The following is a 142,338-nucleotide window of genomic DNA, read 5'->3' on the forward strand; positions in this document are numbered from 1 at the left end:
CGTGTGGATAGTCGGCTCACACCTCCTCACAAGTCCCTCTGTGCAGGGGCGGATCGGTGAAAGTCTCCTGCCCCAGGCGGTGCAGAGCACTCCCCTGGGGTGAAAGCACCGGAAGGGTGGTTCAATATCTACGCCTGCCCCGCGTTTCTGGGAGGTGGAAAAAAAGGTGTCGAATCTAGAATAAATGGGGGTGGGCTATGGGATGAGGCACGCTTATGGTCCGGTTTGGTCCACAGGAAACGAGTCTGAGGGTGAAATGATCCATCAGTTCAGGAGGAAGCAGGGAAGAATAGGTCAGGGTGGTAGTCAACTCACTCCTGGACTTAGATTTCCACGTGGTCCCAAAGCGAGTCTTGTCAAAAGCTTGCCTAGTGGTACACGCAACCTGGAGAATCGAGCTTTAGAAGAGGGGAACCTGCCCAATAATCTACATAGAGATTTTAAAGGCCAGCTGGGGTGGATGGAAGGGCTTCCAAGGACAGCTCTGACATTCTTGGCTGCAGTTATAGATCCAGATACGACGAGAAATTTTGCATTTCTCCATTGGTCATGCCACAGGAGTGGGTGGACTGGACCGTTTTGCAGAGTACACAGGGCTCTGCACCCTTACAAGTTTGAAGGCTTTCCTTGAATAAGTCCCCCACCCTTCTGCTTGTCTGTGAGCTTTCCTGGGGAACAGTCGGTGAAGGGGGGGAGGGGGATCTTGGGCTCACTGGAGCCCCTCCTCCCCGCCCCTCCACGTGCAATGTCAGCCATCCACACACAATGAGAAGCCAGTGGGAAGCCAGGGAGCTAAAAGGCCCCACCAACATTAACATGCCATACTCCAGACTGCCTAAATTGGTGGCTTTGGGAAGGTTGAGAAACTTGCCTTTCATTCTTTACAGGGTCCTTTCAGAGGGCTAAAAGCATACCACCAACCCACTGAGACATTGCTAAGATTCCAAGGTACGGTGCCGAACTTAATAGGACACGTGGCAACTCTTAGAAACACTTTGTAAATGAGGAAACTGAGCTCGAAGTTGTGTGACTTGCCTGCCCAGTATGTGTGCCCTCGTGGCCTCCTACCTCAAGGCAAGCAACCTGCTCACCTCTCACCTGTGGGTGGCTGACCCTTGCTTCTTTTGGAATCTCTTCCTGTTCACAGTGGCTAGGCTCTGCATAACAGCCATGGGGGAAAGCTTTGATCTGAGCCAGAGATAGCAATAGTCCAAGAGGTATAAAATCGAAACCATAATTAAGCCAAGGTCACTACTAGAGCCCAAGAAGGGTGGTGGGTGGTCATGGGGGAACACAGCAGGCTCAAATGGCTTTTCCGGGTCTGGAGTTCAAAGAAAGAATGAACAAGGAAAGCAGAGGGATCCTGTGTTCTGGGATAGTTGGGAGGTTTGGTACCTGGGGATTGGGGTCCTGGGAAGCTGCTGTGGTCCTTTTTAGGAAGAGTGACCATGCCCAGTGAATGTCCCCAAGACCCACAGCTTGTGACTCCTCCGCTGTTGCTTTTCACAGGGTTAGGTAAGGCTTCTTCCTGCAAAGCTGCATTGGTGTGTATTGTCTCTGTTGGGTGCCCCCATAACTCCTTTTCTACCAGCTAAGATGCTGAAATGTTTTCCAGCGGCGCCATCTACTGGCGGACTGAGGAGCACTTTCGTCTTAAATTCCCTCACTTGGGGCCCCCGGTGTGTATTCCTGGTGGCTAGCTGGTCAGTAATTTGTTTTAAATGGTGTTGGGCTGACAGGGTGTTGGGGAGCCCTGTCTTCCTATCTCCATCTTGAAATCAGAATAAGTACCACTTACAGAAGGAAGCGGTGGGGAGGATCGTCGGACTCTGCCCCCCTAGGTACAGGCAGTGTCTGGGTGTGGTGAATTCGGGAGGTAGAAGGTTAGCTGAGGAGTGAGGGGACTTAGTGTTGATCATGCTGCTGTCTTGTCACCTATGCTGCCTAAGTGACTGGGCCCAGTGACACTCACTCACCCACCAACCTGAACTTGCATGGAACAGGGTCTGTCAGTGCCCCATCGGGATAAGGACATGGGAAGCCATGCGATGGAGGCACAGTAACTGGAACGTTTCTGCAGATGGAAATACGTGCGGATCAGTGGACAAGCACAGCAGTCACACCTCTCTCTACCACATCAGTTCCAAGGGTTGAACTAGGTCGTTTGGATTGGCTGCAAGAACCTTTATCTTCGGAGCCATTTTTTATGACCTCCCCCCACCCCTGGGAACTGATCCTGGGTCCTCTGCAAGAGCAGAAGGTGCTCTTGGCCACTGTACCTCCCCCACCCCTCAACCTGTTATATTTAGAAAAAGGGTTTACATAGGTCTGGAACTTGCTGAATAGGCTAGGCTGCTCAGCCTCCCCCTGGATTGCCTGGCTCTGCCTCCCCAGCGCTGGGATTATAAGCAGATGTCACCACATCTGGCTTCTTGTTCTTTTTTTAAATATCAGACCCTCATGCTTACAGAGCACACACTTGGGGCTGGAGAGATGACTCAGTGGTTAAGAGCATTGGCTGCTCTTCCAGAGGTCCTGAGTTCAATTCCCAGCAACCACATCATGGCTCATAACCATCTGTAATGGGATCTGATGTCCTCTTCTGGTGTGTCTGAAGACAGCAATGGTGTATTTATATATATGAATTATATATATATACACATATATGTGTATATATATATATATATATGTATATATATATATATATATATAATCTTATTTAAAAAACAAGGCACACACTTTACCAAAGGCCTAGTGACTTTTTTTATTTCAATGTTTCTAGATTCTTAATGGTAAATGCTGTTGAGAAGGGGGCTTTCCAGCAATGCTGGCCATACAGTAAAGTGAATATGTGCCCTAAGCAGCCATGGCCGCTGTGAAGAGTGGCCTTGGCCTGTCCTTCCCGCAGGCCTTCTGTTTGCCTCTATGAAGTGGGAGCAGAACCTAGTACACATGAGCTGAGACAGCACAACACCTCCAGCAGACCCTGTCCCCAGCAGTGGAGACGGTCTTGAGGAGGGCCTCGAACCCAGTATGGCTTGCACTAGAAGATAACTGAACCCTCTCGGGGCTCTGGGCTCCATGAGCCTGTTTCTATTTTGCCTCACTGGTCACTTTTGAAACCCCTTCTCACAATGAGCACCTCTAGTGTGGATCACATGTTCTTGACCCATTTCTAGGCTCAGGGCTCCCCCAGAAGCACACACCTTCCACCCCAGGCCATGGGCCTGTTATTTTTCAAGCAGGTTGCTCTCACTATATAGCCCTGGGTTAGCCTGGTACTTACTGTGTAGAGCAGGCTGGCTTCTAGATCACAAAGGTCTGCTGGCCTCTGCCTCTCAAGCACTGGGTGGGACTGCAGGTCTGCACCACCCCAACATACTTCTTGACGCACCCTAATAGGACTATACCATGTGTGAGTATACCATGCATGCACACACACACATACACCTCTGCCATTGTGGTGCATATGGCCAGATTTAGGGTTACATGTTCGAGAGCCTGTGTAAAAGACGGCCCTCATAATTAGAGGAATTCAGTAGAAAGGATGAGCAGAATCTACCTTGCTTAAAGATAACTTTGACATTCAGAAGCATTGAGTGCTTGAAAAAGATCCCCAGGCTGACAGGAGATTCTGATGAGACTGATCTATCTCCACCCTAGAAACACAGCTGCCCTCTCTCCTTCCTGCTGTGGACACAGACTCTGCCCCTGAACCCAAGAAAGCTATGATCAAGCTGCCTGGTGGTCGGCACCTATAAGCCCAACACTCTACAAGCTGAGGCAGGAGGATCACATGTTCTAGGCCAGTGTGGGCTGTGTGAGGCCCTGTCTCTAACACGAGTGCAGCATGCAGCCCCGTTCCTTTACAGGCTCCTTAGGTGTTGGAGCCTGAGGTGGAAGCAAGCTGCTTTCCACTGTCTGATGACCCAGGGGGCCTGTGGGCAGGGAGGATGGCTGAAGCAGAGGTTAAGGGCAGGAAGGAGCCGCTCTTGCAAACAGTCATGGTGTCACATGCACAGCTGGTCTACAAGAGAGCAAAGGGCCTGGCTCCCTCCGAGAGGAACAGGTAGGCTGAAGGATCACGTCTGTCTCACAACCACACGCACAGATACTTCCCCATTCAGAGAAGTAAATTTGGTGAGAAGGAAGAGGAAGGGCAATGGCTAAGCCACACAGCTTGGCTGCGGAGGGAGGCTGGTCAGAGCCTGATACAAGATGGGAGAAATAGGAATCTGTAGGGTTTGATGGCTGACCCACTGACTTTGTACATATGGGGAGTAAGGACTGAAGAGACCAGGTATCCCTAAGTGTCTGTGGCACTGGGTAGATAGATGTAGGGGGCCATTGGCTTGAAGGAGTCTCTGAGTGTTGAGTTGGGCTATGGTGGCAGGCACAACAGCCCACTGTCAACAGAGGGACAAAGTCTTGAGCTGTGCAGGAACCATTGACCAGAGAACACAACTGACTATAGACAACAGCCAGGCCTTGGAGACTTCTCCAAGGACACTACTTCAGGGGAAGAAAGAATGGGTCTCCAGCAAGAGGGGAGTGACTCTCAGGTCTCTCAGAATGGCTGCACATGCTCTGGAGGTGATAGAGGCTGAAGACCCGGGTTACACAGAATGGGCGGGCAGGTGGGGGGGAGGCTTGGGTAGGGTACAGGTTCAGCCAACACGGCTATGGTCCCAATGAGGATGAATTGGGAGGTTGACCCGGCAAGAGTTCACACATTTGCATTCTTAAAAACAAGAGCCAAGGACAGAGCCTTGAACTTTCAAAGTTGGGCCAGATATTCTGAAGACAATGGTGTGCGTTCACCGAGCAGACCAGGGCCGGTCTGGAGGCCGGATCCTTTGGTTTTTTTGCCCTGGGGCTTTGAGGGCTGATATCAAAGGCCTTTCTCCTTTTGTTTATAGTTTTGTGTGTCCAGGCTCAGTCCTCTTCCTGGGAGTGTTTCAGTGCCTGCAGGCTAAAGTGGCTTTTTAAAAATAGCTAACAAAAGGGACTTTTTTCCCCCCAGGAGACAAAGGCATCCTTGCCCTCAGAGGAAAGAGTCCTGCAGAATCCTGTCTGAGTTCTTGTTGGATGTGACGCAGAGGTGCAGTGGAGCTAAGCCCCTTCCTCCCACTAGGTGCCTCCATCTTGTGTTCTCTGCCTCTGAGACCCTATGAAAATGGATGCTCATGAATGGTTAATGTGGCTCCTCTGTGACTCGTCCCAGGCTCATAGCCTGAGAGCTGGGCCCTAATCCTATTTCCTGGCACACCTGGAAGAGCCCTGTTGCTCAAAGAACCTCAGGCCCAAACTCCATTCTGATCAAGCTTCCCAAATAGCCTGGTCTAGTGGAAGCCTATGCCTGTATCTGAGACTTCAGGCGTTCTCTCTCATTGCTGCGTGAGTCTCAGAGGGCTGGGACACACAAGAGTGAAGACCTGGGTATCCATTCTTTACAGAAAGCCAAGCATGGCGGTGCTCACCTGTCACCCCAGCACCGAGAAGACAAAGAGCAGACAGGTGATGGTGAATGTGAGAGCCCGAGTCTCTGAACCAGCATCCCAAGCACAACAGTTAAAGGTGTGTGCTATCGCACAGGACCAGAAGACACACCGGTCTGTCCGGAACCTCTGCGTGGGGTCCTTCCTGTCTTGTTGCAGCCACTTGTTCCTGTGGACCAAAGTCGCCCCCCCCCCACCCCACTGTGCCAGAGACTCAAGGATGATTGTGTTTCTTCAAGTCTCAAGAGTGAACTTTGGGTTCCACCCAAAGGCAAGATGATGACTTGCCCTCTGGTGTCATGTCTACCGTGACAGACCCACCTGACCCTCTCATACCCTGCTGCCAACCAAGGCAGCCAAGACACCCAACGTGCCTGGAGATCAAGAGTGGCCTTCAGGAGTTTGCTGCACCTGGGCCAGCCACTGCCAAGGTCACAGATGCACACAAGCCTCTACACTCTTCCAGGAGGAGGTATGTCGGGAAGCCTGGGCCAGCTTTCTGTAGCTGCTCCCGGACACCGCCTCGCCCGACTGCAGGTTGTTGACGACATAGGAAGCTCTGGGATGGGAGAGGACCTAACTGCTGCCAAAGTAAACTCAGGGACTACGTAGGCTCTCTTTGATTCAACATGCTATTTGGGGACCAGAGTACATATTTATTCTTTACCCCCCCACACACACACAGCGAAACACGGTGTGCCTTGGGAGACAGACGGCTGCTTGCTTATTTTTCCGTGTTGTTTTTCACTGCATACCTGGCAGGAAACGATGTTTGAAGATAACACAAGGAGGTTGTGGAACTGTGTTTCCACCTGAGGGAAAGTTGTAATGCTATAAAAAGCAAAAACTACCACATGAATGGGGGATTTTCCTTCTTCCAAGGAAGCAAGCCGTTTAAAAAAAAAAATCCTGGGGGCTGGAGAGATGGCTCAGCGGTGAAGAACATTGACTGCTCTTCCAGAGGTCAATTCCCAGCACCCACACGGTGGCTCACAACCATCTGTAATGGGGTCCGATGCCCTCTTCTGATGTGTCTGAAGACAGCTACAGTGTACTCATATGCATAAAATAAATAAATCAAAAGTAAATCCCCAAATGGCTAAGCTGACAGGACACCTATTGTTGTCTGGAACAGAGGTGATGAAGCCCCAGGTAGTCCTGATCCAGTGTACAAATGATGCCAGGCATTCCTTTTGGCTTGCTGATGCTGAATGCTGTGTGCTGGTCAAAGCAGGTGCACTCGCGGGAGGCAGCTCCCATTCCTCCATGGAATAAACTCTAAGGGCCTTGCTATGTGCTGAGCTGTCTCCTAGACTCTAGAGACACAGCCTCCCCCAAGCCCCTTGAGACTGACTGTCTTCGCTCTACTGGAGTCTGAATCCCAGAGAGCTGATCGTGAAGGATCACGGAACACACCAGACTCTCGGGGCCAAGAGATCAGAAGACACGATAGGGATAAAGACCAGAGGGTGAGAGAGGGTGAGCGTTCTGTAACGGGCCACTGTCAGAGACCAAGGAAGGGGCGAGCTGCAGGGGCAGCTGAGGTTGGAGACTCTCAGGAAAGGCTAAGAAGCTGGAGACCCAGACTGATGGAGCAGGGTGAGGCAGTTGGAGGTGAAGATGCCATGGGGGTGATGGTTTTAGAGGGGTCACCACCGAGGCCCCAGCCACACCAGTGGCTAGTGTGGCGGAGTGAGGCTGCATACCCTGCTAAGGACATCTCTCCATAGCGCCACAGCCAGGTGGAGTGCCCGAGATTTGAGCGTGCCAGTCATTCTTCCCAGAGAGATAGTGAAAGGCATCCAACAGAGGGGTGTCTGGCGGTGAAGGCATGTCTCACCTTTCAAGGCCTCTCACTTGATACCACATCCCTTCCTGGAAGTCAAGGGATACAGAGCGTGGTGAGCACCGTGGTGCTCCTCAGAGACGTCTGCGTCTAAACCTTTGACCTCGTAGATGTGTGGCCTGGCCTCGGGGACTCTGCAGTGGGATTAAGGACATGGTTGTGCAGCTGTGTATGACCCTGGGCTGTGCATGGACACCAGGTAACTGTGAGAGGGTCTTTCTGAGAGAGTCAGGCCAGACCCCTGGAGGACAGGCGACCGTGGAAGTACAGAGTGAGGGGAAAGAAAAGGCGGTTTGTGGCCATAAAGCCAGCAGTGGGGAGGGCGAACCTTGATGATGCTGAGTTACAGGCCAGTCTGAGGATTCTCCCCAGGGCCTCCAGAAGGAAGCAGCCTTGCCCACACCTGGACTAATGCCTGGGTTCTCCTAAGAATGGACTTCAGGCTTTCTAAGCCATCAAACCCTCCATGATGTGTTCTAGGGGTCCCAGGTTTGGCACGGAAGAAAAGAATATTGGTCCCACCCTCTGTGTTGCTGAGGATTCTGGGTGGACCTAGCCACAGACACTTCTGTGTGCAGAGCAGAAAGACCAGGAGCTGAGAGGCAGACGAAACAAGCTCTGTGGGGAGGTGTTTTGCTGTTGTTGTTGTTTTGGTTTTTTTGTTTGTTTTGTTTTTCTTCATTCAGTTTTTGTTTTTATTTTGTTGATGCAGGGTCTCACTATGTAGCCCTGGCTGTCCTGGAACTTACTATGTAAACCGGGCTGGCCTTGAACTCACAGAGATCTACCCATTCTGCCTCCCCAGTGCTGGGATTAAAGGCACGAGCCACCCCATCACCACCATGTACTACCTGCATTGGGTCTTCTGCCCAAAGTTGTTCTATGTTCTACTCTATAAACTTAAGTCTCTCTCTCTCAGTGTATGTGTGTGTGTGTGTGTGTGTGTGTGTGTATGTGTGTGTGTGTATGTGTGTGTGTATGTGTGTGTATGTGTGTGTATGTGTGTGTATGTATGTGTGTGTGTATGTGTGTGTGTATGTGTGCGTGTATGTGTATGTGTGTGTACGATTTGGGCATTTTGCTGCACACATATGTATAGATGCAAATGTGCATTCTTTGCGTGTGGATGTCACAGGGCAATATCACATGTCGGTCCTCAGGCACCTCCTACATTTTGCCTGAGACATGACCTCTCACCAGTCTGGAATTTTACGACACAGTCCTGGCCGGCTGGCCCACAAGCTTCCACGGATCCGCCCGTCTCGCCTCCACTTCCCACGTTGCCATCACGTAGGCTTAGACGCTCACGCTGCTGTCACCTTTTGTACAGATACCGGGGATCTGAACTCAGGTCCTTACTGCACAAGACATGCACTTTGTGAGCTGAGCCGTCTCTCCAGCTCTGCTTGGGTTTCTTTAAAGTATATCTCTTACTTGCAACAACAACAACAAAGCGGGTTGGCTGGACCAATGATCTCATCTTTTTTTAATCCAGGCCCCATGCCACGTGGCACCCTGGAAATGCGCTCCCCCTTTTCAGCCAGCTCTGCCTGTCCTTGGAGACTCCATCCTGAGATTAAGGCCTCGTTCCCACCCCGGCGACCTGGAATGACGAGCGAACTTTGCGGTCCCTGAGGGGCTGGAGCGGGCGGTAGTTGTTCACCATCGCCTCTTCGTCCTCCCCTCGCCCAGAGAACAAGAGTGTGCGGAATGTGGACAGCTGCAACGGAGGGCAGCCACGGTGAGCTGATGCAGGCACAGCGTCCCCTCCCACGCTGAATCGGGAGTGGCCAACAGAACACGGCATAATGAACCCGTGACTCCATGACGCCCAAGGGTTCACTAGAGGCACAGTGGCTGCCACTCTGTTGGGTTGGAGAGCCCATAGACTAGAGGGAACCCAATGATCCCAAAGAAAGGTCACAGGAGGGTGCTGAGGCCCAGCCAACAGCCAGCCCCAGCTTGCCAGCCTCTGAGTGAGCCACTTAGGTAGGGAAGGAGGCCTCTGTATGTGCCATGATATACATTTTTTAGTTAATGTATACATTTACAGCACCCCCACCCCCACTGAACTCCTTCGATGACCTGGACAGGAATTCAGGGCCAATTAATCACTTTGTCTTCCCCCTGAGAAAGAAAAACAACCTTTCCCCAAGGCAAACAGAGGTCCCAATGAGGCTTGAGAATGGCTTTTGGGCTCACATGAATGGATGGATGGGCTTTCCCAGGCACAGCCTGGCTGAGCTATTTAACTCAGGACAGTGACCACACCTTGACCTCAGGGAAAACGCCGTACGCTAGCTTCATGTATGACATATGCCACCCCAAAATGTGATCACGGGGCTTGCACTCAGTGACCCTCATGCAAATGGAAAACCCTCCTAGCAGTTTGGGATCATCTCGGATCCATCAGCAGGGCTGGGGAGGTGTGGCTCAGTAGTATGGTACTTGACTTTGAAGCCTAGAATACACGATGGTATTGCTCTTATAATCCCAGCTCTGGGGAGCCTGGTGCTCAGTAGTCGGCCAGCCTCGCCTCGTGGGTGAGTTTCAGGCCACTGAGACACCCCTGTCTCAAAGCACAAGGCGAATGGTACCCAGAGAGTGGTAAGCAGAGGTTGACCTCAGACCTCCAGATGGACCAGAACATGGAGTCCGGCAGTGCCCTACCATGATACCTCAGTTGAAGAGGTAGGTAAAATGACCTCTTTGGGGGCTGTGACTCAGCTGGAGTGCTCACCTGGCTCAGGGACATCTCAATGGGCATCTTCTGCACGATCCAGGTGACTGACTCAGCCAGTGGTGGGGTGGTGAGGGAGCCAGGGTAGGTCCAGTAATCCCGGCAGGCAGGCAACAGACAAGAAGGGTCAAAGGGTCCCATGGCCACCCGTGTGTCCTGGGAACAAGAACCACGGCCTCATCAATCAGGGGGCCAGGAAGGAGCCAAGTACCTCTCCATCTTACCACAGCTTTGATGACTGAACGGGCCTTCTGAACAACGGTTATGTGGCCAAAATTGTCACATGTGGAAGCGTAAAGAAAATGTAACTCTTCTTTACAAAAAAGGGACTCCTGCCAAATGGTTCTATTTCCACCGAAAGTTATGCCTTCCCATGTTCCTTGGCTGAGAAATGTGTGTGTGTGTGTGTGTGTGTGTCTACTGCTTTTGACATTTTCAAGTTTCGGGGTTTTAAGGACATTCACTTCATGTAGCCATCACCCACATTGATCTCCAGAACTTTCTCTGCCTCATTAAACACTGACTCCCATTCTTCCTTGACCACTGGAAGCCACCGTCCACTTCCTGACTCTCAACCTGAAGACCCTTGGAAGTCAAAGTGTCTCCTTTGTGCAGCCCTGGCTAGCCTTGAACTCACAGAGATCTGGGGTTAAGGACCTGAGCTCGCATGGCTGTCTTTGCACCTGGCTTATTTTACTGAGCATTGTGTCATTGGAGTTTGCTGTGTACAGTAGGTGTTAGAACAGCTAGCCTGCCTGCCTGCCTGCCTGCCTGCCTTCCTCCCCCACACAGTTTTATTTGTTCGTTTGATTTTAAGTTTTGCAAGGCAGAGTTTCTCTGAGTAGCCCCAGCTCTCCTGGAACTCCCTCTGTAGACCAGGCTAGCCTCAAACTTAGAGATCTTAGAGAGTGTTGGGATTACAGGCCTATGACACAACACTCAACTGGGACGGGGTCTTGTGTAGCCCAGGGTGTCCTCAAAATCTGTTAGACAGGGATAAATTCAAATTCCTGATCCCCCCTGCCTCTCCCTCCTGAGTGCTGAAATTATTGTGAGCCAGGATGTTCTGCGTGTCCCGTCATGACCAGCTGAGAACATCTGCCATGTGACTAGGCTGCGTTTCATCTGCATTCACCCATGGTGGGTACTCAGCCTGCTTCTCCCTTCTGGCTATCTTAAAAGTATTTCCAGAATGGGATGGGGAGGGTGCTGTTAGCTTCGGACAACTTTCAGTTTTCAGGGCGAATGCTCGGGATTGTTGGGCCAGATGGACTCTCTTTTTTGCTGTTTTTTGTTTTGTTTTTGTTTTTCTTCTTTTACACTTAAGGACCCACAGTGTGTTTTCAACAGTTGTTGCACCAATAAATCTTACAGTTTTAAAACAGCTGCCTGTCAATGGGCAGCGGGGGGTGCACACCTTTAATTCCTGCACTCGGGAGGCAGAGTGAGCGGATCTCTGAGTTCGAGGCCAGCCTGATCCACAGAGAAACCCTGTCTCAAACAAAAACAAGCCAACCCAGCTGCCTTGTCTCTCTCAAGCAGCCTAACATATGAAGTGTACATACTGTATGCCCCTCCCCCAACCCCCATGTTCCTCCCTGTCACAGGGAGCAGGTGAAAGCGAGCCTCCCAACCCCCCACTCCCATCCCCGCATCTGCTCCTGGTCTATTGCTCAAGCTCTCTGCCCTCAAGACAGCTGGAGTCAGCTCTGCCTCAGGCCCTGTGTTCACAGTTCGAGTTTGCAATGCTTCCTGGGTTTCATAAAGGGCTGTCACTATCCTTTAGCTCATTCAAGCAAGCATTTCATTTATTCACAAATGCCTGCCTGTCTGAGCTGACCATGAACCTAACTTTGCCTCAGGCACTGAGGACACAGAAAAGTGGACAGAACCACTTCCTCCTGTAGACTCCCACAGGACCAAGAAGCAAAACACAAGCACTGGGGCCTCTTAGATGGAGAAAAGTAACAAGGTGGAGAGCAGGACAAGGTAGGGAACAGTGAAAGGCGCGGTCCCAGAGGCCTAACGGGGTGACATATGAGGACAAACACAGAAGTCATAAAGGAAGAGTCTACAGCATTGCACATTTGTTGCAAAGGTCCTGAGGCAGAAGCAGCCTGAGGGACAACAGAAATATCAAAAACCTGGTGTGGCCAGAATCTGTGAAAGGGGGCACAAAAGTCAAGTGGCTGGAGAGATGGCTCCGTCAGTACAGTACCTGCGTTGTAAGCCTCAGGCCTGAGTTCAGTCCTCAGAAGGTAAGAAAGCTGGGCGGGGTGATGTATGCTCCCAGCAACCCCAGCACCGGAGATGAACAATCCCAGTACCAGGGAAGCTGAGACAGATCCTAGACCGGCGAGCCTCACCTCCTCTGTGAGCTCTACCGAGAGACTCTGACTTAAAGACCAAGGTAGGCAGCACCTAAGGACCAACACCCAAGGCCTGCACACACACCTGCATATACACATGCACACACACACACCTGCATATACACAAAGTCAGCATCAACAAAGAAGAGACGGAGAAGAGACGCCTGCAGAGAGTGACACCTTGGCTCAGCCTGGGGACTGGGGATCCCTACAAAACTCCACCTCGGCAGCAGGTGTGTCACCTGCTCACTGCCTGGGTGTTGCCCGTCATAGGAGCATGTCACTCACTGCTCCAGAGTGCAGAAACTGAGCTCCCTCTTCCCTGTGAACCTCTTAAGGTCCTGAACCGAGCAGGCCTGGGACAGCCACATTGGTGGTGATGGAGAGACAGGGAGACAGAGAATGAACCCAATCAAGACCTTTAGTAACACTGACCACTATGCATGGTGCCAGGGGTCCTGCTGACTAAGTCCCTAGCTCCAGGGTCCAGGGAGACCCCAAACTCCAGCTAGACCATCCAGCCTGAGCCATGACATTGTATTCTGGGCTGTGGAGACACATGGGAGGAATCCAGAGCTTTGGCAAACCATCCTCAGGGACGGGCTTACTGAGTAGTTGAGCAGGGATTTGTCCCCAAGGCCACCTGCCCCTCACCTCCACCCTCCATCTCAGATAAAATAAAGTGGGCACACTCCTAATACCCAAATTTCACAAACAGGGAAGTTGAACCACTTGATCAAACCACATAGTTTCCTAGCAGATCAAGGACTTTGCACCCAAGACTTCTTGACTGAGGATCATCACCTACCAAACACCCCTAGAAGTCCCAGGTTTGCAGACCGAGAGCCGCTGGACCAGGGGTCCATGAGCGTCTCCCAGTCTTTAGCTTGTGAAGCCCCCCATGGCTGCTGGGCCTTTCGTGTCCTAAAGACCTTTTATCTCCTAGAGTCTGTGGGTTATTTTCAGGAGGCTAGTGTGACTGGGGCCAGAACTGAGTCCCAGACCCCCGGTGTCCTCTGTGGTCAGCCAGCGAGGGAAAGTAGCTCCAGAACCTTCCAAGGAAGTCAAACAGACCCTGAGTAAACAACACTCTGCAGCCGACTCTTTTCTCTCCCACCCCTGTGGGAGGCAGAGGCCAGCTGGGAAAACATCCCATTCTCCAGTTTTGTTCTGGCTGTGGACCAGCAAGGAAGAGGGTGAGGAGCTGGGCGCCCAGTACCTTGGCCTTGAGATGTTCCAGGGCACGAAACAGTGGGAGTAAGGGATCTGTCTCCATCCCAAGGGGCATCTGGACCTCAACATCAAGAAGAGGCAGGGAACAGATCAAACACTCCTGTGAGCTTTGAGGAAGGGGTGGCCGTGCTTTCCTGCGGGTCAGCTCTCACCATTGTTAAGACAGATGGAAGCCTCCTCTGTCCCCATGTCCCCATGTCTAATGGCCACCTTGCTTCCTTTTACCTCAGAATTCTTTGTTGTGGTACTGAATAAATAAACCCATCTCTTTGGAATTTCCATGTTTCCATCAAAGTCCCCTCTGGGTTGCTCTTAAAGAAAAGCAACACTGTTACTCTCTCGTCCCCTCGACTGACATACACAAAGAATGTCCAGCCACCTTCAAGGAGAACCTAGCCCTGACACTGGCTAGTACACCACCCAGGCTGCCTACCTACCTCCCCCAGGTCTGCTCCGTCCTTGGCCTCAGGCTTTTCTCGGGTGTGCTGGTGGCCCGTGTTCTCACATGTAGCAAGTAGACACTTCGGCCTGCTTTAACAGACTTTCTCACTCCTGGACATTGTGTTTGAGCAAAGCAAGAACCAAGATGAGTTCAAACTCTTCCACGGGCTGCTGGGATCTCCTGGGCAGCTGGACTTGGCGATCCCAAGGAGTCCAGCACCCTTGTCTCACTGGGGGTGAGAGAGGGTGGGCGGTAATATACAGAGAGTTTTACTGTATTACTCCTCTTCCCGAGCCGGGATTTCCAGCATCCCAAGGGTGACCCTCTAGCTTCCACCTCCTGAGATGGCAGCTGCATGCCACCACATGCAGTTTATGCCAGTGCTGAGGGTTGAACCCAAGGCCTGCTGTATGCTCAGTGAGATCTCCACCAACTGAGCTACACCCGGGTCTTCTTTCTTGTTTGTAAAGAGTCTCATTCTGTGACCCAGGCTACCCTAGAACTCATTATGTAGCCCGGACTTGGCCTTGAAATTTTGGCAATCCTCCTGCCTCAGCCTTCTTAAAGGCTAGAATTACAGACATATGCCACTACTCCCTATGCTCAGAGGGGAAGGCTTCCAAATCCAGCTCGTGACAAGGGTCTTAGGACTGGCCCCCTAACTTCTCTCTCCAGACCTCACAGCCTCTGCCAAACTCTTTGAATTTTCCTGAGTGAGTCATTGCTCTGGCAATGTGGATGCCAAGCTTTGCTGGTTTCATGCTCCTTACCTTGTGTCTTACTTCCGGCAAGACGTCCACCAGCCTCTGCAGGGCTTCGTGATGGGCCCCGAGCTGCATAGCACAGACATAGGAGCATTAGCCTGGGCAGCAGACAGTGAAAACACAACATGCTTCCAAGAGGAGCAGTGTGCAAAAGGTCACTCTGGATGACCAGATCAGCCATTCTCAGTGGGAGAGGTGTGCCTGCCCAGCAGACGCTACCTTCAGAAACACGCCAATCACAGCCAGCCCGTTCTCCCCCACGGAGGCTCTTTTGTAATTTTCATATTTCATGGGATTCCAGTGAACCAAGTGGAGCTGAAACAGGGTAGAGGGAGAATGTTAATACACCTCAGTGGAGCAGAAACAGCAGTCACACTGCGGCACACCCATGGGTCACGCCATCGTCACACAAACTGATGGTGGCCAGAATCCTTGGAGCGCTTCAAACACAGGCTGCAAGAGTTTCGCATCACTGAAGGAAGAAAGGAAGAAGGCTCTTGCTTTATTTTCTCTTCCTCTGGCCATGCCACCACACCCTGACAAAAGCAACAGGAAGGAGAAAGAGTTTATTTGAGCTCATGATTCCAAGTTACCATTTACCATGGAGGGCAGCTCAAGGCAGCTGGTTACATCCTGTCCACAGTCAGAAGAGGAGAGCAATGAATGCAAACTTCCTTTTCTCCGCTTACACAGTCCAGAACCTCCACCAGGGCATGTTCCTGTCTACAGTCCTTAAGGGTTGTGGTGGTTTGAAAGAGAATGTCCACTCCACCATGAGCTCATGAATTTGAACATTTGGTTTCCAGTGTGTGGCGCTGCTTAGGGAAGTTTAAGAGGGTGGGCTTGTTGGAGGAAGTGTGTCCTAAGAAGGGAAGCTTTGAGAATCTAAAGGCAGAGGCTGGAGAAATGGCTCAACAGTTAAGGGCTCTGACCTGGGTTCAATTCCCAGCAATCACAGGGTGGCTCACAACCATCTATAATGGGATCTGATGCCCTCTTCTGGCACACAGATGTATATGCAGCCAGAGTACCCAGATATACATTGTGTGTGTGTGTGTGTGTGTGTGTGTGTGTGTGAAGAGAGTTTAAAGAGCATTTCCAATTTGCCTTCAGTGCTTCACGCTTGTGTTTAAAACTGTTACTTTGGAGCTGGAGAGATGGCTCAGAGGTTAAGAACACTGACTGCTCTTCTAGAGATCCCCAGTTCAATTCCCAGCAACCACATGGTGGTTCACAACCATCTGTAATGAGATATGGTGCCTTCTTCTGGTGTGTCTGAAGACAGCAACCATGTACTCATACATGAGATAAAGAAAATCTTAAAACAAAACCAAACTGTTACTTCTCAGCTTTTGTTCCTGTGGCCATGTCTGCCACTTGCTACAATGACAGACAGATTCTGTGTAACCATTGCCCAAATAAACCCTTCCTTCTAGAAACTGCCTTGGTCATGGGGATTTTTTTGTTATTGTTTTGCTTTGTTTTGTTTTTGTTTTTGAGATAGGGTTTCTCTGTGTAGCCCTATAACTTGCTCTGTAGATCAAGCTGGTCTCGAACTCAGAGATCAGCCTGCCTCTGTCTCCTGAATACTGTGGTTAAAGGCATGTGCCACCACTACCCCTTGGTCATGGTGTTACATCAAGGCAACAGAAAAGTAATGAAGACAGAAATCTTCCCACTCCAATGAGCAGAATCAAAGCCACCCCGTCTGTCAACTTAACAGTGACCAGCAGCCGCCAAATGTTTTGAGTTGCCAAGACAGAAGTGAGTAGTTTGGTCATTTGTACCAACAGCTTACTTGGAACAAGGGTCACTAGATAAGACACAGGACTTTCAGCACTGAACAGTTTCTCAGAGAGGTAAGTCCTCAGCATCACCTGGCATCTGCCCCTGGACTCTCTGCCTTGTCTTTATTTTTTAATCCTTCCATTTCCTGGATGTGGGGATGTGACCTCACAAGGCACTGTGCGAATTCACAAGGGGCAGAGTCTTGAAGGAGGCAACAGGGAGGCAGCTGTACCAGCTGAGTGGCTGCCCTGGCTGGGAATTGTAGTTCTCTGAGTGTGGGGAGGCTGAGTTTATGTCGAGTCATACCTTCCCACCCACAGACTTCGTATCTATTTGGAATAAAAGTGTTACATCTGTGTTTTTCTTTAAATGAAACAAATAGCAACAGGTATTCAGGTTACTGTATCTAGAGCTGAGGATGGCTATCCTGGAACGACCAGCAAGGGCTTTGTCAGAGGGAGTTCCAGAGTCCCTCGTTTAAGGCAGGGGGCACATTTCCCCTAAGCACAAGAGCTGGGGTAGAGGCATTCTCAACTCACACAGAACCATGAGTCCTCAGGGACCAGAGCCAGCAAACTCTTGGCATCATAGTCAGCAAACTGCTTGTTACCATTCTGCTCTGGGTCCTCACTCCCAGAATGTGTTAGGTCATGGCCTCTGGGACCAGCTGGGTAGACTCATCCTGTCTACATGAGACTCCCTAGAAAGCAGTTGAGGGTCTTGGGGGTGGGGTGGGGGCTGACATTCTTATCTGTAGACCCCGGCCTTCGTTTGTACCCGCCTGCCTTCCCTCCTCCCTCTTCATCTCCACACGGTCACACGGAAATGTCTGGGCATGAACCAGGGAGGATGGACAGAGCCCAAGAATTCTCAAATTGAACAGCTACCATAGAGGCCTTCCTCAGTAGACAAGTGTGCTCACGAGAACAGTAAGGAAGCTCTGATTGCCGCTAAATGAGGACAGACGCCTCGCGCCCTCTAGTGGCCATATTTGCCAGTTCAGAATGAACAACCACCACAGCTGGGCTCCATCTGTGGCTTTGGCTAGACTCGGGGTTCACGTCTCCCACCAGAAGATGTTGAGATGCCCAGGTTGGGAGCGGAAGGCAGAGGGGTGGGAGGAAGAGGGGGCAGAGGTGGGAGGGGCAGCAGAGGCAGCTTCTACAGAGGAGGGGGTGGATGGAGCAGTGAAAAGGTAAATATGGCAATTTGGCAATTTGAGAGCTGAGGGAGAAACACCATGTTTGTCACCACATGGGCTTTTCGTTTTTCTTTGTTTGAAAATGTCGATGATGTAGTGTTGGGAGGTCTCCAGGCATCGTCTGTTGCCTGTCCCAACTGCAGAGCGGTGGTGACCTGTGTTAGCATTCCTTTTAGGCTCCACTCCACAGTTACCTTAGCCAGATGGGCCTAACTCACTATAAAGGGGGCTCTTTGCCCCCTCCTATCTCTTATTCTCTTACCCTCTGTGATGGTTTGTATATACTCAGCGCAGGGAGTGGCACTATTAGAAGGTGTGGCCCTGTTGGAGTAGGTGTGACTTTGCTGGAATAGGTGTGTTAGGCTTTAAGACCCTCATTCTAGCTGCCTGGAAGCCGGTATTCTGCTAGCAGCCTTCAGGTGAAGATGTAGAACTCTCAGCTCCTGCACCAGGCCTGCCTGGACGCTGCCGTGCTCCCACTTTGATAATAATGGACCGAACCTCTGAACCTGTAGGCGAGCCCCAATTAAATATTGTCCTTATAAGACTTGCCTTGGTCATGGTGTCTGTGCACAGCAGTAAACCCTAAGACGCCCTCTTACTCTCTTACCCACTCTGTCCTTTCTCTCCCTGTTCCCCTCACCCTGTCTCTCCACATGTTAGTGACCAGCCTCTCCTCTGCTCTCCTCTCTCTCTGCCTTTCTATGTCTCTACTCTCTCCTCAACTCCCCTTCTCAGGCCCTAATAAACTCTATTCTATATTATATCCATCGTATGGCCAGTACCTCAGGGAAGGGACGCCTCACCATGGGTCCGCAGAAGCACCCCCTCCCACTTCACCGTACTGAGCCTCTAAAAACATATCCTGGCTCTTTTTAATAAAACACAACAGCCTGTACTTTGGGCTGTTGAGTATTTGGCCATTGAGAAGATGATCTCTGGGTGGGGTGGGACTCAAGGATGGATTTCATTCCCAGCACAACAGAGGAGGTGGAGCAGGAGAAGGAGGGGTGGAGGGATAAGGGGAGAAGATAGGGGAGGACAGAGAGAAAGGAGAGGGGAGAAGAAGGGGAGAAATGGAAGTGAGAGGGGAAGGGGGAAGTAGAGGAAAGAGAGAAGGAACTCCTACCATGGATGTTTTCATCCTAGATAAATGAGAGGTCACTAGTCCTTAAATACACGGAGCCCACAGCTAAGAGCCTCTATCTCTTCTGCCAATAGAGCTCTACAGAGCCCGCTGCATCCCCATCCCCACCCAGGATAAGGGAGCAATAATGAAGTGGGTCCAACCACTCTTATTGTTCTAATGGGCACAGGTGGAGCCCCAGGTCCCCGGAAATCCTCCAGATCTGGACACCTGGTATATGTGTAGGGTTGGGGAGACAGAGGAGAGTGAGGTTATCACAAAATAGTTTGTGGTAGGCCTGGGATTGAAAGCACCCGATAGTGTGTTGTCGCACGGCACTTACGAACCTCAGCCGGGTAGGCATGGCCGTCCACCGTGTGCTCGGAGCCCCATTCATTTGTTGCTCCCCAGTGGAAGTGAAACTGCCTCAGCCTGTACTGGTTTCCCAGAGGTCCACCACTGATCCCTGCAAACAAGAAAAGGGACACATGTACCTGGACTGTGTGGGCCCAGCACTGCCTCTGTGTGTGTGTGTGTGTTGGGGGCAACCTTCTATCCCCAAGAGATTGCTGTGCTGCAAAACACAGGGAGGTCTGTGAAAGGTGGGCGGGGCCAGTGTTTGGTCACCTCATAGAGTGGTGTCTGCCACAACAGCTTCACAGGAAACTTTACTTTATAGATGAAGGTCAAGCCCTAGCACAGCCACTAGATGGCGGTAAGAACCTTGAGTCCCTACATGTGACTCTACATAATCGCAGGATAATTTGAGATGTGTGCTAATCCTACAAGGATTTCCAAAGAAGTTTCTTTCCTGCTGAGACAGGGTCTCATGTGGCTCAGGCTGGCACTGAATTCCATTTGTAGCCAAGGATGACTTTGAACTTCTGATCCCCTTGCCTCCACCTCCCGATTCCAGGAGGACAGGCGGATTCATCATCACACCTGGCCATCTGGGCATCCTGAATAGAGAGACAAACTCAACAGTCCAGGGTAGTGCTGGGAGCCCGGATGACAAGCCCCCATGTGGGTAACCACATTTCTACCTGTCGTTGACACATTTCCGTCAAAGTCTACTGGACGCTTCAGCCTACATAGAAAGCAGCACCAGGTGCTCCCAGGATGGCCAGGCAAGCCTGAGCTCAGGGCAGAGCTGGGAAGCCCACGGTTAGAGATGTCTCCATGCATGTAACAGACATGCTGGGGCACTTAGCCTCCTGTATCAAAGTGTTGCAGCTTTCTTTCTGTTTCTGTGATAAACACTTGGACCAAAAGCAACTTAGGAAAGGAGAGGGTTTATGTGCCTTAACTTCTAGGTCACTGGCCATCACCCAAGGGACTCAGGGCAGGAATTCAAAGAGGAACTGGAAGCAGAAGTTATGGAGGAATGCTGCTCCCAGCACCTTTCTCTCAGGCTCAAGCTTAGCTATCTTAGCCCAGGGCCATCAGCCTAGGGAATGACTCCACACACAGTGGGCTGGGCCCTTCCACATCAGTTAACCATCAAAGACAGTACCCCCAGATAGGCCCACAGGCCAGCTGAATTTGAGCAACCCTTCTATTGAGACTTCCTTTTTAGGTGACTCTAGGCCAGGTCAAATTGAGAATAAAAGCTGACTGGGACACCAAGTGGCACTTAGGGCATGTGGAGTGAAAAATGCTACTGAGTGCTGACAGCCACCAGCTAATGGGGTGTGCTTCCCTTTCCCTGTGAAAACAACATGTACCAGGCAGCAATACACTGCACACCGGGGACAGAGTTAGCTCCTGCTTGAGCTGTGGTCGGGACAGGTGCTGGGCTGGGACAATCTTACCATCTCCTTATCCCAAAACAAGATGGCTGCTCTAGAGTGTCATCCAGTCTTAAAACCTCAAGATGTCACCTAACTTCACATAAGAGGCTTGAGGGATGGCTCAGCAGTTAAGAGTATTGGCTGCTCTCCCAGGAGACCAGGAGTTCAATGCCAAGGACTCACATGGCAGTTCACAACCATCTAATAACTCCACTTTCCAGGGATCTGACACCTTCTTCTGCCTCTGTAGCCACCAGGTACACAAGATGTGCGCAGATCTATATGCAGGGAAAACACACGCATACACATATACACATATATAATAAAATTTAAGAAAGTGCACAGATGAGGGTCAAGAAATAAAGAGATGATTTGAGTAAAGTGCTTGCCTTATAAACATTAATATCTGAGATTGAGCCAGTGCAGTGGTGTGTGTCTTTAATTTCAGCATTTGAGAGGCAGAGGCAAAAGGATCTCTGTGAGTCTGGTCTACATAACTTCCAGGCCAGCCAGGACTACATAATGAGACAATGTTTTGAAAATGACAAACAGGGGCTGGAGAGATGGCTCAGTGGTTAAGAGCACTGACTGCTCTTCCAGAGGTCCTGAGTTCAAGTCCCAGCAACCACACGGTGGCTCACAACCATCTGTAATGAGATCTGGTGCCCTCTTCTGGTGTGTCTGAAAATAGCTACAGTGTATTCATATAAATAAATAAATCTTTAAAAAGAAAGAAAGAAAATGACAAACAGACAAGGCCTGAGCTTCACCCCCAGCACCGAGGTTTAGGGGTGTGCTGGGGGGATGGGCACAGGGGACCCACTGGACTCACTGTCCAGACGGCCTAGACTCATTAGTGAGCTTCAGGGCCACGAGGAAACCTGTCTCAAAAACCAAGGGAGATGGCTCCCGAGGAACAACACCTGATATGAAGTGTCCTTGGGTCTCCACATGTGCACAGATGTACATAATGTTACACATACTTGATGCTCAATTATAGATGGGATTCTTAATCCACGTGTATCCGTGATTTTTGCTACACTGCTTTGGCTCCTGGCGGATCACACGTGAATACCTGCCCAGGAGCTGTCTTTGGATCCTCGAATGAAAGATACACATACATTAGCTTATTTTTAAAATGCCTGGCTACCTCAAAAGCTGGATACTCCTAAACCTTTCTCTGCTACCCAAGGGCCAATTGGGTAAGCGGCCAGTGGCCACTTACCCCAAGTTTCAGACAGTTGTTTGGCTTTATTTCCTGCCATTCTTGCATCCTGTTCTTCTACCCCAAGTCCTGGCAAATCCCCCTTTCCTCTCTATGTCCTATCAGCATAATTCCAGGTGTCCTGCCCCGTGCTCAGTCATTGCCTGTTGGCATCTTTATTGATCGACCAAAAACCAATTAGGGACAAGGACTCTGAGTGTGTCCAGACACACAGATTCCCAATTGAATCAAAGCATTAGAGCCAATCGCTAACATCCACAAACACAGTGAAGACCATATGATAAGTGAGGGCCACTCATACACAGGGAATTGAGGTTCTGGCCTGCAGATGAGAAAGTCCAGGCTGATCTGTATCTGTGATGGAGTTAGCATCCCAGGATTCTGTATGGTTCTCTTGGGCTACAAATGTAAAGGAGGCAGTTCCAATCATGGTCCTTTGACATTTGAAGTCTAAAGACCACAGTAGTGAAACTGGGGCCAGGTGCTGGCTCTACACTCTCCCTGATAACATCAGAAGACCTTTGCAGAATAGCCCCTATGAGCTGGAGTTCCAGTCTGTCTCATTGAAACATGTCAGCCCCTCAAAGGTGGACAGCCTCACAAAGGACAGCCAGCCCTGCAGGGTGCTGGGAACCCATCTGGGACAGGAAGAAACAACTGTTCTCTCCCACCAACCAGGAAGCATTGTTTATATCTGAACAAGGAGCTTGCTAGTTCTAGGCAGAGGGCCCTGTTGTGGAGATCACACAAGCTAACCAGACCAGACCAAATCAAACCAAACCAAACAACAACAAAAACAATTCCAGGGCTGGAGAGATGGTTCGGTGGTTAAGAGCACTGACTGCTCTTCTAGAAGTCCTGAGTTCAGTTCCCAACAACCACATGGTGGCTCACAACCATCTGTAATGGGATCTGATGCCATCTTCTGGTGTGTCTGAAGACAGCTACAGTGTATTCACATACATTAAATAAATAAATCTTTAGAAAAAAACAAAACAAAACTCCAAAGGTATCAGAAAACCTAATAAAAATAAGGGAAGGCCAGGCGTGGTCAAAATCCCAGCACTCTGGAGGCAGAGACATGAAGATCTCTGTGAGTTCAAAGACAGCCTAGTCTACATATCAAATTGCAGGCTAGCCAGGGGTACCTAGGGAGACCCTGTCTGGAAAATCAATCAAACAAACAAACAAGATTATTTGAGGGGATGGTTGTTGCTGACTTGCCCAGGAAGCTCAGTGGAAAGGCAGGAGGAGTCTTAATATCTCCCAGCAAAGTAAGGTAATCATACAACTTGCACTGGATAGGAGAGGCTCTGGGGAAGTGACGTTGGGAAGAGAGGCCAGGAATTGGGAACAGGGGCTTGAGGCCCAAGAGCACGGTACACATAATGAGACCTCACCATCCAAGAACTCGCACGTTCGGAGGAGCGGTCCTGAGCCTTTTCAAGTTGGAGCCGGAAATTCTCTCCGTGACAGTGTTTCCAAGATTAGCCTTGACGGTAGAGGCGAACAGCAAGTGTGTGCTTATTTAAGGACTGGAAAGTCCTTCATGGCTCCTTCTGCTGTCAGGTCTGGGTTTGCTCGCGCAGGGGTAGATCTGCAGTTCGGGGATCTGAAGGCATGGGGGTGGATCTGCAGGCATGGGGTGGATCTGCAGGCATGGGGTGGATCTGCAGGCATGGGGTGGAAGTCAGGGCACTTCATTTCTTCATTTCCTTCATCTTACCTCACTCAATAGAGTCCCAGTAAGGATTGTGTCCCAAGGGAGATATACTGTCCACTGTGTAGGAAGTCTTCCAACGACATAGAACAATAGCTGTTTGAATGTGTGTTCAAGGTAAGACAGCTGAGAGCAAATGACACAAGCCAAATCTCCATGTCCCCGTGTCTTGTTGTCTGGTCTCCAGCTCATGTAGCTGATATCGTGAAGTGTAGACTCGGTGTACACCACAGGGTGGCTGGCCAACAAGCTATATGCTGGACACTGTGTAGGGAACTGGGTGTTCTCCAAGGGATGACCTTATGGGAAAGATGCTCAAAGTCCAACTTTGAGAGGAGGGCACAGAGTGTCTTCCTTAGGGTTGCTGTTGCTCTGATGAACACCATGATCATAAACAACTCAGAAAGGGAAGAAAGGGCTCATTTCACATCCTAGTCCATCACTGAGGGAAGTCAGGGCAGGAACCAGGAGCAGGAGTTTATGCAGAAGTCATGGAGGGGTGCTGCTTACTGGCTTGCTCCACACGGTTTGCTCAGCCTGCTTTCTTATAGAATCAGGACTGGGGGGGTGGTGGTGGCCACACCCACAATGGGCAGGGCCTCTTACATCATCAGCCAAGATCAATCTGATCACAGACCAAAATAATGGTGTCAGCTGAGATTCTCTCTTCTAAAAGAACTCTGGATTATGTCAGACTGACACAAAATTAACCAGCACACAGAAAGTGGGGAGTTACCTACCCTTGCTCCTGTTGAACACTTAAGCCATTGACTTTGGTCCCAGAGTTCAAAACCATGCGCTGTTACTTTCCTTGGGGAAAATGACCTGAGATAAAGTCTACAGAATCAGATAAAGTAATAGATAACTGACTTTTTGTCAGGGCAATACAATGGCTAATTTTTAAAAGTTAGCCTAGTCTAGGGAAAGAGAGCCTCGGCTTGCCAGCCCCACCCCTTGCTAACAGCAAGGTTTGTTCTCTGAGGCCTAACCTTCAACCTATTTGCGTTCTCTGAGAGTAGGTACGTCTGAGATAATGGAGATAAAACAGGGCGGTTACGTCAGCCAGAGTCAGAATCTCCCAGTACAATAACTATTAACATTCAAGGCCAAGAGTTCTCTGAGTTGACCGGTCTCCTCTGTTACAGCCAGTCCCTCTGAATAGCCACCTCTTTGTAATTCAGGGCTCTCCCTAGGACAGAGCAGACCTCTGGCAGGAACAGCAGCTGCTTTAGGGCTTAAAATCAGCCCAAGAGAAGCTTGGGAAGCCCTTCTTCATTGGAACTACAGATATCAGGATCTTGCAGAGGCTTGTTCAGGTGCCACCCCAGAATTTCACCAGTTGTCAACCTGTGGAGCCCAAGGCCAAAGGGCTTCCCTGTGCCCAGTTCTCTCTAGGCAAGGACAAGTCACAGCTGGCCAACAGATTTAGGCAGTGTTCAAAGGACTCCACAAGCCCCATAGAAGGTAGACGTGAGCATCAGACCATGCTGAGATCAGCCCCGGCCTCTGCAGAGGGTGGCTTTGCACTTTTCTCTGTATCTCATAGTTGATGTTTGTAGAAGGAAAATGACGCCTTTTTCACAGGAACAAAGAGCAAACATGAGATCCATGGTGCCTCAAAGGGCTCAGAAAACCACAGTCACTGTACTGTGTCTCTGTCACTGGGGCTACTGAGAATGTTAGGGTCCAGATGGCAGCTGAAGAACCAGTCTGTCTCCATTTTAGGCAGAAGATGTGGGTTTAAATACAGAGCAAAGAGTATCTATAATTAAGCAGACCTAGTCAGTGTGTGATCCTACCCAACAGGGACCTTTTACTGTCTCAGCTCATTTCTCTACAAGGTGATTATCCCCTGGCTGACACCAGGATTCAGTCTTTCCCTTCCTGTGTGGAATTCCCGGGAGAAAATATAATTCTTTGTTGTCTGTAGTTTCCTGGAGCATCCCATTTAGATGGTCTTCTTTCCTTCCAGGACTGTTACAGAGTAACTTTAGCTTCAGAGGCACCACTGTTACACAGTCACTTGTACTGATTGAATAGGTCCTAGTGACCCATCCTCTGTGGCCAGAGAAAGCCCACCCCAAGCTCTGGGCTAGAGTCTGCTTCCTGCTTCTTGGAGTTCCCTCTGGTGGACAGCATGGCAAAGGGCATGCAGCCAGCACTTGGCTGAGATCACATATAGCAGGGTGAAAAAGAAGTCCTATGCGGAATGCTTAATCCTCTGGCAGGGTTCCAAGTACCCTCATTTTCAATGTCCCCTTTCAGTTCTGTAGAACCAGGTTGCAACTTCAGTAACAAAGCAGGCTGACAGAGGGCTGGCTGATCTCACACTGTGACTACCGATGAGTAGAGCATACACTCTCTCTGCTGTCCAAGCATCACCTCCAGCCCCCTCCCCCAAACACACACACACACACACACACACACACACACACACACACACACCATCCCTATCCCCAGGGAAGAAGACGAACCACCTGCAAGTGTGAAACTTACACAGTGAGCTGGTTCAAGTGGGGCTCAGCTGTGTCCGGAGTGGTTTCCTTTCACCCCTCTGCCCTCTGTCCCCATCCTTTTCTCTCCACTGTCTCTTCGCTGCCCCCTTTCCCTGAAAGACCTTTCAGTGGCCTTCAGCCATTTGAAAGCAGTATCTGCCTCTGTAATTCATTCCCCTAATGATCTACAAGAGACTGCATCCCGTACCTCCTGGAACAGTTCCTTTGCCTTCTGACTTCCTAAGCAACTTTCTGGTGACTCCTGCTGGTTCATAACTACAGTCACTGGCACTCACTTGGCAAAACTGAGACCCAAATAGTCACACTTTCCATCAAATTGCCTCCAAATCCCGTGCCTCTCTCTCACTTAAGTACCTCGGGAGACACCTCTGTTCTTTCTTTTTCATCGGTTTTTACTTTTTCTGTTTTGTTTTGTTTTAAATGGAAGATTCCTTTCCTCGTTCTGGCTGGAAACTTTTTTGTGGTGTCTTGTCCTCCACCCCCTCCCCGGCGTTTTCCACCCTCTGTTCTTGATTTCTAATGGAGGTGAATGGAGGGGACAGAAAAATGTGGAAAGTGAGCCAGGCGAGGAGAGAAGTCTCAGGGTGGATACAGTAAAAGCTGATTGGCCGGGGTGGATGTAAGCCAGGGATGTGCTGTTAGTTTATGTGATGGAAGACACTCAGAGGGTTCTTTCCGTCTGCACAGGGTGGGGAGCATCCTTTTGATCCAGAAGGGGGTAGGTGGTGACGCCAGGGGTGGGGTCAGGCTGAGGTCAAACTGGAAGGCTGCTGTCTGCCCACAGTACAAAACCATGAGCCTTGGAGCAATCAAGCTAGAGGAGAGCCAAGGTCAGCGGGGTTAAGAGAGTGAGGATCCTTAGCAGCTGGCTTTCAGTCCCCAGTCACACTTCTGGGAGCCATGCCCTGAGGTCCTGTGGGAGGATACTTTCCCCTCTCTTGTGCACATTTTACTTCGAGTCAGGGTCACCCTTAGGTTGGCTACACACTGATGGGAACCACTGTGCTTGTCTCTTGCCTGCTTGGCCATGGTTAGTGGTGGGGGTAGGGTGAAGTCAGAGGTGTGGGACTGAGCAGGAGGGAGCACTAGAGGGCAGTAGATAAAAGCAGTCAGTCCCGTCCCTCAGAGTGGCTGAGAATCATTTCCCAGCTCCACCACCAGAGACTCTGCCCCAGAACACCATGCCGTGACTACACCAAGGAGAGCAGTAAGCCTGTAGGATGTGGTTCTTATGCCCTTGCCCAGCCCCAGAACCCCCCATGCCAACCCTCAGCAGCCTTCACTGTTTTTTCTTCTGTCCCGGGACAGGAAAGGTCCTACTCTATTCCTGGTTTCATCCTCACAACTCAGGTGACTGCTGATCACATGCCCCTCTCCCCCCTCTAGTGAGCACCGCTCAGGGTCCCCTTCTTTGTTGAGTCTGTGTCGTCATGGTAAAGAAGAACAGCATCTGGGTTAGTTGCTTGTAGATTCCTGAGACCCAGGACCTCACAGAAGCAACATAAGATTTGCTCTGGGTGAGCCCCCCCCATGACGAGGATGCTCCCTGGGCCTGCAGGTGCCGAGAAGTCTTTGCCAGTATGGCCATCCAGGCTTGGCTTTGCACACAGAGATATTGCCAGGGTTAAAAAGGAGTCACTTTCCCACACTCTGCTGGTCCTCTGACAGAACACCAGTTGCCTCTACGGTCTTTGAGCAGGAGCAGGAACATCTTCTGGCCGAGGATGACCAGTGGCCTGATAGTATAGGACAGGCTTCATCTGTTTGTGTCCAAGGTGAAGGATGTGTTAGAGATCCTGTCAAAACTCAGCAAACCGGGATGTTACCTTGGAACCTCATCACAAGGCTTCACTTGCTAGTTGCTGGGCAGGGGTGGGGTGGGTGGGGTGTGGAATGGATTTGAGATGAGTGGTTTTGCCTGCTGACCACAAGGCTCCAGGGTAATTAGTGAACAACAGAAAAAAAAAAAAAAAAAAAAAAAAAAGGACACAGAGTACAATGAGTGGAACCCATCTGGATCCCTGCCTTTCGGCCTGGGTTTCCCAGCAGTCTGAATAAAGTCACCTCTTTATCTGGAAAAAAAAAAAAAAAAAAAAAAAAGCTTTGCTCTGGGTTTATTTTGGCTGTTGGTTTCAGAAAGTACAGAGCATGGTGTCAGGGAACAGAGCAGCTCCAGGATGGAAAAGGAGCTCTGGGATGGCAGAGCAGTTCTGAGATGGCAGGAGCGCAGAGGAGATGAAGCCAGGGCTGGGGAGATGGCTCAGCCACACAAGCCCAAGGACCTAATCCCCGGGATTCACATAAAAAGCAAGGTATGCTGTTGGTGCATGCAATCCCAGTGCTAGAGAGGCAGAGGTAGGCTGTAGCTGAGGATTGCTGCACTGCCAGCCTAACCTACTGAGTAAGTCTCAGGCCAATGAGAGATCCTGTGCCTCAAAAATCAAGGTGGGAAGAAGGGAAAACTTTTGGTTTCTTCCAAAAGTCAGTTACATCAAATGATGTTTTGGCGGGGCACACAGGTGGAAGGATGTTTTGCTAAATCAGACACATGTAGGAAGGTTTTCCTGAAGCAGACACCAGTGAAAGGATGTTTTGCTGATGCAAACATGTGAAAGGATGTATGAGGTTCTGAAGAAATATAAATATGACCCCACAGACAGTGGACGATGCTGGATGGTGTTGGTTCGCCTTACCATTCTTTACTGGTCATCATTTGTCGTGACTTCATAGAGAGCACCAAAAAACTTCTGGTGGTTTTCTGGTGGCTCCTTGCTGCTTCTGTGGACGGGCCAATTGGCAGAGTGAAGTGAAAGTTTCTGGATATGTCAGCGAACGCAGACTCATGTGGAGTTTTGCTAACACAGACTCACGTGGTATTTTGCTGAGACAGAACCCGTGGGAGGACACATGATGTTTGGAAGGAGTATAAATAGAACTCAATGAACAGTGACAGTGTGCTCTGCAATGTTTTGTTGGTCTCATAACGTCATCTTCACTGGACTTCATTTTGTTGAGAAAGGTATGACAGAAAACTTCTCCTGATTTGGTGATTTGTTGATGTACTGGCTGGTTTTGTGTCAACAGGACACAAGCTGGAGTTATCACAGAGAAAGGAGCCTCAGCTGAGGAAATGCCTTCATGAGATCCAGCTGTAAGGCATTTTCTCAACTATAGTGATCAAGGCGGGAGGGCCCAGCCCATTGTGGGTGGAGCCATCCCTGGGCTGGTAGACCTGGGTTCTATAAGAAAGCAGACCCAGCAAGCCAGGGGAAGCAAGCCAGTAAGTAACATCCCTCCATGGCCTCTGCATCAGCTCCTGCTTCCTGACCTGCTTGAGTTCCAGTCCTGACTTCCTTTGGTGATGAACAGCAGTGTGGAAGTGTAAGCTGAATAAACCCTTTCCTCCCCAGCTTGCTTCTTGGTCATGTTGTTTGTGCAGGAATAGAAACCCTAACTAAGACAGTTAATTTGGTGGAAGCCTTGTTGTTTCTGCTGGATATTGCCACCACTGCTGATTTGTGTTTGCTATTCTGACACTACTGAACTGGACTTCTGGTATCCTGCCAAATGGAGGCTGGAATCTCCTGAAGGAACGACTTCTAAACAGCCTACAGCAAATCCTCTTGATTTCTCCCTGATCAACCTGCCATTGCTGACTGGTGAGTGGTGTTTGCAAGAGGATTGAGCTGTCGATGCTGAATCCTGTGAACTGAACTACTGATATCTTGACAACGCAGATTAGATTTGCTCCAAAGTGCTATTTGTAAACAGGTCTGCACCCTCCTTTGCTTTATTAAACTTTCCTTTCCATTACCTCTGGTGGGTAGGCTAGAAGGAAGGTTAAAACATTTAAGAACCCTTATTAAAAGAAAGTTTTGAAAAATCTAAGCCAACAGTGGAAAGCTCCTAAGGATGATACATGAAGTTGACCTCTGGCCTCTATATACATATGCGCGCACACACACACAGAGACACAGACTGGGGAGAGTAGGGGGGAGTAGGGGGAAGGATTTAGGGGATAATATGTGACCCAAGACTTGCCCAGGTCACCCACTTTCCTCCAGAAAGGCCCTATCTCCTAATGATTCTATACCTCAATAACAAAACCAATCATGGGGACTAGGTATTCAAGTGCTCCAGCCTACAGGGACATTTCAGATTCAAAGATTGACTGCAGTGATCCCAACCTCCTAAACCCCAGCCTAGGCTCACCTGACTCCTCACAGGAGTCGTCAAACTCCACCTGGAAGAAGTAACCAGTGTTCCAGAGGTATTTGCAGGAAGTAGCATCATAGGAGACCCTGAGCGGTGCCAGCTGCGGGTCGTAGACACTGTCTCTCCACTGGATGTTAATGGGAGACTGCCGGGTGCCTCCCAGTGAGGACGCTGGGCCAGTCCAGAGGGGGTGCCCTGAAGACAGAGAGGAGTCAAGACTGAAGGGTTAGTAGGGCAGGGGTGAAGCCTTAGGGACCCTGTGGACCCATCTCCGAGAAACAAATCCAGTAGGGAACCTGGAACCCTCTGCTATTCAATTCTGAACTGTGTGCAAGCTCTTGGCTCATTCACCTAGTCTGGGCCTATATACCTCGGCTTCTGTGTGGTCATTGTCTAGCACAATGGTTCTCAGCCTTCCTAACACTGTGACCCTTTACTACAGTCCCTCATGCTGTGGTGACCCCAACCATAAAATTAGTTTCATTGCCACATCATAACTGTTGCAGTAAATATTAAAGATGGCTTAACCTTTTATCCCAAGCTTTGCCAGCTCCCATGGGGCTGTCTGGCACTGCTGAGATCTCTAACTTGGCATTCCTTGCTGCCTCTATGAACTCTGTCATGGGTCACCCTTCCACCCTGTCTGCCTCTGTCCTGGGTGGATATGATGGCCCTGGTGTGTTTCTTTCCTCTACTGCCTAGCACAAACATGACTCCAAAACCCAGTATCTTATCAAACAGGTTTATATATTAAATTCTTGATCCACAAACCCTCTACACAATAAGCTTACAACCAATGGACAAAGATATAAACTGCCATTCTTTATGAGATTTAAAAAAAAAAAACATAGAAACCCTTAGAAATAATAACAACCTCATCATGCTAGAGATGTGCCAAGAGAAACATACACATCTGCCTCTATCTCTGTTCCTCCTGGAATCCCTTCCCCTTTCCTCCTCTTCCGTTTTCCTAGCCTTTTCTCCACCTACCTCTCCACTATATAATCATGAGTCACCTTAACATCAACCCACACATAACTGTAATTTTGCTACTATTGTGGATTGTGAGGTGTAAATATCTGACATTCGATCTCTATCAAAGGGTTATTTGGCCCCCCTCCCCAAAGAGGGTTGTGACCATAGGTTGAAAACCACTGATCTAGAGTGTGACTGGTAGGGAGAAGGAAGATTTTTTTTTCACTCCATTCAGTGATAGGAACATTGTCCCAACAGCAGCTGTTGGGACACAAGGAGACCTGAAAAGTTCCAGATAGCAGCTAGGGGCAGTAGCAGTGGGAAGCTGGATTGGATCTGATGTGTCTGAAGACAGTTACAGTGTATTCATATAAATAAAAATTAGTAAAAAAATTAAAAAAAGAAACAAAGGTCTCAGGTCCTCAAGACCCACCCAGGAGCTGTAGAGCGATGAGATATCGTCTGTTGCTGAGCTTTCCTGTAGACCAGACCCCAGGATGCTGGTGATGATGTTCCAGAGCGGTAAGCCCCCTACTTGAGTACTCACAGCCATTGTCCCTTGGCTGTCATGGCTTGCATCTATAAGCCTCTTCTGGGACAGTCAACCTAGTGACTAGTCCTTGGCACTTAAGGGCTTGAAGGGCCTAGAGCTGCCAACCTCCTTGTGCCTGCTCAAAATATTTGGAGTGGAAATGTCCCAACAAGTTGATTGGTGACAGCCCCACAGGTGACAGATGTAGAATGTTCTCTAGCTCTTGTTTCTGTCTCACAGCCCAGAAAACATGTGACCCCCCTCCACCTTGGGATGATGCTTACATCTGCCCCCAAGCTGGTCCCCAAAGCTCTTTAGACTGTTCCTGCTTCTGCCCACGTGTATCCCCTTCTTGTGATGTATAACAAGACTCAGGAACCACCACAACCAGCCTGGAATGTCGAGGTCCCCAGGGCCTCATCTGTGTGTCCCTTTCCTGGTTGCCACTCTTATCCAAAGTGACACTCAGAATCTTCACTGACCTGTGCTCTATTTTATTTTGTTGTTTAAAAGATTTATTTATTTATTTTATGTGGTCAGACACATCAGAAGAGGGCATCAGATCCCATTACAGATGGTTGTGAGCCACCATGTGGTTGCTGGGACTTGAACTCAGGACCTCTGGAAGAGCAGTCAGTGCTCTTAACTGCTGAGCCAATCTCTCCAGACCTTATTTTATTTTCTGAGACAGGATCTTTCTATGTAGCTCTGGCTGTCCTGGCCCTCTCTATGTAGACCAGGTTGGCCTCGAGCTCACAGACGTCCCCCCTGCTTCTGCCTCCTGAGTGCTGGGATAAAGGTTGTAAGCCACTAAGCCTAGATTCTCTGTGCTCTATTAAGAGGGCCTTGGAGCCAGCACAGACCTTGACTACATCTGGGGTAAGAGAAACTCAAGAGTCTTATATGCTACAAATTGTGCATTTGGCCTCCCCACTAGGTGATGGGCGTTTAACACAACTACAGTAGGCTGTGTTTAAACCAAATGTTTGAGCATCAAAAGGCTCTACTAGAGGCTGTCTTCCAGCCTGGCAATTCAGGCTTTCTGGCCTCAGACACCCAAGGTGTGAGAAGAGAAGATATTTTAGGACCCGAGTGCTGAGCTGTGTTAATGAGACCACCAAGAGGGAAACATCTGTACTGAGCACAACATCTGCGGCCCAGTGGGGGAGGGGGAGAGGCTGTTCAGTTATGCATGTGGTGTTGATACCACGTGAATACACAATAAGTCTCAAGAGATGGCTCACTTTGGCCTTGTATGACTGCCTTGCATAGCAAGGTAAGGCTCAAGGTGGGGAAAGTTGACCTTGTGGCTCTGTGTGCAGGAGCTTGCTTTTAATTCCAACACTGGGAGGCAGAGGCAGGTAGATCTCTATGAGCTTAAGGCCAGCCTGGTCAACAGAGTGAGACCCTGTCTCAAAAAACATGTCACCATCACCATTATCAGCAGCATCATCACCACCACCACCATCCTCCTCCTCCTCATAGTTGTCATAGTAAGTTGACATTATTTTCCAGTGGGAAGAACATGAATAAGACAAACTCTCTCTTTCTAATCATTTGACAAATTGGTGCAAAGCCCCAGTGAATCAACTGTGGCCCGGGCACAGATGGCATGAACCGACAGTAGCACCCTGCCCCAGAACTAATATGGTGACAAGAGTGAAGACCTAAGAACTCCTTGCTTCATGAGCTTCTGTTCTCTGGGCCTGGTGACCAATCAGCAGACACCTGCTTTTTCCCCTCAACCCTCTGAGAAAGGTTAGTCCTTGACCCCTTGGTCATGGGATGTGGCCCCTGGCAACCTGCTTCCATTTGAGATATTAGTGGGTATAATGCAAACAAAGCTTTATTTTTAATATTTTATTTCTATTTTGTTTTGTTTTGAGACAGGCCCTTCTACATACCAGAGGCTGTCCTGGAACTTACTATGTAGACCAGGCTGGTCTTGAACTTAGAGATCTGCCTGCTCCTGCTTCTTCCGGTTGAGCAGGGGTTTCAAATATGTTTCCATGGTTGGGCTTTTTATGAGAAAGCTACATCCCAGTGGGGGTGAGAGTGGGGTGGGATAAGGCTGTTGGAGTGTATGAAAAATGCAGTGTATGGAAGTTGGCCACCCACTCCCAGTTTGGATTTGACTCTGCCTCAGTGAGCCAAATCCAGGAAGACCCACTGACCTGTGAACCTGAAAAACCTATTAAAAGGTTTGTGCCTAAGTGTCTTTACCTTAGCACTCTGGAGGCAGACGGGTACATCTTGGGGTTTAAGGCCAGCTGGTTCTACACAGAGAGGCTCAGGCCAACCTGAGAGTTCTGTGATACCTGGTGAGACTATGTCTCAACCAAACAACCCAAAAACCTTACAGGAACATGCAGCCAGGAGCTGGCAGTGGTTGATAGTTGGCTCTCCTCGAGAGTTAAGCCTTTGTGTAGAAGTGTTCACCTGCCTGGACAGAGGACAATCTTGGGAGTCATTTCTCAGGTGGCAGCCATTTTTCTTTGCCCTTTCTTCCTTCCTTTTTATTTTCTTCTTTCTTTCTTTCTTTCTTTCTTTCTTTCTTTCTTTCTTTCTTTCTTTCTTTCTTTCTTCCCTTCTTCCTTCCTTTTCATTTTCTTCTTTCTTTTTCTTTCTTTTCTTCCTTTTCATTTTTTCTTTCTTTCCTTCCTTCCTTTTCTTTTTCTTCTTCTTCTTCTTCTCTCTCTCTCTCTCTCTCTCTCTTTCTTTGTGAGACAGGCTCTCTCACTGATTACTCTAGGTTTTCTGGCTACTGAGCCCTGAGGATCTGCTTGTCTGTGGATTACGAGAACTGCGTAGGCCCAGGCCAGAGGGGACTATCCTGGTGGCCCAACAGAATGGGCTATGATGGTATGCACCTGTCCTCCATTTGCACGAAGGACTGGGCTGTAATTGGTCCAGAACCTTGTCCGGCCCACCTCTGGCTGTGTACTAGTTTCCTTTTGTTGTCAGCTGACAGACACTGACACCCCTCTGATCTGTCCTCTCATTTTGCAACATCAGGTCTTAAAAAAAAAAAAAAAAAAAAAAAAAAAGCCTCCACATGCAGAGCCTGGTGGCACACTCACTCCTTTAATCCCAGCACTTTCAAGGCAGAAGCAAGTGGGTCTCTGAGTTCAAGGTCAGCTTGGTCTACAAAGCAAGTCCCAGGAGCCAGGGCTACACAGAGAAACCATCTCGGGGTAAGGTGGGGTGTGGAAGACTCTCAGGTGACCTTGTTTTTGGGCTGAGCAGGTAAGAGAGGGGTGTGTGTGTGTGTGTGTAGCTGGGGGGAGGGAGACAATCAGTATTGATAGGAGTGCCCACAGCAGTCCTGGGACTGGGGTTGGGAGCAAAGCAGTAGTGAGGTTGGACCCTGTGAAGAGGGAAGTGACAGGCTGCCAACCTCAGTCACCAGATGAGTTCCAGAGAGCTGCCAAACCTTCAGGGCCAAACTTCAGACACTGTAGGCCTGACAGCTGTAGCTGCTACGCTCCTGTGGTGGGCCGAAGATTTCTAACCCTAGGCAGATTCCGGAACAGTAACATTAGCAAAAGCTGTCTGCTGCTGCTCCACCGCTCAGTTGCCAAGTGCTGGGGTTAATGCTCATCTCTGAGCCTCGAATCTGAGAGCCAGAAAAGCCAGGGTGGCGGGCCCTCTGCTCCTGGGCCTCACACTCTGCCAGTCTAGTCCCTGGGCTTTGGGCACTCAGGGACCAGGCTGCCAAGGCTGCAAGAGCTGCTTGCCCACTCAAGTTATTTGTAATCCTTCAGGCCTGGCTCCTGATGGGAGCAGGTTTGGAGGCCTGGAAGCTTTGCAGGCAGTCAGTCCTGGGGTTTGCAGACAGAGCCATATGAGGCCTGGCACCCTGGGATGGACAGTGGAGCCCATGTGTACCAGGCTTTCCACACTGCCTTCTCACCCGATGTTGCTGACAGCATCCGTCTTGCCTGTGGATGAGGAGACTGAGGCTTAAGGAGACAGGGCATTTACTCATGCTCTTATCTCTTCAAAAGGCACCTGTTGTCTACCGGAAGGGCTCAGGGCCCAGCCCTTCCAAATGCTGGAGCCTAAAATCTGCAGTTCAGGCAGTTCGAATGTCAGAAAGCATCTCAGGCCCAGTTGAAGGCTTGGAGCATGTTCTAACCACTTGCAGTACCAGACCAGACCCAGACCAGAGTTAAGCGACTCACTCAGGATCACCAGATGCCAGAGACACTGGAAGCCAGTCAGCTCTGGTACGAGTCACTTTCTAAAGCTACCCTTAGACTGAACTTACATTAAATCCCATCCTGGACAGTCTGAGAATCTACTTACGGGCACAGTTGCTGTGTTTCTCTGCGCAGGAATGTTGGAGGCGGCAGTGCTGTGGCCTTGTGGCACAGAGGGGTCTCATGTACCTGAGGATGGCTAAGAACTTGTGGGGACCTCTCCCAAGCATCGTGGTTCTGAGCATGGCAGGATGGTGGCCTGCTGTCTGCCCTTGTTTTGGTCAGGGTTACCTTAGAGTTGGGTGCATCTCTATCTTTTTGAGGAACTCCTTAAAACCTCTGCACCTAGTGGTTAAATTTCAACCCCTGCCTGTCCCAGCTCAGGAGTGGTGACTGGGACCAGTGGCCTTGGCTGGGAACGAGCCACTCTGGTCACTGCTTTAGTCTGTAAACAGCTGAGCAAGCCTGCCAAAGTGTTAAACCTGACGTGGATTCCCCAAGAGCAGCAGGGAATGATGTGAAGGATGGGTAAGGGCAAAGTCCCCATCCCCTGTGGCATTGACCCTGTGTTGGGGACACATAGGGCAGACACAGAGAGGGCAGCTTGAAGAACATAAGGAGGAAGGGAGCCACATTGCACTGGCTGAGTGGAGCTGTGACCAGCTGTCCCAAGGGCTGAAGGGCCCTTGAACCCATCTCTCCAGCCTAGACCCAACTTGATTCCAATATATTCCCAGGAGGTAAGATGCCCCGGGTCCTGCCCAGAGGTTTGTAATCAATGCCACCAGTGTCCTTTTCGTGCACGAGGGGTCTACGTAGGAACAAAATCTATTTGGTGGCCTTGGCCATGACACTTAGATTTTTGTGTCAGCCCCAGAGAGCCCCATTCTGGTTAGAGCAGCTATCTGTCCTCCAATACCCTTTTCCAAAGGAGCCCACGGGGATGGGAAGGCGTGGGAGTAAGATCTTCCATCTCTGCTGGTGGCTTAGGCTTAGAGTCTGTGGGAAGATGAGAGTCTGACGTCACATGGTCTGACGTCACAGATGCCAGGTCTTCAGTCTACAAAGTGTAGATGACTGAAGTGTGAATGAACTGTGGGCCCCAGGGAAGGAAGGGAGAGAGGGAAGTGGGGGGGGGGGGGGAGAGAGAGAGAGAGAGAGAGAGAGAGAGAGAGGGAGAGAGAGAAGGAGAGGCAAGAATAAGAAAGTAAGAAATTGTGCTTCATATTTTGTATTGTTTTTAATTTTTGCCATTTATTTGTTTGTTTGTTTATTGAGAAAGGGTTTCACCGTGTAGTCCTGGCTTTCCTGGAACTTGCTCGATAGTCCACAGTGACCTCAAACTCACAGAGATCTCCGGCCTCTGCCTTCCACGTGCAGGAATTAAGGGCATGCACCACCCTGCCCTGTGGTCTTTATTATTTTTATTTGCATTCAGTTATATAGTCAATAAATTCCGTTTTCCAAAAGGAATAAAAAATCTAAATGGCATCTTACTTGTTTGGTGCACACGTATGCAGACATGTGTTGAGGGCAGAGGACAAGCTGTGGGAATCTGTTCTCTCTCCCATCATGTGTGTCCCAGGGGCATCAGGCAATCATCTTGCAGGCACAGACATTTTTTATTTCCTTAGGCTGGCTTCTTGTTTCCTGTTTCTCTGACAGCCCCAACACCGTGGCATTTGACCGTCTGTTTTACCCGTGGAGGATCCTGCATCTCAGAGTGGTGGCCTGTGTTGGGAGTGTCCCCTAGCTGGCAAGTGGCCCGGTCCCAAGCGTTCTGGGCCCATCTCACCAAAACAATATTGAGATGGAACTGGGAAGAAAGTGCAGCTATGGGGGCTGGAGAGATGGCTCAGTGGTTAGAGCATTGACTGCTCTTCTAGGGGTCCTGAGTTTAAGTCCCAGCAACCACATGGTGGCTCACAACCATCTGTAATGGGATCTGATGCCCTCTTCTGGTGTGTCTGAGGACAGCACAGTGCACTCATACATAAAATAAATAATTCTTAAAAAACCAAAAGAAAGTGCAGCAAAATATATGGTGCAGCAGGAAGTGTTTGCGTGCATGCAGCCCCCATGCTATTGGTCACGTTCTAGGACACACATACGGAGCGCAGTGGATGCCCGGGTAACACAGAAAGACCAGCCATCCAATGTCTTGGCTCAAAATGGTGTGGGGGAAGGGGAGTTTGTGCCATGGCTGCCATCAGTGCCTGAGGAAGAATGCTGAAAGGTCAAGGCGAAAGCACCCATGGCTGACAAGGTCAGGAGTGTGCACTCTGGATGGCCTTGTGGTCCATGCTCATCACTGTTCCACAGTGCCAGTTGTGCTGGTCTGTGGTGAGGTGCCCTCACTTCCAAGATGTACTTCTTGGAAGGTACTAGCTGGAGGTTCTTTCTCTGCAGGGCAGCTTGGTGCTAGGTGGATTAAGGGCAAGCAAGGATCCCAAGGGCTCAGGAAGTGGACAGTACCAATTTCTAAAGACCCAGGCCTGATGAATAGTCTCGGACATTGTAGAATTCTTCTGATCTAGTAGCTCAGAGGTCAGTGGGAAGGACAAGGCCCCTGGTGTCTCCAGGGTTGTTTAAGAAGTCAGGCAGGCTCCTCAGTGAGGCAACTCTAGAGCCAGGAGTGAGCATGCCAACGGCCCAGCCTGCTGCCGCCCCTGTCCTCGTGTGAAGAAGGCCACAGCCACCCATCTTAACTCAGAATGCTACTCTGTCCTGTGACTCTGAACTGGCATTTTGTTTCCTAGGAGAAGAGTCTCCAGTGACAGTAAAGTAGATGAGAGGGAGGTGGCTACCAAAGAAAGACCTTGGTGTACCAGCTGAAAAGAGGTTGTTGAGGGACTGTCTCCACAACCTGAGTGGAGGCCAGCGGCCATTCATGACAGGGAACAGTGTCTCTCTGTCCAGGTCCTCGTGGCCTTTACCAAGCTTCTCCCTCCTCAGCTTCAGTGTCAGGACCTCACCCATCTGTCCACTGGACAGTCAGCCTCACCTATTTTGCAAGCTCCAGGTCCCATTGAGAGACCCTGGCTTAAAATACCAGGTGGGTGACTGTTGAAGGACATGCATGTCACATACATGTGTACACATCAGTATCATGGTTCTGGGCTCTGCTTCTGATTATCACAATCTCTGGTTGAGTTCTAATGAACCCTTATTCAGTCCTTCATTGCTGGCTCATGTTACCACCCCACCCACTCATCTGCTTGATGGTTGAACTAAGTACATTTGAAGTCTTGGGATGGTGGAGACGGCGAAGCCAGGGGTGAAAGGGAGGTAAGGAGATTTGTCTTAGTTAGGGTTTTACTGCTGTGAACAGACAGCATGACCAAGGCAAGTCTTTTTTTTTTTTTAAAGATTTATTTATTTATTTTATATATGAGTACATACACTGTCACTGTCTTCAGACACACCAGAAGAGGGCACCAGATCTCATCACAGATGGTTGTGAGCCACCATGTGGTTGCTGGGAATTGAACTCAGGACCTCTGGAAGAGCGGTCAGTGCTCTTAACTGCTGAGCCATCTCTCCAGCCCAAGGCAAGTCTTATAAAGAAAACATTTAACTGGGGCTGGCTTACAGGTTGAGGTTCAGTCCATTATCATCAAGGTGGGAGCATGGCAGCATCCAGGCAGGCATGGTGCAGGAGGAGCTGAGAGTTCTGCATCTTCAACTAAAGCCTGCTAGTGGAAGACTGACTTCCGGGCAGCTAGGGTGAGGGTCTTAAAGCCCACACCCACGGTGACACACCCACTCCAACACAGCCACACCCCATCTAACAAGGCCACACCTTCTCCAACAATCCATATCTCCTAATAGTACCACTCCCTGGGCTAAGCATATACAAACCATTACAAGGATGTTAGGGTGACATGCTGGGGACATGTTTCCATTACTCTATCAATTTTCCATGCCGTCAGGCATATTCATGTTTAGAACCCTCACAGCTACAGAGTTTTAAAATCTGGGCCCAATTGATCTGTAGTGGGAGGAGAGAGTGCATCTCTTTAAGAGTTTCTGCCCAAGTTCCTCTGGACTTTATTTCTGTAGCATCCCTAATACTACCTACGTTTATTTAGAGCAACGTGTCTGGGTCAGTTGGGATTTCAGATCTTGATGTTGGGGACTGCTTTGTAAGAGAATTAGGACACAAGGTGAAAACAGAGTTTTGCATAGGTCCTAGGGGTGCACTGTGTGTCTGGAGGTGGGAAAAACAGGAAAAAAAGTCCTGCAGGTTAAAGACTTTATTGAAATCCAGGGTATGATCCAGGCAGACTTTCTGTGGCTCTTTGACCATTTGGCTAAGATTGAGTGCAAATAAATTTCCTGAGGTAGTTCTGGTAAACAGGTTGCACGAGGAGGTCACACAGGACTGTGAGAGGGTCCATGTGATGTATCTGCCCTGTGTGGTATGGGCCCTTTGAGGAGTCTGCATCCTAGAGTCCCAGGGTCAGAGGTCACAAGGAAGAGATACAAGAGAGATATTTACTACACAGAGGCTCTGTCCCTGTTTCCAGGAGAAAAACGGACGTTTCGACATATTTTTTTTCTCCTTCCATGCACCCCCCAACCCTCACCAAGATATGTAGGCCTGGCTGTCCTGGAACTTGCTATGTAGAGTTGGCTGCCAACTTGCATTCAACATTAAAGCTGTAAGACTTCACATAGACGCCCAGAGTCTGCTCTCCTGGCTCCAGCTGCCACTTTTCCCAGCAATTTCTGTCTCTTCAGACTTTATTCTCATCTCTGTAAATGACAGGTCTCACTTTAACAGTGCAGTTCTAGGTTGAAATCTTCAAGACACTCCTGAGGAAAAGTAGCCCCCTCGACAGAGCACAGTGTCCCAAGGTCGCCCAGCTGGTAGCTGCACTGAGTCATGGCTTTATTATCGGCACAGGGGAGGGGGCAGGGAACTTAAAGTATTTTCTTTCTAAGTTAAAATAGCTTCTCGATCCTGGTTTGTAGGAATGCTCACTACGAACATGCAGAAGGAGCCAACCTGGAAAGGAACATGGACAACAGACCAGGTGCAGAGACATACATTAGTGGCATTTCTGGGAACAAATGCACATCGATGCTGCACAGCTCTTAATGCATGATACGTAAGCATGTCACATATAATCTCTATTACAGTGACAGTGTCCCCGCGACCTGCTTGTTCATAAGGAAGTCGGGCAACATGCGAAACGATGCCTCTGAACGAGCCCGGAACGTCCGAGACCGATCCAGGCCGAGTAGGTAGGACCAGTTTGGGAGCGTACAGTCCTTTTGAGCTGCTGTCACTACAAGTCCCAGCAACCCTCAGGGCAGGGAAGGCATGTGGCTACCAGAATCCGGATGGACTACAAATCCCAGCAGGCAAATCACGGTCACGGAGACTACCAGTCCCAGAATGCACCGTGTCTCACACAGCGTACGCTGGGATTTGTAGTTGTCAGGGTAGCATTAGCGTCTGTTCGCACCCGTCAAATAGCACGTACATTCCTCAGATAGGCCACTGGAGGATTTACTGCTTTAGCAAGTAACAAGGACGTAGGATGGGGAAGTAAGGGCCCAGTGAGTCAACTTCGGAGCACGGGAGGACAACTGCGCATGTTCGCCGGGGTCCGTCGGCAAAAGCGCGCGCAAAAAGCGCCCAGCACAGGCTCCACCCCCTGTCCGACTGGCCCCACCCCCGAGCCCCGAGCCCAGGGAGCCTGCGCTGAGGGCGGGGCACAGGCCGTGGGGAGGTGCTCGCAGCGCCTGCGCAGAGCTGCTACTTCTCTCGCGAGGACGGACGCCATTATCGCATCTCCCCGACAAACACCACGAGAATTCCGCAGCCCACACGGTAATTGCAGCTCCCGCAGCCGGTCGCGCCTCCACTCCCCCTTCCCGCGGGGCGAGAGCGAGAGCGAGAGCGAGAGCGAGATCTCCGTCCGCCCCCGCCCCGCCCCGCCGCCAACCGTTGCCAACGGCCGCGGGCCGCACGCCGGGCTGGGCGGGGGCCAGCGGGCCGCGGAATGTCCGCGCGCCTCCTCTGCGCCTCCACCCGCCGGGGCTCCGGGCTGGGCGTGCGGGGTCCGGCGAGCGAGCGGGCGAGGCCCGGCGGCCGTGCTCGCGTTCGGCTTCGAAGCCTCGGCGCCTCCCGGGCCCGCGCCCGGCGCCCCTGTCAAGGCCTCGGCGCGCGGACGCCGTGCCCCTTGCTCGGCCGCTCAGTCTGTCAGTGAAAGGCCTCGCGCGGTGCTCCCGGGCCCTGCGCGCCGCCCTGCCGCCTAGGTGGCCCCATCTCCCGGCAGTTCTTGGCGCTCTGCCCCGGTAGGGTGGCTTCGCCCTGGCTGGCGCATCCGCCTCTGCTCTGCTCTGTTTACATCGGGGCTGATACTGGTGCTCGCTTCCCCACCTAGCGTCACGTACCCGTCCCGCACAGCCTTGCTTTTTTTCTTGTTTGTAGTGGCCTTTGTTTCTCTGCTCCTGGTGACATTGTAACTTCTCGGAAGATAGTGTTACCTTAGAAAACTCCACCTCCTCTCTGCCTTTTTCTAATCTTGGTTAGTGACTTCTAGGCTTTCCAGGTAGGTCCCGATGTCTTTCCTGCACGCCTGGTTAGTTCGGGACACAGTGTTTCTTCTTCAGTCCATAGGGAGCCTCTGCCAAGTACTTCCTTTCTGGTAACTGTTTCCTCCCTGGATGGTCTTAAGGCCTTGTTGGCATTGGAACAATTTTACAGTTTACAGGTATTCTCAGTAGGTGTGTCCTTGAGCTCTGGGAGACTTTTCCCAAGAGAATTTCTTAAGTCATTAGAGAATTTGTCCCCCGATTTTATTCTCTCAGGGATTCCTGCCATGTGTGATATACATGCGGGTACACTACTTGAATTTCCTCCTCTTTCTATTCCTTTTAATTCTCATTCCGGGAAAGAACTTCAGTTTATCTTTCAGCCCTAGTATGTTTTTAAATTTTGCTCTGTGCAGTGGCGCAGGACTTTATTTCCATCACTTAGGAGACCGAGGCAGGTGGATCTTTGCGGGTTTGAGGCCAGCTTCGTTTACATCGTGAGACCCTATCTCGGGGCAAAAATCCACAATCAAAATCGTAGTTTCTGAGCAGGGCCTGGTGGCACACATCTTTAGTCCCAGCACTTGGGTGGCAGAGGCAGGCTGATCTCTTAAGTCTGAGACCAGCCAGGTCTACAGAGTGCGTTCTAGGATAGCCAGAGCTACACACAGAAACTGTCTTGAAAACCAAAACAAAACAAAAAAATATTTCTGAATGTATTTGTTCTTTTCCTTTTGTTCAGTAGTTTTGTTTCATGAATGTGTTTTCTTCAGGTTGAGGGAACTATTGGGTTCTTTTCAGTTTTCTTATCTGATTTCTTGTTTAGTATCACTTTCCGGGGCTGGGGGGGGGTGGTGGTAAATGTTAGCTTCTTGCTTTGGATGGTAGGTCCTCTTTCAGTGATGCTAATTATTATTGCTTAAGCCTTAGACCTTAAGGTAAGAGGAAACTGGAAGGGGGCCCAGGGTCTGTGGAGATGATTTTTTAAAATGGCTTTTCTCACTAGTGCCAGGGACAGCTTGTTACCTTAAGACTTGGAGGAGCACATAGCAGACACCTTTAATCTGGGCTGTTTATCCATCTTCAGGGGTCTTTCTTTGCTTGAAAGCTGTTGTACTTGTCTCTGAGGTGGCTGTGGAGACAGGTGAGGCCTAGAGTCCCACTTCTGTGTTCTCCAAGCTAATCTAGATTAGATCTTCTGTCCGAAATTGAAGTCTTGCTGTGTTCTATTTTCTTCTTTTTTTAAGATTTAATAACTTACTATATATGAGTACACTGTTGCTGTGTTCAGACACACCAGAAGAGGGCATCAGATCTCATTACAGATGGTTGTGAGCCATCTTGTGGTTGCTGGGATTTGAACTCAGGACCTCTGGAAGAGCAGTCAGTGCTCTTAACCATTGAGCCATCTCTCCAGCCCCGTGTTCTATTTTCTTGTGAGTTTATTGCACTTTATTAAGCATTTTAACAGGGTAAGTGAAGATTGTTTTTAAGGCCACTCAACTTGAACAGGAATTTCAAAGTCTGTTGTCTTAAGACAATTTCTCTCCTTACATTTTTTTTTTTTTGGTCTCTGTGATGGATGTGTGCCAGAACATGGTCTCTGTGGTTGCCTTCAATTGAATGGATGGTTCCGCTCTGCTATCTTGGTAGGGCACCCGGATGTAGGAGACCCTGAGATTAGGCATCTCACTTGACTTGTTCTATAGTGAGCACTGAGTTTAGCCGCTTCACTGTCTTGCTGGGTTAGGGCAAGCAGCTAGTATATAATGGCTTACTGATCCAGAGGTGCTCAGTGTGATGTTTGCTGTACCCATAGCACAGGGAGAGCAGGTGATGCATTGGGCTGGCACACTTGCAAGTTGTGCTTAGTGAAATAGGCTGCATTTGCCAGGGCCTTGCAGCAGAGTCCACAGCAACCCCACACTGATGAGCATTCTTAGGCCCAACTGCAGAATTAGTCTGTGGCTCAGAATTTCAGAGAAGCTGTGAGTGAGCTTCCTCTTCCCCTACATTTTCTCTCTTGGCATTGATATCTAACAGGTTACCTAGATTACAGTCCTTATCCCACTGACATCTTTTGTTTGTTTTGTTTCAGGATCTAATTCAGGACTCCACACTAGTTGTCGTATCTCCTCCAGTCTGTTATTCCATTATCCCAAAATAGCCAGTGTTTTTAAGTCTTGGCAGGAAAAAAGTGCTATCTCTGGAAAAAGCCCAGCAGATACTGTAGCATCTGATTGATTGAGGCAAATGTGGTCAATACACACTGATAGCAAATACCCCAAGAAATAAACTAAGAACATCAGTTTTCTGCTAGAAACGCAGAGTATTTGTGGGAATATGTTAGATGCATGTGTGGAGGGCTGTTAACTAGAGCCCTGACCAGTGCTTTTCCAGATGAGGGGCTCAATCTCCATGTGGTCAGGGCACATGTGTATACATACCCACAGGGCATCTGGGAGAAATGGAGGTTCCAGGCAACAGTGAATTTGCAACAGTGGTTTTACTAATGTTACCCCATGTAGCTTAGCCTGCTTTCTCAGAATGAGCTATGCTATGGAAACTTAAGGTGTATGACTGAATGAATTCCATGATGCATGGCTGACTGTTAAGTCCCATATAACTTAAAGGGCCACCTCAGTTATTTAAATCCAGAAGAACATTTTCCCTGGGAGGGGAAGACTTAGTTGGATGCATTGAGGGCTCCACCCAACAAGAATATGACCCTGAGGTTAGGGCTGTGGTGACTGTTGTTACTGTTTCTCTTCATAAAATCTCTCCTGGGGAACTGGTCAGCAAAGGTGCTTCTAACCTCCTCCTGTGCTGTTGGAAGGAGGAGAGACTGAAGAACCTGGAGAGCAGGTGTGGGTGGAGCCATGGCAGTTGCCTCCTTAGGCTGCATCAGGGTTGTAGGCAAAAGCTTGCAGTGGGACCTATCTCCCTTGAAATGGTGGGAGGTTGTGCTCTCTTGCCCTTAGTTCTGAAGGGCAGGTTTAGAAACACTGGCACTGACCTCCTTGAATGGAGTTAGAGTTGTCTGGAAACTGACATGAACCTGGTGGAGGAGCTGGTACCTCCAGAGCATGGAGCCACCGTCAAGGAGCATGAAACATTCCCAAAGTACTCTGGATTTGATTCCTGTCTTGTATTAACTTCTTTGTAGCTTTCATGTCTTCACACTCCAGAACTGTCCAGTAAGATTACATACATGGTGGAGCAGACAGATTTACTTCTCTTTTGGGCAATTTGGGAGTGCTCTAGAGGGAGCACCTATTTGGCTGATTGCATATAGAGGTGAGCTTTGGAAGAATGAAGTTTAGCAAGAGAGGCTGGGGAGGGGGAAAAGATGGAAACAGGTTCAGCATGTCTGAAAAAGTTGAAAGGTGGAATGGACCATGCAAGTGATGGCGCCTGCCACGGTCTTCCTCTCAGGTGCTCTAAAGAACATTAACAGTTGGTAAGGGTTAGTGGGGTATGGTGATCCTGGTACTCCTGAGGCAGAGGCAGGTGTGTCTCTGTAAGTTGGAGGCCAGCCTGGTCTACAAAGTTCCAGGACAGCCAGAGCTATGTAGTAAGACCCTATCTCAAAAACAAGCATCCAACCAAACCATACACATGAAAAAAACATGTTGAGGCTAAACAGTGCTTAGAAAGTGATGTGGAGGAGGAGCTGGGAAGAGTGAGCAGGAAGACCAAGGGCAGATGAAGTCTGGACAGGTCCTGTGCTGATAGACCTGTCAGTCTCAAACAACTTATATGTGAGGGTAGCTGTGGCCTGTTTTTTTTGCCACAGATGGAAAGTTAGTTTAGTCTTGTGGAAGTGGAAATGGGTTTCAATAGAACTGGAAGTGAAACCCTGCTGCTATAAACTGGGTTTATTTTGAGCCCAAACCTGAAGCATCTTCAGCTTGCTGACAGACATGGAAGAAATTGGGATGCCTTGCAGTTTCCGGATGGGGCAACCTGGATGGAAACAGCCTCTTCAAGATCAGCTTATGCACTGCTTGGAGCCCAGGATGGCTTGGGATGGAGATGAGCCGCAGATCACCTTTTGTGTTTTGGATGCAGCTGTGAAGATACCATACAACCAAGCCTTTGTGGGCTCAAGATTGATTTCAAGGCTGTGTGACCTGTTTACCAGCTGAGCACCGTTTCGGCTGTTGGTCAGCCTGCAGCTATGGTCATGGTTCATGTTTCAGCCAATGACAAGGCAGTGTGACCCTTGACCTCAGAATAGCTTAATTCTATAAACATATTCCGTCATGTCAAGGGTGGTAGTTCCCAGAGTCTTCCTTGTGATGTGACACATGACTGTGATTGCCCTTCCTGGTTTAAAATTTCATGGATTTTAAAGATTTGTAGGATTCAGGTTATTCACATTTTTGCAAAGTAAGGGTTTAATATTTACACGTATTTACAATGTATTTCAGAATTCCATAATTCAGATTTGTCTAAAATTCAGATCTGCCATGTAAAGGAGGAAGAGGAAGGCATTCAAGGATGGAAGCCACTGCTGCTGGGCCCACAGGTTGATGTCAGAAACGCATTCAGCTCCACCTGCGGCTGAGTTTTCCCGAGATCACAGGAGAGCCATTACTTAGCTCCTTCACCTGTGGAGATACATCATTCCTTCTCATCTCCATCAGGGAGAAGCTGGAGGAGCCCTGTCTCTTCAGAGGTTCACCCCTTCAGAAGTGTGCCAGTACCCTCCTCCTCCTTAGGCTTCTAGTGGTTTCAAGTGTCATTAAATGCTGGTGGAGGCCCTGACTCAGCTTGGGATCTTTGTGTTATGGGCAGATAAGAAACTGTCTGGCTTTGTGGTCTGTCTTCACCTTGCAGATCAGAAGTTGGATGTATCGGGAAGCTGCATCTATACTCCAGAGGCAGACAGTGGCTGCCTTTGGTCTTGGGCTGTGGTTTGTGGGGTCTGTTTCCTTCCACTAAATAATGATACAAGGTGGACACAGGCTAGGATGGGAGTGGACTGGCAGGTGGGGTCATTTGACACAGGTGCCCTCTAATATGCTGCTGAGCATCACACCCAGGCCCTTGGCTCTGCTTCCAGTCGCTTCTGGTTCAGGCTTTTACTGCTGGCTTGGGCAGCAAGTGTCAAGAGGAGCTGTTGTCTCGGGTCCCTCATGCACTTCATGGGTTAGAATTGATTTCGGAAAGATGAATATGTCAGTGACAACCTTTCAGAATGTTGCTTATAGTCCTCTTTAGACGCTGTCGACTGCCCTTTTCTATCACTTCAGACCTGAGGCCACCATTTTTCATCACAGCCTTTGGAGTTTAAAAAGCCCAAGGTCTTTTGAACAGGAATGGGTTTATTTGTTTTAAATAATTCCAGGAAAGGGTTGTGTAGTTTGTACCTGTGTTTTCTGTTCAGTTCTCTCAGAACAGTTTTACTTATGCTATATGTCTCTTAAGTCTTTTATGTTTAAATTCTGAAAATATGGGCATTTTCTTCTACAAACAAGCTCAGTGCAGTTATCACACCAGGAGTTTTTAATATTTGCTGCTAAAACATTAGGTCTTATTCACATTGACTGATTATCCCAATAATGTTCTTAGTTGTGTAGTGTGGATGTTTGTCTGTGTAGTTTTCCTGAGTTTTGCTGCACCTTGTATACATAAATCTTTTATTGGGGTCTGCATTCTACAGAATATAAGCTTGGCAGCATTTATTGTTGGCTAAACCACTTGGGATAGTTGTTTCCATTTGAGGCCTGGGAAGACTGAGGGGAGGCTGGTGGCAGAGGCCACAGCTGGCTCTGCCCAAGCTGGCTTTTAAGTGCAATGTATGCTCACTGGCTCAGGTGGAGAATGTAGCCGTTCCATGACCTCCGTAACATCATTTGGAGAGTGGCAAAGCCTGGACTGGAGTTGGGCTGGATAGAGTGGTGTCTGGGGAGTCCCTATAGCTCAGGGCTGGGCTGCTCATCAGACAGTCTGACGCTTTGGTTTATGCAGCTTGTTCATCCTGAGGATCATGGAGGGAAACAACAAACTTGTTCCCCAAGGTAGAAAGATAGACAGATTTGGTGTAAGTTTTGTTTTATTAGAGGAAAGTCTCGCTCTTTAGATCAAGTTGACCTCAAACTTGCAGCAACCCTGATGCTTTAGGCTCCCAATGTTGGGATTAAAGGTGTGGACCGAATACGTGGTTCTAAGTAGTTTTCTAGTTTTAACTCTGTATTGTGTGTGCACATGCATGTGTGGAGGTCAGAGAACAACTTCCAGGGATATGTACTTTATGGTCTTTGATTACGGAACTTGAGAAGGTCAGGTTTTGTGGCAGGTGCCTTTACCTGCTGAACCATTTTGCTAGCCCTAAGTAATTGTTTTTAATGCAACCAACAGGTTTTTTTCAAAAAGTTATTCTTGGCAATTACTTTAAAGTGAAGCAGATAGTTTCTTGTTCTTGTTGCTAGTACAACTGGCATTGTTGGCAAATTCTCATCACCTCCCTCCTATCAGTCACTGGAGAACACATCTAGATAGATGCCTGGTAGCTTTTCAGATGGAGTTGGAACCTGTGAGAGCCTTGTAGGTGAGGTGCCCTGGGGTGTACTTGCTCCAGGATGCCCTGCTCTATTGTAAAGCAGGGAAGGTGTGTGTCCTGGCCTACACTCTGTGGCATTGCCATGTGTTTTCAGTGTTGGGCATTTTATGCACAGGTCTTGGCATGGGGTGTGCTCTGGTTCAATGAAGATGCTACTATTGATCTGGGTCCTCAAGTGTCTTGTTCGAACATGTGCTGTGTGTACATATTGCTCTTTGGAGCTTTTCAGATCTGGTCCTGACTTTTGGGCTTAAAGGGTTAGTTGTGAAATTTTGTGATATTTTAATGGGAAAGTATTGAAAACTAAAATGACTTCAACCTTTTTAAAAAAAAGACTATTCTCACTATGAAACCAGGCTAGTTTCAAAATTCCAGAGACCTGCCTGCCTCTGCCCCTAGAGTGCTGGGATTAAAGGCTTGGTTCAACATGTTTGGCCAGGTATATGAGTCTTTGCTTTGGTCTAGCCTCAACCAAATGCTGGTGGGGCAGCATTACAGAGCACACAGAAGAGCATGGGTGGTGTGCTTTAGGTCGGGATGATGTCTGGAATGCTGACTTACATAGTGGAGAAGAAGCTGCAGATTGGGCCTTGTAGGTCAGTCGGAAGTGTACGGAGTGGCTCTGCTCTTGAGTAGGTGCAAGTATTAGCCAGTATTTGCCATCAAGCAGCATCTCCTTAGCCCAAGTTACTGTTTAAAGTTCTAAAAGCCATGGGTCAGGGTATAGTGTGTGCTGTGCTCTGTGCATCTCTAATCCAGGTTGTTCATATATAATCTTTGCAAATGTGACTAATAACCTTGTAATAGGCCCTCCTGTTGGTGAGCCCAGCGTGCAAATACCTGCTGCATGCTAGATGCTGAAGAGTCTAGTGCAGCCCAACAGCTTTTGGGGTGCTGTGTGGTAGAAACAGTGAGACAGTGGGTACTCTGTGCTCCAGTGAAACCTTTATGGGAGCTGAAATATCTCATTTTTATATTGTAGAGTATAGTAGTTCTTTACATTTTCCTCCTATTACTTTAAAATGTAAGTTCAGCTTTTGGCTCATGGACTGCACAGAAAGAGGTGGGAGGTGGGCCTGGTCTGTTGGCCCTGGTTTGTCACCACGTTGCCTCTATGGAGTTTGTGAGTAAGGAAAAGGCTGAGGTCATAGATAGACCAGCTGATAGGGCTGGGGCCACTGAGAGTGGTGGAAAGCTAGTGCTCTGAGTGGATGGAACCTTTGAAGGAGATGGAATGGGGTGGTGGGACAAACAGTGTTCAGAAGCAGCCAACAGGTACAATTCCTGCTCAGTTCTGTGTGGTTTGGGAGGCACACTAAGACCGCCATCAAGGTGTGCCATGGAGACAGGATGTGTTGGAATTAGGGTCCTTGGCAGTTGATGTACATAGGTGACAGGTATGAACTGAGATGGGATGCTGAGAGGAACCAGCTGGAGGAGGTTACCCTTGCTCTGTTGAAGGGAGCATGCCCAGAAGGACCAGGTCTGGCAGGCTTCTTTCCCAAGGAAAAATGGAATGGTGACCCATTTTGAGCAGTTGGGAAGAGATAGTGGTGATTCAGGAGAGCCTGGCTCACAGTTTTGGAATGAGTACTTGAGTACTGCAGCCTGGACAAGGTGCAATGCTGAATAAAGAAATCACAGAAGAGAGAGAGAGAGAGAGAGGCAGGAGATGGAGGTTGACTTTATGCCTGTACCTGTCAGCCCCCAGTGCTGTGGTTATCAGAGGATGGCCCACATCCTTTGGGACATCTGGAACACCTTTCCAAAGGGCACAGGAGGCCAAAAGAACGAAGAGAAATTGCTTATCTCTTTCACTGTCAACATTTGGACTCGAAGTACATACTTAAGATTGCTGGTGCTTGGACACAGTCAGGTCTAGGACACCATACTGCGTTCTGCTTTCTGCAAGGCAGTAGAACATGCAATGCCATATTTCCACCCAAGAATGTCCTTGATGGGCTGGAGAGACAGTTTAGTGATTAAGAGTACTTGCTGCTCTTGGAGAATTCCAGGTCAGCCTTCATCGTCTTTGTCTGGAGGCTGAGAGCTGTCTGTAGCTCCAGTTCCAGAAGATCTGATGACTCTGGTCTTTGAAGGCACCTGTACATATTTACACACATGCACACACACAACACACAATTAAAGGGAAAAAATAAATATACCTTTTAAAAAGATTGTCCTTATGTCATCGTAAAGCCATTGCTTTTCTAAGTCCCCACCTTAGAGCTCACCTCATTTAACACTCTCCAGACATGGACAGATAACATTTTACTGGGGTTGTAGCAGGCCAGCCCTCTGCAGTAATGGAGGCTGCCAGCTGAACTAGCTCATGGGCCACTATGAAAGAAAGCCTGGACAACGTGGTTTTTCTTACAAAATGTACAAAGCCTGTCATTCCAAAGGAGTCTGTTGTCAGTGATACGAATTGAGTTGTCAAATGGGATTAGAATTTTAGGAAGCACAACAGCTCCTTCAAAGAGGAGTCAGTGCTAATGTTTGTTTATTTGGAGATAGGGTTTCACTACATGGCCCAAGTCTACCTTGATATCTTCCAGCTTAGTCTCCTTAGTGCTGGGATTATGAGTCTGCTTGACCATGCCTGGCACAGTGCTTTTAGTATTGTCGCATATCATGTGTGGCATCTGTAGTTGCATATTTCTTAGTGAGCAGGGTTTCTGAACAATGGATGAAAGTCTACATTTGGCCTAGAAGTGCCCTCTGGACAAGCAGGACAGACCATTGGGCTTTGAGGAATTCAGGAGCAAAGTTCCCAGTGTGCTTTCAGGCTCTGCTGTAGCCAAACTTCATTCAGTAACTAAAGCAAATGAGTTTATGCACAGCTGTGTGCAGAGGCAGTTGAACTGCTCCTGTTTCTAGCTGTGTCTCCGACAAGGCTAGCTGAAGTCAGGTTGTATCCAGAGCCAGCCGTCCCGCCAGCCTTCGAACATAGCTGTAGCTGGCAGTTAGGGAGCCTGTGAAAGGCAAAGCAAGGTCACTTTACATTAAACCTTTGTTATTTTGGAAATTATTGTTTTTTTTTTCATTAAAAAGTATTTTGTTTGTTAATATGTTTAAAAAGTAAAATTTTAGCTGAGTGGTTGTGGTTCACACCTTTAATCCCAGTACTTAGGTTGCAGAGAAGCAGATCTCAGAGTTCAAGGCCAGGCAGATCTACAGAGTGAGTTCCAGGACAGCCAGGGCTACACAGAGAAGCTGTCTTGAAAAAAAAGAGGGGGGGGGAGTGGAGGGGTGGGAAGGGAAGGAAAAATAGGATTTCTATAACTTATTTGAAAAGGACACACAATACTCAAACATGTTCTGATATAATAGCAAATGTGGTTTAATTATGTATAGCTCTTTGGGCCACACTGGTTTTAAGGTGTTGCAGGAGATCCTAATCCCCCAAATCTGAAGTGCCACTTTTCAGCAAACCAGCCTTTTCACCTTTCACTGGGGTTATGCTTGGGAATGTTGTGGGACAAACTTAAGCTGAACCTCCTATTTCCTAGATATTTGGATCTCCCTCCCTCCCTCCCTCCCTCCTCCACCCCCCCTCCCCCATTTACATTGAAACAAAGTGTCATTATGTGGCTTTGGTTGGTCTGGAATTTGGCTATGTAGGCCACCCTGACATCAGACTCACAGTGGTCCTTCTCTGCCGCCTGATTGCTGTCATTAAAGGTTGAACTACCATATCTGCCCTGGTGTTTGACTTTCTTAAGGTAATCTTTAGCTGTGCTTATGTGTCCAGAGGCTGTCTGGCACTATCACACATTTGGCCTGTTGTCCACTGACTGGAAGAAAAGCATTAATACAGAAACCAGTGGTGGAAGCTCCTTGGCATACTCTTGATGTGGCTGAGAGCAGGCCTGTGGGGGTCTGCACCTATGTATTTGCTGGAGGAGGCGTTTGTATGTGGAAGTGTGGGAGAGTGACACGTTTAATCAAACATGATCAACCTTGGAGGGGAGTAGCCTGACTCAGGTTTGCTCTTTCTTAGTCTTAACGTTAAACATTTTTAGAGATTCTATCTCAAAAACAGTGTTGCCTGTGTTTTCCAAACGGTAGAGAGGGCAGGAACCCTGGAAGAAGGATCTCTTGACTTCTGTTTTCCTCACAGCTGACCATCACTTAAGAGTCTGATTGCCATTTTCTAACTCCCTTCATTCAGTGTGTGTGTGCCCAAAGGCATGCACATAAAGGACAGGGATAAATACTGGGTGCTGTTTTGTCACTCTACATTGTGTTCTCACTGAACCTGATGCTTATCCATGTGGTTAGACTGGAGACCAGCTTCTGCCTTACCAGCCCTAGGGCCTTTCTGAGGATGCTGAGGATCTAAACTCAGATCCTCATGTGTGTACAGCAAGCTTTACCCTCTGAGCATCTCCTCAGCCCATCTTGTTCTTTTTGTACTCTAATCCAGATGTGTTTTGGGGGAAAAGCAAGCCAAACCTTCCCATGTAACATAGTTAATAAACAATGGATCTTGTCGCTGACCTCCTGGCTTTTGGATTTTATTTCTTAGCGCCCCTGTGTCCTGAAAAGACTTGGGTAATCTTTGATGTTCTAGCAGTTTCCATGTTCCTGGAGACTTGGCTGCCTGAGTACCACTTTGCTACTTCTTTAAAAAAAAAAAAAAGGTTTATTTATTATATACACTGTAGCTGTCTTCAGGCACACCAGAAGAGGGCATCAGATCTCATTACAAATGGTTGTGAGCCACCATGTGGTTGCTGGGAGTTGAACTCAGGACCTCTGGAAGAGCAGTCAGTGTTCTTAACTGCTGAGCCATCTCTCCAGCCCCACTTTGCTACTGCATAAAGAGGACAGGAAGTGATACTTGCTGTCCTGATATTTATTTATATTGAATGCAACTTTTGAGACAGATACTATGTAGCCTAGGCAACCTGGAATTTGCTATGTATGTTGACTAGTCTAACCTTGAACTCACAGAGATCCACCTGTCTCTGAATCCCAAGTTTTGGAATTACAAGTGTCTGCCACTGTGTCTTTCTGTATCATTTTTTCTGGCACTGTGGACTTGGCATTCCAGCTCTGCTGGATCCCCAGGTCTCTAGAGCAAAGAAGTGCACTGGGGACACTGGGACTTTGGGAACGAGAATACATTCTTTCCACTCCTGCGGTGGCTCTGAGAGCACCTTTTGCACACACTGTCCTGTCTAAATCTGTCCCTCGCTTGTCTCACTAAGGGCAGCTCCTGGTCTGTTTGCTTTTGCCAACAGTGAAGCATTTTTTTATCCTCTATAAAGTGAGGCTGGACAAGCCATGGATGCTTTCCACAACCCCTTCCAGACATGTCAGGAACACGCGAGGCTTTCACTGGGGGCATGTGCAGTGGGCTTGTTAGACTCACTGCCGGACAGGCATCTGGCGACTGGCATGTCATTCCAGCCCAGGGCTGTGTGTCTGGCCGCCTTGTCTTGCTTCCTGTGGAAATAACCCCACCAAGCCAGATGTGGCATGAAGGCTCCTGGAGAGGCTTGATGTAAGAAACAGCTCTGAGATGCCTGTCCTCGAGGCTGACGGGAAAGAAGCCATTTGTCTCAACATCCTGTATGATGTGGTTCATGCCGTGACCGAGAAAATCCCGGTGGGGAATGTGCTGGAACACAGTGAGCCTTTGTTTAGTCATTTTCTCTTCTGCCTTCATCATTTTTTTCATGTTATGAGAGCTAGGGCTCTGTAATGCTTCTTTTTTTAACCTTCACCCCTAAAATGAAGCTTTATGCTCTAAAAAGTGTTGTGTCCCACCCATCCCATCCTGTGCTAGTGACCAAACCCATGTTCTACCACTAAGCTTTAGCCCTAGGCCTGTGCTTACTTTTTTTTTTTTTTTTTTTTAACCTTACAATAGTTATTTTTTATTTTAGAATGGGCAGTGATGGGTAGCCCTCGCAAGCCTAGAACTCACTCTGAATACCAGGCTTAGATTTATACTACTCATCCTTGCCTGTACTCCGGCAACTGGAATTCACCATGTGCCTGACTTTGAATACATTTTAATGAGATTAGCAGTTGTTTTGAACAGCTAATGCTTCAACATGAAGCCTTCCATATGAGAAGGCAGATAGTCTCTAGCCAAGAGATGACTAGCTTTCCATCCTTGCTTCTCCATTCACCTCTCTCTGTCTTTATTTTTGGTTGTTCTGCTTACTTTTTTAATTTGAGACTTTTTTTTTAAAGTACATCTTTTTTTTTTTTTTTTTTTTTTTTTGGTTAAGGATTTATTTATTATATTTATTTGAGTACACTGTAGCTGTTTTCAGACACACCAGAAGAGGCATCAGATCTCATTACAGATGGCTGTGAGCTACCATGTGGTTGCTGGGATTCGAACTCAGGACCTCTGGAAGTGTTCTTAACTGCTGAGCCATCTCTCTAGCCCAATTTGAGATTTAAAAAAAAAAAAAAAGATTTATTTATTTATTTTATGTATAGGGGTGCCCGATCTGCATGTATACTTTCTTGCCAGAAGAGGGCACTGGATCTCATTACAGACGGTTGTGAACCACCATATGATAGCTGGGAATTAACTTAGGACCTCTGGAAGAACAACCAGTTCTCTTAACTGCTGAGCCATCTCTTCAGCTCCATGTTTTGTTTTTTAAATTTATAAAATTTTTTTTTCTTTTTTGAGACAGGTTTCTGTGTAGTCCTGGCTGTTCTGGAACTGAAACTTACTCTAGACCAGGCTAGCTTCAAACTTACCGATCTGCTTACCTGTCTCTAGAGTGCTGGGATCAATGGTGTATATCATTACGGCCTGGTAGACAGGATTTTATTAAGTTGCCCTTACTAGGCTTAGCTGAATTTACTCTGTAGCCCAGTAGACCTTGAACTTACTTTTCCATCTTAGCCTCCTCAGTATAGCTTTAAAAGCTGCTGTTTTAGTACTTTTAGTTTTTTTCCTCGTGGATACTGCAGTTATTTGAAAATACATTTGTAGTTAAATATTTAGTTCCATGCTGCATTGCTGACTGTGACAGATGCTGGGCGGTCAGTATGATAGCCAGTTTGTCACTCACACGAAGCTAAGCAGTCGAGTGTATGCAGTTACTCAGAGCATATAGTGTAGTTCTGTGGACAGCAGAGCACAGGCACAAGTGCTCTGAACACTTAGTTCATGGTTTTTAATTTAATTTAATGTGTGTGTTGGAGATAGAATCTCATAATGTAGCCCCAGCTTGCCTGGAGCTTGCTGTGTAGACCAGAGTGGCTTTGAACTCACAGAGACCTTTCTGTGTCTCTGCTTCCTGAGTGCTGGGATTACAGGTGTGTGCCACCGTGCCTGGCTTTGATTTTTACTGAAATGTAATGTTAATTTTTGTGGTGCTGGCATAACTGTATGTACTAAAGAGGCACAGTGTGACATTTCCACACAGTGTACTGTCAACACTGGTCTGTTCAGGGTAAGTGGGGTTCACCTTACCAGTGGATTCTCAGTGGCAATGCTGATATCATACTGGTGTCTGTATCTCGCATGAACATAGTGCCTTTCATTGGGCCCATATCAGATGCAGGATGCCTGCATGAGCCAGGCTCTGTGCAGGCTGTTCACAGGGTCTCAGCTTTCAGCAGTGCATGGGAGGCAGATGCTTAGCACAGCAGATACTTAAGAAATATTGTGAACCAGAAGAAAGCCAGAGGAAAGTGCTTGTCCGTAAGGCAGGGCCTAGGACTAGGGAGGTGGGTGCTGGTGTCCCTCAGGCATGATTTAGTGTCACTGAAGAACCTGTGTGGGAGCAAAGAACATGGGGGAAGGGTCATCTGACTGGAAGAGACTAGACTGGGCTGTTCCTTTTGAGCTGGAGTGGAGGTGGAATGATTGGACAGGTCCAGTGAGTGAACAAGAAAGAGATGGATGCTGTTGGTCCACTTGCTGAGGACACAGAAACTGTCTTAATGCCACTGCAGCATGAGCTGAAAAAATCTTGTCTGTCTCTGATGTGGCCCTTGAGCTGCTGTTGAGAGCTCTGGAGCAGGAAGAAGGTGGAGAACCCTGGGGAACTGCACATAAATCCAGATGTTAGGTGATGCCTGGGTGCAGTCAAAGCTTGAGCCAGAATCTGTAGGAGAGAATAAACCCAGGCACAAAGCTTTGGCTCCAGCAGCTGGGTAACATGAGCCACTGCTAACAGTGGGATGACCGGAAGGGCTGTGAATGGTGCCTGGAGTTAAAATCCAAGGAGAGATGTTTAGGGCCTGCGCTGCCATGTGTGGCAGGGGTGTGAATGACATGAAGCACCAGGCCTTTAGTGCCCATTGAACAGAGGGCCTTGCCCTGGCACCCTGCAGGGAGTTGTAGGGGGCAGACAGAGATGTAAGGACAGTGGCCTGTGGGAACAGCTCTACAAGAAGCCTAGGGACTGTGGTGTGTGTTAGATGGTGAGTCTTGCAGGAGAGAAGGCAGAGCCCTGCAGCTGGATCAGTGTGGTAGGAAAGACTGACACTCTGAGGAGAGCAGCTCAGGAATAGCAAGGAGGGAGCAAGTGGAGCGACTTCACTGAGTGACCTAGAGCACTTGGAACCTAGGGGGGAGTCCTGGGAGTGGGACAGGAAAGTAGAGCTCTCGGAAGAGCGAGTGGAGGAAATATGATGTACTAGACCAGGAGTTCTGAGGAGTTCAATCAAGGCGCTGGGAGGTGGGCAGAGGAGTTGGGGTGGGGTGGGGGCTTTGTGGAGAGGCCTCACTAGATTACTAGATAGCAGCTTGAGCCTCCAGGTTCCAGACCCAGTGCTGGGGGAGAATGTCTCAGGTGCTGTTGGGATTTGATGCCTGTGCTAACTCTGCACTGAATTATTCTGACCTAGAGACGCTGTCATAAACAACCAGTAAATAAGTGGTCACGTGGAAAGTAAGTAACTCAGTGCGGAGTCCAAGGGGAAGGAGATCTTGGGATCTCTGCCTCCCTGTAGAGAGTCAGCTAAGGTTTGAAGTGTCTTCTACCCCAGTCCCTGTGTATTGCTGTGCACCATCTTACAGGTATAAAACATACACATTATTCTGTGAGGGGAACTGCTGTTCTACACACTGACCTGGGACTTTCCACTGCTGTTCCTTTCTGTGGTGTATTTGGGTGGCTTGATTAAATCATTCTTCCATGTTAACATGTGGTGGGGCCACCCCTCATCTTGCTGTACCCCTGTTGAGTTATGACTTTGGTGGACTGCCTCTTTTCCACGTGCACTCTGGGAGCTTCAGGATTCTGAGTGGTAATTGCAGTTGGAGTCTTTATTGGACATTAGTCTTAGTCCGGTTGTTTTATTACACTAGGACTGGATTCTCCCCAGGCCTTCTGAGAAATGGCAAGGTTAATTTGCCAAAATGGCAAATGCTTGCAGGTCTCTCTGTTCCAGTTTTCTTGGGCTGCTTGCCCTAGTTTTTTTCTATTGAAACCTTCACTGTTAGCAGAATTTTAAATGTTTTTATCCTGGCAACAGAAGCATTTGGATAAACAATGAGGAGGGCAGTGGTGTCCTTGTTTGGAGGAGGTCAGGGTTCAGGGTTTTATAGTCAGTCCAGAGTGTTTTCTTAAGGCATTTGCAGAGCTTTTAGAAAGCAGGAAGGTGCCAGGGTTGGGCATTTAAAAGCCTCTTTCACTGGCCCTTAGGAGAGGCAGGCACTGCCCATGGAATCCGTGGGTTCCGGCCATTTCTGACTAGGCTACAGAGCCTGAGTAAGCAGTTTAGACCAGGCAGTTAATGTTCTGTTTGGCAAGGCTGTCCATAGCAGGTGACCTGGATACAGGGGGCAGCTCCATGTATGTGAGACGCTGGCCTCTTGCTCTAGATAGTTGTTTTTTCATGGGTTTCCATGTTTGGGCCTGAAGAAGACCCAGGCTACAGGCCAGTTCTCTCTGGAGGCTTCTGCACTCGTGTCTCTTTGAGTAGACTTGTACGAGTGTCCAATCTTTTGACATTGTGGCAGACATAGACTATCGCCTACGAAATTCATGTATAAAAGCCATGTAATCAAATAAACCTTTCCAGAAGCAAACCTTGCTGTTTAAAATAAGCATTTATTATTCACCTGGGGTGAATGTGGCTTGTGGGCTGTGGATAGAACAGGCTTTGTAGCTGCATTTGCTGCAGGTGAAGCTGGGAAGGTGAGTCTCTATCTGGTGGCATCTGCCTTGAGGTACTGAGGCAGACATGCTGGTGATTTCATTATCTTTGCAGCCTTGGAAAGGGTCTGTAGTGTATTTTCAGTTCTTTGAATCTGCCAGACCCTGGACTGCTTTCAGTCTAGTGCTGAATTTGGCTGGGTGGCTTTAGGAAGGTGAAGGCTGCTACCCTCTGCTCAGAGCTCCAGTTGGTTCTCTAATAGTCAGTTGCTTCTTTATTTGGAAGGAGGAAGCCTGTTATCTTTCAGCTGTGGCTGCTCTGTCTTTCAAGTTCCTCAGAGGCCTTGGAAAGGTGCAGGCACAGAGGCCTAGGGGACCTAAGGTCTGGGACAGTCCTTGGGCTGAGGTTGAAGACAGCAGTGGTGATCAGAGTTGAGATGGCCATGTCTTGGTGTCACCCTGGCACTGTCAGTGTCTGTGAGTGTGTGATCACTTTTTGGGAGTGAAATATGGAAGGAAGAGGAAAACCAGAGTGCTCTCCTTCCTCCCATGTGTTCCAGCCATTGACTGTCTAGACCCCACATGTCCTGTGCAGAGCTAGTTCTTCTTCCTTCTCCCCTGCCGGCTGACTCTGCTCCCAGAGAGCAGCACTCTGAGCCTCTCCTTTCCCTCTCCATGACTTCCCACTGCTCGGCATTCTGCTGCTGCTAAAAACCCTGCCCTGGGTCCCATTGCACTTCTTTGTGTGTTTGCTGGAAGGTTCCTGTGTCCAGGGAGCTCTCCCAGTGTCATTCCAAGGCCCCTGCAAGCTTTCTGGAGCTTGGTGCTGACTGTCCAGCAGGTGGAGCACATGGTTTGGTCTTTCCTTGTGACTGATTTTTTTTTTTTTTTTTTTTTTTTTAGGCTCAGTGTCATAGGTGTACTGGTCTTTCCTACTGTTGTGAAAAGAAAAAAGAATTGGCTTATGCAGGACAAGTATTTTTTCCCAGTTTGAGTTTTTTTCTTAAAGAACCCCTTTGATTAAATCAAATGCAAGCAAGCTGCGTGCAGGCTGTGGTGACTTACAGTCACAGACAGGCTGCTCTTCTGCAACTTATTTACACACATCTTTTCGTTGCATGACCCAGACTTGAATTTTTAATTGCCCTGTAGTTTTGCTCTTTCCTTGGTTTTGTCAGTTTTTAAAGTCTACTTTAATTTCTACAGAGCTCCCATTATCCCTCCTGTCACTGTGTTAATAAGATGTGTCATCTGTGGTGCAGTACAACTTTTTTTTTTTTTCCTGTTTGAATTCTTGCAAGGTGAGACCCTGGCACCCTGTTTCTAGTGAGGAGAAGAGCCTGTGAGTTTCCAGTGTTTCTTCACCTCACTGCAGCGGTTACTTTTGGTGATTATCAGTGTTTTTATGTTTGCCCAGAGTAGGGCCTTCACATCAGTCTGTGTGTCCTGTGGATGTGAGCCTAGCAGTGTTTGTGAGGTCCTTACTTGAAGTGTGATGGCTGCCTCCTTCAGAGGGGAGCCCAGTGATTTTCATAGTGTCCTTATATGTGGTCCAACATGTCTGGGCTCAGCTTCTGTGTTTCTTGTTTAGAATATGTAATTACCCCTCTTAACAAGGAATCTGGCTTCCTTCTGGTGAGGTCTGGCCCTTGAGCACCACAGCCAGGCTCCAAGGACATATCCTACTACATGGCCCACTGCTGCCTTTGCCCTTTCAGTGAATGGGGCAGAATATGTCAGCAGATACCCACACCTGAGTTTACCCTTCTGTTCAGATTGTGGTACCCAGGTATATATTTGATCACTCTCAGACCAGGATGTCAGCTTCAGCACTTCTCAGAAGTATTCAGTGGGACTGGGGTGCTATGTATAGTCAGAGCAGAACAAGACCCACTCAGCCACTCAGCAGGTACTCCCAGTGCCCCTTGCAACAGTTACTGAAGATGGTTAGAATTTGTTTTGAAAAAGTTACACTGTATCTGTTGTCAGAGCAGGGAAGGAGGGCTCCTCCCTCTGCCAGTCTTCCTCAGTGCCCAGTACCCTCAGCTGAGTTGGTCTCTTCTACTGATTCTGATTTTCTGAAGTTGTTTTTATTTTTTGAAGATTCTTTAGTACTCATTTGTGTATGAGGGTGCTATTCCTAGACACTATATATGGATCAAAGTACTGTCTTTAGACTTGATAGTGATTTATTGGCTCATCTTTCTTTCTCATAGTACCGTTTTATTTTATTGTGTGTATGAGTGCTTTGTCTGCATGTATTCCTGTCCATTATGTATAATGTGGTGCTATGGAAGGCCAGGAGTGGGTGTCATATCCCTTGGAGTTGAAGTTAAAGATGGTTGTAAGTTGCCATGTGGGTGCTGGGATGGAACTGGGAAGAGCAGTGCTTTTAGCTGCTCAGTTGTCTCTCCAGTCCTTTATCTCTCCAGCCTCTCCCATAGGATCTTAGATATTTTGATCCACTTTATCTTTGTCTGGTGTGATTGAATTCTCTTGTGTTGTAAGTCTGCTCCTTTGCTTGGATGTATAGGGATTCTTCCCCTGCATGTCTGGTGTACCTTTTAATAAATGTTTCAGCACTGTAGCTCCATTTCCACTCTCAGGAGCCCTGCCCTTCCTTCTTCCTTGGCCTCAGAACCTGGGGCCTTGTGTTTGCTATTGTTGAGCTGTGCTTCAGCCCCAGGAGATGCTTGGGTGGCAGCCCGGGACCCCATTTCCTTGCCACAGCTTGCTCCTGTGTCTCCCAGTGCTTGCTTGTTGGCTTTTCCTTATCTGTCTTCTCTGTTGCATTTTGGAACATTCTCTTTGTCTTTTTTTTTACTTCCTTCCAGACCTACTTGCTTTCCTGTTGTTTTTGTTAAGACTCTACCTGTTGTATTTGTTTACTCTTGAGTTTTTCCAACTTGGTCTTTTTATAACAGTTCATTTTTAAACCCTTATTTAGATCTGTGTTGATGGACCTGGCCTCACTTTCCTATTGGAGCATAAGGTCTTTGGTGGCTTAATCAGAATGTCATAGGAGATAGAAGAAAGTCACAGACAGATCTGCTAGAGGTAGTTCTTGGGGGTGGGGTGTCTGGAGGGCCATGCAGCTATGGCTAGTTCTCTGGGGTGTGTTTGTTAGTCACTAGGCACTATGAGGAGAAGGTAGGGCTTAACCGAGTTTCTATAGGCAGCTGGGGCCCACTGGAGATGCTAGACTTGCCTGAGGGCTCCACACCTGCTTCTAGAAAGATGTGTCGGAGGTGGCGTGAGGAATAGGGAGTGAGGCTTTTATTCTACTATTTAGGAACAAAAAGTAGCTAGTTATGTTCCTGAACATTTCTGAGTGCTCAAAACCAAGTAGAGCCCTACAGTGAAGCATCTGCAGACCTTCAAGACCCCTTGGGTGCCCAGATCTATGTTCTGTTTCACACTGGGACCATTAATCTTCTCTTCTGGTTCTTGACATTTGTTTTGCAGGTGACAGAAACCTCATACCCTGTGACTTCTGGACTCTTGCTTGTCCGTGTGCCCCTTTCCCGCACTCTGGATGATGTCAGAGCAGGACCTGGCGGATGTGGTTCAGATTGCAGTGGAAGACCTGAGTCCTGACCACCCAGGTACAGCTGTGAGACAGTAGGTGAACTACTGTTCTCCCTGTCCTCCCAGTGCCAGAGGCGCTCTGCTGGACTTTCCCCAGTAAAGCAGACATAGCAGTGATGCCAGCCCTGTGTGAAAATTCAAATTCTAGGATGTAAGCAGGGCTGCCTGCATGCTTGTGTGTACACTACACTACACACTACACACACACACACACACACACACACACACACACACACACACACACTTCTGCAAAAAAAGAGTTAAGGCCGTTGCCATAGAGGGCTGCTGTGTGTTGCTAAGGGAGGAGGCAAGGCTCACACACAGGCAATAAGTGTGAGAAAACCTGAATGAGTTACATGAAAACATTCATGTCTGGGAACGTGTGAGTAGTGGCTCAGTGGTTAGGAGTACCTCATTTCTTTCAGAGGACCTGGGCTTTGTTTGGACAGCTTACAACCACCTATAATTTCCTCTTCTCTTCTGGGTTTTGAGAGTGCTCCACACATATCGCATACATTCACATAGATACACATCAATCAAAGCAAGCCTCACAGACACGATTGCTTCTGTGTAGAGAAAAGGACTAGCCCACGAAGGTCAATAGAGGTGCAGTTTGCAGAGATAAGGCCATAGTGGGTGTTGCTCTTTGGGTCAGTGATCATCACTTTAATACTGTTTTTTTTTTTTTCTTGATTGTAGATGAGATGGGGATTTGGGATGGTAGTGCAGAGGCTGGAATTGGGGTTACCTTGCTTATCTGAAAGTAGCCGTAAAGGTCAGCAGAAACTGTGGGCAGCTCTTGAGCAGCTGCAGCTTCTGTGTAACTCAGCGAGTTGGCTGTGCTAGTTTGGGGCATATGACACGCAGAGAGGTTGTGGCTCTTAGCCCCATGTGAGGAGTGCTTTTGATTTTGCAGTGCAGTAGCCACACTAAAGAAAGCGGGGAAGAAGTCACAAATGAAGGTTCAGTGTGGGTTTGCCTGCTAGGCTCTGGAGAATATTGACTGGGTGGTCTGATTTTGGTGGGAGTAGATGAGGGAGGGCCCTATTTCTGCCTGTCTGAGGATTTTAACAACATGGGCTGGGCCATTTTTCATCAGCCTTAAAGGTGCCAGCACTGCTTGTGGCTGCAGTGGCAAAGAGCCCTGAGGAACTCGGCATGCTCACTCCAGTTTCTGTCTCTGGTTGCTTTTCAGTTGTTTTGGAGAATCATGTCGTGACAGATGATGATGAACCTGCTTTGAAACGCCAGCGACTGGAGATCAATTGTCAGGATCCCTCTATAAAGGTACCGTGTGGCTCCGTGTGCACTGTGTAATTTTCTACCAAGAACTTGGGCTCAGAATAGCAGAGTGGATTCTCTTGCAGCTCCACAGTGGCAGGGTTATCCCCTCTGGAATTATAGGGGAGGCTGTCTCTGCCTCTTCTGTGCTGTGACCTATAGGTGGTCCCAGCCTTGTCACTACAATCCATGCCTCAGACCTACCCTCACCAAGGCCCAGAAGGGTTATTTATTTAAATATATGTGCAAAGACCCTCTTTCAAGATGGGGCCACAGGAAGAGCCTGGACTTGTCATACGAAGATACCACTACAGTGCTGCATAAAGCACAGGCCAGGGTCTCCCACAGAAGACAGGCGGACGCTAGACTTGGGAGAGGAGAGAGTCTTCCCACACATACACAAGCCTGCGTCAGGTAGGAGGAAAGCCGACGAGCACGTCTTGCCCCCAGGTCCTGAGGCTTGCTGGCTGGGGTTGGAGGCTCCTCATTCAGTTGGTGAATTGCTTTCAGATTTGCTTGTTTGGGATCCAGTGTCTGCAGAGCAAGACGTAGATAGTATCACAGGGGAGAAGTTTCCAAGAGTGACTCAGATGACACAGTCCTCTTCACATGCTTCTCTGTGTGGAGGACGTCTTCTTGAGATGCTTATTTTGCTCGGAACAAGAAAGTGGTGCCAGCCGTAGCTGGGAACCGAAAATCTACTCAGGCCAGAAGTGGTGGCACACGCCTTTAATCCTGGCACTTGAGAGGCAGAGGCAGGCAGATCTCTGAGTTTGTGGCCAGCCTGGTGTACACAGTGAGTTCTGAGACAGCCAGAGCTACATAGAAAGATGCTATCTCAAAAAAACAAAAACAAACAAAAAACCAAAAAAAAAAAAAAAAAAATGCAGTGAAACCCACTTTGAGAGCAGTGGACAAAAGGACAGCATCTGATTTCAAAGTAAACTGTGACCTTAATTGTATCATAGAATACATTTTAAACAATAGTGAAACAGATCATGGAGGAAAGTGGCTCCCTGGGTTCTGCTGGACACACTGTGCATATGTGCTGTCACGGGGTTGGAAGACTCTCACATGCCACAGTAACCCTCAACAGACAGGTCAGAGATGTCTGTGGGCACTTCACCTGGAGCAGCGTTAGGAAGAACTGTCTCTTCTTCCTTTGTGGGTTTGCTCGAGAGTTAGCCAGTCTGTAACAGTGGCTTCTGTCTTGGTTGGCCCCACTTAGCTCTCCACGGCTTTTCTGCCTGCACTCTTGATGTTGCCTCCGTTGATAACCAAATGGATACTTGGAGAGGAGACTGGTGTTGCTGCTTGTTTCCTGGCACACACAGCCTTGCCCATAGAGAGGATGGGTAGCGGGGAAGGGTTAAGTTCTTTTCCTTAACCTTTTTTAAACTAGTGTCTTTTTGTGAAAAGAGACCTTTAAGCCAGCATTCAGGGTGCTGGTTAATGACAGGAAATGTAGGTATAAAGCCAGCAGCATCTGAAGGAAAAGAATGTTTTCTTGGTTGTGCTGGGTCTGGCAGAGGATGTGCTAAGTGGAGTTGGATGTGAGGGCTTTGGGTATGTAACACTTTCCTATGGTTGCTCCTACTATAGAGCAAGCTCAGAGTTCTTCAGAGCTCAGTCTGGCTGCTCAGAATGCTCTGACCCATGCATTCCTGCTTTGCCATACCCAGGTGGTGGTGTGCTATATGCTTCTGTGGCTGTTGTGATTGTGATACTGCTTAGTGATTGCCTTTCAAATTAGAGCAGAGACTGGCCCCCACTAAGTTGGACCAGGTGCAGAGGGGCATGCTATTCTGACTGTCTGTGCCTGAGCTGCTGCCTCTGCTCTTATAGACTAGCACCTTCTTTCTGATATGTCTCCAAGGCTGCGTTTCTCTTTCAATCGAATCCTCATTCTGATTTCTTCAGGTGCTGCTGGCCTTATTCCTACTTTTTCTGCTAACACCATCACTCTGAACACTGCCTTGGAGGTCTCTTTTCACAGTAGAATTCCTGTCTGCATCATGTGTCTGGTAGCATCTGACAGGACTGGCACTTGGGGAAGCAAAACCCTCTGCTCTTTGTGTTCTTGAGTTTATTGTGCTGCTGACTTCGAGCTTGGTAGCTGGAAACTGTTCCTTTTGTGGGCCACTAGATGGCACACTTGATATTTAGAAGGTTCTTGGAAGGGGTCATTGACAGACTTCAGTGAGATATACCTGTGTCCAGCCATCTTTTTTGGTTTTCAGGGTTTGGATATTAGGTATTACCTGTCAGCATTAGAAAGATTTTTGTAGCTTTAATGAATGAATCTATGGATGAACAGAGTGACACACTTATTATTTCATGCCCTTAGTGGAGGTGAGATTGCAAGGAGCTTGCTTGACACAGAGGGCTGAATACCCAGGCACCACTGAGGGCTCCTCACTGAGTACCTGGGCACCTCTGAGGGCTCCTCACTGAGTACCTGGGCACCTCTGAGGGCTCATCACTGAGTACCTGGGCACCACTGAGGGCTCCTCACTGAGTACCTGGGCACCTCTGAGGGCTCATCACTGAGTACTTGGGCATGGCCCAGACAGGGCTCATTCAGCTAAAACACATTGGGTGGACTTAGGAGCCAGCTGTCCGGTGTCCGTGGACTTGCTCCTCACAGTGGAAGACACCCTCTCTGAAGCTTTTCTCCTTTTATTTCCAGTCTTTCCTGTACTCTATTAACCAGACGATATGCTTGCGGTTGGATAGCATTGAGGCCAAGCTGCAAGCTCTTGAGGCTACTTGCAAGTCTCTGGAAGAGAAGCTGGACCTGGTCACCAATAAACAGCACAGTCCCATCCAGGTCCCCATGGTGGCTGGTTCCCCACTTGGTGCCACCCAGACCTGCAACAAAGTGCGATGGTGAGTTCAGAAGAGCAGAGGCTCTGCAGGCCACCCTGGGAAAAGTGCTCCTGTGCCAGCCCAGGCGCCGCTGCTACTGATCTGCCCTAGCTCCGGGTATCTGTCCTGGTGCTTCCATGGGGCTGGTTTCACTTAGACCGAAACCAAACACAGCCTCTGCTGGAACGGCCTGAGTCGCTCCAACTTTCTTTCTTGGCTTAAGCAGCCGGACTCATCTTTCCTTGCACCTGGCCATGAACTTGGCCCATGTATGTTGCTTCTTTTCTTTTTCTGTCTCTGGCTGATGATTGACGTTCTCTTCAGAGGTGGTATTTATAATTTTTACTTGATCATAGCAAAGTTTCCGTATAGTCTGAGGCTTGCCTTGTGTCTAATTTTTAAATAGGTTTATGGCCTCCAAGAGAGCTTTGCATGGTTTGCACTCTGCTGGCATGGAAGTTTTCATGCCTGGGTCAGTGGGATGGAAAGGCGCCTCAGAAGGTGTCTTCTTCAAGCTGGGTCCATAGGCAGTGTGGCATGAGAGCCTTGTCTGGCAGCACCCACCCAGTGCCCCTCAGCGTCTAGGAGGAAGTTCGAATGATAGTGAGCACAGTGTCATCTTTGTGCTCAGAGGCCTCCTCTGGCCTTGTGGGTTTGGGTAGAGCAGAACAGTAGGGGCAGCGCTAGCTTCAGCAGCCTAAAGGGCTGTGGCTTTGCTGTGGTGTGGGTGGTTGGGTGGGTGCCACCTTGCCCATGTGTGCTGGTAACTAGAGCGACAGTAGGTGCTTTTGTAGATACAAAGGGGTGTGTGGAAAGGGAGAGTAGTAGTTTCTTTCAGTGGTTGCCTGCCCTCTTGAGACAGTTCCTAATGAGGCCTTTTGGGTGGAGCTATTCAGGGCCTCTGATAACTTTAAGGGCATCCAGATTCACTCTGCTCCTCTGTGGTCTAGCTTCTCAGGAGAGGCAGGATTGCTCTTATGACTGATGTGGGCTGCACAGCTCACCACATGTCGGGCCCCCACCTCCGTCCCCCACTTGTGCACACAGTGTCTATGCAGGCTCTCTTTTGAAATGCCCTGTTGTCCCCAAGCATAATGTTTGGAAATACAGCTTTAAGAGTTAAAGAGTGGCCTGATCCTCAAGGGGAGGTGTGAAAGGACAGCAGTAATGGAAGTGTCTGTGCTCAAGCATGCAGTGGCGAGCAGAGATGCAGTCTGGAGGCCTCGGTTGTAGATATCACTGACTGGCAGTGGAATATTCCAGAATGCTGAGTTCTTTGTGTTCCAGTGAAGCAAAGTGTAGTTCTCCAGACTAATGTAGTAGTAGTTCCTAGAAAGTTCAAGTTACATAAAAACTGCAAGACTGTTGCATGTCTGGATTCCACCTGGGACAGGGTTCAAAGTCAGACATATGGTCCTCATGTGAATGCTCAGAACCTGGGGCATTGTGTGGAAGGGTTTTGTGTTTGTTGAGGTTGTCTCAGGCATTGAAGGACACCTTAGCCTCTTTGGTCACACCTAGACTTTAGTAGCATTTTACATTGGTAGCCATGTTTGTCACACTGACATTTGAGACTGCAGCAAACAGTACTGTTGTCCCCAGGGTGAAATAAAAGAGTAGTGATTGTTGTTTCTTATAAGATACTGCCTCTTCTGGGAACAGCAGCTCAGCTCTTTGTCACTCTTAGAACATGGTGTCTTAAGGAGCTGGGGAAGTGTTGACAACATCTCTTTGCTCTGTTCTAGTTTTGCCAGGTTATGGGAGGAGCAGGAGTGGAAGGGGGTCGGTTTTTTTGTGGTCTAACCGCAAGGGCACATGCTTTGGAATTCTGTGTGTTTGGGAGCACTGAGTGCCAAGGTCACCTCGTTGGACATTCCTGGGGCCCAGACATTCCAAGTCCCAGTTTGCTCATTAGAAAGATGAAAGCTGGGATACTTCTTGGGTGTGGTGGTGACAGGGACCACATTCTCCAGAAGGCTGTTACCAGGAACTTGAGAGCAGCCTTGAGGGTGAGATCAGAATCCCAGGATGCGTGGATGGAAGACTGAAGTCATTGATACAGACGGGGAAGAAAGAAGAACTGTTACACGGAACCTGGGCAGTGGGGCATAGACTGGCTTCTAGAACTATCTTGCTTACCTGGTGCCTCTGATGAGGAGGAGTGCTTACAAAAGCTGAACAATCATGCACTCAAACAAAGAACTTAGAAACCTTAGGCCACTACTTGCTGGCTTTGAGTGTGACTCACAGGACTAACATAGGAGCCATCAGCCGAGTCTTTCAGCTCTAAGGAGGCCTTGAGAGAGTGCTTAGAGGCATTCTTAAAAGGACACTGACTCCCTTTTGGAGAGGCTGCGGAAGTCTAGATCTAGCAGGAGGTGGTACCCAAGGCGCACTCTCTCTGCTCTGGAAATCTATGCCCCTGCTGGTCATTTGACACCTGGCTGGACAAGGCTGAGGTTCTGGGCTCCAAGGGGTGCTCTTCTAATTGTTTGTGCGCCTTGGCAGACAGAAGGCCATGGAACACTGCCAACTTCAGCTGGCATGGGGTCCAGATTTTCAGATTTTGCACCTGAATAGCAAATTCAAGAAAAAAAGAAAAGAAGGCCTGTTTGATGCCAGAGTTTAATCATGATAAAAATGTTTGTGAGGTTACAGGGATGGGGTTTCATCCAGCAGTGACATTCAGTTTCTAGAGCTGGGAATGGACAGAATTCTGTTGTGCCTGGCTTGTTTCTCCTGCAGGTATGCTGTGAGTTTGACTTCACATAGATGCACTCGTAGGGATGGCAGTGAGGCTTTTTAATGCTGAAGACGTTTGAAGAAGCAGTAGTTGTTGAAGCATTTGCATTGTTGTGGAAGCCAGTGGTTTGGTGAGCCAACCTTTAATGCTGGGCTCAAGCGTTCTAATAAGGCCAGTGCTGCGTTGCCTAACCAGAAGGCCTCCAGGGCCAGCTCAGGCATTTTAATACAAGTGCTGAATAAGTTACTAACCTTCCTGCCTTTGCAGCTAGGCACAGACTGTTGATGGTGGAGTGCAGATGCAGCTCAGGTGGAGCATACTGCTTGATAACTCAGCAACTTTTAGAGCCAAGCATTTCTGGTTGTTTTTATCTAAGATATTTATCTAGACTATTACCTAGGACAGAGATTGTTTCTTATTTTTAAAAGCAATAGATTTTTTTTCTGTTAATGGTTTTAAAAAAAATTAAAACTGGAGAGATGGTTCAGTGGTAGAACCAGTGGGTTCAATTATCACCAGCACTGTAAACCCAACATGGTAGCACATGACTGTCATCCCCACAGTCAGGAGGTAGAAACTGGAGGGTAAGAAGTTCAAGGTTATCCTTGACCACAGTGAACTTGAGGCCAACCTGGGCTATATGAGACCATGTCTCAAAAGCAAAACTAGACAAAACAACACACACACACACACACACACACACACACACACATACACACACACGGATTTTTGTATATCAATGGTTTCCAATATTAAAAAAAAAAAAAAAACGTGATTTAAAATTTCCCTCAGGTCAGTGGTGCAAAACTTACTCAGGAGAATTATTCTTTTCTTTCCTTTTCTTTGAACTGACCTTAGAGACTTGAACCATTGATGAAGATTTAAACTCCCTGTAGCAACTCCTCATTCAGTGATCTTTTGTTTTCCTGTTAAAGAAGCTGTTCTGGTTCCTAGAGTACCTGCTTCTTGGAGACCAGGTCTCTTGCTTAACTTTGCCTCCGCTGTGAGCGCTGTGGGAAATCTGTTTCCTGTTTCAGCACTCTCAGTTAGAAGCTTCTACTCTGTAGGCCGAGGGCATGACAGACCCAAAGTAGGGCTGTTTGACCGTGGAACGCATGGACTCTTGCCATGAAGGGCTTGTTTACTTCTTATCTGATTTTGAGTTCTGGATGCTTCTGTTTAAAGCTGTGTTTCATCTTCTTGCTGGGCCGGTGCTGCCACACATGTTCCTCCTCACACCTCAGGGCTGTTAACTAAGGAGGATGCACACAGTTCACATGAAGGCTGGGGAATCCTTAGCAAACCCAGCTGACTCAGATGTGTTCCAGCCCTCAACGCCAACACAGTAAAGCAAACTGTCCCTAGATTGTGGTCCGGCAGCTCAGAGGGCTTCTCCAGTACCCGCAGAACCCAATGCCCTTTGAAGGGAATTGTGTTGGCTCCAGGTTGCTCTGGGAAGAGTTGTCATGTCCACCCAAAGGTGGTTTCACAACACAGTGAATCTTCCCATCTGTGTGTCAGGTCTTTAGTTTCTCCTTGTTGTACATAACTTGTAATCCTAAGGGCTTTATACTTATGGTCTTATGTGTGCTAGTCTGACCTTTTGACTACCTCCTGCCTCCACCTCCTGAGTGCTGTGATCACAGGCACACACCAACCCTTGTGTGTGAGGTGCTGGGCTAAAACCCAGGACTGTGCATGATAGGCAAGCTCTCCACTGTCTGAGCTCCATTCTCAGCTGCCATAAATATTTAATATAATTTCTTAACATGTATGTGGTTTGAGCATAAGTGTGTGTGCCATTTTGAAGCTGGAAGCTAGAGTTACAGGTGGCTGGGAACCCCTTGATGTGGCTGCTGGGAACTAATCTCGGGTTCTGAAAGAGCCATGGTCCGATCCCTCCCACGAGTCCTTACCTTTCAGTTCCTAGTTGTTTGCTCATGTCTGAATTCCAACACTGGCATGGAATGTGGCACATACTAGATAGTGTAGTCTCTCCAGTGTGTGATTACAGACATGAGCCGCTATAAGTGGCTTAGGGGGAGACCTTTCTGACAACCACGTTTCTCATGAAAAGGTGGGGATAAAGTGAAGGCTAGAGGACTGTGAGTTGTGTGTAAGTATGTGACTCTCCAGAAGCATTCGTGTGTATGCATGTCACTCTCCAGTGTTTATGCATTTTTGCTTCTTAATAGTCTTCTGGGTATTTGGTAGAGTCGTGGCTGATGGGATTGTATGGTTCAAGGCCATATAAGCCATTTCCATCTTGTGCTCTGAGTGTGGGAAGTGTGAGTGCTGGAGGCCACACAGCTACAGAAGCAGGCAGAGATCTCTTTGGTTACTTTGGATCCCTGTGAATACTTGATCTTAGTTTGTCACTTTAGGTGCCACAGGGGAATAAGTAGAATAACTGAGAGACAAAATAGAGTGGCATGCCGGTAATTACACTTCCTTTTTAGTAAGGACAAGGACACTGGGTTTGCAGGTAATATAACTGGCTGCATTGAGTGGCAGTTCTTTTTAGCCCTGGCACTTCACAGTGGTCCACACTTTAGACAACTCTGCATGAAATGCTCCAGGTTGACATGAGGATTACAGTGTGAAGTCTCCTGAGAGCCAGCTGCTGGTCCTGCTCAGTTACACTCTAGTGCTGTGTCCAAGGTGTTGCTGAGCCTGGTGGTTCTTGGGCCGTGGTCCATTCTCTCCTAGAATTTTCTCCTCAAACCCAAGCCTCCACACCTCTTGTTTTTGTTCTGCACTCTTCAGAGGGCTGTGGGTGATGTATGAGCATGTTTTCTTTGCTGCCTGTGGGTTTGTTGGCTGCCCCACTTTAGAGGGCAGACATGGAATGACCTGAGGAGGGCTGTTGTGAGACCAACATGCCGTATCATAGTTCTGGAGGGATGCGGCTGGAAGAGGCTGGGGAGCTGGTTCATTGGGTAAGCACATGCTTCTGCAAGCATGAAGGCCTGAGTTTAAATCCCTAACAGTCATGTAAAAAGCCAGGCATGGCTGTACATATCTGGTAGGCCCAGCACTGGGGGCTTGGGGACAGGGAGATCCCAGGCTTGCTGACTTACCAGCCAGCTGAATGGACTAGGTTACTATTCAATGGTAGACCCTGTTTGAAAAGAATAAGGCAGAGAGCAGTAGAAGAAAACTCCCAATACCTGCTCTGGACTCTGCACACAACTCACATGCATGTGGTACACATACACACCCCGCACATACACATCACACGTCCACACAAGGGGAAAATGAAGAGGAACCTGTTTTCATGAAACCTGTTGCTGAGATGGCTTGCAGATGCATAGGACAGGAGGGTGCCATAGCCTGTCCTAACCACTCGGTTAAAGGTCCACAGCCCTCCCTGCCCACAGTGTGTATTTGCGTCAACCAAGAATACCAAGCAGAAGGAAGCTGGAGAGTCCCACCTCCAGTTTAGTTGTTCTGGACTGGACTCTGCTCTCTGGTGTTGGCCCCAGGAGCTGACCGTGTTGAATGATTCATGTGCTCTGACAATGAATGTTGTTGTTTTAAGGTCTTCTTTTTTCTTGTGATTCTTTTGTTTCATAGCGTCGTCCCCCAGACTACAGTAATACTCAACAATGATCGGCAGAACGCCATTGTAGCCAAGATGGAAGACCCATTGAGCAACAGGGCACCGGATTCCCTGGAAAATATCATTAGCAAGTCAGTAGCCATCACCACCCCACCTTCCCTGCCACTATCATGAGGATAAGTGAGCGTTCCTGAGCCAGGGTCAGTCTGAGCACATGTCCATGTCTGTAGTCACAGGGTCCATTCTCTTAGCAACTACCATAGTTTTTAGGTCAGGAAGGGCCAAGCTGGTGCTTAGCAGTGGTGGGGTGAGACAGTGCAAGGGTGGGCAGCTGTGAGGACCGCTGGGCTGGATCTGGTATATACTGGCTAGATATTGCCTGTGGTCCTCTGACCACTCCCATCTGTCTGTCCTGCAGTTGACTCTCTCCTGAGTTTGGTAAATGATGTACTTGTGTTGAGGTTGTTACATGTCCCTCATCTCTATCCTCTGAGACGTGTTGAATGGAACTTCCGTCAGAAATGAAAGTGCACAGCAGCCATGCCCTGCCCTGTGGGGCCTCTGCCCTTGGCTCTGGCTCTGTGCCTCAGGAAAGCTTGGTCACCTTTTGATTACCAGCAGTGTTCTCACAGATTCCTGTCTTGCTTTTTTTTTTCTCTGTGGGGTGTGCCTCCTTCTAGCTTTGTTCTGGCTATCCTGGTCCAGTTCTCTAGGAAACAGGAGGCCTGGGGCTGCTGTGTGTGTGCTGTGTGGGGTGTTGGAGGCCTGCCACTATGTTGGGGAGAGGATGCGCCTCCTGGCCTGCAGTGAGGTCATGGGTGTGGAGTGTTGAGGAGCCAGTTCACCATGAGTAGTTCTGTGGGGTCAAGTTTAGGAAGGACCTCCTACCTCTGGGGATGACCAGAGTTTTAAGGCCCCTTTGAATTTGCTGATGGGAACTAGAGCTTTGTTTCCTCTGTGGTGTATAGTAGGTCACAGTCCAAAATGGTGACAGAGTCATTCAGAAAACAAATCAATCTTCGGTCTTTTTTGAGCGCTTTCTGCTGCTAGCTGTTTGGCTGCTGCTGTACTTCAGGGCCCCGCACCAAGAATGGCTCCCAGAGGACTCCTGACATTCTTGATGGCCTTGGAAGTTGCTTCTAGTGTTTGTCTGTGGGAGTCATAGTGAGTGTGGAGGTGTTTTGGAGGCGGAGTCATCTTGGGTGTCTGACAGCATGGGTGATGGATGGATAGGGACTCTCTGACATGGTGAACATTGTGCATGTGAGGACGGCCTCTAAGATCTGAAAGCCAGCTTCTAGGCTGAGTCTCAGTGAGTTATGTATGGTGTTATTTATTTTGTGCTTTTCATATCTTAAGCAGTTGCTTTATATTATGTCTTCTCAGTCTCAAACTGTTTCTGTTACTTTGCTGCTCATCTCCATGAAGGGTGCGTGTGGGGACATACCGCATGTTGGGGACCCACCTTGTGCATTGCTCCATGCTCAGCTAGACACTGGGATAAGTCCACATAGTAGCAGGAGTCAGGGCTATCTCAGTGTACCACTCATGTCCTCTCACAGCCCGGGCTGCTGTGTTTGTTTCCCGCCAGCGCTGTTCCTGGTCGTCGGCAGAACACCATTGTGGTGAAAGTGCCTGGTCAGGACGACAGCCACAATGAAGATGGAGAGAGCGGGTCAGAGGCCAGCGACTCCGTGTCTAACTGCGGCCAGCCAGGAAGCCAGAACATCGGGAGCAACGTGACACTCATCACCCTCAACTCTGAAGGTGCGTTCCCAGAGCTGCCATAGTTGTGCCTTTGTGCTGTTCTTTAGGAAGGGAATGTGGCTTATTGCTGGTGAGAAGAGACACAGAGGGATGAAGAAATTTTAAGCAACTAGAATCCCACTGTGGTTGCCAGTACCTGTGCCTCCCTCCCTGTGCCTCTCTCCCTGTGCCTCCCTCCCTGTGCCTGTTCTTTTCTCGTGTTGCTGGCATGTCTGCTATGGCGTTGCCTTCTCGGATGGCTGGCTTCCTGAGGAGGAATAGCTTTCATGACCATGCACCAGTAACCACTCACTGTCCTTGGCATTTCTCTGTAGGTTTCCAGAGGCTGTTGTCAGGCTTAGGGAAAATAGTCTCTTTGGGCTGGGCTACCTCTTGTGTTGGAGATCTGCAAGTAGCCAGGGAGAGCAAGTGTGGGGTCTGCCTTCCCTAGACTCCTCCCATGATTTCTTGGGGTCTCCATGGTAGGGCAGGCTCTTCCCTGAAGAGTCTGAAGTGCCCTCTTGCTTCTAATTGACAGTAATGTTGAAAGGGAGGAACTCTGACAGATTGTGCTCTGTGTGCAAATCCTACACATAGACTTTGTTTACCTGTGAGACCTTGGGCTTTTGTTTCCTTATCTAAATTGTTTTTTTTTTTTTTTTTTTTTTTTCCCTATAAACATTCTTTTTCCATTTAATGAAGATTTTGCTTTTAGGTATGTTACTGTATCTGAAATACAAGAAATAATGTCTTTCAGAGTTGCAGCGTTGGGGGTTGAAGGTAGGCACCACACACTTGAGGTGTCCAGAGCACACTGTAGCAGTTGCTAACTTTTAGATTACTGTTCCTAAAAGCTTGTGCTGAGAGCTTGGCTGCAGCCATGGCTGTGTCTCTGAGGTAGGCCTTTCATGGGGTAGGCCTAGGAGAGGAGGAGTGGGATCCTGGACCCTGTGTGGCCCTTCCTTTTGAGTCTCAGCTTCCACAGGATGAGTACCTTCCTCTGCCACAATCTTCCTCTATGACCACAGGGCCAGTGAGCATGGACTGAATCCTCTGAAACCTTTTCTCCTTAGAAACTGTTTCTGTCACAGTGAGAGAGGCAGGTTTAGTTTATTCACAAGTGTATCCACTGTCACCTTTGTCTGACTCTAGAATGGTTTTTTATCATCCCCTCTAAGAAACCTGAGCCCTGTTAGTCACTCCTCGTCCTCTCAGCCAGCCCTGTAGCTGATGATCCTCTTGTGTGAAGGAGAGTCCTCTGAGTACACCGTCCAGAAGGCAGGCCATCATTGCTCCTGTCCTCCCCTCATAAGGACAGGGGCTGCGTTCTCTTTGCTTTGATCCTTTCTTTGTACAAACAGGGGCTGAATTACCAGTGCCTCTCCTTGTGTGACAGGGACTCTGTTCCCTAAACTCTGGCCCTCCTGTTGTATGGCAGGGACTGCATGTTCCAGGCTCCAGGCTTGCCTTCGTCTGACATAGTTGGTTGACAGGCATTTGGATCATTACTGGTTTTGGCAGTTGTGATGTGTGAATATTTGTGTGTAAGTTTTAGCATCCATGTGAACTCCAGGCCAGGGCAGCTGGCTGCTTTGATACTGAGAAGAAAGGTGCCTGTCAATCCTTCTTTAAGGAAACCCCATTAGGATCATGCCAGTAAGAGCCAAGGAGCCTGACTGTTTCTCTTCTTTCCTTTGGGAGGTGTGTGAGCCCTGGTGCTGGTCTGGCCAGCTGCTTAGGCCTGGTATAAACAACTAAGGAACAGAATCTTGGTAATCTGGAAAGTCTTTGATTATCATAAGAACTTCCCCTTTGACTCTGACTCTGATGTGATTAGTGTGACATATAGTTCATTTGGGGAAATAGCAGATTGTGTTGAAGTGAACTCAGAAAAAGGAATCAGGCTTGGCACTTGCTTTGTTATTAGTGTCCTGAGGAAGACCAGAGACTGGTGTCAGAGTTCTAAATACTGCTTGTGTCTCTGAGTAAGGTGCTTGTTGTTGTTAGAGGCTTTGAGCACTATCACAGCCATACTAAATGCTCTGTACCCACAGTCATGCTGGCGGACAGCACCAGGACTGTCCGTTCTCCCCTATCAGGACTGGACATGTCCCAGCTTTTAAAGAAGAGGCCATAGTTCAGAGCCATCTGGCTTTCTCATGTCTTGAGAAAGGTAGGTCACGATGTCACCAGCAGTGTGAATTATCCTGCCGAGCTATTGTCAGCACAGTGGGTCTCTAAGAGTGTGTAGAGACAGATGGCATCATTACTAAGTGACTGCTGCATGTGGACTGACACCAGGGCAGTGTCTGACTTCAGAGTCATTGCCACTAGTTCCGGCAGTACTGCCCACTAGCCTGCTGGACTCAGTCACAGTCTTGCCTCCTTGCCCCAGGGTAGCTGCTTAGCAGGAAGCGTTAGGTCATCTGGCTCATGTCATAGAAGAATTATTGATATGGTGTGCTATGGAAGATATGTTTGTAGGATTTAGTCGTTTTGGCCCCCGTTTAGAGCCAAGAGTTGCAAGCAGACAGATGGTTCTTGTCTTCTTGAGTATCTATGTGCCTGAGGTCTGGAGTACCAGACTTTGAAAGACCTCGAAGTGGTTATTGCTTAAGAATTCCAAATATGGGCTTGAAAGATGGTTCAGTGGTTAAGAACACTGACTGTTCTTCCAGAGATTCTGAGTTCAAATCCCAGCAACCACATGGTGGTTCACAACCATCTGTAATGGGATCTGATACCCTCTTCTGGTGTGTCTGAAGACAGCCACAGTGTACTCATATAAATATAATAATAAATAAACCTTAAAAAAAAAGAATTCCAAATATGTAAAATTTGAAATCAGTTGGTTATACTACAAGGGAAATCCTGCTGTTTTTTAGGGTGCTAAGGATTGGACCTAGGACCTATATGTGCTCGGCAAGTATTCTACCACTGAGCTCCATCCCAGCCCTCTTTCCATTCATTGTTTTGTGACAGTGTCTTACTCAGTTGTTCAGACTGTCCTTGAATGTTGGTTGCTCTGCAGCTCAGGTAGGCCTTGACATTTCAACCTTGCTGCCTTACCCTCTGAAGGAGGGACGGCAGCCTGCCATTTTATCTTACTGTAGGCTTCACTTAGGTAAGGTTTCAGAGATGGTGGGGTAGAAGAGCATTAAACTTGTTAAACTGAGTTTTTGCCCATGTCTTCTGTGGGTGGCCGTCCTCTTGTTTCCCATTCTTGAGCACTGAGAATATGAGGAACATAGTCATTTACAGGCCAAGCTGGCTGAATACATCAAAACGGGGTCTGTTAATTAGGGATTTAGTTGGGTTTCCATTTCCACAGTGTGGGCATTTGGTAATTCGTAGGGGACGGGCTAATCCTCCATGTAAAATCCTCAACATTTAATTACAATGAGGAGGTATTGTGTTTCAGTTATCACTGGTTTGGACTGCTCCCTCTGTAGCCCGTGGTTTCTGCAAGAATATGCTTTCATTCTGCTAACCAGTCAGGACTTACTGACACCTTCCTGTGATAGATGCCTTTTAGGTCCCTGCACTGTGAAGCTGGTGGCAGCCTGGAAAAGTTCCAAGTGGAACTTGCAACTTGAGTTTTGCTTTTTTTCCTTTTTTGTGATCAACCCCTTAGCTGCCCAGCTGTCGGGAGAGGAGCGATGGCACGCGCTCGAGTTGTGCAGTAACAACAAGCGCAGAGTAGCAGAGTCCTTGGTGCTTAGTTTTCTTATGGAAGAAATCTTCGTGCATTACTGGTTCCAACCACAGCTATATAATAGAATTATTATTTAGAATAGCTTACGAAAAAAGAAAAAATGAAGCAAAAACAGTACATATATACCAAAAACTTTTTTGAAAGAAAATGTTGGAGTATACCATTTCTAAGTTGAAATTTGCAGTTTAGTTTGTGGAATAAATTTCTAAAGTTGTCCACTTCAGTGCTATAGAAGTAGCTTGGCTATCACAGTGTCCTCTAACATGTGGTGTGGCCTATCCTTGGTTCAGGGCACACACTGCCTTCTAGCCTTTCTGTTCCCCTTGCCCATATGGGACACTGGTGAGCTGCCTCCCCATCCACACACGGATGGGGATTATGTCAAAGCTTCTTGAAGCCTAGCTGCAGGTACCAAGAATGGATGTACAGGCACAGATAGGGCCCCAGATTCTGTGGGTGCTCCTGGACCCCTGGATGACTCAAGATCCATTCATGGCAGACACAAGTGCACAAGAATAAGGTGTTTTCTGGACTGTACAGAGCCTCTCATTGTTCTCTTGCTGAAAGAACTGGGCTAAATAAATGTGATCAACTCTTGGCTGGGTTTCAAAACATTCTGGGTTTTGTGTGGCAGTGTGGCCTGGAAGGCAGTGGATGCTGACTCTTGTTTCCCGTCTGGTAAGTTCCAAGGAACTTCATTCTGGTTATATTCATTTTTGGAACCACTAGTATTTCATGAAGCACCTGTCTTTTTTTTTTCTTCTAAGATTTATTTATTATATATAAGTACACTGTAGCTGTCTTTAGACACACCAGAAGAGGGCATCAGATCTCATTATAGATGGTTGTGAGCCACCATGTGGTTGCTGGGATTTAAACTCAGGACCTCTGGAAGAGCAGTCAGTGCTCTAACCACTGAGCCAATCTCTCCAGCCCGAAGCATGTGTCTTAATGTTGGTAAACTGGGTTTGCTTTCCAAATGCCAGATGGGAATTTTTCATATGGATAGAAGACACACTTAATAGTAGTCCATGATTACAAGTCTTGTCAAAAAACTTGCCTGAAGGAGGCTGAGGCTGACCCTAGGTAGCTAATCGACCTGAGCTTTGCAGTGTTGGAGTAGCTCTGAAACCTCCATGGTCACACCTGTTCTAGATTGCTGAGTGCCCTTCTGCTGGGTCATGCCATATGTCACTGGCCTCTGAGACTTCAGCAGAGCCTCAGGAATGGCTTAGGAATCCCACAGCTGTGATTGATGCTCTTGAGTAGGAACTGGAGCGTCTGGGAGGCAGGGCTATCACAGAGCTAGTGTACCAGCAAGGTGTGGAAGGTGGTAACTACTTGCTTCCTTGCTTTTCTTGCATCTGAGCTGCTATCAGGGGGAATTTCTTGTTCCATGGGCCTTAGGTTCCCAGATGCCCTGGGCCTTAGGTGTGATGGAAATGGCAGGAGAGGTGATGATTTCTATTGAGGTATCTCTGCTGCCCACACTGTTTGATGAGTTGTAGCAAAGCAAGTTTGGAACAAAGTATCGTTTTGTGCTCCATATGACTGAAAACTCTTGCTGAGCAAAGACTTGTTCAGGTCAAGGCCCTGATGCTTGGGCCCAGGAAGGAGTTGCTTCTGGATCTGCTTTCCTTCCAGAGGGAAGCTGAAACATAGACCCAGACTGGCTCTGCACTGGTGCATGCTGGGAGGCGGAGATGCTCACCTGTGAGTGTTCTCTGAGCATTTCATTTTTCTGGAACTTAAGATAGACTCTCAGAGATACTTGTATTCAGACCTCCTTTAAAGAAGAGCAGAAAGTCCACATTGCTGCTGAAAGTTTTTCATTTTAAGTTTTTAAAAGTGATGATGCTACTGAAGATTTATATGACTGGAAAAGAAAACAAGTTTACTTTGCTTGAACTGTAAAGTAAAACTAGAAGAATGTGTTGTTTAGATGGTAACACTGGATTGACATATTAGTACAATAAATTCACTCCTGAATTTACTAAAGTTGTTTTTCAGATAGGAAGTGGGTAGATGTTGTTTTGTTCTGTATAGAGATATGATTCAGTGTTACCAGTGGGAACCTGGACTCCACTGTTATACAGGTCTCTAAGGTCAGAGGGCACCAGGTTTGTGTGTTTGTGGAAGCTAATACATGGAGTGGGTCAGCATGGCTCACTGAGTGGCAGATTTTTCTCCTGCTTGTCCCCTATCACAGAGTGATCACAGCAAGCCTTGGCCGCTCTGGACTTGAGATGGTTTTCCTGCCCCAGCAGCCTTCTTCTGTTTGTTTTGTTGTTATTTGTTGAGATAGTGTCTCCTTATGTAGCCTATGCTGGTCATGGTTCTCCTGTCTCAAACCTCTTAAATTTTCGGATTTCCAGCACGTGCCAGTATAGCCAGCCCATTGCACTTTTGAATGCACACTGGATGGAGCAGTGACTTAGGAAAGAACCTGCCTCTGATGCTATTTTCTGAATTCTAAAACTCAGCAATTTCCATCCTTACCTGTAGCTAAGAGAGAGCCCACGCCCATTTCCCTCCCTGCCAGCATGCTTCCCCACAGTATTGTAACAGGGCCCTAGCAAAGGCCTCCTAGGAGAGGTGCATATGACACCAACTGGAGCATGCTTAGATGAGTTGGATTTGAAAACTGGCAGTGCTTGGTCTTGCCCACCTTTGAGATACCAGTTTTTATTCTGTTTTCTTAAGGGACTCCTGTTACTTGAGCTCATATCTTGTTTTGATGTATCCTTTACAATTAGGATGGCTTCGGCCTGCTATACCTCAGCTCTGGTGTTCCTGGCAGCCAAATGGAGGTTGGGAGCTTGGCTTAACAGCCAGGGAGCTTAGATTTGAGCTGTGTGCTGTACTGTCTGAACATGCTTCTGAGCTTTGCTAACCGAGGCCTTCCTTCTCTTTCAGAGGACTATCCCAATGGCACCTGGCTGGGTGATGAGAATAACCCTGAGATGCGGGTGCGCTGTGCCATCATCCCCTCCGACATGCTGCACATCAGCACGAACTGTCGCACAGCCGAGAAGATGGCGCTGACGCTGCTGGACTACCTGTTCCACCGTGAGGTGCAGGCCGTGTCTAACTTGTCGGGTCAGGGCAAGCACGGGAAGAAGCAGCTGGACCCCCTCACTATCTATGGCATCCGGTGTAAGTTCACACAGCTGATAACAGCCTGGCTTGGTTTCTAGGGTTATGATACCAGAGTTCATGCTGGGGCATTCAGACACAGACTCAGATGCAGGGTAGCTGTTGGCTAGGTAGCACCTCCTCCTCCAGAGGGGCTTTGCCTCTCGCTCTGGTGGTGGCTGGTGCTTCCTAATGCCACCTCCATTGGCCATCTCCTCCCTGGATATCTGTGTCTGTTTCTCTCATTTCTTTATAAGCACACATTGTATAGGAGATCTCACTACTGTAACTTCTTCTTCAGTCATATCTGCAAAGGCCCTGAGTCCCAGCCCGGTCTCATTTGGAAATCATTTTGGAAGACACTGTTCCATCAGTGACAGGGATGTGGGTTTTTCAGAGCTTTGATAATTAGATGGTGTCTCTTCCCAGGACATGAAGGGTGGTTTGGGAAGACTGCTTATTTGCTTTGGATACAGGCCATGGATAGGTGTGTGGCATTGGTCTGCCATGGCCTGCCAGGGGTCTTGGGATACCCTGAGAATGCCAGTTTGCCTAGAGAGCCATGGAAGAGTTTGGTCAGTTTAAGCTGGTGGCAAAGCAGCTTGTGAGTCGTGGAGACCAGTGGTAGACTTTCTCAGAAGGGATTAGTCACTGCTGTGGAACTGGCTTAGAATGGGGAGAGCCTGACATGCTTTCCTTGGGAAACTTTGCTGTGCACAGGCCTGTTCCGAGCACCCCTAGTCCAGCGCCCCTGCCATTCCCCTAGGGGGCTGTGACGTTTTTCTGGGGGAACTGTGGTTGTGTCAGCTCTGTGACATGAAAGATGAGTTCTTGGCAGGTAGTTTTTTGCTTGGTTCTCTCCTTGAACTTGAGATTATTTTAGCGGTGATTGTTTCTTCCTTTCTTTGTGACTGATGAAGCCCTGTGCCACCCACGGAGGAGCAGCTCTGTTCCCTCCAGTCTGTTGCCTTTCCCACAGTTCCCAGCAGGCTTCTGTGTATGCTCATTCAGTGAGAGCTTGGAGGCTGCCTTTACCACATCCCAGTCAGCAGTGGAGTTCTGGCGGGTAGAAAGGCATTAGCAATGGTGGCAGATGCTTTCTGGCTTGAAGAGCTCCACAGCTTGAAGAGCAGCCGTGCCTTGATTTTAGCCTTCTATGAATTAAATGTTCCACTCCTTGGGCAGCTGGTGACCCACAGGCCAGCAACTGGAGGCTTTTTTTCTTCTGAGGGCTTAGGTTTTGAGCCTTGATTCTACTGCATGACCTGCTGAGCAGCAGAGGAGGGTGCGATATCAGGCCTTGTCTTGTGTGTCCTCATCTGTGAAGGAGACACATAGCAGGATAGCCAGAAGCTACACCGTGAGGCTGCTTCTCCTGTTCCTTGGTTTCACCTCAGAAGAGGCACAAGGGCAATGATGTTCTTATTCTATGAGGGTTCAAATGTGTACCAGACGAGGTAGTTGGTCAGTAGTGGGTTCTGTGGTGACTGTGACTGGAAATCAGGTAACCAGCCTGGGACCTAGTGAGTCTTTGTCCACACCTAAAGCCACTCGGAGCACATGTAGCTGCTCACTGGTTTATTGAATGATCACTCTGTCTATTTTAGGTGACGTGAAAGCCACAACCAGAGTTGCCAGCTCACTCCCAGATTTCCCTTCCTGAGGGAAGGTGAAAAGTACTGCTGGGCTCTGTGTGGTGCTCTCAGCAGGTCAGCCTCCTTCCAGGTCACAGGCCTGCTGTCATTGTTTCCTGAGAATATGCAAACAGAAAACTCACAGACATCTCCTAATGTCCGATACTTAATATAGCAGTTAAAGGCTTCGTCTCCACTACGTCTCATGTCTGCTATGGATAAAAGTAGCTGTAGAACTTGGGTAGTAACTTACCTCTCAGTAGATGATTCAAACTTGGTAGCCAAAGCAGGAAGTTCTCCAACTTGGACTTTTGATTATTGTAGTTTGAGTTTTTTTCATGTATTTTCTTGTCAATCAGTGAAGTTGTATAAGCTGGCTATAGAGGTCCCTGTGTTGAAGAGAAAGTCTTGTGATGTCATTTACTACCATCCTTCCTGCTGCCATTGTGGCTATAGCAGACAAGACCATGGGCTGGAAACAGGGTCCAATGGTTAAGAGCACTTACTCCTCTTCTAGCAGACCTGAGTTTGATTCCCAGCTCTCACAGCAGTGGCTCACAACTGTCTGTAGCTCCAGCTTTAGGAGATCCAGTGACTATTGACCTCTTTTGTTTGCACACACACACACACACACACACACACACACACACACACACACGATCTAATAAATACAATTTTTAATTAGTAAACTTAAGGAGTAGCAATACAAAAAGTAAGTTCTAAAAAGAAAAAAGGGAGGAACATGACATAAGCTAGTGAGATGGGCCAGGCTTGAAGTAGGTTGTCAGCTGTATCTGTCACCTATTCAGTGGCCTTTTCTGTATGCTGTTCTGTGGTGGTGCTCCTGGCATGCTCTGTACTCCTAAGGATTAGCAGTTTGGGGTCCAGTGGTGCTCTGCTATGTGCTGTGTGCTCCTGATGCATCCTCCAGGGCTGGGGTGTTGGTAGTATCCTTCCCTGGGGTCCCAAGCAACTCTGGGAAATTTTTTCTATGCTAAGAACTTGTGTTTTAGCAGACATCCTGGTAAGAATGCAGGAGAAAACATCTGACAAGGCGCATTGGCCAGATATCTTCAGGTTACTGTTACTCACTGAATGCTAGCCAGTGTTTATTAAGTGCCAAGGCCTTCCTGTTCCTGACAGGCACAGAGAGCAAAACCAAGTTCCCTGCATTTGATAAGGCAGGAAAGGTATAAACTGTGTGAGACTCCTGTACATTCAAGGTGTCCTAGAAAGCAAGTGTGCTGCTTCGAGGGGAGTTTTGGATGAAGAAGGGAGACAGTCCTGTTAGCTGTCTGGACTGAGGTGGTCTGGGCCAAACAGGAGCAGAGAGTAACGGACTACAGCTCTTGGCGAGACCTGCGTGAGCATAGTTGGAAGTCTTTTTGGTTCCCTAGGCAATCAGGATGGTGTGTGTTGTCTTGTGAGTTTAGGGCAAGAGAAGTTACAGGTTGGGGAGTCTGGAACCTGTGAGAAATGGAGTCCCCTTAATGCTGGAGTGAAGCCAGTTATTTAAAGGTTAAATAGACAGGAGAGTGATAGTATCTGCATCTGATCCTGCCGACCCTAGTGGCCTGAGTGACGACGGTCTTCCCTGATGACATGACATTTCTGGAAGACAAGTCAACCCTTCGGGAGTAGTCCAGCGGCTCAGCTAGGTCTCTTAGCAGCACTTAGCGGCTGTGTTCGGTGCTCTCAGCAGTGGGGCTCAGGACAAGGCCTGTGTATGACAACTCTTATCTGGGACGTGTTCTTTCAGGTCACCTCTTCTATAAATTTGGAATCTCAGAATCTGATTGGTATCGCATCAAGCAGAGCATCGACTCCAAGTGCCGTACAGCCTGGCGGCGGAAGCAGCGAGGCCAGAGCCTGGCGGTCAAGAGCTTCTCTCGGAGGACACCATCCTCATCCTCATACAGTGCCTCAGGTAGGCTCAGGAGAACGATGTCCCGAAGCCTTGTCATCAGTCCTGGCCCCACTCAGTGTGAATGGCCCTGTGGGAACTCCCTAGGCAGTGGCAAGAGCACAAGGCCTGCTTATTTTCTGCTGCAGGCTCAGCAGGGACACTTGGTGCAGGACCTCTCTTGTATTGCCTGGTTACTTATCTTCTGAGAGTCTTGCTGTTTTAACAGTAGCTACTGTTTCTTGCAGAATGGCTGTGGGTGAGAGGTGGAGGGCCTACATTGTGCTCTTTAGTCTTAGTTCGAGCTTGTAGACGCAGGCTTGTCCTTAAGATCTGAGAGACATTCCCTTAGCTTGACCTGTTGGCCTGTCCCCTCCCTCCACTCTAGTGTAGGGCTTGTGCTTAGGGGCTTGGGCAATCTTGGCTCTGGTATTTCGCCACTGAGCTAAATTCTCAATCCTGAAATTGTCTTCTAAACTCTTTTTCATAGCTTTCTTGACAGTAGCAATTGCTCCTGAAAGCTGAGTCCTGGGTCAGCTCAGGACCAAGGGCAGCAGTAGGCAGGGGGCTGGCAAGGCTCCCTCTTAGTGTAGGTTTTTGTCCAGGGACTCTGTTTTGGAAGCTGCAAAGCTAGTCACCTGGAGCCCCCCTTGACCATCTTCCAGAAAGAGCTCTTCCTCCTTTGTTTTAGTGGTTATCAGATACTTAGCTCTAGCCCTTGCCAAGGTTCTAAGGTGGCAGCTGTGTGGGCCACACCCAGTGTTCCCTGTAGGGCAGTGTTTCTGCAGATGGCATGCAGAACTCGGAGTTGGACTTTTTTCCTGGGGACCCACGAAAGCCTTTAGGTATGAGAGGAATGAGGGGTATATGGCTGTTGAATGGGGCAAGCACGACTTGTGACTGACCTAAGATGTGTTCTTAAGTGCTGTCAACCGTGCTGGTTGTGGTTTGCTCCTTCCTTACCTGAGCAGCAAATCTTCATGGTGGCGGTTTTCCTCAGTGCCGTTTGTCTCACTCTGGCTTCCATGTTACTGTCCATGAGTGCTGCATTCATGTAATAAATAAAAGGTTAAAGAGTGGGCAGATTCTGCTTTTATCAGGGTGTAACAGCCAGCACTGGAGTGAGCCTTCTTGCTGTGAAAGTGCTGTGCAGACAAGTGGATACCTAGGTCTGTGCATTAGATCCCCTGGAACTGGACTTGTGGGTGCTTGGGAACTGAACCCAGGTCTTTTGAAGGAGCATCAGTGCTCTTAACTGCTAAAGCCATCTCTTCAGCCCCATAAATCCAGAACTTGATGACACCCTGAGAAGATCATACTGGGCCACAAATTTCAGCATTGTAATAGGAAGACAGCAAAATCCAGACACCTAACCCGGAACATTCAGAAGGTCTATACCAAGAAACATAAAAATAACCAAATCAGACAACAAATAAAACCTAAATCCAACCAGCCAACCAACCTACCCACCTACCGTAGTAGCTAAGGATACCCGGTCTGAACACCCATGCCACTACAATGTTACTAAAGTTATGTTCAGAGGAGCAGGAGTCTAGTAGCAGGGAAGGAAATAGTTATTCCAAAAACTGCCAACAGAATTAGAGATGAAACATGAGGGAACAGTTGCCAGGCACCTGAATTTCAATCAGGCTGAAGGTGGTTGTTTGTTTCATCAAAAGGAATTAGTCAAGTAGAGTTTATTGGACAGGGCCTTGGTGAGCCAGGTCTCACCCAAGTGTGACATAGTAAGGAGATATGGCCTGTGTTACTAGTATAAGACGAGCACAGTGCGAATGGAAAGAGCTAGCGCTCTGCTGCTTTACATGCTGAAAACATCTGTTCAGATGCACAGACAGCATTTACCTGCAGGCTCCACTGCTGCATACACATGCTGAGTCTGGCATCTGTGCAGTTGAACAGTGCACTGTGTACCTTTTATTACATGGTCACCTTTCAGACCCATGGTCACAGGGTGGTGTTTGGAGGCCATTGAGAAGGCTGTCCCAGGACAGCCTCTGGTGACAGTGGAGCTTGAGTGAAGGGTAAGACGCAAGACTGTACAGGGTTTGTCAGTGTTCAGAAGGACCTGAGGAGTGGCAGTGTTGGTAAGGTGGACTGCCTTCAGAGGTGACTGTGCCAAGGGATTGGCAGAGAAGAAGCAGGCCAGCCATATCACAAGAGCCATTAGACCATTTCCTACAGATAGATTGCTTATGGACACATGCATCTGGGTCTGAAGATGCCTAGGTTGTTAGTGCTGGAGTGCTTCTGCGGAGTCATGGTCAGTTCATATTCTAATTGAGGTAGTGTGGAGTGGCCTGCAGCTCCACATTTCTAGCCAGCACCCAACTAGCACCCACTTTGCTGGCCTAAACCTGTTCTTAAATCAGTGGGGCTTCCTGGTCTTTAAGCCAGAGGCTGCTTTGCAGAGGAGATGGAGCTGTCTGGGCCTGCGGCTCCCACTCCAGTTGCTGTCAGGCTTGTTTACTCATGGGTGTGCAGCTCTTCTACTTGTTTGTGTTTCTTTCTGTTGCTTGGCAGTAACTTAGTATAATGATATTTATATTTTGTGTTTTAATTTTCAGTCTTCTTTATTAGTAGCTAGTTGTACTTTTTATTTCTTTTGCTGCATTGTTTATAAACGTCGATTTCTCTAAGATGCTGTGAATGCTGGCCTCTTGTGTGGGTGGCCACTGTGCAGTCTGTTAAGTGCTTCTATAAAGAATTTAATAGAATTGGGCGAGTCCCTGGGGGTGGCACGCTTGAGAAGCCCTGGCAGCTGGCAGTCCCCCCCCCCCCAATGACTTTTGGGGAGTGGACAAATGCTGTAGTATGTGCACTGGTGTAACCTAGGCATTATTCACAGGGGGCACTGCTGGTCCTTTTCTTCCTGACCTGTCGCCTTTATCCTCCTGGTAGCAGACACTGTTAAGAGAACAGTGTTGACCCACTGTGTGGTCTTGTATGAAGTAGAACCTTTGGCTAGGAGGGTGTTGCTGAAGGGTGTAGGGCTCCAGAACATGAGGCATGATTACTGCAGTCCTCTACTGTGGCTCTGGGTGTGTTTGTCTAGGACTAGCTCAGAGCTGCCCAGTTCTAGTTTCCAAGATGTGATGCTGAGGCAGGTGGGCACTTGGCTTCAGAAAAGGACCTGGGCTTAGGGATGTCCTTGCCACTCAGCATCCATGGGTATAGTGAAAGTGCACTGATTTGTAAACTGATGAGGAGACATTCTGTGGTCTGTCCTAACAGGCCACATTCTTGACAGACATCTGGTTAAGTGGCATGGGTGGTTTGGCCAAGGGACTTCTGGGATCTTTGTCATTGTTCTAGCTGCATCTGTTGTTGCCGTAGCAACATTATTGCTATTCTGGCATTCAAGGCTATTTGGTGATGGTAAAATGTAATTAAGCCAGGGTTCTGTTAATTTGGAATTGGTATTGATTCCAGCTGGGTCGCCTTAGTTACCTTAGAATTGTTAGCAGAGACAAGGAGCCACCACACAATACTACAAATGATTTTCTCTCTTACAAATATTTCTATAGATAAGAATTTCATCTTGTATTGCATTTTATTTATTTTGTATGTGCCCTTTCACATGCATGCCCCTCTGCCTGTGTGTAGGGAACATGGTAGTGAGGATTTATGTGGTATGCACGAATGGAGCTCAAGAACATCTTTCAAGAGTAGGTTCTGTTCCTTTTCCTGTGCTTTCTGGGGCTACACCTCAGGTTGGCAGGCCAGGTGGCACATGTCTTACCTATTCAGATATTCACTGGCCCTTATGTGAGTTTTGTGTCAAGGCTAGGGTGGTGGTTTGAATGAGAATGCCTCGGTAGGCTCACACATTTGAATGTTTGGTTCTTAGTTGGTCCATTGTTTTGGGAAAAATCAAAAGGTATGGCCATGTTGGAGGAGATGTGTCTCTTGAGGTGGGCTTTGCTGTCTCTGTCTTGTGCTTGTGGATCAGATGTAAGCTCTTATATGCGGCTCCAGCACATGTGGCCTGCTGTATGCTCCGCACTGTGAGTCACCCTCTGAAACTGTAAGCAAGCCCTCAGTTAAAGGCTTTTTCTTATAAGAACATTTACTAACTCGGTTAGCTAGTTTGTTTGGTTTTGGTGCTGGAGATAGAACTTCTGACTCTACCCATGCCAGGCTAGTGTTCCACCACTGAGCTCTGTCTTCATCCCTTCTATATATATATATATATATATTTTTTTTTTTGAGTCCAGGTCTTACAGTTTAGTTCAGACTGACCTTCGGCTTGTGACCCTTCTCAGTCTCTTGAATACTGGGGTTACAGGTATGCCAGTATGCCCAGCAAAACTGGTTTATTTAATGATGGATTAGTTAGTCACTGTCAGTTTGGATACAAACCACAGATTCATAAGTTTCATACAAGCTTCTGGAAATTGGCTTGTAGAGCCTGGGAAAAGGATGTTTTTATTTGTCAGCACTGTGTAAACATTCATTCACTCTGGTCTTACTGTGCAGAACACAGGAGGTGGCATCTGTACAGTGGCCAGTAGTTTAGAATGGCAGAGGGGCCAGCCATTCCATCTTCTTCCTGTGTGTGTATATGGGGGGGGGGAGGGAAGAACAGAGGGAGAGAGGGAGAGAGGGAGAGAGAGGGAGAGAGAGAGAGAGAGAGAGAGAGAGAGAGAGAGAGAGAGAGAGAGAGAGAGAGTGTTAGTCCATGGTTCAGTTGTTTTTGTGGTGTTTTTAAAATCATGGACACCTGCGGCACTACACCGCTGCTGTGGAAAGAACACAGCTTTTCTTTGTAGTTCGTTTCACATCCTTTGTGTTTCTTCTTTCATGCAAAATGGTGGTCTACTGTCTTAGCATGTTTTTTCAACCAATTATTACAACTCTCTGCCACAGAATTGCATAATATACATTGAAAAAGTATTAAAAAAATTTCCATCCCCATTTTTTTGTTTCAGGAAATTCTGCTTGTGATGTCATTACAGTTAGAGGCTGAAGTGAGCTGTGTCAGAACACAAGTCTAGCATCCGGAAGGCCTTAGGCTCAATCTCCAGCACTGGAGGAAAATTACTATAGTTAGTGTTGCAATTAAAATGAATATATTAAATATCAAACCAAATGTACATTACTTTGGTTAAACATAGGAAATAAAATGTGTTGCAGGTATATCATTCAGTTAAATTTGTTTTGGAGAAATGTCACGTTGCAGATCTAATGCAGGGTTGGTCCTAGCATAGCCCTGCAGGTCATTTTCATGGATAGGCCTCAAGCCCTGCAGTAGTTCAGTAGTTTGTCTAAGTATTTGCAGGAAAAAACACTTTCTTACAACAGTGCCATTGAATCTTAACAGTTCTTGACTCTGTCACAAACCTCAGTTCCCCTCACTTGCTCTTGACAACTCTGCAGAGCAGAAGTGCACTCACCTGAATCTAGGAGCCAGGTACCTTTCCTCTTCTGTAGAAATTGAGGCAGGGGAGATATGAGGGGGCCAAGATGACAGGTGTCATTCATTCTGTGTGAGGGACCTGAGGATCCTAACACTTGTTCCTGTGTTCCACAGAGACCATGATGGGAACCCCTCCACCCACCAGTGAGCTACAGCAGTCACAGCCACAGGCCCTACACTACGCATTGGCCAATGCACAGCAAGTCCAGATCCACCAGATTGGAGAAGATGGACAGGTGCAAGTAGTACGTACCTTTTTACGTTCGTGTCTGGGAGTTGGGGCAGTAGCTGGGGAAAGACATGGGCTTCTACACAGCATTTCTCAGTGTGCGCTGGGTTCCTATAGGCCTCAGTTTGGGTGCTGTGTTCTGAGTCATAGACAACACAAAGGCTAAGTAGAGTCTTCTGCATCCTCTGCAGACAGTAGGAAGTGGCAGAACAGGATATATGCACCTCAGAAGCTGCTGGAGAGCAAGGAGCTTTGAGGACAGCACTGGGGTGATGGTGCTTTTAGTCCACTGGGTTAGGGGCTGTTTTACAGGAAACAGTGCCTGTAAATGGTGGGTCTTTTGGTCTTGTGTAGCTGACTAGTGAGGGGCTCTGTGAAAGCGCTGTGAATAGACTGCTTTGGCACAGGTTTCTGTGAACAGTGAAGCAGAAGCAGCCTACCACCTGTAATAGGCTGGTTGCTATAAGATCTGTTTGGGCCATGATAGGATTTAAAAAGTAAAAAAAATACTTATTTTTATTTTTAGTTGTGTGTAGGGTTTGTGCATGTGAACACACGTGTTCACAGAGGCCAGAAGAGGGCTTTAGATCCTCTGGAGCTGGAGTTGTATGGGGTACTGTGGGCTGCCTAATGTGGGTGCTGGGAATTGAATTCAGGTTTTCTGCAAGAACAAGTGTTCTTAACCTCAGCCGTCTCTCCTGCCCCAGATTGGATTTTGATAGGAGTTGGAGCCCTAGGCTTCTGTGGAGCTACATTTGTTGGTTGTTTGTGTGAGTTGTTTAAATGTGAGTTTAACATCTGCCCACTTTAGTGCGGTGCTCACCTAACTCCTCCCATTTGCCATCTTTACCTCATATTCTTAGTTGGTAAGTAACATTGAAAGGTTTAGCAAATTTCATGAATCATGTGATGAGCATTTACTTCTGGAGGCTCTGGAATGAGCTCAGGCTGTGCACACATTTCACCAGTTGGCCAGTGTGTGGAACCAAAGTTCCTTGCTCTCCAGCAGTTTCTGAGGTGCATACTCTCCTGGGCAGAAAGCAGCCAGGCATGAAGGTAGTAGAGGTGCTTCCGGTTTTCTTTGGTTTGTTTTCTTCTGATGCTTCTTGGTGTCTTCTCTTGTGGATTCCACAGGGTCACCTCCATATTGCCCAGGTGCCTCAAGGAGAGCAGGTGCAGATCACACAGGACAGTGAGGTGAGTCAGGTATCCTGTCAAGGTCACAGGGCCATACAGTCATGTACTCAGTGTGTGGAACCAATGCCATTCTGGCAGAGCCTGGGAAGCTCTCTGGGAGAGACTGCTTGGTACAGTGGAGTGACTGGGACTCTTTTTTGGTGTCCTTTATAGTTGATGATGGTGTGAAATGAGGTGTGAAGAGATTCTGTCCCAGAGTCACTCCCTACCTATTAGGACTCAAGCAGGCAGTGCTCTGATTGTTAGTATATTCCTGATGTGGGGACACAGCTCTGCCGTGGGTCATACTGTTCACACACCTTGTGAATCTACAGTTGTCTAAAAGACAAAGAAAAAAATATCTCATTCGTGGGTCAGAGTTGAGGGAATGGGCTTAATATTTTATGCTTTTAATATAAGAGAAAAGGCTAGAGATTCAGCTTATAATACTTGATTTGTTTTTGTGGGCTTTATTGCTAACAGGGTTGAATTTTTGTAGACTTAGTTTCCTGCTTATTTCTGAATTGTGTAAGGAAGTTCTCACTGTTTGCTTTTTGCACTGTGCAGGGCAATCTGCAGATCCATCACGTGGGTCAAGATGGACAGGTAAGTGTTCATCCTTTCCCATTCACGCCTTTTCACTGTGGCCTGCATACAATCTGTATCCCTCAGCACGAGACATGGCTGTTGGGGTGGGGGTGGGGTTGCCTCCAGCATGAGGGGGCCAAGATGAGGTGTCCAGGAGTATGTCCAGGTGGGCTTTGTCCTGTGCTGGGCTCTCACATTAGTGTTTGCACTGGAGAAGGATCCCCCCCCCCCCCCCCCCAGTCCATTACTTTCTGCAACGTTCTCTGAAATTCTGATGGACAAGGTAGGCTTGGGTCTTGATTATTGCAGTTAAACACTTTCCTGTTCTCCTGAGGTGAGGAGAGCAGGTCTCCTGGAAGGACTTGTGTCCTTAGTACAGTGCCCCAGGCTAGGAGTCCCCAGGAAATGTGCTACTGGGGTGAGGGAAGCTGGTGCTGAGAGTAGGGGTTTGTTTGCACTGTGTGGCCTTTAAGGAGGTTTTGTGAAGACTGGTTTCAGTTCTGGGTTCTGCGCAGTCAGGACAGGCTCCTGTCAGTGTTATGTTGCCTTCCTTGTGGAGACACACAGGGCTCACTCATGAAGGAGGCTCTGCGCCTTGTTTTCTGACTTTTGGAAAGTTGGGGCTAAAGAGGACCCTAGTCATTTCTGCCAAGCTTGAGTACTTAGGAACAAGTAGCAGAAGTCAGTTCTTGTCCTGCTGTCAGCTGGGACAGCAGAGGCCCAGTCAGGCTGAAGTTGGTTCCTCTCTCTGCCTTTGATGGAGTTTGCGTTATGTTGGTATTTTCCCATGGGAAGGCTGCACCTTTCCAGGGATGAGGAAAATAAAGGCCCTCACCTCAGTTCCCCACTGTTTCTGTTGTGACTAGAGCTGCACCTGGAATTGGAAATAAACACAGTAGGGCTTTTCCTTGGCCCTGGCCATCTGACATGAGGGCAGAGATCCTGACTGTAATCCCAGGCCTTGCTGTTCATGGCATGGCTATAGGCAGCCAGTCAGGGATAGTGAGGCATTGCCTGAGCTGCCAGCGTAGCCTCCCTCCAACAAGCTGCCATGCTGGTCACTTGTCACACTGAGAAGTGACTTGTTCATCTCTAATTCTTTCTGCATGTGAACCCCTATACGTTCTATCCCCTGCTACCAGTGTCACTATATCTGGGACCATATCAAAGGGCACTCACTGCTGGCACTCTTCTCTCTCAGAGGCAGCATGCCTTCAGATGGTGGTGTGCAGCATGTGCTCAAGAAGCAGCTGCTTACTGGCTGCACCATTAGCCGGTTGTCTTAGCTTCCACTCGTGGAGCTTCCGTCTTCTCTCATGTCTGTTCAGTAACCTGACTCAGAATGGCTTCATTTATGGTGCAGGAGGCACAAATGCTCCACTTACTTTGATGTTCTCAGTGGAGCTGAATAGCCCAGATCTGTGCTGGGGACACTCAGCCCTGTCACCTCTCCTCTACCTAGGTCCACAAGAAGATTGTGTCTGTTGATCTTGGTTTCGTTAGCTGAGCTGGTCTTAGGTCTTCGGCATTCTCGTGGGAATGCTGGACTGTTTTCCTAAAGACTGATGCATGTGCTGGCTGTAGATGGATGGTGAAGGTGTTGACTAGGACATGGTTCTCTGTTGTAAAAGCTCAGGAAGACATCTATGGGGCTGCATCCAGATTGGAGTAGGGTGATAGGGATAGCTGTGTCCCCAGAGGAAGGCTGTCTGTTACAGGAAGACCTGGACAACAGAGATTTAGGGTTAAGAAGTTAGAGCCATCAGAACTTGGTCTGACAGGTGCATAACTACTCCCAATGTAGACAGCTGCTATGGACAAGTGTGGTCAGGAAAGGCTGGCCAGTGGAGAATGGGAACATTTGAAGCTTCAGTGACTGCTTTCAGTGAGTGGTGTGGGAATGGGTGGGCAATGTGCTACTCATGTCTGGTCCTCTGTTTGCACTGACCAGCTCTAGAGGGGCTCTGCTTGCTTTGGCCATTCTAGCCCTAGAGGCCACTGCTGTTTGCCAGTTGTCTTTCCACTTCAAGTCTCTAGGCCTTTGCTGCAATGGCCAGTGCTCAGCATCTCTGTACTCTATACTCAGCATTCAGCATCTCTGTACTCTGTAAACAGCACTCAGTACTCAGCATCTCTGTACTCTGTAAACAGCACTCAGTTCTCAGCATCTCTGTGCTCTGTACTCAGCAGTCAGTACTCAGCATCTCTGTACTTGATACTCAGCAGTCAGTACTCAGCATTTCTGTGCTCTGTACACAGCACTCAGTACTCAGCATCTCTGTGCTCTGTACTCAGCAGTCAGTACTCAGCATCTCTGTGCTCTATACTCAGCAGTCAGTACTCAGCACCTCTGTGCTCTATACTCAGCAGTCAGTACTCAGCATCTCTGTGTTCTGTACTCAGCACTCAGTACTCAGCATCTCTGTGCTCTATACTCAGCAGTCAGTACTCAGCATCTCTGTGTTCTGTACACAGCACTCAGTACTCAGCATCTCTGTACTTTATACTCAGCAGTCAGTACTCAGCATCTCTGTATTCTGTACTCAGCACTCAGTACTCAGCATCTCTGTACTCTATACTCAGCAGCCAGTACTCAGCATCTCTGTGTTCTGTACTCAGCAGTCAGTACTCAGCATCTCTGTGCTCTGTACTCAGCACTCAGTACTCAGCATCTCTGCTCTGTACACAGTACTCAGTACTCAGCATCTCTGTGCTCTGTACTCTGCATATCTGTACTCTATACTCAGCAGTCAGTACTCAGCATCTCTGTGCTCTGTACACAGTACTTAGTACTCAGCATCTCTGTGCTCTGTACACAGCACTCAGTACTCAGCATCTCTCTGGTCAGTAGATAGAAGAGGCAGGGGATTCCCTGGATAGTGAAATATAAACTCAGCAAAATCTTTTAAAACATGACTTAGAGGGTCTTCTTTGCCTGAGTTCTCAAAATTGTGCTTTATCTTGGTTCCTAAGTGTAGGCACCACATCAGAACTGATCTCAGGCTCCTCTGAGTCTGGCTGAGCACTCTGAGCATCCTCAGGCTGCAGCACCCATACACAGGCTGTTGTCTCCCTCATCTTCTGGCCAGTGTATTCTTGTGCTAGCTTTCCATCCCTATGTGACCTTCCAGTAGAGCTGGATTTAATATGTGGGCACTGGTTGTAGCAGAGGCTGTGGGAAAGTGAGGGGTGAGGATGAGCCTGCGTCTTCAGGTGTTTCTTGCATTGTGCTTTGTTTCTGATGGTTCTTGTTGAGAGTCATCTCTGAGACTTGGCAGATTGTTTAAGCTGATTGGAACGAGAGATGTCTTCTCAGGTGAAGCTATAGAACCATTGGAGGTGGGTGGCACACTGCTGCTGCCCCATTCCTGTCTTTTAACTGTGAGCATGGTCAGGGCTAGGACCATGTTGGAGTGGTCTAAGTAGGGTTGTTGTGGTCTGGTGAAATTGTTTGGGTGGAACTTGGGTGGAAGGTCAGAAAAATCTAGGACGTCTTGCAAGGGGCTCAGACAGGGCAGGGCTCCAGAATGGGGCTGTGGGTGGGACAAGTATGTTGATCAGCACTAACTTGTCAGGTCAGAGGGATTTTAGTCTCACAGTCGGTGCAGAGGAGTTCTTAGTTTATGTGGGTTGTCAGAAGACTGAAAAGTCCTTAAATGCCAAGAGCCATAGGATTCACAGCTGCAGTGTGAAAATGCTAAACCTTTTCGAGGTCATGGGGATTTCTTGAGGCCAGTCAACTAGTGGCTACCTTGAGAAGGCCCCTGGGGGCTGGCCTTAGTCTTGGATAGTCACTTTGTCCACAGTCCTGAGCTTTGATGTGAGCTACTGCTGCCTCTTAAGCTTCCTCTCTGGGTTGGTGCCCGGGCCAGCTGCTTCAGCAGCTGATGGCAGCGTGTCTGGAGAGGGCTGATGTGTTTCAGCCTCAGCGAGACTCAAGGGTCTGTTTTTCTCTCATAAATGTGTGCAGTCAGAATAGCTCCCCCAGGCAGCCTGCGCCTTACTCTGCCTTTTTTTCTACCCCTTAAGCTTTTGAACACCGGTTATGAGACATCACATTTATTGTGAACCACAGTGTGAGAGATGCCTACAGTTGTCAGCTTAGCCTGTTAGTCTAAGATACTCCAGGTTTTCACACAAATGGTGTTTGTGCTGTAAACAGCAATATATATTTTCCTTCATTTTGATAAATCAGAAGATAATTCTTCTTGAATTATATTGGAAACCCATTTAAAAACTGCTGAGGCTGGAGAAGTGCCTCGGCAGTCAAGAGAACTTGTTGGTTTGTAGAGAACTTGGGTTCAGTTCCCAGGTTCCATGTCAGGTGGCTCACATTTGCCTGTAAGCACATCACCAGGGTATCTGATGCCCACTTTCGGCCTCTGGGCACTTGCACTCGTGCACATTCCCACATACACATACAAAGGCCTACACATAATATTTTAAAAATAAAAAAATTAACTCTACAAATATAAACCTGTGTGTGCTAGGCCTGCTAGAACAGGCTTCTCTCCTCACAGGTCGTCAGGAGTATTGCAGGTGGTTTCATTCCAGGTGATCCCCAAACTCGTAACCTCTGAACGGCCTGCTCCAGCTGAGCAAGCTTCAGATATCTTGGACAGTCATGTCCATGGTTCTCCAGTGCTCTGGAACAGCCGAACCCCATAGAGTGAGGGGCAGCTGGATGCTTCCAGAGGCTTGTGGGAATTGGACCAATTTTGACCAAGTGCACCAAAGGCCTGGGCACTGTTTTGAGGAATTGGTGGTGGTGGAGGTGAGGTGTTAGGATTGCATGTTACCTTGGCAACCTGTTTTTTTGTCCCTGGTGACTTTCTTGGTACTGTGTCCCATAGCTTGTGGCAGAAGAGTCTTTGAAGTCAGGCTGAGTCCTATGAGAAGCTGGACACAGTGTGTGGCTGGGAAGTACGTTTCTTTAAAGATATCCATGAGGAATACTTGCCCACATTTGTTCAGCCTGATCACTGGAGCCAGGGCACTTTGAAGGGGCAGTGTTGAGTAAGGTGAGGGAGGACTCATAGCACCTCAAAGCTAGCTTAAGCTAGGTTGTTCTGCTGCTGCCCCAGCTCCTCTTAATATTCTTCATCCCACTCTCTTCAGAGACTTCAGACAGCTCAAGTAGGGGCAGACCTTGTAATCACAGAATTGGTTTGATTGATTTTTATCATTTTCCAATGCTATTGTTTATTTGTTTTTTTCTAGACAGGGTTTCTCTGTCTTGGAACTTGCTCTGTAGACTAGGCTAACCTCAAACTCTGAAATCTGCATGCTTTTGCTGTCCAAGTGCTGGAATTAAAGCTGGATGTCCCCCCACGCCACTCCCCAAGTTCCCCATCTCTCATTCGGCTTTCAATGCACCTGCAGATTGTTAACTATGACACTGTTGCTAGCATTGGGAACAGGTTCAGCCCCTTTCTTTGTGGGGAGTTGGGGCCATCAGTGCTGCTGAGCACCTGTGCTAGTCCTGCAGACTAGCTCTTGCACACCTGCCTCACCTGTTACATCTGCCTCACCTGTCACACACGGACTCCTTCTCTCATTCTGGCTTAGAACATACTGATAATCCCCTGTCAAAAAAAAAAAAAAAAAAGGACCTGTTTGGTACCATCTTGACACCCTCCTCCCCCCACTGCCCATGATAGTCCACAAAGGAAAAAACAGTGGTTATGTGGGCGTACTACATGCTATCCTACAGCTGAGAGCCCATGAGCCAGGGCCTGTCTGCATGTATGAATTATATATTTTTTTTTAAGATACTGGGTACAGAACCCTTGCCCTTGTTAGGAAAGTGCTATGCTGAGTTATAGACTTTGAGGTGTATGACTGTTTCTTTTTGATTTTTGGTTTGTTTTGGTTTTTTGAGACTGGGCCTCACTATGTAATTCTGGCTGGCCTGAAACTCATAGAAACCCACCTGCTTCTGCCTCTCAAGTGTTAGGATTAAAGGTGTGTGCTACTATGTCCAGCTTTATCTTGTGGTTTTCATTTTGTGATAGGGTCTCACTAAGCTTTACAGTCTGTCCCTGAATTTATTCTCTAGCCCAGGACTTGATTTAAGATGTAGTCCAGGAAGACCTTGAGCTCAGGACCCTCTTGATCCAGCTTTCTCAGTAGTGGGGTTATAGGCCTGCACAACACGTCTGGTTGTCCATGGATTTCAGGTTGAAAATGCAGGGTCATAGTCATGTTCCTGATAATAGCATTGGGCCAGTGAGAGGAAAGGAAAAGTAGTGGACACTGAAATGCCACAAGGCCAGGGCCAGAGCTGTTGGCTGGTGGCTGCTACAAGGTGAGTTAGAGCAGGTCAGCTTTTACTGATTCTTGCAACACCATCTCCCTGGGGGGTGTTTCAGAGGCTCCTAATCTCAGCTTTCAACAGGTCCCTTCCAGAGAGTTGGGGAGCGTGCTGTCTAGAAAGGCTAGTCACTGGCAGATGTCCTAGTTCTAAGGTTGTGTTCTTTCCTAAGAAACGCTGAAGGAGAAGAAATTCAGTGTTAATAGTTTACCTGTTATTTGGGGTTTGGTGACACTTGTACAGTTTCTTGGTGCTGTGGCCGGCTGTGCCATCACTCTCCTTGCTCTTTTCACAGGCAGGTGCTGAGTCCAACATGGAGGGTACCAGTCTGGGACACTGCCTGTAAGGCCTCCTCTGCTCACTTGGTTTTATTGGGCAAATGAGTTAGTGCTCCAGACTGTGTTTCCTCCCTAGCAGAGTGAAGCTCAGAATAACAAACAAGGCTATATCTGTGCCAAGAACCCAGAGCCTTGGCTGGTACTAACCTCAGGCAGCCCTGGGTGCTATTGGACTGGGGCCCCAAGGTCCCTGAAGTTTCTCACACAACCCTATTCTAGTGTCCACTCCTGTCCCAGGCATCCTGAGTCTTCTGTTCTGGTTAGGTGGAATGGCAGGGCCATGATGTCCTTTGACATCTATGATACTCCACATGTACTTCAGAAACAGCCACTGTGGGCTTCAGCTTTAGTGCCCCCAGCAGCAGGGTGCTCTTCTGTATGCTTTACTGCAGCTTCCTCCAGCTCCAGGACTCCTTACTCAGGGCAGGTGCCCGTTCTCGCCCACTTTTGCTGCCTTCACCTGCCAGCCTTGGGCAAGAGGGAGAAGTGTACATGGCTTCCTCAGTGGGGAATTCTACAGTTTGAACTTTATCTCTGGAATGGGTCATTTCTAAAGGGGAGCTACAGTGAGGAAGAGGTCTTTCCTTGTACTGGGTCTTTTTTCTAGTGCCCAGTGTTACCATGGGAACAAGGACAGCTGTGCATAGCACAGGCTCTCCTTTTGCTCCCAGTCTACTTTTAGAAATGTTTTTTATTTTTTTAATTGATTGATTAATTAATTAATTAATTTTGCTTGCCGAATTTCCCTACTCCCAAAACAGTGTTGGTGTTTTGGACTCTTGGTCTTAGTTAAGTCAAAGTCCTCTTGCTTATGAAGAGCAACTGTCATCTCATGTTAAGAAAGCTTTTTCTTTTCCAAGTGGCTCTGTTTGACAACGGCTACTGTGCTTTACTAGGGACACAGTACTGTTTCCCACTTTAAGCCCAGGGGCCTCTTTGATTTGGGGAGTTTCTCAAGATTGGTTAGTTCCCATCACATTTCACCCTCTAAGTTCTGAGGCAAGCCAGGCTCTCAGGACTGAGGGCTGTACCTCTTGCTAGCACAGTCTTGGGGCACAAGAGCTGAGAAATGCTTGGACTTGAGGCAGCTCAGGTGGAAAATGGCGGGCCAGCAGCACTCAACTACAAGTGAGACAGACTGGGCAGCTAGTGTGCACTGTCTCACCAGTCAAGTGGGCCATGCCCTAGTGTATATGAGAGGGCTCTTTTCTTTATGAATGATGTGGGAAGCTCTTCCTTCATGCCTCTTCAGGCTGTTGGATTCTGGTAACTCCTTTACATGAATCTGCTTCAGATTCCTACTGACACCCAGCAAAGATGGAGCATTTATCTTTGTTACCTCTGTTTGGAAGGAGCCCTAGAGAGTGTGGTGGGGACCCAGGGAAGCAGTTAGCGGAGACTATTGGTGGCTCCTTTGAAGGGCATTGGCCTGGCCCAAAGCAGCTGTAGGAGAGAATAGGAGCTTTAGAGAGAGGCCTCCGGGTATTATGGAATGCCAGTTGGTAGCCTTAAGTGAAAGGCTTTTTGGGATTTGGAGTCCCAAACCCCTGGTCCCTATTTGGATTTTAGAATGAAATAGATGGGTCAACCAGTGTTCAGAAGGCAGGAGATATTCAGAGGAGGCAAGGCCACCTGTACAGAGGCATGCAGAGGTCATCTCTACACAGGTATTAAGTGGAAACCAGGTTGCCTGTACAGACATGTGCAGAGGAGGCCATGTTGCCTTTGTTACTTCTCGTGGCTTTGGTAGGGCTTTCTAATTATTCTAATATCCTTGGTATTCCTTGGCTTATGGTCATATCATCCTAGATAGCTTCTGTTGTTGCATGACCTTCTAGAATTGTGCCTCATGTTTAGATCTTTATCCTGTAGAGGCCCTATTTATTTCTAAGTGAGGTCATACAAAGACATGGAGGTTCATCAAACTTGAGATAACAGTCTAACCTACAGGACCAGGACCACTCCCACTCCACATCACTATTGGTACCATGTCTGGCTTCCTCTACCTTAAGGTCTCCCCCCCACCTCCCAGCCATGCTCACCCGAAGTTTAGTGGCAAAGCTCACCTGTTGGAGGCTCACACTCTTTTTATGGAGAACTTTTTGTGTATTAGAGGTATGGCTAGGCTTCATCTCTCAGGCAGTCTGCATGTGGTCTGTTGCACTGCCTGGTTTTCATAACCCAGGTTAAGGTTCTCTCCTGGCTTAGTGTGCAAGACCACATCTTCTAGGGCTCTGGAGATGAGGTGTAGAAGGAATCACTGCAACCAGGGGCTCTAGACCATGGCCCAGAAGGGAAGTGTCTGTCGAATGATTGTATACCCTCTACACCCCCAAGGTCATGAGGACCTGAGTCTGAATCCCCAATGCCATGTAAATGCTGGGCGTGGCCATGTTTGCTAGGAGCCCCAGTATTGGAAGCAGGCCCAGGCAGACCCAGGCAGGAACGGGTGGAACTTCATATCTTGTGAGAAGCCCTATCTCAGTGGAGTGAGACAGAAAGCAATGGAGGAAGATATCTGATGTTTCACACACTACATGTGTGTGCCATAACTTCTTTCCCATGCAAACACATGCATATAATACTACATAACATACACACAACACACACACACACAGAATTCAAGGACATGTGTTTAGTTCCTTTAGAGGGCTTACAGATGACAGAGCTGAGCAAGAGTGAGGGCACCCACACTTGGGAGGCCACGGTGGGCAGCTGCTCATCCACTTCTCGAGGCCAGGCAGGGCTACAGAGCAAGACTTTGCTGCTAGATTTATGTCAGTGTTACACAGCTAGAGTCATCAGAGAGGAGGGAACCTCAGTTAGGAAAATGCCTCCATAAGATCTGGCCTATAGACAAGCCTACAGGGCATTTTCTTAATTAGTAGTTGATGTGAGAGGGCCCAGCACTTTGTGGGTGGTGCCATCCCTGGATGGATGGTCCTGGGTTCTATAAGAAAGCAGGCTGAGCAAGCCAGAGGAAGCAAGCCAGTAAGTGACATCCCTCCATGGCCTCTGCACCAGCTCCTGCCTCCAGATTCCTGTCCTGATTGAGTTCCTGTCCTGACATTTCTTCACTGATGTAGACTATAATGCAGAACTGTAAGCCAAGTAAACCCTTTCTTCCCCAACCTATTTTTGGTTGTGGTGTTTCATCACAGCAGTAGTAATCTTAACTAGGACAGAGACCCAAAGAATTAGTAGCTGGGGAGATGGTTCACTTGGTAAAGTGCTTGCCACACAAGCATGAGCACCTGGATTCTAATCCCACACCCACATAAAAAAGCCTGGTGTGACCATGTACATCTGTAGTTTCAGCCCCGAAGAGGTGGGTATAGGAGATTTTCTAGAGTTTACTGGCCAGGCTTGCCAGATTAGCAGTTTCCAGATTCAATGAGAGACCTCATTTCAACGTAGAATGTAGAGAACAATTTACCTTGATCTTTGGCTGGTACCCACATGTGTGCACACACACATTCATGGATACACACACATACACAAACACATGGGTGTGGAGAGGGACAACAAGGTACAATAAATTACACTTTTGCTGTAAGAATGTGTGTATATATGGAAAGTTTGTGAATAGTCAGTGGGCAGGTCAGTTGTTGGAGGTATTACTGGATGGTTGTCTTTCTAGCACCCCACTGCTTCTTCTGGAGAAAAATTGTTTGAGCTAGCACATGGGTTGTGGGAAGATCCTTGTTGGAATGGATGAGTTAGTGAGAAATAAGTTGAAGCTTCTTGGGCCTTTTTCCCTGCAGCTGTAGTCCAGGCCTTCATCCGGCCACACTAATCTCCACTGGGAAGTGTGTCTACTCCTGGCACAAGGCCTTTCTTTTTCTTATTGGTTTTACCCCTAGTAGATTCTTGGTGGGACTTGGAGTTTCATGTACAGATACTGCTGAAAGGTCCTGGGGCTTCTTGCATTGATTTTAGAGTTAGCACCAGTTTTGCATTATCTGAGTTGGGTTTTAAGGAGAGCTTTAGAGTTGGCAGCAGATGGAGGGAAAAGCAGATGGTGTGTGCCCAAAGCACAGTACTCCTGGTCCCTCAGTGCGCCGCTTCCCATCCTGCCTGCCACCACTCTTTCTCACGTCTGAACATAATTGGCAGGGCTTCAGAAATGTGTTAGGGAGCTGCTACCAGTGAAGCTGGGATGCAGCAGTGCTGCCCCTTCTCGTCTGTAGTGTGTCTGTGCTGTCCCTTGGGATGCCCTGAGGTCAGCTGCAGGCTGCCTGGAGATAGATGAAGGGTCTGGCCGTTAGCCTGGGCCAGCTCTCATGTCACTGCAGTCAGACATTTCCACATTCCAGAGCCTGTTTGGAGAACCTGCAGACCAGGGCCCTGTTCCAGATGTAAAGTGAGCAGGAAGAGTTGAAGGGATTGAAAATTGGTGATTGGGAGATACGTGGAAACTTGGCCCCTGTGAGCCATGCCATGGTGGCCTGCATTGCTGCTTTTTTTTTTTTTTTTTTTTTGTAGCTGAAGGCTTATATATGCCAGACTCCTTCCTACAGCAGCAGGGATCTCCCAAGAAGACTGACTACTTGGTTTTCTTGGGAGGCCAAAATGTCACCCAACCCAAGCTCATCTTTGCTGTCCTGCAGCTGGGATCTGACTTCGGGTTTTTATTCATCATCAACTTATCATCAACCTGTACATCAAACCTCAACCTGTACAATTCCCTTGAACACTACTAGAAAATGCCCGAGCCTGGGGTGTGGTTGATTCAGGTCGTGCAGCCCTGTGTGTGTGTTCATTGTGCTACAGCACACATTTAACATTTGTAATGCGTACCTGCTGGGTTCCATGGTTACTCTGTCAGTCACAGAGCAAGTGGTCCAGTGTTGCAGGGAGCTCCTTGGCCTTGTTTGTGGATGTGTGTTCTCTCCCCTGCCCTGTCTGCTACCTTAGGCTACAGTGCTTCAGAGATGGACAGGCTGTCTATGCAGCGTCAGTCCTCTTCATGGTATTATAGCTCTCACAGGAGAGTAGCATTTCCAGTGAAACTATACTTGGCCGGTTGTGGTCTCATGTAGCTCTGGCTAGCCTAGCCTAGGCTGGCTTTCAACGCCTAATGTCCTGCTTCTCCCTGTCAAATGCTAGTAATTAGGCATCATGCTTGGCTAAAAGGTGCTTGGTAACTGCTTGGGAAACTCCTCCGAACTTTCTCTCTCTGGAGCTGGAGGCAGATTCTGGAATGGCCCACACAGCAGAACAGGTGTTTGTCTGCCCCTGTTGCTGGGGGAGGAGTGGTCACTAATATGATAATTCTTGAGTGTGGACCAGAGATCCACAGGGGCAGGCCCAAGAAGCATGACCAGAATTGGACATTTTAGGGATGGCCAGGCCTTCTTTGCCAAGTGCCTTCTTAGTGAGTATGTTGATGGCACCCTGACATGTATCTTGGTCTCTTTGTCACAGCAGCCAGCCAAGGTGACAGCTTACCAGCTCCCTTCTTATAGTTGAAATGAATGTGGTCACATCCCATAGCCAGGGTCCAGGCCCCACAGCCTCCTCATGGGGAGACAGTGTGTAAGCCAGTCCTGGTAGCTCTAGTCTTTGAAAGCCAAGACTTTCTAAGCTTTTCCCAGATGAAAATCTTGCATCCATTCATCAATTGGTTGGTCCAGTTACAACTTTGTCTTAATATTGCAAATTTAGGTTTTTCCTACAGTACAGCATGCCAGATTTAACCAGCTTCATGTTTCATAATAGAAAGTGGTTTTATTGGCAGTGCTGGCAGGACAGCACTGTTGGGGTGCTGAGCAGGGAGGGTGTTGCTTTACTCAGTCAACACAGGCAGAGCTTCCTGGGAAACTGGTTCTACGATTGCACAAGTCTCCTTAAAAGCAACTGCAGTTACCTTAAATTCATTATGGAGGAATCTGTAAAAATGTAACATGATTGGGGAGCTGGTTATGCTATAACTCTTAACTTGGGATTTCCAAATGTGGCCTGGCTTCTGAGTTACCAGGAGATAGCAAACCAGGCAGCCACCATGTGTCAGTGCCTTTCCTTTTTCCTACCTCTTCCCCACAAGGTGGGGTCTGTGGCTTGACAAGTCTCTGCCGAGCCTATAGCCCCCATTCTGATCTCTTCCAGTCGTGGGGCCTGTGCCAGAATCCCATTCCTGTCAGCGGTGACTCAGTGGCCCAGGCTAATCCCTCCCAGCTTTGGCCTCTGGGAGGAGACACACTTGATCTGCCTGCTGGAAATGAAATGATCCAGGTTTGTAAGTGTTTCTTGTCGGGAGATGTGGGTGGCCTGACCAGTGTTTTCCAGGGACTGTGTAAGAAGGGTCAGGTCAAAGCTCTGGACAGCAGGCAGCGCCTGTTTGCCATAGGTAGCTGGCCCTTACAGAGCTTACAGCAAGTTAGAAACTGCCACACACTGAGCCCAGGCTTACAGAGGCTGCACAGTAACTACCACTGTCAATGCTGGATACCTACAGAGCCTGAGGCTAAGAGCTTGCTTGGCAGCCAGAGACATCATAGTAGTGGTGCATGTTAGGGGTTTAGCAGAGCTGATAAGGTATCTGAGCAGGCATGTGCCTTATATGCAGATGCATGTATGTGCACACCTATGAGTACATGTGTCTGAAGAGACGTATAGGCATACTTGAAACAGTTGATGGCATATGAAGACATATGACTTGATGAATGGCTGTAAAGTCAGGCCCATCTGACGAGCTCGGAGCCTTTCATTTTTGAAGACAGGGTCTTTCTACTCTTGAAGCAGTTCTGGTGTTTGTATCCTTTCCTTCCTTCTGAAGCCTGCTGCTTCTGCTGCTCGAGGAACACACAGAAAGTCTCCCTTTGCCTCTACCAGGGTTACCCTGATGGATGGCTCAGGGTAGGTCAGAGGAGACAGCCAGGCACAAGTGGTCCATAGACTGTCCTGTCTGTTTGACCCCCATGTTCTTGCACTGAGACCACTCAGTCGCTGGGTGGGAAATGTTCATTGTCTGTAGAGCACAGCTTTGGGAGCCTGCAGGGCTGGCACAGGAGCATGTGGAGCCCACTGAGATCCACAGGAGCTGCTGAGTAGGGAGAACAGGAAGTATTCTGGGTGAGTAAATGCAGGGGAAGAGGGGTCCCAAGCTACCCTGGCTACTCATTAAAGGCCAAGGCCAGCATACACAGTGGGAGAGCCTGGATGAGCCAAGGCTCCAACTAAGCCTGCAACCAAGGGCTGTCCCCAAACAGGAGCTCCGTTTACTTTTTTCTAAATATAACATTCTCAATTTTGTTTTAAGTTGAACTGCTTGGTTAAATGAAGCAAAGCACCATGCCTGGAGAAATGTAGTTCTGAGCAAAAATAATGAACTTGCCTACAAGTCAGAGTTAGAGGAATCCAGAGGCTTCTGTCAGTGACTCTTATAAGACTGGATCATTTTACTCTATTCAGGCTTTTCCCCCTGGAAGGGGCCTTGCTTTATCTAAAACAAGGAGTCGTTACTGTCAGCCAGCTGTTGGGCAACTTAGCATCTGTTGCCCTGCTTTGCTCTGAAGAGGGAGGGAGTGGCCAGGCGCACTGTGCAGCAGCTGTGGGGAGTGGGGTGTGGAATAGGGGAAATGCTGAGGATTTGAGGTAGAAGTACCAGGCAAGTGTTTATGTTGAGTTTTGAGCTTGCCTGGAAACCAGTACCCAGGTGTGTGTTTGCACACCCTCTTTCCTTTTAATTAACCTGAGTTTGAGCACCTAGAGAGGGTCAAGGACCAGCTCCCCTGTTTTTGCACCATGCCCCATGGGGTGTGGTTTCTGTGTGGCCAAGGAAACTGTCTTCCTATCCTCATATGTTGACATACAGAAGAGCAGCAATAAGCAGGGCGAGAGGGTATGTCTTGAGGGCCGGGCATATGCAGAGACAGGCTGCCATTGTTGCTATCGTCTCTTGGCTCCTCCCTGAGCAGAGTCTTGTCAGGGCCTCCCTAGGTGAGTGGAATCACACTGGAAGTGAGATTGACCCAGAAGCCACTGCACTCCTCAGGAAGGCGGTAGATAGACCTTCCCAAAGGAATGCTAGGAGTTCTCCTTGTGAGAGACCCACTTCCGGATGCTGTCACTGCAGCATTAGAGTCCAGCATGTGTTTCCAAGGGGACAGCTATATTCAGTCTGTTGGCAGTCCTATCTCCAAATAGTTGTCTCACTTTTTTTAGTTATTCAAAAATATTAAAAAGGGCTTTTCAGTCATTAAAGTATTTTTCCACACCCTCATTAGCATAAAAGACACTGTCCTTACTTGCAGTGTGTCCTTTAAAAAGGCACATGTCATCTGACAGTCAAGCTAGCACTATATACAAGTACAGCTCTTAGAAGTTGTCTGGGTAAGTTTGTATTGCTGTCTCTGGTTGTGGGGAACCACACTTGGTCTTCTCCATAACAAAGGGTGGGCATGCCATCTTGCCCAGGTGCCTCCAGTATGGCAGTCTGTCCTTTGTTAGAGTTGCATGTCTGGGACTCCTGGCCTTCCCGTGTGGTTCCTGGCACTATGAATGAGCAGATGGAGGCTCTGTATTGCCCGCCTCGAGCCTCCTGCCCAGTTGTGTGAGCACCGGGTCCAGTTTATGGGAAGTGAATCAGTGGGAAGGATATTTAGAGCTGGAGTCACCCCAAGCTTCCTCTTCCTCCTTCAGGTCTATTCTGAGGCAGGGTCACTGGTGAGGCAGGATCAGGATGATGGAAGGATGCAGCTAAAAAGGACCAAAGGATCTGTTCTGTAGTGATTCGCCCTGGTGTCTCTGCTCGCACCCTCCCCTTGGAGCCTGTTTACCCCCTCATTCTCCCTGCCACAGTAGCTCTTCCCTTCTTTTTTTCTTGGTGTGTGTGTGTGTGTGTGTGTGTGTGTGTGTGTGTGTGTGTGTCTGCTTGTGTACATGGATGGTATCCTCATCTGTCTTCACCTTATTTTTTCTGAGACAAGGTTTCTCACTGAACCTGCAGCTCACTATTTTGGCTAGGCTGGCTGGTGAGCTAGCTCCAGCAGTCTTTCTGTTTGGGGTTACAGGCATACACAGCTGCTCCTAATTTGCCTATGTATGCTGAAGATCTAAACTCAAGTCCTCATGCTTGCAAACAAGCAGTATACCCACAGAGCTATCTCTGCAGCCCTCCTTTTTCTTTTGTTTCTCTATCTAAAGCTATTGGCTCCACATGGGCTCTGTTCAGGGGTTTGTTAAGGTTTCCTGCTGTGTCTTCAGTGTGCCTGTGCAGTCTTAAAGTTCTAGCTTATTTGTTTTTACACGGGCTTTAAAAGAATAATGTCTATATGTAACAAGGGTGTTTCTGCAAGACTAAGTGTGAATGTGGCAGATTTTATGACAGTCAAAAACTCAACACTCAGGTAACCTTGTGTCTCTCTGCAGTGGGCAGTGAATCTCCACTGCCCTTACATCTGTTCTGTGGGCCTGGGGCCTCCTGCTGCCTCTGGACCAGAAGAGGATAGGGGTCTGCTGACCCATCTCCACTGACCATCCTGGCTTTGTCCCCAACCTCAGGTACTGCAGGGTGCTCAGCTTATAGCCGTGGCCTCTTCAGACCCTGCTGCTACAGGAGTAGATGGGTCACCTCTCCAGGGCAGTGACATTCAGGTTCAGTATGTCCAGCTGGCGCCTGTGAGCGATCACACAGCTGCAACACAGGTGAGTCCTGTCCCTCCCAGTCCTACTAGCCTCCCTAGTAGATACTGAACTTGGGGCAGTGTCTGACATTCCTGTAGAACTAGGAACCCCTGTTGAGAGGCATACAGTTCTGGCTCAAGTGTGAGAGCTTCTCTGATGTGAGCCGGGCAAGGGCAGGTGGCTGGGGTAGGAACAGAAGACTGTACCATGTGCAGTCTCCCACCTCCTCTGCACGCCTCTCTGGCACTGACTTTCCCGGAGCTCCTTCTCCTGTGTGTTCCAAGCCTGGTGGAGTCAGCAGTGCAGGCTCTCACACAGGTTTCCGCTCACCTGAACCTGAGAACCAGCCTTTGGCCATAGACTGGTTGGGATTTCACTTCTCCAAGGAGCTGTTGAGGCCTGTCTGCCTCAGGCATTGGAAGGGCTTATGGAGCTGCTAGGCCAGGCATCTGAGGAGAAGGAGTGGGATTCCTTCTCTGAAGGCCTTGGAATGACCTCTCTCAGGTTCTCAGAGAAGGAACTTGGGCCTAGATGAAGACTGCTCATCTGCAGGCCTCAGCCATGAACCCCATTAGTTCTCAAAACACTTTTTCCTTCAGTGTGCCAAAGCTGTACACTTGATCTCACTGTTGCAAACTTTTGATAAAGCTGTGGGGTCTTTTTCCTGCCTACAGAGCACAGAGCTTCATAGAGAGCATCTGCAGTCCACATCCTTCACCTGGACTGTAATCCTCCTCCTCTTCTTCCTCCTTTCATTTATTTATGAACTGAACATGGCCTCAGCCATGCCATCCCCAGCAGGGAGAGTGGAAACCTTTTTGTTTGTTTGTCTTTAAAAGTCAGAGACTTAGATGTTCAGTAAGAGCTGTCAGGTGCCAGTCCTGTGAGACCCTGGCCTTATGTGGTGCAGGACCTACGTACGCCTTAACTCAGCACCAAATCTCAGGTGGCTTATCCCTCTGCTCCTACAGTATAGCTGAGATGGAAGATCAGTTATTTATTTCAAGGTTGCAAGTTCTCACCTTGAAGCAGGGACTTCATAGTCTTCCATTTAGTATACTTCACTGAAAGATGCCAGTCTTTAAGCTGTCCCAAGATGCACTTAGACCACTGGGGCAGTTTCTGTAGGAAGTCAGTGTAACCCTGAGGTTCTAGGGAAATATGTCAGGTTAAGAACATGGTGTGTCTAATTCCTCAGGGTACCTTGAGGTAAGGCTGAGAATATGGCAGCTGTGTGGGCTCAGTTGCCCAAGTTCTCCTGGGCAAGTGTGAGATGTGCTTGTTTCTCATTAGGTCAGAGGTGGCCTGGTACCTAGGCTTCTGAGGTTGGCATGCCTTTCCTGCTTGTGTGTGAAACTTGTGGCTCTGTGTAACACATAGGTGGCTTGCTGATACACACATGTGCTACTGTATTTTTCTTGAACAGTTTTCCTTTCTCCCCCACCTTGCAGACAGCTGAGACATTGCAGCCCACTCTGCAGCCTGAAATGCAGCTTGAACATGGAGCCATCCAGATCCAGTGAGACCAGGCATCGCAGGAGCGCCATGCCACAGCTGCTCACTGACCCTGCCCTGTGCCCTGCTCTCTTGCTTCAGCAAGCAACTGCAGGTTTTGCTGGGCATTCGAGAGCTCCTCCTTCCAGGAAAAGGTCTTGGCCACCCCCTGCTAGAAGGTGCCTCAGGATTTGAGTCTCACTGCTGGTCTCCAAAGGAGAAGCATAGCGCAGAGTGTTGAAAAACAAGAACTATGATATTTTGTTTAAACAGCTTTTTTAATTTGCTATGGTGTTTATAACAAAAAAGAAAATGGAAAAAAAAAAAAAAAAACTACACACACAAAACCCAAACAAACAAAAACCAGAACAGAAACACAACTGTGGAGTAGTGGAAGCCTGGGCCGTGTGCTCCCTTCAGGGTCCTGACATAGCTGTTGGAGTCAGCTGATGATGCTGGAGCACTTGGGACCTGCTGCTAGGAGAGTGCTCCAAAGGGAGTGCTCCCCAGTGTGATTATGCATTTCTAATGAAATAAAGTGTATTTATGGCCACAGGCTCAGTGTTGTTGTACCATGAGAGGACTTTCTTCCCCTGGGATGGATAATCATTTCCAGGTTCACCTGCTTTGACTCTCCCTTCTAGGGAGCATGAGCTATGGGCATCCCTTGGGGCAGCTGGTTCCCACTCCATCACAGTGAGCCCTCAATGGCAAGGTCATGCTAACCCATCTTCTGAATGCTTAGGCTCCATAAACTGCAACCCCAGGGGCCCCGGAGAATGCCCCATCGTGAAGGCATGACTGCAGAGAAAACAGGTTCAAGTAGTCACATGAGTGGCATGTGAAATGCCAATAAAATTGTCCTTACTGACTGACAGCGCTGTGCTTGACACTTTTCCTGGGAGGATTTCAAAGTTGTGGTCCCAGATTGTCATGCTTCTGTCTCATGCCACCACATTCTACAATCCTGGGCTGGTTATTCACCAGGGCACACTGAGGTTGCAGAGGAGAGCAGCTCTATGGAATAGACAATTTGACATGGTTATGGCCATCTTCGTAGGACACTTGCCACTGTTGGAGATGGCCCTGTGTGGGGAAGATGGGGAAAGGCATGGAGGCGTTTTGCAAGGCTGTGTAGCACATCTGGGCAGGATCCCAGGCAAGAATGGAGAGCAGAAGAATCCAGAAAGGAAAGCACACTCCAGGAAGAGCATGGCATAGACCCACACCCAGATATATAGGATGGGAGATGGCAGCAGACATACACCCTGGAAGTCAGAGTACTAGAAGGTAACTCCTTCCAGAGAGTCGAGTCTTCAGAAAACATGTTCAGAAAGCTAGTTGATAGTGTACCATGCGACCCTGCCGTTATAACCCCAGGAATACCCTCTGTGTTTGTACACACATCCACAGTAGCCCCATTCATAACCGCCTGATGTGGAAATAGCCTAAAGGTCCAGCATATGAACAGGTGAGCAGACATGCCTCTCAATATAGAGGATTAGCTGGCTGCCAAAGGACTGGCACTCTGGCCCACACTAGGGCACGATGAACTTGCAAACATTAGTGAAAAAAGCAGAGGTAAGAAGACTGCGTACTGGAAGATTATAGGAATGGACAGACTCACAGAAGCAGATTGTCGGGACCTGAAGGGAGGAACAGCGGCTGGGATGGTGTATTCTGTGGGGGGGCTGGAACTGCTCTGGATTGGATAATGGATGTCTGTCCTCTACACCAGGTGCCTAGATTAGTCACTCGAAAAGGTGAAATGTTTGATGTTTACTATATCTCAAGGTTATTTTTGATAAATTGACCACACTTGGCAAAAACATAAAAATTGAGGCTATGTACTAAAGATGCCCATGGAAAGGAGATGCTAGGGGATTTTCAAGACTGGGAATATGGGCCCAGATTGAATCCCCAGCAAGAGACCACTGGACCTCTTGGAATAGAAATGGATCTTAAGCAATCTATAGAAAATGGACTCCCTAAGATTAAAGAACTCAAAACAGTGGAAAACATGACTGTCTCGGGACAGGTAGGAAGAGAAGAGAATTATTTCAAAGTGCAGTTTTTAGCCTTCGGTATCTGAAAACTGTATAGGAACATGCCACTGTTCATAAAGACTATAAAGACTAGAATGTTTGCTTAGGTGGCCTGCCTTGTCCTTGTAGGACATCACCCAGCAGCTTGGGAAGATCGATTCTTAGATGTTCTCTGGAGCATTGCTAATGAACTCTGTTTGCCACAGGCTCTGAGCCATGTTGTGTGTTCTCTGACCACAAGGGATCGAGGTAGATTTTAATGAGGAAACAACTTCCTATAGTTTAAGTAAATAAAACTGGATTCATGAAGATATGCTTTGTTGAACGACAGAGCTGTTGAAATATGGAATAGATCAGGCGTGTTGAGAAACAGCTGAAGACAAGCTTGGGATGGAGAATTAAGTCTGGATTCAAATGACAAAAAGCAATGTCTGCTGTGGGAGGATCACGGATAGAGGAGTTCCACTATACAAGTGTTCACACAGTTGATTAACTCCTGGTACAAGGAGGATGATACATGCTGCCATTGTGGGCCTCTCCACAGACTCCTCAGGCAGTAGAAGATGAGGCTCTCCCAGAATTGGATGGATAAATGGGGAAAAGATGGATGGAATGACATGCTCCCTTGACTGGGGTGAGGCAGAAGAAGGAAGAAGAAAAGATTGTTGTTGCTTCCGAATGTCTGAGCTACCTCAAAGCATGAACAGGCTGTGCTTGGTCACATCAAGTGATGTGTCACTCCACCCTGGGTTGAGTCAGGTTCAGTCATGCATACTTGGTATATTTTAATTAAAAGTCATGTGACTTACTGTGGTACTAGAAACATGTGGTTATCTTAAGCAGAAAAATTATATGTAAAATTTACCTGTTCATGATTAATAGAACTTTCAGAAAAGTTGCAATGGATCTGATCAGAGATGTCTATAAGAAACCTGTGACAAATATTATCCCTGAACTTGGATTTGGAAAACCTGGTGTGACAAATAAAGATGCCTGGCACCTTGGTTATTCTGAGATTGGAAAGCTAGAAGTGGGAATGCCTGTCTATATAACTTGGATATGGACACCTGATGGACATCCCAGGGGCTGACCCATAAACCTGCACGTGTGCTTTGCCTGGGTGCTGGCTACAGGCCATTTAGAAATCCACTACCATTTCAATCAGAATGAGCCAGATGCTCTTAACTGCTGCTCACTAGAAGCTTTAACCCACAGAAGTAAATTTTAGGAGATGCTGGGGCAGATATTACTGAACTAGAGAAAAACCAAGGAAAATCCTTGGCTGAGAAGGTGTGGATTCTCTACATGGTGCAGCCAGTGAAGTTTCAAGCAGAAGCCAAGTAGGGACTTGTGTGGCAGTGGACAAGAGTGGTGAGGACTGGTTGGAGAGATAGTTCTGTGGTTAGAGTGCTTACTGCTCGCCCACTCCCATGGCAGACACAAGCACAGGAGTAAAAATAAATCTTTAAGAAGGACAATTGTCTGTCTTGATGGATCTGTGTGTGGTCCAGCAGCAGATGGCATGGAACACTGAGACTTAAGACAGAGACCCACCATGAAGATGTGAAGGTGCGGGGACAAGGGACCCAAGTTCCACAGTGAAGCTCATGTTGGGAGTTTCACAAGGAGCCAAGTGTGAGGGATGCAGTAAAGTTGGTGAACTCTGTGGCCTTGGCTTGGGCAAAGGTGATCAGCTGGGTATAAAGGAAAAGCAGGCAGTGCTCGAACCAGAAGACACCACGTAGGTGCACATGACTGCCCAAGCCTGTAGTACCAACACCTGGGAGCAGGAGGCAGCAGGCTCAGGAGTTCTATATCATCCTCACCTGCCGAGTCCCAGTCTTTTAAAAATAAACATCAAAGGAGATACTAAAAACCAGGAGAGATTGTCTCCATTCTTCAGTATACATGATACTCAGCAGTTGTACTGAGAGCCTTAGTGGTAAAGACAATATCACAGTTCAAGAGGATCTGAGGGGCAGAGGGTTTACGATGGCCTCTGAGTCACTGAGAGACTGACCGCCACTTACTGCTGACATTTTGTTCTGCCAAAATAACAAAAAGTCAAAAGACTGAAACCTACCCATCATATACCCAATAAACAGGAAGAGGGTCAGCCTCACTGCACTGAGATACCTTTTAAATCATGATTGTTTACTAGACAGTCTGTGGAGAGAACAGTGTGAGCAGCTGCACCCCATGGGGTGAGGTGCTGGCTCATTCAGCCTTTATGGAGGATCTTCTAGTGATTTCTAGGGAGCACAGGTGCAGGGCCAAATCCCAGAGCTCTCCTGGCACAGGAGTGACCCTTTATCAGCCTGTGATTGCCTTCAGACAGCTCTACACTGCCCCTAGGGCAGAGGAGCAGGTGGACCCTGCAGTCAAGCTGCCAGGTTGGATTGACATGTGTAGTGTGGATTGAGGCAGTCTGCCTCACCTGCCTTATTACCTGAAGTCACTGCTGTGGGAGGAACTCCACAGACAAGCGCTGTAGCTGGGCTGCCTCAAGTCTCTTGTGTGCTCATGAGGCACAGAGGCACACGGGACAGAAGCTGTTTGCTATCTGCACTGCAGGGGCTCCTGTGAATTAAGACAGAAGGAACAAGATGCCAGATGTGGAAACAGCAGAGTGGCACTCTTCTGGGCAGAGAAGGTACCTGTGTCTTTTGTCCACACAGCACATGATACAGGTAGTATGAGGAAGTTTGAACAGGAAACACCATGGGACATTCCTTAATCCTTGGAGCTGTCACTATGACATGAGTGTTACTTTCAAATTAATAGGGTTGAGAAAATTACAACCAGCAAAAATACCCAGCAGGTCTAAAGAAGGGATAGGGCACAGGAGTGTCATGGTGATAGTGAAGCCCCTTCAGGGACATCAGAAGCCCTGAAGAAAGGGAGGGTTAGGTGAGGAAGGGGCACCTCGGAGTTGGGAATGATTGGGATTGCTTTTCTCTTGGGCTGGCTAAATGGATATGCTGGGCCTCACTACTCTTAAAGCCAGTTGGGCAGACATTAGGGCCAGACAGCAAAGAATACAGCCCCCAATGGACCCCTTTTCTTTAGGTGGGTCCTGGTAGGGTATACCCAAGCTTACAGGGCAACCCCTTGGCTAACTTGCATTGTCTCAGTTGCTGGTAGTAGGCTGGCCAGCATGGCTGAGACTGCTTGTGTCCCCAGCAGCCTGGTCGGGACAAGTGCCAATCCTTTTGGGAGAGGGATATCAGATTATATCCACAGACACTTTTGCAGACAAAAGCAATGGAGCACAATGAAAACCCCAGGCAGAAGCAGACAGCAGAAGCATAGAAGAGGGGCAGATGCTGCGGCCACCTCAGGCGGCCTTAAAAATAGCCCTGCTGGCTCTGCGGAGCTCAAGGACTGTGGAGAACTTAAGCAGTGAACCAAGTGGTGATTCTTCAGCTAGACAACAGATGAACAGTAGCACAGAGTAACTGCTGTCACAGCAGGTGAGCCTGTTTGGAAGGAGATTGTGAATGGGAAAGAAATGTGTTCTCCCAGACTCGGGTGGGCTGGGGGAGGTGGGGATGTCCTCTCTAGTCTCTCTGTCTTCCAGTAAGTGGGACACAAGGCACTCCCCACACTTGAAGGCATATCTTTGACTTGTAGAGAGAGAAATTTATAGTAGTCTTTCCCAGACACAGTTAAAAGACACAGCGAAGGTTAGCAAATCAAATCCCACAAAGTGGAGCGTGCTCGTGGGGGTTCTGAGCATTATGTTTCCAGTGTCCCGATGACACTTCCTAACTTACTGTCTGAGTCACAGATGAACGCAGTAACTCAAGCCTTCTGTGTGCTCATCATGGCCACATGGGGTTCGGTGTGCAAGTGTCCCTTGCTCTGATTCGGGATCGCATCAGTGTTGGAACATATGGACAGGCCATTAAGCCATCTTAGCAAAAACTGTGTTTAATAAAATTTAGCATTCACTTAAAACCGTAGTGAAACCCAGATGTTCTAGAAGCATAAAGAACTTCACTTCGCTGAGGGATTTTAGGAAAACCTGGAACCCACAGCACATGGATCACAGGCTGTGATGAGACACAGGCCAGGCGACACCTGTTTGACACCAGGAGACATACAGAAAGAAACAAACAGGAAGCTCAGGAAAAAGCACAACTCATTTGTAGACAATTCTAGAAAATTTGGCAGGTAGCTGCCAAAGATGAAATCTAGAGTATCAGTAACTCTGAGATAAATTATTGGCTGAAAAACTAACGTTTGAAATGTTACTGTGCTCCTTATCTTCTGTTGGTGGGAATTTAAAAGTAAAAGAAAAATAAAAGGCTATCATTAAAGTAGTCTTAGCAAGGTGTGGTGGTGCCTGCCTGTTATCCCAGCACCCAGGAGACTGGGACAGGGTTGTGCATTTAGGCTCACATGATCTATATAGTAAGACCCTGTCTAACGAATATGAAGTGGCTTAAACTCAGTGTCATGAGGTGAAGGCACATAGGTGCTGCAGGAGATGCATGGCACAGCTTTCAGTTAGGACCTGAGCATTCCCTGCGGCATAGGTCGCAGGCACCAGTGGCCTCCAGCTAACCATGAGCATTAGCTCTGGACCACATTCCACTTCCTCATACCTTAAAGACGGAGACAGCAAACCTTTACCTGCCCAGCTCTGTGACCTGGGACAGAGCATGCTGAGCAGCCCTACACGTCTACAGCTTTTCTGTTGCCCTCTGCTGTCCTGTGACACTGTTCCACCATCGCCCACCTCGCTCCACTACCACAGCGCTAGCACAGTCTTCTACTGGACCAAAATCAAACACCATAGTTCCCGCTGCCTCACCATTCAACCTCCCTCCCTTTGCTCCCACAGCTGCCTGCCTACCAACCCCCTCTAGCAGACAGCAGGCATGGTCCACAGCCTGCACATAGGTCAGTCGGGCAAGGGGAATGGGGAGGGCTGCAGGCCCCGCACTGGGCAGGGAGGAGGTAGGGTGCTGACCAGTAGAAGCTTGGAGGCTTCAGCAGCAGCACCCGTCTTGATTTCTTGTCCTCTAGAGTCAGAGCAGACTGTCACCATCTATCTTGCACCCAGGAGGATAGGATGGATGATGGCTTGCTGGCAATGTATCCCCACCGAGTTCTATCTGAGATCATCACACCCAGCAGACAGGAGCTGATGGATGGGCCACGCTTGCAGCTGAAGAAGCAAGTGAGCCAAGGTCATAATTCCCCAGCAGGGCTGCATAGCAGCAGGAAAACTGCCCAGCTCCATACTTTCAAACCCTAGGTACAGTGGGGCTTTTGTCCATAAGTGACTCCAAAGGAACTGGAGCTGAGGTCCTGGGCCCAAGTCTCGCTTGGTGAATAGTGCATCCTCCAGGAAGAGTCAGGGTATTCACTGTTCTTTCAGTCCACTCCTTGGGCTGGGATCCCAGTGAGCTGTGGCAGGTACTGATCTAGGACTGTTATCTCTTGCTGACTCTAAGCTCCTTCAGGTTGTTGCCCATCTGTTTGCAGAGACATGTAGGTCCTTTATAAAATCTCTTTCCTGAGCTGGATGTGGGTTTCACACTTGTAAAGTGTGTTCTGTACAAGGACAGAGTTTAGTCTCCAGTAACTAGGCATGTCAGCGTATATGTGTAAGCCGTGAACTGGGAAAATAGAGGCAGGAGGACCCTCAAAGCTTGCTGGCTGCTATCTAGCTGTGTCTCCGAAGAATAAGGTGGACAATGAGTTAGGAAGATGCCCAGTGTTGACCTCTGGTGTTCCATATACACACCCACATACATCCTAAACATACATGTGAACACACATCTGTACACGCTACACATAAATGTGAATCCACACACAAAACAGCAGCTCTAGACAGGTAAACCAAACCAAGTAATTAGAGAAGGGGCTCAGAGGACGTGGCTGGTAGTCTTATAGGTTGGGGTGACACAGGGAGGAGACAGACTGACCTACAACCCCAGGGTATGTGATAACCCTGCTGTGCTTTCTCTGAGCCTTGGTCTGACCCCACAATCAGATCTGTACATTGATCCCGGAGCCCTTTGGGCCCCCAGCCTTATATGTATTCCCCCTTTAATCCCATGTGAAGTTTCTGTTGCCTTCTTGTTGCTATCTCTGCTAGGTAGGAAGAGCTGGAGACCCAAGGACCCACTGTGCTTCCAGAATCTGGACTCCCTTGTAGGTCAACACAATGACAGGCAGGTAGCACCTACCTCTGACAGTCCCTAGGGGTGGAGAGTTAGAGCAGACAGACAGAGAAACAAAGTTAGAAACATAAAGAGACAAAGACAGACAACAGGGCTTAGAGACCCCCTTCTAAAAATCGGAGGGGAACTGAGTAGACAGAGGCAAGTGGACCTCTGAGATCCAGTCAGCCTGCTCTACAGAGACTGTTCTAAGACATTAGGACAGCGAGGGCTACACAGAAATCTTGTCTCAAAAAACAAGAACAAAACCAAAAAAACCAGAATCAGACATAAAGACAGGCAGAGCTGGAGAGACAGAGTTAGAGCCAATGATGAAGCAGCTCATAGCTCTCTCTTTAGGCCATCATGGGAAAAGCTGGGCCCGACAGTGTTGGGACACTTCTGGCCAGTGGGGCTCTATACCTGGCTGAGCCTCTGGAGCTCAGAGTTCTGCCACTAGGAAGGCTTGTCTCTTCAGATGCCCCCCTTACTGTCCCCTTGTGGCCTGCATGGTGTGGCTCACCGTGTACTTACATCTGGGCATTTTTTAAAATGCCAGCATTGGTTGACTTTGACACTTGATTCAATGGCTGGCTTGGCATGAGAGCTGCTCTCAATCTCCTGCTCCCTCACAGTGGGGATATTCTCCTATGTACAGCATTCACTTCAGCAGCAGAGGAAAATACCTCAGAGGCAGCTTGTCATTTGGATCCTCACCTTGGCCCCAGCAGCAGCCGTACATAGGAAGCCTCTGCCGAGGGACTGTGCATGCCTGTGTTCTGCACTTCACTACATTCTTATGCAGAGGAAGGAGCATGGATGAAGGGCAGTTCCTGTCAGCTGCCTCAGATGCCACCTGCTGGAACACAGCAGAGCATGGACTGTTTGTGGTTGGGGTTTAAGGTGGGTCCTATGGTGTCCTTACTTGCTGGGAACTGTGCCTCAGCCAGAATGTTTTCAGGTCCATCTGTTTTATGTTCTGAGTGCTGACACCCTCTCTAAGGGCCCTTTCCCAGTCTGAGGTGGCCTTAAGTTTGGCTACTTTGCTATAAGGCAAATGGGCAAAATATAAGTCCCACCTGGTTCCAGGAGGTCCACCCGTTGCTGTCACGACCCTGTTACAGCTGGCTCAGAGCTAGGAACTGTGCTGTCTTTAGTGCCACACCTCCAATTGTGTGATATTGTTAACATCTGGGTGAGGAGAGAGCAGGAGAGGCCAGAAGAGGGGAAATCCCCGTCCCACCACCTCCAGCTCAGGTCTGCCACCCACCTGTAGAGGTGCCCACGGCTGACATTCCCAGGAAGCTGGGGAAAGGGGTGTACCAGGTCCGAAAGGGGTTAATTCTCAGGCAGATGCTGTTCCTGCTAGTCAGCTGAAGCGGTTTTGCAGATGGTCTGTGTACCCAGTTGGCCCCGTGGCTCAGGAGAAAAACCATTTACTAATCTTCTATTTCTTTCTGACTCTCACCCCCCACCATTGCAACACTAGGAACATATGCCAGGAAACTCTGAGGCTGCAGTTAGGTTCTGGCGGGTGCTCAGAGCTGAGCCGCCTCATTTGTTTGAGCCTTCTGCCTCTTGGCCTCTTTGAGTCTCAGTTTTGGGAAGGCTTCATTCCTCTTAGAGCCTGCAGCTCAAAGAAACTGTTGGGGAAACAACAGGACCTTCCTCCTTGATATGTGGAGGTGGCAAGATGATCATTCACTTCATGCCCCTGCTGAGGAGTGGGCTGTCTGTCACTGAGGCCACAAGCCTGGCGTGGGAGTGTCCAGCTTCTGCTGGTCAGTTTGGTTTTGTCAGTTTTTCATGCCTCCCCACCCCTAAACCCTGGCTGCACATATAAACCTTGGAGAAGGTTCAGAGAGATTTTACAGCTTCTGGGGAGGGCTGGCACAGGCTGGACCAGTAGTTAGCGAGCAGCAAGGAGATGTCATCTTACAAAGCCAGGTAGGCGATGCTTTCCAAAGCAGTAGGAAGAAAGCTGGGTCCGGGAATGTTCCAGACACGGGCTGGGGCTGTCATTGGTTCTCAAAACCCCTTTCTGTGGCAGACTCTTGTGTCTGCTTCCTCCCACCCAGCATTGCTGAGTTCAGTGCTGGGAGGCAGCTGTTGCCACAGCATTAGGAATCACTCGAAACTCCATGTAGGTCTCCCCATGGGCCACCTGTTCAGGCCAGCTTCCTCCTCTATCCCACACCACCCCTGCCTTCCCATTCCTGGCATAGCTGTGGCTTCAGTGTGTCTGGAATTTGCCAGGGCAGTGAGCTGGGGACATGTGTGCTTGGGTTGGTGGGTGTGTCAGGGTTTGCAATCTCTTCCAACACTAAGGCTGCTGCTCAAGGACCGGCACAGCTTCCTGCAGGTCCCAGCTGTCAAAGACTGACGCGTTTGACAGAACACTGACAGAGATAGAACTCTACTTCGTTCTTATTCTGGCTGTGGCTGCTAGTCATGGTGTGGATGCTCATGTTGGAGAAGAGCCCCACATGCCCGAAACCCCACAGAAGCTAAGGTCTAGGTCTAGACCAGCCCCGGAATTCTCAGGTCAGGAATTCCTGAGAGTTCAGCCCTACTGGGCTTTTATACGTGGTTGGGTCAAGCAGATGTTAGGTCGTGGATCCTGAGCCTAATGATGACAGCACACCCCCTATTTGTGCGTGGGGCTCTTCTGGCTACCAAGCCTCAAATTAGTGACATGGAACTTGCCTTAGAGCTGGGTGGGCTTATGTCCTGAGCCATAGCTGTGCCCCCGTGGTGGTGCACTAGTCTATCCTAGATCAGTCTGTCTCAGGAAATGGGCCCAGATCCCCAGAACTTCTACCAAGAACATACCTACTCAACAGGGCTGGTCTGCTCAGACCTCACGAGGGCCCTCTCTCAGTGTCTGTACTCCCTGTCTGGAACAGCCAGGCTGTAGCTGAGGAACTCTCAGGGACTGGTTCTCTGGCCACCCTGTGCAGACCTCCGGGTATGAACAAACAGGCCCACTAGCTCCCACTCAGGCCGAGTGGGCACAGCATCTCTTTGGTCCTAGGGGTCAAAGAGGCTGCTCATGCCTGCTAAGTTCTATGTGGGGGTGGGGGAAGCTTGGGGAGCGGCAGCTTGGGGGATCAGCAGCTTGGGAGGCCAGAAGTTCCAGAAGTCCCTGAGGGCGCCCAGCTCCCGCCTCTGCCTTCTCCCTGCCTTGGGGGAAACTGTAAAGAATGATCTCAGCCCAGTGGGCGTGGGTGTAGGACTGAGCCACACTCTGCTTTTCACTGTAGTTTATGGCAAACCCTGCAAGGGCCTTTTGTTTTGTCAGGCTTCTCCCAGACAGAGGGCACTTCCCTCTGACCCCCAGGTCAAGCCATAGAGTTCTGGGTATCATTTATTGGCTAATAAAGCCAATGAGAGAGACCAAGGTCAAGGACCAGCCCTTGCTCTTGTGTGAGGGGCACAAGATGATCTGATAGTTCTGGCCTGAGTCTAAGGATGGCTCCAGTTGTCCTAGCTAGAGAGGTATTGCTGCTAGTAGTATCAAGTATGGCAGACCCAGGGCAGCAGAACTGAGAGAACCAAGGGGATGTCCAGCTGGGACCTTCTGAATACCCTAGCCCAAGTGCTTTTGTCCTGCACTGGGTCCACAGGAACAGATCAGTTCAGGGATCTAGCACGAAGGCCCAGAGCACAGAGATTGCCCATTCTTCGGAAACCATAGCTGGTAGGCCCTTAGTTAATTGGTGGATTTGGTACCTGTTGCTAGGTACAGCTTGATAGACGCAGTGCTGACCTTGCTGTGGCCAAGGGACTTGAGAAATGATCGCTGAGCAGAGGTGGGACCAGTAGCTTCCAGCCAGGCTGAGATGAGCACAGATAGCTGTCACACTCTCTGCCGCAGAGCCATGGAGGCCATGGTTGTCCTGCTCAAGCGTGGAACCATCGGTCCTGTGTTACTTTTCTCCTTGCTGTGAGAAAGTTGTCTAAAGCAACTAAAGGAGGGACGCGTTTGTTTCTACATCCAGTTTGTGGTAACAGCCCATCATGGTAGTAGAGGCATGGCGGTGGGAACTGGAGGTGACTGATCACATTGCTAAGCAGAAAATGCTTAGTTTTGAGCTCCCCCGAATCACATTGCACAACACAGTTCAGGGCCCCCTGCCCAGGGAATGGTCCCAGTCACAAGAGTTTTCCCATACTTGTTAACACTATCTCTCCCACCAGCATGACTGGCCAAAGGCCTGCCTTCTAGGGATGGGGCCACCCTAGAAGGTATGTGTTCCCTCTGCAGTTAAATCTTCTAAGTCACTACCTCCTAGATACACCAACAGGTATTTTCTCATGGTTGACTCTAAATCCAGTTGACAGGATTGCCCTCTACAGCCAGGAAACCAACACAGTCCAGCTAGGCTCAATAGAGACCCGTGGGCCCAGTGTCATTCACTGCACTGAGCTGTTCTGTCCCCTTATCTGCCTATTTGGGCAAGTGATACTGAGTCTGGCGTCACCTCTCTGGATGAATTGGGGAGTAAAGCTTTTCTTCCTGCATCGCAGGGCAGATGAAGCTTTAGCCCATCACTGGCAAAGGGAACACTGGGATGAACTGCTCTGGTGCCTGCCAGCCCCTCTCTTTTCTCTTTACTGATCAGCATCTGGTGGGACACAGGAAGGCTGTGGATGTGACCTGCATCTTCTCAAGCTTTTGCTGTGCCTGTGTGTGTGGGAGACACACCACCACACCATTTTGCAGACCTCCTTCCAGACCTCATCAAGCCTCCCTATCTTCATACTCCACAGCACTGGTGACCACCAAGGCTGTATGTCAGAGCCTGAATGCATTGGAGGGAACCAGAAATGGGCATGACCTACATGCATGTGAGTACTCTTACATGGGCATGTCCGTGGCTACCTAGGAGGGAGTGTCTACCTGTGCTGACTTCTCTTTTCCCAGGTGTCACATTTCAGCTGTTTGATGTACAGGATCCTTACTTGGTGCCAGAGTCCTGGCTATGGAGGTAGCCACCTTAGTCTGTGTTGTATGAGGAGGGTATGGCCTGCCAAAGCCCCAGGAAAGACCAGACTCAGATGGAGTCCTTTCACTTTTCCTGCTTGGCTGCCTTCTGATCTTTGCCGAACTGTTTAGGACAAGAAGATAGAAATCCACAAGATTAGAGTTCAGTTATCATGGTGGTCCACAATGTTGGGGATTCTCCATTATCAGCTTTTAGACAGTGGTAGGCTCAGTGGCTGGAACTCTCAGGCTGAAGTGGTGTTGTGGGCAGAGGCTGTTTTGGCAAAACATGTGAGAAAGCATGGGCCTGTGTCTGAGGGTAGCCAGCACACCCTGATTTCCAGGGTCACAGTCACTTGCATCTCTCTGCCCTTTTGCCTTTCTAAGAGGTCAGCCAGCAATGCTTCCTGCTGGTGGGGTTTCCTGTAGGTTGAGGAAAAGGTAAGATGGAGTTTGTACCAGAGAGAGGCTCAAATCTTTTTTTTAAATTCTTTTTTGTTTCATTTATGAGTACACTGTAGCTGTCCTCAGACACACCAGAAGAAGGCATCAGATCCCATTACAGATGCTTGTGAGCCACCATGTGGTTGGTGGGAACTGAACTCAGGACCTCTGGAAGAGCAGTCAGTGCTGTTAACCGCTGAGCCATCTCTCCTGTTCCCAGCTCAAATCTACTGGTTAAATGAGCCAGTTGGCAGTCTGGCTCTCCCTCTGCAGCAATCAGGACACACTGCTTTCCTTACCTAAATGGTCAATCAGAGCAAAGGTCAACTCACATCGGTCTCTGTCTTACAGTCTGCCTAAGAGATGAGTAGGCCATACCTCTGGGCTATGATTGTGGGGACAGAGCCAGAGAAGATAAGCTAAATGCAGAAGACCTTCCCTGAAGACCAGGAATGAGAGGCTGTGATGGCCATACCTGTAACCCTAGCATATAGAAAGGAGCAGAAGATGACAATTGGTCTGAGCTGCATAAACCTAACAAAAGGGAATTCAGGAAGGTAGTCCAAGAGCATCACCATGTTCCCTCCCCTTCCAGGACACTGTGGTGTGAAAAGAGAAACCCATATATACCTTTACATTCTTTAATGTTTGTCACAATGATAAAAAGTTGAGGATCGGTCCTGACCCTGGGCCTTCTCCTATGTGGTTTCATCTGGAAATGGTCTGTGTAGACATGACATTGGATTCTTCTCCCCCAGTCCCTCCCCTAAGCAATGTGCACAGAGGGTATAGGTCCCTCTGCCATCCTTCCTGAGGGCTGGGGATACCATGGCCATAGAATTCCTGGAGGAGCCATCAATGTGGAAGTATTGGATGACTGGGACCAATTAGAAATGTGTGAGGGAGCAGGCCAGCTTGAGCTGGAACTTTAGGGGTTATAGCACACAGCTGAGGGGGCACTTCAGGAGGCCAGAGCTCTGCAAAGCTCCAAAACCTGGGGGCATTCTGGAGGTGTCAGATGGACCAACAGGACATAAACATATGTTGGCGTGGCTGGCTACACAGTGGCTCATGAGTGAGCTATAAAAAGGGGCAGAGCACTGACCCATGACATACAAGTAGCCCTGACAACCTGTTGCAGAGGGACAGAAGTTAGCCACTGCATACATGACCTGTTAACCACACAGGTCATTCCACGTAGATGGAGAACAGATTGTCTGCCACCAGGGTTAGAGGAGCTTAGAGGATATGGAATCTTGGAAGAGACAAAAATACTTTGGATGGACTAAACAACAGTGGTTATACCTTTAAAAAGTCCATTTTACACCAAAGTTGACCTAAAACATGAGAAGAGAGATGGCAGAGGATTTAGCAGTGCATGTATGTTACATGTAAATCGTGCATGTGTGCATTACCTTGGCTGTTCCAGCCCTCGTTGGCGGTGCCTGAAGCAGGAGATTCAAGTGAGTGGGCTGTGTTCCATGGTGCATGTGCTGGGTGTGTGCCCTGCTGCTTCCTAGACACCCCCCATCCCAGATACTCCCCCACCCTGTATCTTTCCTTTTGGCTGGATGCTGGTGGGTTTTTGTCTGTGAGCAATCACTTTCTTACAAGCTTCAGGCATGCAGAGTGCTTTTTCCATTAACAAAATGTGGTTTCTCAGCTACGACTCTGACAAGCCCTCTCCAGTCTGTGTCTGTACCTGTACAGAGCAAGGACTCCTCAGAGCCCATTCATGTTGGATACTTAGGTCTGCTGTGTTCCAGGCTAACCCTGCCCCCCACCCCCACACCCTACCATAAGCTACAGGCAGATGGAGGGGGCTTGGAATAAAGCCCCCAACAGGAAGATAAGGCTCAAGACAGAAAAGTAGAGACAACAAGGAATTTCATAGGAATAACGGCTGTAAGAAGCCTGAAGAAGCAACTGGATTCTTTTTTCAACTGAAATGCCTGGCATTTGCCTTCCCAGACTGTAAAGCCATAGTTGCCCACTGACAGAACTTGGAAGGCAGTAGAAGCTACACTATGACTCTGCCTTGGGATGTGGCTGAGGTGCAGTAGCCTGAGTACCGCTTGCTCCCTTCTTACCCTGGCCCTAACCTGGCTCAGAGGTTTGGTACACATGACCCAGATAAATTATAGCTGCTGACTCAATTTCCCTAGTAGTTCATGAGCACCAGAGAGGCTACAAGCAGACAGAATGGGCCACTCAGCTCAGAGGGAAGCTGGTACGGTCTCTATCCCTCAACCATGAGTAGTTAACCACTAGTACAGTTTCATCTCCATTTGTACATCTTCTGTATTGCAGCCTCTGGAAGCAAAAGGGCAGACCGAGGCCCCCATGAAGAAGTGAGGGATAGCTTGGGGTTCCCCGCTGCTTTATTGAGCCTCAGAATGGATGTGAACACTACCTCTTCCAGGAATACCCCCTGAAGCTCAGGGATATCCTGCAGACACAAGTGCAGTACCCCCTGCCTTGCAGGGAGGACCTTTCACCTTCTCTGCCAGCAGGTGGGTACTGCCTGCTTCCCTGGAAAGGAGAGCCAGCCTTTGTGAAGCCACCCACTCTTGATCCACGCCTCCCCGAATCTTAGCCACGTGTTCGAGTTCCTGAGGAGCGAGCAAGAAGGAAAGCCAGACAGATGCTTTGCCTATGAGGGCAGCAGACGTTGAGCCCTAGGAGAAGACAGCTCAGTCCAAACCCCTTCCTCCAGGCACAGCAGGGTTAAGTGTCTGTGAGCAGAGAGGGAATCCCAGGCCGCCTGGAACTTGAGACTTTCCAGCTGAGAGCCAGCTCAAGTGAGCGAGATGCGGACCCAGACACGCTGCAGCGGGCACCGAGTTCCTGAATGCAGGCCCTGAAGATAGCTGCCACCACCACCCACATAGCTGTGTCACAGCTCCGACTCCGGTAAGTGGACCGCCAGGTAGCTTCAGGGGCAGCAAGGATGTGGGCTGTGGTTTGTTAGGAGTTCGGATCTGGTGCAGGCAGGGAATCTGTGTTTCTTATTATTAATACATTCAGACTTGCAAGCCAGTCATGTGAGCTCAAAATCTGGAAACATCTTCAAGGCAAAACAAAGTGTTTTGTTTTCCTGTTGAAGATTCCAGTTGCCGGATCAAAGTCTAGGGGCTCAGAAGGGAGATTAGCTCTGTAGGTGAAGAGGTCTGGGCACACCTTGGCTCTGCATTTCGAGGGTCTCTTTGCTGACTGTTTCGAGTCTTCTGTGATGCTTTTCAGGTGCCGGGATCAACCAACCGTCAGTCCCGGTATTGGTGCCACAAACTGACTTGGTTAGCTAGACATCATATTCCGTGCCTGCTGTCCCTGGTTCTTTGGTTTTGTTGTTGTTGTTGACAAAGTCGGGGCAGGAGAGCCGGGTGATCCCAACTTACTAACCGGCCAGCCAGACCAGACAATTTACAACCACAGACGATCTACTTTAGGTATATGCTCCTGTTAACTACCCATTTTATGATATTTCTAAGTACTGGTCTCTTCACGACCCTTTTCCTTGGATGGGACTCAAAGCAGGCCCCTTCTGGTAGTTATTTGGTGTGTCTGTTTCCCATTAAGGATTTGGGCCATGAACGAAAGTGACAATTTCGGTTTCTAAGGATAAACTTTCTGGAACTTTCTTGGAAGGCTCCTCCACAGGCACAACTGGAGTCGGAGCCCAAGTGGGTCTGCCTCGGGGTTTCTCAGTGGGGTGACAGTACCAGTGAGGGGTGGGACCCTGGCTAGTTTCTGAGGCTCAGCTGATATCACCCTTGGTATCATCAGCCTGTGTTCCCCTAAACTGTGGTCACACTTTGTGTAGAAACCTGGGGTGAATGTATGGGTAATGCCCATGTGCTTACGATTCCTCACATTGCTCTGTATCCTCCTTATCAACAAAAGGCATAGGTGTTAAAAAAAAAAAAGGAACCTGGCCCAAGTCGGCAGTTCCCATCCCAATGTGAGTGCCCTCAGCCTCTGTGATCAGTGTGTCGGATTCTGGACTAGAAGGTGTTTCATGGCCTTGAGTCATTCCTGGTGTCTACCTACTGTGCGGCTCCACCATACTAATGAGGACAGACACTCCCTTAGATGGGTGTAGGAGCTGCAGTTCCCGAGCCTCGTGTGTTCCCTGTCTACTGCTACTCTGCCCCTTCAGCTTTGGGTCTGGGGGTTTTTCTGTGCAAATGTAGCTTTTCACAGCTCTTCTGTTTTGGGGAAGTGGTGTCATAATTTGAAGAATTCCAAGATTGTCCCAAGCCAGGAACTGCTCTTCTCCATACTCTAGCCCCCAGCAGGGTTACTCTTACTGCTCCTGCCTCCAGTCCCATGACTCCTCTGCTTGGGATGGGTAGCTGTCAGTTTCTAGCATTGTTCTCACTGTAGCACAGAAGCCCCTCCCCTCCCACCTGCTACCTTCCCAGGTAGAAGAGCAACAGGCACTCTGCTTAGAACCTGCACAGTAGATTCATTCCTCTGGGTCTTGAGCTCTGCACGGGCCAAGCTGAGGTACTACTCGGCTTAAGGCCCCGCCTCCTTCAGTACCAGCTTGGAGACTCCACAGTAGGGTCTTTCACTGCCCTCTTTGCCCTCAAAGCCGTCACTGACTGGAAAGACTTTTTGCATGTGTGTGAGCGTGCATGTGTGCGTGTGCACTTCCCTGAGCATTTTCCTATTGGTGGTTCTAGAGCACTGGCCTCTGAGTGGCTCAGCTCTTTATTCCCAGCTGATGGAACAGCTGGCTTTGGCTCAGGTGGCATGGATGAAAATCAGCCACAAGGCTCTGGGCTGCAATGCATTTGACAGTGCCAGGGCTGCGCGTTAAGGCCTCCAGCCCAATCTCCTGCATGCTGGGCAGTCGAGTGGTACCTTCCCATCCTCCCAGAGACCCAGAAAACGGAGCAAGGCAAACTGACCTTGGTTTATGGTCAAAGAAATTTGGATCTCAGAGAGGTGTGGATACTGTCCAGAGCCACCTGGCCAGGAAGCTGCTGAGCCCCGCCTGCAGCCCAGGCCTGTCCCACTGTGAAGCATCTGCCTTCCAGACGGGATTTCCACAAAAAGATTTACTGAGATACAGTTCATGTAGTGTACAGTTCTCCCTACTGAAGTGTGTAGTTCTCTGTGTTTGTCTGCAGAGCTGGGGTCTCTTTCTTAGAATGTTTTCTTCGCTCTAAATGGAACCCCAGCTTCATTAACAATCAGCCCATGTCTCCAGTGCTGGCCATCTCTTTTCTAGTTTTTATCTGTGTCTGTCCAGACACATCTTCTGAGGGGGTCACATGGCATTCTGCCTGCATGTCTGAATCTTCTCATGGTGTCAGACTCTGAAGTTCACCCATACAGCCTCCCTCAGCACAGATGAGGCCTGAGCACTCTGCTCTGAGCATCTAGACTTGAAGACTGTAGGGATCGCCAACTTGCAGTGACATCAACGATGTGGCCAACTCTATGCTCAAGTATTTCACCTACTGTCTGCCATGTGCCCCTTGCTCTGCCAAGATGCCCAGTCCAGTCCTCAGCAAGCAGGCTGAGGACGGTGCCCACCTGGAAGCTCTCCTCTCCGGGTGCCTCAGGCCTGAGCTGGTAATGGTGCTCAGGGTGTGGCCTCTGGCTGGCTTTTTCTCCCTTGGACAAGAGCCACTTGGTCATTAAGAGGGATTTGACCTTTGAAACTATAACAGGTCTTTGTCACCTATGCATATTCTGGGGGATTTTTTTTCTAGTGACAGGGTTTCTTGTAGCACGTTAGACAAACTCACAATGTAGTTGAGTAGAGCTTCAAACTCTTGTAGTCTCCCTGTTTCTGCCTTCTGAGTGGCTGGATTATTGGCATAGGGCATCACACCAAGTTTATGAGGTACTGGGGGAAAACCCAGGGCTTCTTGAATGGTAGCTGAGCATTCTGACTGAGCCCCAGCCTGGGCACATTTAAAAATAGTGCCTGGGGCAAGCATCTCAGGCGAGGTTAGCAGGTGTGTAGAGTAGGCAGGGAAAGAGTGCTAGGGGTGCTGAGTGCACGACCCGAGACCCTGTAATGGGATGGGAAGGAGGTCACAGCAAGTGTACAAACACAACCAGCAAGAAAGCCACTGGACGAGACACAGTAGTACATACCTTTAATCCCAGCACACAGAAGGCAGAGATCTCTATGAGTCCATAGATCAAGTTTCAGGCCAGCTAGGACTACACAATGAGACCCTGTCTTAATGAGAGAAAAAGTCATTGGACCTCAAAAGTCATGGCCTGGCCACCCCTGTGGCCAGTGCTCATACCAACTGTGAGTGTGGACAGAAATACATATTCTTGGACCAGCCATACTACCAGGCCCCAGAGACTCCCTGGAATTTTTAGGTCACAGTCTTGGAAAGGCCCAGGGTCCTGCTTCCAGGGAGATGAGAAGCTGTTCTCCCTTAGGTTGGCTACCCCCTAGTAATCGAGGATCTAAAACCACTGCCCTGCCAGCAGCATCTGACAGCCTTGGCAGGTACAGTGTGTATTTTTCTTGCTGGCTGGGTCCTGTGGACGGAGACAGAATGGATGGTCGCCAGTGTCCAACAGGCTTGTTCCCCACCCCTGGGGTCCCTCCTCTGAAGCAGGGTAGCAGAGGATGTGTGTCTTCCCTTCCTGTTTGCCCCACCTCCATGTTCTATTTTCGGAAATTACTGCACTGTGCTTGCAGGGATTAGAGGGGCTCCTTGGAAAAGGGTACTTAGAGGAACCCCACAGCTATAATTGGCCTAGTGGAAAAAACCCGTGTGCTTTCGAGGGAGCAGAGTCTGGCTGATAATGCCTGTGTTCTAGAACTTTCAATGCTGTTTTTGTTTGTCTTTTGCCTTTGTTTGCAGTCTCCTAATCCATTTCTTTTGGAAATCCATTTCTTTAATTCAGCAGGAACAAATACCTTATAGATCAAAAGAACAGCAAAAAGCCAAACAGGGCTGGAGAGATTGTTCTGTGGTTAAGAAACTGTATTGCTCCTCTGTATGACCAGTGTTTGGGTCCTAGACCTATAACGGGTGGTTTGTAACTGCCTGTAACCCCAGCACCAGAGGACCAGTAAGTATCACCTCTGGTTTCTGTAGGTATGTGCTCACACATGCACTTGCCTTCTAGAAGACAAAGAGCTACACATGTAATTGAAAGTAAACCTTAAGAAAAGGCAATCCAGAAAGCACATGATCACAGAAAGGTTTCAGGACCAGTTCCTTTCCATAGATGGTACAGAAGTCTCTTCTAACAGGGTGGCCCCTGAAGGTCACTTACCTTCACCTCTACCTCAGTTCTCAGTGGTCTTCCCTTCCCTGTGAAGACAAAGTTGGGCTGGCCTGTCCTAGGTTGCTTTTATTCCAAGAGACAGAGACCATGGTGTGGGCTGGGTGGGGCACTGGGGTGTGTGGGTGCTTGGCAGGTTTTACTTGGCATGGCTAGAGTGGAGCTATATCACCACAGAGGCCCCTGTTGACCCTGAGAAGCATCTGGGCCAGAGCCACTGTGTTTGTAGAGGAGCCCCATTAACTGTGGGGGATACGGTCAGAATTGTAGCCTCAGTAGCAACACTAGTTCTGTAGCCTTAGAACCCTAGATTTCAAAGCAGAACTGTCCTACTTGGTACCACAGTGGACAAGCAGGGATAGTAGCTAAGTGTCAGCATCAGCTAGTACAGTGTGGCTTCAGTTCCATCTCTGCAAGGCACAAGGCCTGCTCTGTTCACTCTCCAGGGTGGTGCTGTGACCTCCTTGTTATGAGAAGAGATGGAGATGGCAGACTACAGATGGACCCCAAAGATACCCTGCTATGCTCAACCTCGTAAGATCTCCTCTGTAGCAAATGGCTTTGTGGGTAGGATTCAGGCTGGATGAAGAGCCTTCTGAAGTGTCCACGCCACCTAGCATAACAGTACGGGTTCTTGCCAAAGGGCACGTGAGGCAAAGGTATAGGGAGTGGCCATGCAGTAACAGGGTGGTGGCACTGAGGTGATATGGCCACAGGCCAGGGCAGCCTGGGCTGAGGTTGAAGTGACCATCTGAAAGCCACCCAAGGGCCAGGAACACCACTGCAGACTCCAAGGGATCTCTGGCGTTCCGTGCCCTTTGTCCCTAAAGACATGGGGCTGTTTCCTTCACCTCCACTTGTTTCTGTCAAGTGTGGGATGTAGCTTCCCTGTGCCCACTGGCCAGCATGATGGCTCAGGCAGCTTTGCTCCCATGGCTTCTCCATCTGCTTTGGCACACCGGGTGTCAGAGGAAGCTGAGGAGCCAGCCCCATGTACACCGAAGAGAGGGGCATGTTACTTCCTGTGCCACGGAAGGGTCTGTGGTTCTAACTAGGAAAAGAGAAAGCCCAGAATAGAAAATAGGGAGACACCACCAGGCCTGGATGTGGTTACTGGGCAGGTCCGTTGATTCTTTCTTAAGACAGAGAAAGCCTGAAGCCTGGGTACCTGTGAGTGCATGGGCAATGAGCAGTTCCAGCCTTGCCTGAGTTGGGGGGCCTGTGAGGTGCAGGCACAGCACTGGCTGACCAGCCGCACGGCTGCAAGGATACTGGGGGTAGCCTGTCTTGGAGGACGTATTAGTTTCTGTCACCGTGACAAGATACCCAGAGAAATCAACATAGAAGAGGAAAGATTAACATTGGCTCATGCTCCAGAGACCCTCACCCATGGCTGGGGCTGTGTTGCTTCTAGGTCTGTAGAGCAACTGAAGCATGGTGGGAGTGTGTGGAGATTGCTCACCTCCAGGTCACCAGGAAATGGAGAAGGAGAGAACAGAGGCAGATGGTCCAGGGATAAGGGATCCCCTCAGTCACCCACTTCTTCCACACAGGCTTTCCCCTCCCAATAGAGCATCTCTGTGGAAAACCTCAGTGGGTTGACTGCCGATGAAGCAGACATTCTCATTATCCAATTACCGATCAGTATTGCCACCAGTTCCAGCTGGGGGCCGAGCTTCAACACCCGAGCCTCTTACAGGGAGCACTTCATACCCAAAGCAGACAAGAGGGGGAGTATCTCTCAATTCAGGTCTTTGGGGCTCCAGGCATTTTAGGAAGGGACTGCAGCATCCTGGGGTTGTCCTTTGCTGGGCTGGGGGTAGCACATGCCTCTGTGTACCCAAGTTCTCTGTTATTTTTGGTGCAAGGTCCTGAGACTCTGAGTGAGAGAATGTCCTGGGGCTGCTGTGTGGCTTTGGATGGGTGTGGTTCTGTGTCCTGGGCTTCCTTCTTTTCAACTTTCAAACAGGGCAACATTCATACATAAGTATCCTACAAAGGCTTTGCAAAGACCAAAACCCTTACCAGAACTCATGGACAGAAGACTTGAGCTCCTCTGCTTTGCCACAGCAAGTGGATGGGTTGCTTGGGTTTGGCCCATTCCTGCACAGGTGTGACAGTACAGTGAAGCCTGGGCCTTTGGTCTGGTAGAACTTTTATTTCCCACAGTGACTGTGTCTACAGAAGCAGCCCAAGATGCAGGGTCACGAACAACCCCAGCCATGATATGGGGACTCTCATGCTGGAATTTGGCACACTTCTGTTCCACATCAACAATGCTTGACTCCCGGGTGGGCCTGGCACCCCTGGGACTGGCTGTTGATGGATCACTGCACAGTTCTGGAGTGGATTTCACATAGGTCTGCCAGACGTGACCTGGGGAAGAGGACAGTGTGTTTGTGTTCTGTGTGGTCATGGCTGCTCTCCAAGCACAGAAGACATAGACTAAGGGGCAGAGGACCATGGCAGATGGCTTCTCAGTGCTGTGAGATCTTGGGGACCACGTTTCTGGTACAGAGATGATCCTTTCCTAAGTTTTTCTCGCAGCCTGTGTGTAGAATTGCTTATGGTTGGAGGTAGGTTTATTCAGAGCCATGGTCCCTTCAGCAGCCCTGGTCTGAGCTCACTGGGATGTGGGCCTTCCTTTCTGTTCTGTCTGTTCCCATGCTGTGTCCATGGGCTGCAGTCTGACGATGCTGGTGATTCCACAAACAAATCACATATGCTGAATAATGTCATATATTTTCTTTTTATGTTTTTCTATTGTGTATGTGGGGTGCACACGTGCCACGGTGCCTGCATGGAAGTCAAAGGACGACTCTTGAGAGTCTGTTCTCTCCTCCACCAAGTGGGTCCCAGGGATGGAACTCAGGTTGGCAGCCGTGTTGGCAGGACAGTGCACCTCTCACTAACACACATGTATATCTTAGAATTCTTGAATGTAATAAACATCCAACAGTTATTAAAGTTGAACACCAATTTGCATATTAGTGAGATGCATATGCTTGTTTGTTTTTACATAAAGGATTGAATCTTGGATGAATATTTGATATTTGTAGGACAGAACTCTCTGATGGTTTTCATAGTTGATTGATGTTTTTATTTAGTAATCATCAGCGCTGAGTGTTGTCTCAAAAGCTCATAGTTCACATTTCATTTAACAGTTATTTTATTATGAAACATAAATCAGCAACTTAAGCAATAGTTTTTAAAATGAAACATTCTAATTCAATACAATTGAAAAATGTCCTAGATTATGTCGCATGCTGAGGATTGACAGAAAGAATATCCAAAGCTTTTGCTTTCTATATGCCTCTTAATGTGTGCAAGAGCAGAAAACTTTGATTGGACAGTGAAAACGTTGCTGTTCTCAACATACAATAAGAACCTGAGCGTGTCCAGGGCAAAATACACATGTATGAACAGAACCCAGGCTGCTGTGAAGTCTTGTGACACATGGCAAGCACTGGCAAAAACCCTCAGATCCCCTGTGCAGACAATTTTCAGTTGACTTTTGATTGCTGTCTTTTCCTGTTGCCAATTTTTTTTATGATCTCAGTTACTTGTGACCCACAGCTTAATAGAGTGTTTGGAGCAAGCACCCTATGTCTGTAGAAGTCTGACTTTATCTTCCACTTTTAAAAATACGCATTTGAAGGGTTGGAGAGATAACTCAGTGGTAAGGGGAGAACCCAAATGGGTACCCAGCATCATCCATGTGAAACTGGATGTGGTGGGTGGGGATGAGGCATGTCTTTAACCCCAGTGAGACAGATGGATCTCCAGATGCTCACTCGATGGCCCATCTAGCTGAAACAGCAAGTTGCAGACTCAGTGAGAAAATGTACCTCAGCAAATAAGGTAGAAAGCAGCTGAGAACGCGCAGCATTGTGACCTTTGGCCTAATTTCATAGGCCAACACATCCTTCTCTTAATCAGACTCCTACTGCAGGGTTGACTGTGTGTTTGGGCGGACTGTATCTAAGGTGCAGGGCTGGTGGTATGTTTGGGGTGTAAGGCTACATGTTTAGGTTGCTGGGCTATGTTTGGAATGCAGGACTGTGTTTAAGATACAGAGCTGTATTTTGGGTCCAGGGATGAATGTGTTTGGGGCACAGGGATGACTGTATATTTGGAGTGTAATACTGGCCTCTTGTTCATCACACATGGTGTTTGATGTGTAGTAGGACTGACTGTGTTTAGGGCACAGCACTGCAGGCTTCAGGCCTCTTTGTTCTTGCTGCCTGCATGTGTTTATTGCTTCCAGCCATGGACAGTGAGTTCATCTCTCACCACTTTGAGTAGCTCGAGGCTTCTGGAGGATCCTTTTGGTTCCCACAGTCAACTCTACTGCCCCATGACTGAGTGTAGACAGCTGGCTTGGAGGAAAGCCCTCAGTGGCTCTGGCTTACGCTGGGTACCAGAGTTTGCCTTCCCTGGGCTTCTGTGTGTTCATGGAGATGGAGGACTCACCCTTCTGAAGGGGTGGACATGGAATTTGGTAAAATGGTCCCTTTTGAAGGTTGGTTGGGCTTACCTCAGGCAGGAGCCAGAGTTCTGCCCTCTCTGCCGCCCAGGAGAGTGGTCGATGGGAACAATATCTTTACCCTGTGCAGTGTCCTGTTGGGGCCAAGCTGAGCGGTCAGCTGCTAGTTCTGGGGAGCTGTGGCTCCCAGGTGGCTTGGTGAAGATTGGGATGTTTCTGATAGTTCCACCATTTCGGACATGCACAGGAGCCTGCACCATGGGAAGATGAAGCAGAATGGACCAGAGATGCCTTTGGGCAGCTCAGACACTCTGAAAACCTGTTTGGTCACAGAGTGGAGGGTGTGAAGAAAAGGGAAAGGTTTAATGACCTTCTGAGATTCCTATGACCTGGATGAGACCCATAGCTAGACCCCAACTTACGCATGGACAGGAGTCAGAGCCTTATTCAGCCTTGACATCATGAGTACAGACTGCCAGACCCCAGGATGCTCAAATCCAGGACCCACTGGGGAAGAACCTGGATACCACGTGATGCTTGAATGCTAGTTTAGGATGCTCTGAGGGCCTGGGGAGCAATCATCATTATTCATGAACCAGAACATGATGGAGGAAGGACAAAGCTTCCCAGGGCCTTGGATAACCTGGCAGCCCTTGTCTGCTTTTAGCATACTGCAATGGGAATCATTTTAGCAGGTGCATGTACCCATCTGCCTCTCTGTACCCAGACAAGGCCAGAGCCACAGTGTCAGGTGTTCCTTCCCAATCTAATCCTTCTGAAACACCAGACCCTTAGCTGGGGCCTCCAGAAGTTGGCCCCTTCCACTCTTGCCCTAAGGTGGTGTCTTTCAGATGGTCAGCTTTGAGCTTCTTAGAGGAGGGCAACAGGACACACACAGCACCTGGGACAGCCTGTCAGTTGGCTTCTGCTTTCTCTCCCCAAGCTGAACTTGGACTTCCTCCTCCACCGCAGAGCAGTGCTTCAATGACATGCAGATGTGGGGCTGATTTTCCTTTCTGGGCAGAGTGGGCTGATCTGGGCTCAGATTGCTGCTCTACAGTTTCCTAGCAGTGTGACCCCTGTATGAAGGGCCAGTTTTAGAAGACAATGTCCTGACACACACATACCAAAGGCATATATGTCAGTGATCTTAATGCATTACTTTATGAGGGAGATGGGAAGATGCTGCCAGAATCTCAGAGATCCAGAGAGCCAAGTCGACAGAGCCATGGGGAAAGTCGGATGAATGTACAAGTCGGTACTGGAGCAAGAGACCAGATGCAGCTGCCTTGCCTCTGCTCCCAGCAGGCCTTCATCGTTGTTTCCCCCTCTGTGACTTACAGAGTTGTAAAACTGTCCAGGAGGCATGGGCTAGGCAGTGAGTAGGCAGGCTCCCCTCCCCACCTCGGTTTGCGGAGCTCCCATGTATTCTGGACAGAGAGCATAAGCTGAGGGGGTGATGAAGCTGACCGGGAGGCTGTTTCTTAGACTCTGGTCTTGGGTGGGTTTCCCTTCCCTCCCTCTCCTCCTTCCTGTTCCTTTAAGGGCAGATCCCAGGGCTCAGAGGCCTCGCCCACAGCCATTCCTGGAGCATCCTCAGGAGCCCCCCAGCCCTGCTTGTATCCATCATCATTAGCTGTCCTGATGAGCTTGACCTTGTTCTTCTGGAAGCATTCAGCCATTCTCTAGGTCACCAATTCCCTTTCCGGCTTGCTGCCTAAAGCAGCCAAACACTGAGATTTTCATTGGAATCCCTTGCTGCAGGTGTGGCCGTAGGCAGCACCTGCAGTAAGACTTGGGTTCTGTGGCTTGGGTGCATGTTCCAGAAGTGGGAGGGGCTGAGGCTCTGGTGCAGGAAGCTATTCCTTCTGGGCTGGGGTGGCCTACCCTTTGGGTAGATCTGTGACAGCTGCGCAGCCTGCAGTGTGCTCCCCTGCCCTTGCTATTTGAGTTCTATCTAAGGGAGGTGAAGGTGGCTGACTGTCAGGGAGGGCATCCTCAGCTACTTAGCCTGTTCCTCCTGGTAAACTGAGAATTGTGGGTATGTGGATGGGAGGTCTGGGTTTTGTTCTGACTGTGGCCAGTCAAGTTTGCAAAGTGAGGCTTTGTCTCACCCATAGATCAGGTTCTTCTGGAAAGAATGGGGTGGGGGAAGCCAAACTCCGTCCTGCAACTAGGGAACCTACCCTAAGATGGGACAGAGAGAACACAGCCCTCAAGTGCTAGGGGGACAAATCTGTGAAAAGAGAAACCTTTGCTCTGGCTCATTTCCCAGCCTTACCTATTCACAGAGGACACAGACTTAGATTCACATCCATCCCAAGGTTGGGTGGGGTCTTCAAAGGGAGCCAGAGGCCCACTTGCTTTGGGCAGCACCAGGCAGGCGATGGATCGCCCTGGTGTGGGCAGGAGGCTGGGTTTTAACTACCGCATACAGGACAGCAGGACAGAGCTCACGAGCTGCTCTGTGCTTGGCTCATTTGCATTTCTTAGAGTGACATCATCAGGTATGAGAGGGTAGAGTTAGTGTGGGGGGGGAGTGGGGTATATCACCTGGCTACCTACTGATGATGAAAAGGAGCTGGGCACCCTGGGCCTTCAGTGGCCGGGCAGACAGGATAGCAGCAGAGAGGATGAGAGAATGAACTGCTGGACAAGGCCAAAGGTCAGGAAGCTTGAGTCACCGCACCCCTGGGTCTCCTAGAGTAAGCCTAGATCTGCTATACTTCAGCTCCCCACTGGGGCAGGCTGGGAACACTGGGTGTCCTGCACTGATCCTGGAGGGGTGGATCAGGCTACCATAGCTGGAAGGCCAGAATGGTATGCTGAGTCTCTGGCTTCCCCTTGGGGGCAGTGTGATCAGTCCTTTGGAGCTGGTATTGGGTGTTGGTCCCAGGACTTGAAAGGATGGGCTAGAGTTAGTGGGGGATTGAAACTAGGGCAGTGGGGCCCCACCACATCATGAACTGAAAGCTCATGTTGGTCACGAGCCCTGGTCAGGCTTCAACAAGAGAATGTCATCAATTATGTAGATATAACGCTAACTCTGAAGGGGGTTCATTTTGGCCCAGAGCCCTTGAGAGTTTGGCCCTAACGCTGGGCTCTTGGCTCCCATGTTTAAGCCCAGCCCTGGGCCTCCGGGAGAGTTGAGTAGGTGAAATGCCATACATACTTGAGTACATCCATAATTGATTCCAATGACCTAAGGATGATAAATCACTTGCTGCTTTCTCTGTAACCTCCTCATCCTGTCTTCCTAATCCCGAGTTGTCAAAGCCGCTGCCAGACCACATTGCACAGCTGTGACGTGTTCAGGACAGCCTCTGAGAGCAGGTTTGTTCTTTACAGTCAGGGTCCTAGGTCAGTCTGTCTTTCTGTTCTCTTGGCCATGGACAAAGCTTTGTCAGTATCTCCAGGGTAGGGATAGGGTAGGGTGAGGACCTCTCAGAGGAAAGACAGGACAAGTGAAACTTCACTGCCCAGCTATGCCAGGCCTTCCAGCCCACTCACTCTTGTTTCCCAGTGTGGAACAACCAGGAAGCCTTAAGCCATTTGCCTATGAATATTGACAGACGACACCTTAAAACCCACAGGACATCTAATTCAGGCAGGACTGTGCCCCATCATCTGACTCTTGGTTCTGTGACACTGGACAACCTCAGACTGTCATGTTATGTTTGGGCTTGATGAAGGTGCCCATTATCCTGCCTTGGGGAATCAAACCCAACTGTAATCTTTAGTACATTCCTTGTTCCCTGTGTTTCTTCAAGTTGCCCAGTAGAGATAGAGGTTGGATTAGATTCTGGTTCTATTTTTTTAAATCTGTTTTGATCAGAAGATGACATAGGTAGGTGGCTCTGTGCAGCCCAGACATGTCTCACCCGGACGGCCCTGGTGTTTGAACTTCCTGTCTGACAGTTTGAAAGTCATGGCATGCTGTATTTCTACCTGGTCTGGTTCAGTCTTCCTTAGATAACCTGGTGGTCCTGGTACTTGGGAGTCAGGGGCCTTTGCTTTGATGGTAATGACTTTGTCATCAAGTCCTGATGTGATGAGGTCACAAGCAAGAAGGCAGATATGTGTAGTTAGCACAGCAAGTTATATTTTATCCATGCTCTAAATTCCTAACTCCAGCCCTATGCCTGCCTCCCCAAGGCTGCTCACCTGTTGGATGTATTTTATCTGAAGATCGGATTTAGTCTCTTAACAGAAGTCTCTGATTTGAGGGTCAGGATCCTGGGGGAGATTCTCCAGTCACAGGGCAGATCAAGGTGTCTTCTCTCCAGATGTGCAGAGCAGAACATTGCTCTTGGCCTGTTTATATACTGAGCAGAGGGTGTCCTGGGGCTTTAGGACTGTGTGTGGTTATCTTGAGTAAGTGGTGTCCCTGGGCTCTGGTTTTTAGTTGCCGCCTTGGGTGTAGTGGGGATCCTAACTAAGCTATTTTCACATGTCTAAAAGGCAGTTTTTACCAGGCCGCTACAAGCCATGTCTCACTCTGGAGTCTTCTCTTTGTTGTCCCTTCTGTTATGTATCAGTTGTGGGTTTTCTCTAGAGAACTGTCCTTCTTCCGGTGCTGGGCTACCCTGACCTCAAACATTTCATTTTCAAAACCTGGTGTGGATCAGGTGGGAGTGGGGCAGGCCAGTGACCTGTGAAAACCAGAGACCTCCAGAGCAGTAGCGTTTCTGAGTCTCTGGAAGGTGGGTACAAGGCGGACCACGCCCTCATGAGCTCAGTAGCATCGTTTCCACTGTGCATCTCCTCTGTTGTCATCGCTTTTACTGTAAATATATTTCCATGTGAGTGAGAAGTGGTTGTGCACACCCGCCATCCCAGCATTAGGCTGAGGCAGGAAGGTGGCAAGTTTGAGGCTAGTCTGGGCTACACAGGGAGACCGTGTTTCAAATCCTGTCCTGCTTGGAGTGTTCATATTAAAATCTCATCCCTGCATCACTTGGTGAATTGGGCACACACTAAGTTGGACCAGTCTTTCTTATCATGGTAGAATGTCACCCACCCACCTACCTGCCCAGTGACTACCTGCCGGTTTTGGCTTTGGTTAGATAGACTTTCCATAGCTTTGAACAAATGTCCTTACCTGTGTGCACTCTGTGTCTGGTTTCTTTCTCCACACAGTGTCATTGAGACTGACCACTTGTTGTTCCTGAGAGGAGCTTTGGTCCTGTCACTGTGAGTGACTAACTGCAGTTGATTTGCTTCTGGGTCACCTGTTGATGGGTCATTTCCAGTTTGCGACTCCCAGTCTCAGGCTCCTGTGGGTCTTAGCTTGCATGTATGTCGGTGTGTTTTACTTGGTTGTTGGAAGTGCTGTTTCCCTCAATACACCTCCCACACACAATAGCTTGCACATCTTCACTCTAGAACATGCCTTTAATACTGTCTTAAAATAATGTGCCTTCTAAATTGTCTGTTTTTCTAACTCATTTTGGCTCCATTCCTTCTTCCCATTTTCTCTCCCTCCCTCCCTCCCTCCCTTCCTCCCTCCCATCTTCCTTCCCTCTCTTCCTCCTATGTTTCCTCCCTTAATTCCATTTTTCTTTCTCCCTATCTTTCTTTCCGTCCTCCCTCCTATCTTACCCCCTTTCCTCCCATCTTTCCTCTTTTCCCTTTCTTCTTTCCCTTTGTTTCTTAAGTGTTGGGATGGAGTGACAGAGCAAGCGCTCTGCCACAGAGCACATCCCTAGCCCTGGGTTACAGTTTTGAGTTATTGACCCTACCTCCTATTTTGCACATCCTTAAGCATACCAATGTTGTAATAAATGCTATTTTAAAAATCCCAGCACCAACTTGGGTTCCCAGTGGCTGGAGCTGTCTGTGGGAGGCAGTCAGTGTTTGTGGATGGGCCTTCTTGACCCCTGCTGTGCACACAGCTCTAGTTTTAACTATTCCTTAGCAGTATCTGTGCAGTGCAGAGATCTGTCTGTGAGGGATTGACCTTTGCCTCCCATGCTTGCTTCGGTCCTGCTGTGCTGGCTGCAGCCTCCTGGATGATGTTGAGCAGAAGCTAGAATACAGATGCCTGGCTTTGGACCTGGCCTGCTGGAGAGTCTGGTGTCCGGTGCCGAGGAGGACGGAGGCTCTGCATCTCATAGCCCTTCCTCAGACCTTGGGCATTCTCTTCTATCCTGTGTTGT

The 142,338-nt window shown here is 48.6% G+C and overlaps 2 protein-coding genes across 6 annotated transcripts; one reads left to right on the top strand and one right to left on the bottom strand.

Moving 5' to 3' along the window:
* Positions 1–8,920: 8,920 nt before the first annotated feature.
* Positions 8,921–36,412, bottom strand: CA5A (carbonic anhydrase 5A; the record flags this gene model as incomplete). Its single annotated transcript, XM_080937153.1, has 7 exons — positions 8,921–9,064; positions 10,085–10,240; positions 14,899–14,961; positions 15,112–15,207; positions 19,355–19,473; positions 30,471–30,668; positions 36,289–36,412. The coding sequence occupies 7 exons, from the start codon at positions 36,410–36,412 to the stop codon at positions 8,921–8,923; spliced, it is 900 nt and encodes a 299-aa protein (XP_080793279.1).
* Positions 36,413–41,957: 5,545 nt separating this feature from the next.
* BANP (BTG3 associated nuclear protein) lies at positions 41,958–111,310 on the top strand. Of its 5 annotated transcripts, none has more exons than XM_080937288.1 (14): positions 41,958–42,024; positions 62,856–62,995; positions 64,174–64,265; positions 66,949–67,148; positions 73,447–73,563; positions 75,024–75,199; positions 81,810–82,049; positions 85,422–85,589; positions 91,117–91,247; positions 92,366–92,428; positions 92,975–93,013; positions 105,755–105,880; positions 109,151–109,294; positions 110,725–111,310. In XM_080937288.1, the coding sequence occupies exons 2-14, from the start codon at positions 62,926–62,928 to the stop codon at positions 110,794–110,796; spliced, it is 1,638 nt and encodes a 545-aa protein (XP_080793414.1). In that variant the 5' UTR covers positions 41,958–42,024; positions 62,856–62,925; the 3' UTR covers positions 110,797–111,310. The 5 variants fall into 5 exon arrangements, with proteins under 5 accessions (XP_080793414.1, XP_080793417.1, XP_080793416.1 ...); XM_080937289.1 differs by having other exon boundaries at positions 41,992–42,491; XM_080937291.1 differs by lacking the exon at positions 105,755–105,880.
* Positions 111,311–142,338: the final 31,028 nt, after the last annotated feature.

Source organism: Micromys minutus (genome assembly GCF_963924665.1).
Source record: "Micromys minutus genome assembly, chromosome: 24".
NCBI classification, from domain to species: domain Eukaryota; kingdom Metazoa; phylum Chordata; class Mammalia; order Rodentia; family Muridae; genus Micromys; species Micromys minutus.

Bases quoted from the DNA above. Each gene is read 5' to 3' on its own strand.
- BANP (XM_080937288.1), top strand. From the start codon at position 62,926: ATGATGTCAGAGCAGGACCTGGCGGATGTGGTTCAGATTGCAGTGGAA. The intron at 105,881-109,150 runs GTTTGTAAGTGT...CCCCAACCTCAG, and splicing joins CTGGAAATGAAATGATCCAG to GTACTGCAGGGTGCTCAGCT. The intron at 109,295-110,724 runs GTGAGTCCTGTC...CCCACCTTGCAG, and splicing joins ATCACACAGCTGCAACACAG to ACAGCTGAGACATTGCAGCC.